This window comes from Mustela lutreola, chromosome 7, assembly GCF_030435805.1.
Source record: "Mustela lutreola isolate mMusLut2 chromosome 7, mMusLut2.pri, whole genome shotgun sequence".
Taxonomy (NCBI): domain Eukaryota; kingdom Metazoa; phylum Chordata; class Mammalia; order Carnivora; family Mustelidae; genus Mustela; species Mustela lutreola.
In genome coordinates, this window is record NC_081296.1 from 104,571,735 (window position 1) to 104,674,918 (window position 103,184).

The 103,184-nt window shown below is 38.4% G+C and overlaps 3 protein-coding genes across 3 annotated transcripts in view; 2 read left to right on the forward strand and 1 right to left on the reverse strand.

Annotated features, from left to right (window-relative positions):
- The first annotated feature begins 4,622 nt into the window (after window positions 1-4,622).
- On the forward strand, window positions 4,623-16,188 carry KLHDC2 (kelch domain containing 2). Its single transcript, XM_059182033.1, has 13 exons — window positions 4,623-5,133; window positions 7,738-7,817; window positions 10,125-10,242; window positions 11,972-12,087; window positions 12,395-12,476; window positions 12,635-12,718; window positions 13,227-13,307; window positions 13,383-13,441; window positions 13,819-13,928; window positions 14,334-14,406; window positions 15,443-15,530; window positions 15,627-15,679; window positions 15,878-16,188. Exons 1-13 carry the CDS (start codon window positions 4,981-4,983, stop codon window positions 15,999-16,001), a joined length of 1,221 nt encoding a protein of 406 aa, XP_059038016.1. The 5' UTR covers window positions 4,623-4,980; the 3' UTR covers window positions 16,002-16,188.
- On the reverse strand, window positions 15,153-67,769 carry NEMF (nuclear export mediator factor). Its single transcript, XM_059182032.1, has 33 exons — window positions 67,611-67,769; window positions 66,713-66,781; window positions 66,468-66,570; window positions 63,454-63,579; window positions 55,172-55,320; window positions 54,121-54,188; window positions 53,110-53,196; window positions 50,993-51,066; window positions 49,804-49,874; window positions 49,650-49,725; window positions 49,150-49,212; window positions 47,006-47,083; window positions 46,641-46,849; window positions 45,962-46,153; window positions 45,608-45,671; window positions 43,164-43,252; window positions 37,496-37,599; window positions 35,842-35,904; window positions 29,503-29,615; window positions 27,449-27,506; window positions 26,910-26,968; window positions 26,699-26,819; window positions 25,296-25,575; window positions 24,534-24,576; window positions 24,342-24,391; window positions 22,607-22,760; window positions 21,325-21,402; window positions 20,536-20,733; window positions 19,023-19,055; window positions 18,063-18,163; window positions 17,920-17,963; window positions 17,759-17,838; window positions 15,153-17,485 (listed from the first exon to the last, which is right to left on the reverse strand). Exons 1-33 carry the CDS (start codon window positions 67,667-67,669, stop codon window positions 17,408-17,410), a joined length of 3,234 nt encoding a protein of 1,077 aa, XP_059038015.1. The 5' UTR covers window positions 67,670-67,769; the 3' UTR covers window positions 15,153-17,407.
- Window positions 67,770-99,909: 32,140 nt separating this feature from the next.
- Window positions 99,910-103,184, forward strand: part of ARF6 (ADP ribosylation factor 6) — a 4,054-nt gene continuing 779 nt past the window's right edge. Inside the window, exons 1-2 of the mRNA XM_059182035.1 lie at window positions 99,910-100,070; window positions 100,169-103,184. The exon at window positions 100,169-103,184 is cut by the window's right edge and continues 779 nt beyond it. Coding sequence (XP_059038018.1) covers window positions 100,655-101,182 — 528 coding nt within the window. The 5' untranslated portion in view covers window positions 99,910-100,070; window positions 100,169-100,654 and the 3' untranslated portion in view covers window positions 101,183-103,184. The remainder of the gene's footprint in view (window positions 100,071-100,168) is intronic.

The window sequence follows — 103,184 nt, forward strand, 5'->3', positions numbered from 1 at the left end:
GACTTTCTCTGCCTGATTTATTTCACTCAGCATAATCTCCTCTAGTTCCATCCACGTTGATGGCAAAAGTTGGGGATTCATCCTTTCTGATGGCTGAGTAATATCCCGTTGTGTATGTGGACCGCACTTAGAAGGTTAAAAGTTGGATTAGTCCCTCAAAATAAACTATCACTTAAGCTTCAACAGAAATCTATTATCTGTGGCACACAAAACTTTTGACTTAATATACTTTGCTGCTTTGAGTACTTGTATGTCCTGAGGTAGGAACCCCATTAGTAGGAAGGGCAGAACATTCTGATCTTTACCTTCAAGCTCCAAAAGTTGGCTTAAACCAGAATTGTTTTGAAGTCTCAAAGCCAAGCAGTGTTAATTCCTCACTTCTCTCCAGCTGATGCTTTACTGTCAACTTTTGTGCTGCTGATCTCCCCAGCAGCAAGACAGCAACACCTCCTAACTTCCTCTCTGAGCTCCCATCACAGGCTCCCTGTTTGAAAAACAACTCTGCAGGGGTTGAGAGGTTTTTGGGTTTGTTTTTTTTCAGACGGTTCACAGAATAGGTTTCTAATCTGGTTCTCAAGGGAAAAGATTTCCGGCCATCTATATTATGGATATTCTCAGGAAATTCTTCCCATTGTCAGGAATAATTCTTTTGAGTATTACCATCTTTAGTATGATATAGTCAATAACACATCAAAGTTAGGGTACATTTTTTTCCAAATAGTATCTTTGCGCACACACCTTTAAAAAATGATTAGCCTATGGACAGAAGTATAAAATTATTCTTTAGAACTTTGTGCCTTCTCTCTGGGCACAAAGTAATGCTTTCACTAATACATTATTTATATTGTATGTGTGTATGAGAGAAATAGTATAAACTAAGAGAATAATTTTCAGGATAGTATATACTATCTGACAAGTTAAAATTTTTTGACATCAGAGCATTTCAAAAGAAAAGCAGTTTTAAGATGCGTTATGCTCTCTGCCCACCTTGTGTGTGTGTGAACAGACGTGCACACACTTTTTTTTCAGTGTATTCATGTGATTGTATGGGAATTTCCGGTTCGATGAGGTTTTCACACAGTCCAGCGCGTGGGAACAGCAAGAACATTTACTATCACCCTGTTACAGACTGAATATTCGTGTTTCCCCCAAATTCATATGTTGATACTCTGATCCTCAGTCAGTGTAGTATTTGGAGGTGGGGTATTCAGGAGGTAAATAGGATTAGATGAGGTTGTGAGGGTAAGGATGGGTAATCATGGGTAATCCCATGATGGGGTTATTGTCTTTCTAAGAAGGGGCAAAGAGGAGGCAATGGGAAGGCAGCCATCTGTGAGCCAGGAGGAGGACCCCCACCTAGAATCCAATCTGCCAGCACATTGATCTTGGACTTCCCAGTCTCTAGAACTAGGAGAAATAAATGTCTGTTTTTCAAACCATCCAGTCTGTGATACTTTGTTATAGCAGCCAAGCTAAGACACACTGGAAATCCAAAGTTTATATTAGGGTTCGCTCTTGGTGATATACATTCTACGGGTTTAGACATATGTGTAACAGCATGTAGCTTCCATTATAGTAGCATATAAAATCATTTCACTGCCCTAAAATTGATCTGTGCTCTGTTCATTCATTTCTCCCTCCCCACTAACCCTTGGCAACCACATCTTTTTACTCCATAGTTTTGCCTTTTCCACAGTCATATAGTTGGAATCATACAGTATGTAGCCTTTCCAAGTTGGTGTTTTTCAGTAGCAATAAGCATTTAAATTTCCTCTGTATGTTTTCAGGGCTTGAAAAGATAGCTCCTTTCTTTTTAGCAGTGAATGATATCCCATTGTCTGGATGTGCCAGAATAATTCTTTTAGGATTTCCTACACAGGTAATTACAAGTGAGGACAGTCCAGTGTGGTGTTGGAAAGTAGCTGTGAGAGGAGGCATCCTTTCATTGTTCCAATCTTAGTAGGAACACTTTGAGTTTCTCACCACTAAGTATGATGGGAACTGTAGGTTTTGTAGTTGTTCTTTTTCAAGTTGAGGAAGTTCCTCTCTATTCCTAGTTTGCTGAGAATTTTGGTAAAGATTTTATTTTTATTTATTAGAGAGAGAGGAGAGCAAGACTGGGAGTGGAGCCGAGGGAGAGGGACAAGCAGACTCCACACAGAACAGGGAGCCCATAACCTGAGCTGAAACTGAGTCGGACACCTAACCGACTGAATCACCCAGCCGCCTCTTGCCAAGAGTTATTATCCTGAATAGGAGTTAAATAATTTTTTGCCTCATTGATAGGATCATTTGTTTTTTCTTTAGCTTACTGATATGGTGGATTCCATTAGCTGCTTTTTCAGTGTTGAATAGCTTTACATATTGGGGATAAGGCTTACTTGATCATGGCATATAATTCTTTTTTAATTTTTTGGATTTGATTTACTAATATTTTGGTAAAGATTTTTGCATCTATGTTCATGAGAAATATTTGCCTGTCATTTTCTTTTCTTGTGATGTCTGTGTCTGGTTTTAATATTAGGGTAATGTGGGGCACCTGGGTGGCTCAGGTCATGGATCCCAGGATCCCTACTGAGCGGGAAGCCTGCTTCTCCCTTTCCCACTTCCCCCTGCTTATATTCCCTCTCTCGCTGTCTGTCAAATAAATAAAACCTTAAAAAATATATTAGGGCAATGCTGGCCCCAAAATGGGTTAGGAATGTATTCTCTCTGCTTCTAACTTATTAAAGAGATTGTAGAAAATTGATAACTGTTCTTTAAATGTTTATAAGAATTTACCAGTGAACCCATGTGGGCCTGTTGTTTTCAGTTTTGGTAGGTTATTATTGATTCAATTTCTTTAATAGACCTAGGCATATTCAGATTGTCTATGTTTTATGTGAGTTTTGGCAGGTTGTGTCTTTCAAGGACTTGGTCCATTTCATCTAGGTTATCAAAGATAACTCTTTACTATCCTTTTAATGTTCATGGGAGCTGCAGTGTTGTCCCCTATTTCATATCAGATATTAGTAATTTATATCTTTTCTCTTTTTTTTCCTTAGCCTGGCTAAGTGGCTTATTGATTTTATTGATCTTTTCAAAGAACCAGCTTTTCGTCTTCTCTGCTTATTTCTTAATTTTTACTGATATAGCTCTAAATTTTTACTATTTTCTTCCACTTGGATTTAATTTGCTCTTCTTTGGTTTCCTAAAATGGAAACTTAAGATGATTGGTTTTAGATCTTTCTTCTTTTCTAAAATATGCATTCAGTGCTATAAATTTGCCTCTAAGCATTGCTTTCACTCATCCTACAAATTTTGATAAATTGTAATCATACGGGCAGTGACTAGGGAAAGAGTTTTAGGCTATGAATATTTGAGTCAGGAAAGCCTCTGTTATTGTTCAAAGTATTTCTCCCAAGTAGTGGTCCCAGCGTGAAAGTGGGGGGAAAAGACAGGATGAAGCAGACTCCTCCTACCAAACACATCCAAGTAAAGAGGCACCATGACTCTGGGGATTTAAGATGTATTTTGGTCCAACCCTGACAGGTGAAGAATCAAGTTTCGGTTACAGTAATTCTTCATTTTCTTTACCTAATTTAAATGTATCCTACAAAATGTAAGACAAAACAGTAACTGTGTGTAAACAGGATTTGCCATCCTCCCTGAAGGGCTGGGCAGCAATGGTTTTTGCTGTAATTTTTTTCTTTTTTTAACTTTGACAGCGAGAGAGGGAACACGAGCGGGGGAGTGGGAAAGGGAGAAGCAGGCTTCTCGCAGGGCAAGGAGCCCGATGTGGGGCTAATCCTAGGACCCTGATATTATGACCTGAGCCAAAAGTAGATGCCTAAGGACTAAGCCAACCAGGCGCCCCTGATGTACTTTTTGAGGACAATTTACAAACTGGGTGAAGGATGCCGCACTAAGATCTTTGCTGAGCCAGAAGAGCTCAGCGAGCGGAGATGCCAGGAACCGCTCTGCGGGGATGGGGAGCCCCCGGCGCCCCCGCGCGCCAGCAAGCCGGCTGGCAGCAGACGGGAGGGCCACGCGCTACGCGTGGTGGCCACAAGAAAACAGGGCACGGACTCTTCTTTTGGAGAAACTGAGACCAGAAACTTACTGAGCAATGTCACTACCCCTTTTCGGACTGTAAGCCCTTTGAGAACATTCCTCAATCACATGACGACTTCTCGGTTAAAAAAAAAAAAACATATATATATATACATACATACATATGTATGTATATAAAAAATCATATATATACATACATATATAAAACATATATACATATATAAAAATACATATACATACATATATTTATATACATACATATATTAAAAATCATATATACATACATACATACATATATATGTATGTATGTATGTATATATGATTTTTTTTTTTTTTTTTTTTTTGCGAGAATGCGGCTACAGTTCTCCGCATCCTCGCCGCGCCCGCAGTGAGAGGAGGCTCGGAGCGTGTCTGGAGCTCGGTCACACACCGCTTCGGAGCTCGGCCCGCAGCGGGCCAGCGAGCGGCGGCGGCGGCGGCGGCGGCGGGAGGACCCGGCGCTGGGGGCGCTGAGCGCCGGCCGCGCTTCCGGAGGCCGGCGGGTGGCGTCAGCGGAACGGGCGGTTCCGGCCGCGCCGTAAACAAGGGCCGGCGGCGGCGGGAGGCGAGCTGGAGGCGGGGCGGGCGGGCTGGAAGCTAGGCTTGGCCCCGAGTGGACCCTCTTTGCGTCGTGCTCCCGGCGGGACCCCACCGCCGCCCCCGGCCCGCGACCCCGCGGCGCAGCCCAGGCGGCGGAGAGGCTGTCCTCGCTGAGGAGGGCTGGGAGGGCGCGGGCGGCGAGCGGGCGGCCAGCGAGCGGCCTTGACGCCGTCCCTTTCGCCGCCGCCTTCTGCTCGCCTCTCGCCGCCGTGCATTTCTTCTTTTTCCTTTGTCTCTTCCCCCCTCGCGCGTGTGAGGATTGTTGGTGAACAAAAGTGCAGCCTCAAGATGGCTGATGGCAACGAGGATCTGCGGGCGGATGACTTGCCGGGGCCAGCCTACGAGGGCTACGAGTCCATGGAGCTCGCCTGCCCGGCCGAGCGCAGCGGCCACGTAGCGGTGGGCGACGGGCGCCACATGTTCGTCTGGGGCGGCTACAAGGTCAGTGGGCGGGCGGCCGCGGCGGCCGTCGTTCGGCTGGTCCCCGAGTCCGGGTCCGCGGGCAGGCCAGAGCGGCCGCCCGGTGCCCCCCGCGACGCGACTCTGCCCGTCCGTGCATTTTTCGCGCGATCGGGGGTCTCCTCGCCAGTCCCCCAGCCCGTCCCGACGCGCCTGGGCTGTTGTCACGCTAGCCCGCCGCTTCCAAAGCCCGCGCCGCCCCCGGGCCCGGCCCCCGGGCGCTGGTGGAAGTTGGAGCGTTATTTGGGGGAGGGCGCATTGGGTGGCGCACGGCCCCGAGCGTGTTTTATTTTAAAAGGTTGGGGGGGACCAGTGTAAGAGGTGACGTGTGATGTCACCCGTAACCGTTTATCTGGCCCGCTAGGGAGCACTTCACCCTCTGGAGCTGAGGTCATTTGGCCCACGGATTCTGTTGCCCGCTTATGGGGTAACTCAGGTCTGGGAAAACTCCCTGGAATTCCCGAAGGCCGCAGGAATCGCCTAATTCCACCTTCCCTTCTGCTCAGGAGTCCGAGCTACACCTGTGCAGATGGCCGTCACCTGTTGTGTGAACATCGTAGGGCTGGTTTCCTTTCGGTTTCAGCTGAACATTTTCCAGAAGAAACCCTTGTCAAAAGTAACGGAAAGGGCTCCGCCAAAACAAAACAAAACAAAAACCAGCAACAAGTGTAACCACCAAATCAGTTCTTTTACTCCTAATCATAAGCAATGGGATTGGTTACCAGTTGAGAGCCAGTTGCATTTCTTGCTGCCTCTGGCTGGGGAATCCTCCCCAGATGTCTCCTATTTAAACCTTGTTCACTACTACTTCTGCCTTTCTGCTGTTAGAGCTTCCCAGTAACCGCGTTCTAGAATTTGCTCATTGCATTTACTACTGGCGTGGCTCTGATCCATTCCTACCAAAAATACTCTTTTTTTAGTCCGTTTTGGTCTTAAAATTGATCTTCCCACCCCCATATGCTTGAAATCTGGTCCACTACAGCTGTGCCTTTGATTATTTATTTTGACTCTGGTAAAATAAAACTTCTGGCACAGCTGACCTGATCATAGCTGATAACTGTCAAAAAAGGCAGATGGAATAAGCTGCTATGGCTGTCCTGATGAATTCATTTAGTTTAACAAGAGCATTTTTTTTTTTTTTTTTTTTTTTTTTGCCAGTCCTAATTAATCTGCAGTGTTTAACTTAGGGTCCAAAGAATATGTGTGTTTAGAGGCAGGTACTTGGTAGGAGGAAGGGGGGCAGGTATGTAGAGACACTTATTAAACTGTAAATAATTCTGTTGGAGAAGTCAGCCTGTTTAGTCACATTTTGGTCTAAGCTACTTATTCATAATTCTGTTTGTAGAAATTAGCGTTGAGGGAATAGGACTTGACTTCGGGGAGTGGGGCTACTAGGGGGGTGGTCAGGAAGATTTTTGGTGAATTTTTGAGGGCCTGGATGCCTAGGACTTAAGCAGGAGGGAGGCATGATCAATGAAGTCAGCAGGTGGTTCCAAAATGGGTTGTCCCCAGTATTTTGGCTAGAACCCTGAGAAGCCTTTGGAGATTGTTTTGAAGGCAATAAACCTTAGCTTCCTGGACAGTAGTGTGTTCTCCTCTTCGGGTGAGGCTGGTCTGTCCCCGCTCAGTCTGCTATCTTGCTTCCAGCCTTCTCTTCACTTGTAAGTGGTGGAATAGAAAATATTTACATGGCCACCTCCTTGATTTCTGTATACTGCTTACTATACAAGCTTATTGGACTCTGACACCCATTCTCCATGAACTGCTATTGTTCATGCACATGTTGACATTGTTCAAAAAGTGACCAGGGAGCTTCAAAGGTTGTGGAGATAGGACCTCAATTGCAGTTGCAAATTCAAGGAAAGGAGAGTTGAATCCTGGTTCCACTGTTACTTACAAGTAACTTTGGGCAAATTACTTACCTCTCTAAAGAAAAAAACCAAAAAGCCTGTTTTCTTGGAGTAACTGCTTTTGAGGGTTGTTGAGAGGATTAAATGAAGTAATCTACTGAAAGAGCTCAGCTAGTTCTGACATACGGTAAGAACATTTTGTTAAGAATTATTGCCTGAAGGGAACTGGAGCAGAAGAAGGAACTTAAAATTTTGCATATGGACTTAATTGCACATGTGCAGTTCTGCCCCGTTTCTTGGTAGAGAACAAATGGATGCAAGGAGAAAATGGCTAGAAAGTGACGTGGTGCATTAGTGGGTCAGGCACTTACACAGTAGACGAGTTTGTAGCATGCAAGGTACGGCACAGGCAACCTCTCCTAAAGACATGCAGCTGAAAGTTGGAGCGTTGTCTGTTCAGCATGAAGTGGCCTTGGAGATTTCCCAGAGATCTCTCAACTGTCTGCGTTATCGCAACTGCTCTATCAAAAGCTTGAACTCAGGGTTGGGTTGTCCATATTACCTTGAGTATGTGGCATGAGGTAGGGATGGTTGTCCATTTGATGGAATCGAATTGTAAGACCTATTTAACTTCTCATAACTCTCATTAATATCTCAAGATAGATATGAAAAGTACATAATAGTGCCTCTTTAGAATACCAATTATTTTTTATATTTGCTATTTTTTTATTCTTAGAGTAATCAAGTCAGAGGACTATATGACTTTTATCTGCCTAGAGAAGAACTATGGATCTACAACATGGAGACCGGAAGATGGTAACTGTGGATATTATGAGGGAGACTAAAAAGTTCAAATAAGATTGCAAGTAAAAAGAAACTCTAGGGGCGCCTGGGTGGCTCAGTGAGTTAAAGTCTCTGCCTTCGGCTCAGGTCATGGTCCCAGGACCTGGGATCGAGCCCCGCAACAGGCGCTCTGCTCAGCAGGGAGCCTGCTTCCTCCTCTCTCTCTCTGCCTGCCTCTCTGCCTACTTGTGATCTGTCTGTCAAATAAATAAATAAAATCTTAAAAAAAAAAAAAAAAAAGAAACTCTAGGGGTGTCTGGGTGGCTCTTGTCAGTTAAGTGTCTGACTCTTGGTTTTGGCTCAGGTCATGATCTCAGGGTTGTGAGATTGAGCCCCAACTTAAGCTCTATGTTCAGCAGGGAATCTGCTTGGACATTCTCTCCCTCTCCCCTCTCTCTCAATAAAATAAACCTTAAGGGACGCCTGGGTGGCTCAGTTGGTTAAGTAGCTGCCTTCGGCTCAGGTAATGATCCCAGCGTCCTGGGTTCGAGTCCCACATCGGGCTCCTTGCTCGGCAGGGAGCCTGCTTCTCCCTCTGTCTCTGTCTGCCATTCTGTCTGCCTGTGCTCGCTCTCACTCCCTCTCTCTGACAAATAAATAAAATCTTTAAAAAATAAAATAAACCTTAAAAAAAACCAACAGGGACGCCTGGGTGGCTCAGTTGGTTAAGCCGCTGCCTTCGGCTCAGGTCATGATTCCAAGGTCCTGGGATCGAGTCCCACATCGGGCTCCTTGCTCTGCGGGGAGCCTGCTTCTCTTGCTGCCTCTGCCTGCCTCTCTGCCTGCTTGTGTGTACTCTCTATCTCTGGCAAATAAATAAAATCTTAAAAAAAAAAAAAAAAAACAACCAACAAAAAAAACCTCTGTAAAGCCCATTCTATTAGAGTAAAAAGATCTTATTTAAAGATACAAAACTGTTCTAAAAACAGTGTTCTGCTAGTTCAGCTTAGCTGCTAAGCTTCGATACATTAGCAGTTCTTCAGTAGTTCAGTAATTTGGTACTTTCATGACTTTGGAAGACACTTCTGTTCAGAGCTCTATAAAGTATCCTTGTAATATTAAAGAAGTAGAGGCTTCAGGTCCTGGAACGGATATACGGTAAAAGTTCCATATATTTTTTTTCAAGATGTTATATCTTCTGTTATATGGTAAATGAGAAAAGGATTTCTAGATTTTATCTGCTAGAAATAAAGGTGGTATTCTAATGAGCCCTAACATTAAAATTTCAATGCAGGTATCTTTAATACTTAAAAAACAAAAAACAAACCATTCTGAAAAGATCTTTTGCCAGTCTCCTAACAGTGGTACTCAAGAGTATGTTCTTGGCAGAATTAACGTGGTTCTTAAAATGCTGGGTCAGCCATGTTTGGGGATTTATAAAGTAGTCTTCTCCATGGTTTGCTCTGTTAAGAACTCTGTGCCCTTTACATATTTTGCACATTCTAGATCACAGAACTAGGAGAGTAGTGGTCCCGCCTGATTTAAGAGTTCAACTAAAAAGGCAAGATTATTTCTGTACCTAGCAAATCAGTGTTGATGTGAGCTGTTTGGTCTTTTTTTTTTTTTTTAAGGAGAATTGGAAATTTATAATAGTATTCCTTAAGAGGGGAGTTCTACAAACTTCTTAAAACATTCAGCCCCATAAAGGATTTGTAAAAATAACCCTACCAAAATTTAAAGCTTAGCATAAAGTGATAAAATGAGAAGACCTTAACCATTCTGTTAATATTCTGAATCCTAGATTTCTTAGGACTTTTTGATACAGATTCATTTTTAGGTTGAGAATGATTTAAGGCATGCAAAGCACTCAGAGGAGTGCCTGGCCTACAGTAAGTACTAACTGCCTGTAATTTTACATAAGGTCTAGTCATTTGAATGGCTAAAAGGTGACTGAATAAAACATAACTTGAATTAATCGGCCAGGAGTGGGATGAAGTTTTCCTTTGGGGTTCCTGGCTCCCTCAAAATCGAAAACAAAAGAGCCACTGGTTAAGTCAATAAAGAATTTAGTTTGAGCCACTATGTTCCTTAGCTCCCGCAGCCCTTGTGTAGCAGCAGCGGCCCAGGCGGCCCAGGCGTAGCAGCAGCTGGCGTTGCCTGGAGGGCCGGTGAGGAGGAAGAACTTCAGGATTAAATTTAGAGCTACAAGAGACCCTGGGGGTCATCTAGTTGGCCAGCCTATTTTATTTTTCCCCTTTGTGGTGGGGATAGAAGAGAAATGAGTAACTCTTGCATTTCTTTCCTTTTGCAAAACGTTCACATTGTTTTTTCTGCCCTCAGGAAAAAAATTAACACGGAGGGAGATGTTCCTCCTTCCATGTCAGGAAGCTGTGCTGTGTGCGTAGACAGGGTGCTCTACTTGTTTGGAGGACACCATTCAAGAGGCAATACGAATAAGGTTAGTGTTTCTAAGGATTATGGTTTAAGGCAATTTTACTCTTTTACTCTCAGACAACTTGAGATTTCTAAGGTTAGCCCACACTTAATCCTGTCCCAGCTTAATACATGTATGTGATAATGGTATGAATGTGCATTTTAGTATTTTTGTGTACCTTTTGGTACCTTTGGTATTTTTCTAGGCCTTTGGTAAAATCAACTTTGGTTGATACTTATTTGCAGTGATTTCCTAAGTGGTTTTGTTTGTGCTCTCTGGAGAACCCTCGGGTATTAGAAGAGTATTAATAAACCAGTTGAAAATGAGATGCAGTCATGAGGGGCAGGGTAAAAAATAGCAGACCAGAACATTCCTCTAATATGGCACCATAAAATACTATTGTTCAAACTTTGTTGGTGTTTTTTTCCAAATAGGAAAAAGATAATAGTTGTTCTCTCAAGCCAGTAAGACACAAATGTCAGTCAGAAAGGTGCGTATGATTTAGGGAGACTCATAAATTTATTTAGCAACTTATCACCTTATACTCTGAGCACTCGGTTAGATACTGGAGACACAGAGATGAATGATACAGTCCCCACCCTAGGAACTCACATTCTAAAAGGGACACATACAAGAAATAGATGATTTCAGTAGCATATAAGGAGATAGACAGAGCCTGGCTCACAGTGTAATAGCTCAGTAAATATTGTTAAATCTGAAAAAGATACCTTGACACTGTGTTTGGCAGGATGGAGGAACAGAATAAGGAAAATCTTCACCCAGGAGGGTTGAACTGAATCATAACTGGAGGGGGTAGCCAAGATACAGATGTCAAAGAGGCAGAGGTATAAGCAGTATGTCTTGTTCATGGAAATGCCAGGTGGTTTGGTGTGGTTGGAACATTCAGCTGACATAGTTGTAAAGTGTACTCCTAGGTGCTCTACAGATTACCTTGACAGGTCTTGGGACACTTGTGGGGCAAGCATACTGGTGTCGGGCAGGCTCCAGACCACCCTTCCCGACTGCATTTTAAAAAGTGTAGCTTCACTTCAGTGAGGCCCTTGCTGAAGATTTTGTTTGCAGAAAGGGTTCTGTGCCTCGAAGATTTTGTGAGGCGCACCCGTAGGCTATAGCAGAACCATGTGTTTTTCAGGACCAAGGCAGAGAAAGGTAACTTTGACACAACCTGAAGCAGCTTGGGAAACAAGCTGTGGCTTTAGAGCTGGACAGAAAAATGGGAGTAGTTAATGTATCAAGAAGCTGGGGATACACACACACACACACAATGATCATTTATTCAAGTGCCTGGATGGGAACTCTCTGAAAGAAAGACCAATACTTAACTGTAGCAGCTAAGGATAAATCTTAAAGGATTAAGTAGGCACTTACATGATGTGTTTGTTAAATTCAAATTGAAGGTGAAAGTGCTGAGTTGAAATTTTTTGGTAATACCATCTTCATACCCATAAATTAGATCAGTATGACTCAAAGTACCTATGTAATAAGGCACAGAATACAAATCCATGAGGCTACTGGCAGAAAAAATGAGCTAAACAGGGTCCTGGTGACTTAGGTAATTTACATTCTGGCATAAGCTCCTTATGTAGACTCAGACCAGTAACAGTCTATAGTCACACTTTTAGGAGAACTGAATTGATGACATTCCTGTTATTGTTAAATCACAATAAAATTAAATGCCAAGTTGAATTTCTTGTGCATAACCAAATCTAACTGAAATCATTGCTTCTAACAGTTCTACATGCTGGATTCAAGGTCTACTGACAGAGTATTACAGTGGGAAAGGATTGATTGCCAAGGAATTCCTCCATCATCAAAGGACAAACTTGGCGTCTGGGTATATAAAAACAAGTGAGTTAGCAGCCCCATAGGTTTGAGTTTTTATGTGCAAAATGGTTTGCCATTCAAGTATCCTTAGACAATAACCACTGTAACCTTAGAACATACCTTCTAGGGCCCATATGAGGGTTAAGTGAATTAATACACCAAAGTGCTTAACATAGCACCTAAGGCGTAATCAGCCCTAGTAGCCACTATTATGTGAGTAAGTGTTTTATATATGTAAGTGTGCCTCTTCAGTAGCATGACAAAAGAAAAACTTCTTGAATCTTCCTAACCTGTGGATGAATTTTTAGTGTCTTGGCTTTCTATCAAACAGGTTAATATTTTTTGGAGGTTATGGATATTTACCTGAAGATAAAGTTTTGGGAACTTTTGAATTTGATGAAACATCTTTTTGGGTAAGTGAAGTTTTGTCTTTGGATATGGCCTTCTTGGTATGTTGAAATAATGTATGTCTGCTAGTCTTACTCATTTTGCCTTATTCATAAACCAGACAAAGCTATATAATTTTATAAACATTTGTAAAATAACTCAGATTCTTATTCATTTTCTGTAGAATTCAAGCCACCCAAGAGGATGGAATGATCATGTACATATTTTAGACACTGAAACATTTATCTGGAGTCAGCCTATCACTACTGTGAGTTACTGAAGAATAATGAATTATTAAAGCAAGGGTTCTTGGAGGAGAAAGGGTTGGGAGGTGGCAAAAATGGACAGTTCATTCCTGTTTTTCTGGAGAAGGTCCACTGCTTTCATTTTTCTCCAAGGAGGAGTCCACACCTCAGAAAAGTTTAGGGAATATATAAACTAACCCAGTATCCATTATCTAATAGATGTTAAAGGGTATTGTTTGTAACTAGATAAATGACCTAGCACTAGACTGTAATTAAGTTCCTCAAAATACTAGATTTCTTTTTCATCTGACACAGGTGTCCTATAATATGCTACCTTTAATTTTAAGAGAGAGAAAGAAGTGTTCTGTTAGCTAGCGCATTCAGTAATAGACTCAAATGCAGAATCACAGTTCGAAGCTGTAGTACAGACACGTGCACCTTAGCTTGAAAGCCCAGGTGTCTTGCATATCCTCATCCCATGTCCAGAGAAGACTTGTACTTAGTTTTAACAATTTCTTTTGATTTTTATAGGGTAAAGCACCTTCACCTCGTGCTGCCCACGCCTGTGCAACTGTTGGAAACAAAGGCTTTGTGTTTGGAGGCAGATATCGAGTAAGTGTAGGAATAGTTTCAAGGACTTGTTTTTAAGTCATTCAAAATGATAGTTACTTAATTTTCCTTTTTCAGGACGCTAGAATGAATGATCTTCACTATCTTAATCTGGATACGTGGGAGTGGAACGAATTGTATGTATCACTTTAGAGAATTATTTTTAAGATATTTAATTTTTCTTCTGTTATCAGTATATAATGTACTTCCTTAAATTTTCTGTAACGGAAAACTTAAACATGATGACTAGATCCTTAAAGGAATTTTTTTTAATTTCCCATTCCCATACTGTACCTGGCACACAGCATATGCTCATTGTTGATAAGTCTGAAGTTGACTTTATCTTCTAAGAACATAGTTAATTCCAAAGCATGTAGCTATTAATACCAAGAGGTTTTTTAAATTTCAAGTCTTTTTTTCATAATTCTATATAAGCTTTAAAAGAAAACTTCTTCAGTATTTCTATTAAATGGCTGCTTTTAAACACAGATTATAACTTAGCTGCTGTTTTCAGAATTCCACAAGGCATATGCCCAGTGGGCCGATCTTGGCACTCACTAACACCAGTTTCTTCAGATCATCTCTTTCTTTTTGGAGGATTTACCACTGATAAACAGCCACTAAGTAAGTCTTTTAAAAATACAAGAAATCATTAAATATCATTCATATGTGATCTGTAAATAGCTAGAGAGATTAGTTTATTTTAGATGTATCAGAGGGCTATAGGGTTGGTTGGAAGGTTTGCTATTAATTTTGATTCTATAACAAACCTGTAATTGTTTTTATATTAGGACATCAATCGATTCTGTCCAGTGCAACACTTAAAAGCCCTACTGAAGGATTGTAACAGGCAAAGGGCTGGCCTATTTGGTTAATTGCAGAGGGGGAAAAAAATAAAGGATATATACTTCCTGTTTGTACTCACAATCTGATTTATTACGTTTCTTGCTAAAGCTGTGCCCTTTAATTACCAGTGTCCTATTGACAAAATAACATACTTCATGGCTGTTCTCTCTTTGCTTTCATCAGGTGATGCCTGGACTTACTGCATCAGTAAAAATGAATGGATACAGTTTAATCATCCCTATACTGAAAAACCAAGGTATGAACTATTTAAAAAGTAATTCTTATACTGAATAATTGAGGTCGATAAAGATGTACAAGACTGGTAATGAGAGAGGAAATTATGGCTGCATTAAATCCCTCATTCTTATAAAAATCCTAGCACTCACTAAGGTTCACATCATACCTCTTGAAAGAAAAAAAAAAAAAAAAACACTGTTATCCTAGTATCGAATACTTTCTCTTCTGTCACTATGCATAAAAAACAGAGCTGGACTTTGACTTTTGCTGCTGCTTTTTTCATAAAATTGATGTAGCTAAAATTTATAGTCAAGCTCTTTTCTCAAGTAAATTCAACTGTTTCTATGATTGCCATTTAAGAAAAGTAACTGGAAAGAAGAGAATTCCAGAACCTTGAACAATGTCAGTGGGAAAAAACTTCCATCAAATTTGCAGTAGCACTAACAAATATTAAGTCAAATCACCCCAAAAGAAGAGTTCTTTCTGTTAATGTCAGAATTGTTACAAAGAATTGCCAGAGGATATGATCTAGTCACAACTGGTAGTCAAAGCACATTTAAGTAGGTCAGCCTGCATTTTCCCCCCAAGCCTCTAATTTAAGTACACTTATGTACAAAGGCTTCATTTGGCACAAAAAATTTTTCCATAGAATTACCAGGCCTGATTCTTGGGAGTATCTCAGGCAGACTCTGCATCCTTCAGATGTTTTGTGTAAGGTCGACTGGCCCTGCTGTGAAAAGATCGAGAGGGCATATACCACACATCTCCCGTAAGATTTTTATTGCTAACAAAGACCTAGAGAACAGATCATTCAGTTCAAACCTCTCATTGCATAAATTAGGACTGGACCAGAGAGATAAAATGATAACATCAGATAAAACAGACATTAATTGGTTTTTTCCCCTGGCGTTTGCTGCTTAAGATAATTGCTTCTCACCATGTTTCTGGTCTGTATTAAAGATCTCTAGTCTTTATTTCATCATTCTCTTCTGTAGTATAAATTGTCATTTTGGTGTTTGGGTAACTTCAAACTCAAGCTTTTGTTTTAAATACAGGTTATGGCATACAGCTTGTGCCAGTGACGAAGGAGAAGTAATTGTTTTTGGTGGATGCGCCAATAACCTTCTTGTCCATCACAGAGCTGTAAGTATACTACCCTAGTTAAAAGGACACTTTATAATATTTCTGAAACTTACTTGTGGAGTACTTAGTTTTATATGTTTTCTTTCTATTTTTCAGGCACACAGTAATGAAATACTTATATTTTCAGTTCAACCAAAATCTCTTGTAAGGTGAGTAACTTCTTACTTCGTACTTCATTTTAAATTATGCTTTTGAAAAACCAGGTTTATAGATTAAGGGCAATAACAAGCTTTCAATGATATAATTAACCAGTTTCTGCGAAAATCTTTAAAGTGTTTTTTCTGGGGGAGAGGGGCATGCTGTTTTTTCTTAAGTTTTCAAATTATTTTTTTCTTGTCCCCTTTCAGGCTAAGCTTAGAAGCAGTCATTTGCTTTAAGGAAATGTTAGCCAACTCATGGAACTGCCTTCCAAAACACTTACTTCACAGTGTTAATCAGAGGTTTGGTAGTAACAACACTTCTGGATCTTAAAGGCTTCATAGATCATGCCTCTGATCCCCTTGCATGGACAGCAATTCTGTAAACATCAAAGAGTGGCATCATTTGTATAATTATATGCATTGTTGTAGTTTGCAGCTTTTTGGTTTTAATGTGCATGTGAATGGCCTAGAGAACCTATTTTTGTGTCTAAAGTTTACAATAAATGTATTTAACACCAGTAACTGTCTTCTGTTAAAGCAAAAGAAAATTAATACTTGGGCTTTTTACCCCAAGGAATGGTTGTTATACTTACTTTTTGGTAACTTCAGGATATATAGCTATAGAAACATGATACTAATTATTATTACCACTATCAAAATGGTGATGTTATTTTTTAAAATTAGTATTTTTCTTTAATGGCAAGAGTAGTCTTGGTACTTACAATACTAGGCTATATAATTACAAAGGTTTGGTTTTTTTTTTTTTAACATTAATTTCAAATGAAGAAATATTCCCAACAGGACTAAGCTGGTTAAAGAAATTCTGGAAGGTCCAACAGCTGTTTAGTACTTGACCTTATTAATGCTTTGGTATAGGGGTGGGGCCAGTGGTCATATTGACTGTAGGTAGCTATTGTCTAATCATTTAATAATTAACAGTTTTTTAGCTCATCAAAGAATGGGAATGATATAGGACTTAGTTCTCTCTTCTGTTAGGAGATAAGAGGAGCTGGGTCAGGAGTCTTTAGTGATAAGCCTAAAAGTGCACTTATGATATCATAGGTTAAGATAATCTGTAACATGCTGATAATTACTAGAGGTAGAAAATAAATTGGTATAAAACTGAGAGTACGAGAAAGAAATCAGGATGAAAACTGAAATTATGTAAATGCATGGAAATGAACAATGCCAATTTTTTCTAGGTGTTATGTGTATTTTAAATATGGTCTAATATATTTTTTGACAAGGATAAGTAAAGGCAGAAGGTTTCCAAGACTTAATCCTAAATATTTAACCCCCCGACACCATACCACCAGAAAAACACAAAACAAAAAAAATCTTGTGACTGGCCTGTGCGGAAAAGATGTATTAGATGTTCTATATGGCAGACTAACAAGTCAATAGTCTAAGCAACTGAGCCACTTCACTTGACTTCCTTTATAACATGAAATGAAAACTTAGTATTAACCTCCCAAATTTCAAGAACCTGTAGGATAACTACAGATATATACAATTAGCATTTAACTGTCCACAAATATTTTAGGAAATCCTATCATAGTGTTTCCTCTCTAAAAAACTGGAAAAAAAAAACCCAAAGTCCTTTTGGTGAATATAGCAAGGCAATATTTAGTTCATTTGTTTTAAATGCGGAAGTCTTGTTGCACGGTGTTTTCATCTGTGAACTTCCAAAAGGCTATAAAATTGGCTCTTCTCAAATATTTTAGGATTTCATTTCAGCTATTTCCTTTTTACATTCAGAAGATTAGGTGCAGACACTTTGACTTTGCCAGGAATGTTTCTTGATAAATCCGTGTCCTAAAAAAAGAGAATTGCTGAATATCTTCATATTCTATATGGTGGTCAGATTTCTTTTATGACAGTTATGTGTTCTCTGCTGTCAAAAGAAAGGCATTTCGAAAATTTTCAACTGAAATGATTTTACTTTACACTGCTTCTAGTAAGACATTTTATACCAAAACAATAACTGCTGCTTGCGTCTACTGAATAAACAACGGAAAGTAGGAAACTATAACTGCTAACATTTGTATCTGCACCACCGATCTCCAGACTTCAGGAGGAATACTTTACCTTTACACTGCGAAATAAGTCTTTTTCTCTTGCTGTTGCTTCTTTGGAATGCATGAAATTATTCAAGGCTGTTTTTGCAGCTGTAAGTAGAAGACAGAGTAATCTCTTTCTGTTTTGTGAAAACATGTTCAAAATCGTAATTCAAAAAAATTTTTAAATACCTTTTCCCTTTTTCTGAACTCCAGGAGTAAGTTTCACTTTGTATCTTTAAAAAGGAATTATGTGTGTTACTGAACAGAGATTACAAAACCATTCATAAGTCACTGTTGTGTCAATAGTTTTGAGTAAACTATAGATCACTTACTTATAGTTTGTCATGGTGGTGTAAGGGGCACATATTGGAATGGCAAACAGTAATACATCTTCAGGATGTGGCTGTCCAGTCAAAGAGTCAAAGAGATTTTCCTAAAAAGGGAAAACAAAAACAATTATAAAATTCTTAACCAGTCCTAAAGAAGGAAAAGTCCAATATCTCAATATATTTTTATTTTTTTCTGATAGACTTAAGTCTTAAGCTCTGCTTTCTATTTCTAGGTCCAAAGAATTTAAGGCCAATGGTGTTTATATTCTTTACTACTAAAATTTTTGTCTAGCATAATGAGAAATGAGAATCAGAATGATTTTCAAAAATAATACCCGTAAATTTGTAAATACATTTAAGGGAGAAAAAACTTGCTAGATGTTATCTGTTGCAGAAAACTACTATGGATTAAAATGATGTATAATAATGACTACAAATAGATTTAAATCCATTGCCTGGAAACGGGACTGATACTTTGGCTACACCACCAGTTCTTGACTGGGGGGATTTTCTAGCCATTACCCCTCCCCCACCAAAACAACTTTTGCCTATTCTTACAGGCTTCTTAGAGTTGCCATTTTGTGGGCTGCCTGCCTACAAGATTAACCATATTTATTTAGCAACATGAATAAAACTTGGACAAGATGTTTGGTGCTGAAGTAGTGTTTACTGTGTGCCATGGATTTTTCTAAATGCTTTATGTATATTCTCCAAACACTCTCCTGGTAGGGACCAATCATCCCCATGCTTCAGATGAGGAAACAGAAGAACAAAAAATAATGCTTCAAGGTTGCAGTTACATGTAGCAAAGTTGGGCTTCAACCCCAGAATGCTGGACTCCAGAGCCTATAACCTTGTCTTAGCCTTACAAGTTTTAACTAGTTAGAAATTGTGTATCACATATTCTGGGAACTAGACTGTAGTCTGAGTGTCATAACAGGAACCCCAACACAAAAATCATACCTCATTACCCTGTGGATCCAGATCTTGCTCTTCCTGTTCCAAACAAAATGTTAAAAGTCAGCTATAACTTAAATTGAAATTTCACATGATTATGAGGAGAAAAAAACAGTAATATAACAAGACTATCCCATCTAAACAATAGGTTATGGATCCCAAGCCTGAGTTCTTCAGTGTCCCAAAACTCTGTTGTACATCTATTTCAGAGAGTAAAGCCATTCAAGGAGAAAAAACACTGTTCTCTGTAAGCTTAAAAAAAAAAAGACTTTCACATGGGGGTGCATGCTAAAATAGGGAAATTAAATTTAAAATGACAATTTTCGGGGCGCCTGGGTGGCTCAGTGGGTTGAGCTGCTGCCTTCGGCTTGGGTCATGATCTCGGGGTCCTGGGATCGAGTCCCGCATCGGGCTCTCTGCTCAGCAGGGAGCCTGCTTCCCTCTCTCTCTCTGCCTGCCTCTCAGTCTACTTGTGATCTCTCTCTGTAAAATGAATAAATAAAATCTTTTAAAAAATTAAAAAAAATAAAATAAAATGACAATTTTCAATGTTAAAGTGATAAATTACAATGACAACTAAATTTGATGTCTGCCAAAGGAAAATGGAGAATCCTGGTGAACAGAACTTTTATTTTTTATGCTCCGTTCATTAGTTCTAAGATAAATTTTTCACATATTAAGGTAAGCTTACTTTCATTTGCTCTTCTTAGATTATCTCCAGATTTCTCATGTATAATTCATAACACCTCAATATTTAGGAGTCTTCAGTTTAGAGAATAAATTACAAATATGAGAATAGTATAAAAATCTGAGGATCAAAATGAGTTGTCACATTATAAAACAGTAACACTGTTCAGGGCAAGAAGAAAATAGTAGCACATTAAGAATCCCTGTAAGCATTATCTGCACTGAACAGAGCACACGATTCTAACCAAATTTTTAACTGCTATTAATACAAATTTCAGTGAAACCACTTTTTTTTTCAATTGTATAATGTAATAAATCCTTTGCTCAGGATTTCAAGATACACTTAAAGCTGGGCTTGTTGTGTTCAGTTGATAGAATGATCAGGCAACCCTCTTAACTGGATAAATGTTCACTTTTCGCTGGTTTTTCCACTAGGGAACTTGAGCTGTACAGGCACTGAACATTATGTAAGATAATACAGCATTTTTCCTATAGAAAAATCTAGAGTAGTGCAAATTTACTTTCTACTCATTTTCAAGACAATCCCAATTATTTGTCTTATTGTAACTAAGTTCCCACTAGAATCAGATAAAGCCTCTCCATAAAATTTTCTAAAGGTAAAAAACTTTTTATCATATGAACATGACCATTTTTATACTTACATCTTGGAAATTTAGTCTTAGGTTATATTTCTAAGATGACTTTCCATTAAGAATAAGGCTCCCACTTGTCCTGGTTTTAGCACTTACGTAAGCCTTGTGTCTTGGGAACCCTGAAGTGGTTAGTGAATTAATGGAGTGAAAGCCCATATCCATATGTGTGGTGGCCCTACCTTATCATCATGTGGATCATCTACGGTCAAGTCTTGTAACTCATGAGTTGCAACGTCAAGGGATGGAGTTTCTTTCTTTATGCTGTCTGAAGCCCTTGGTCCACCTCTAGGTTTCTGGGGCTGTTTCTTCACAGGTTCATCCTTTGTTTTTCCTTTCTTCCCCTTCTTCCCTTTTTCTTCTTTGTTTGAACCTGCAGACTTCAATTTACAGAGTTAAAACAGTCAGCTTGCTCTAATAAAAAAAAAAAACCTAAAAGAAAAAAAATAAGTTGGGGGGACGGTGCCTGGGTGGCTCAGTCAGTTAAGCATCTGCCTTCCACTCAGAACATGATCCCAGGATTCTAGAATCAAGTAATGCACTGGGCTCCCTGCTTAGTGGGGAGCTTGCTTCTCCCTCTGCTTGCTGTTCACCCTGCTTCTGTGAGCACTATGACAAAAAAAAAGTCAGTATGTTCAATATTGTCAATTATTTTAACAAAATGTACTGAATCCTAGCATAGGATAGGCAGTGGTCTGGATGCCCCTTGAAAGCAAAAGAAATGGGTAAGTGAGTGGCTCAGTTGGTTTTAAATGTCTGCCTTCGGTCAGATCATGATCCCAGCGTCCTGGGATCAAGCCCCGCATTGGGTTCCCTGCTCAGCGGGAAGTCTGCTTCTGCTTCTCCCTGACGCTTCCCTAGCTTGCACCAACCTGATCGTTCGCTCGCTCTCTTTCTCTCTTACTATCAAGTAAATGAAATCTAAAAATGAATAAAAAACAAAAAAGAAAATGGGTTTGGATGTTACTTACCCCCAGCAATTTCATGATGAGTTCACGTTCTTCTTCATCTTGGTCTTTGTATTTTTCCTTCATTTTTTTCATTTTACTCTACAAAATCAAAAGACTTTACTTGGAAAAATTCAGCAGCTAAAAAATGTCAACATGTTTATAAAGAAAAGGTGCTCTTGTCAAAACTGCTGAGAAGGTACCATTATAATAAATAATGTGGAGGCTAAAATGATGGATAAACCACGTCCTCAGCCTCAAATTACCATCTGGTAGAAGACGACACATGTAAGAGTAAGGATAAATTAATGTAACATACATTGGAAGATGGAGAGAAGTGAGTTTGGGGGAATCAGAGGGGGAGGCAAACCATGACAGACTGTGGACTCTGAGAGACAAACTGACGGTTTTGGAGGGGAGAAGGGTGTGGGGTGGGTTGAGCCTGGTGGTGGGTATTAAGGAGGGCACGTATTGCATGGAGCACTGGGTGTGGTGCATGAACAATGAATTTTGGAACACTGAAAATAAAACGAAAAAGTGCTAAAAAAATGCAACATACTCTAAATGAAAACATTTCTAAGGTAATTCAGAGAAAGATTTTTTTCAGCTTAAGCAAGAACTGTGGGGAAGAAATGAAAGTACAACTTGAAAGTCTGAAGTAAATTTTATAGTATCAGGGAATACAGGAAAAGCAGGATTAAAAGAGAAAGACAGGACAGTGTGGTAATAGTCAGGTCCTTGCATGTGGTTGGAGCCAGGACCTACATAAAGAGGAATAAGAAACAAGGCAGCAAAGCTAAGCTGGATAAAGGCTCTTAAAACTGAATTTTCTCACTAAACTGGTGATTCTTTTATGTGGCTACATAAAATTAGATCCAAATTACCTAGTAATTTTTTAAAACTATAGACCTCTAGGCCTCACCTAGATTTCTATCCTTATTAATCTTAGCTGGGGCCCAAATAACAAATTTATTAATTTTTGAAGATTTCTTTAAATAGGACACAAAGAACTCTAACTATAAAAGATTGATAATTCAGACTTCTAAAAGTCTATACTTCTAATTCTTATTCTACATAAAATGAGAGCTTCCATCTAGATGATCTTAAAGGGACACAGAACAATGAGCTCTATGTTCCTTGAATCTTACCTGTTTAATTTCCACTTAAAGGAAGTCTCATAGGATTATTTTTTTAAACTACATCTTTTGTTTCACTTAAACTTTAAAAAATTAAGAAGAACTCACAGCTTCATTTGTGAACCACAGACTCACCTTAACGTTAAGTTCACACCCCAAAGTTTTATTACCTTCTGTCCTCGTTTCATTGGCTGTACAGCTGGGACACTTTTGTTTGTGTTCTGATGAGCTTCAATGTGTAGAGTATTTTCTTTTTCTTTGTCCTTTACCTCTATCACTTCTAAATCCCCTGAGTCACTTGGAAGCTTTTTCTTCTTCATTTCCCTAAATAGAAATGGAATGGGAACATCTAATTCTTAGTGTCCTAAAATACTGCACGGGAAGGGGAACATGTACAATATATAAAAGATCTTGGCGTTTGGTTAACTTCATAACCACCGGCTGTAGTATAAAAGCAGCACAAATCAGCATATAGGAAAAGCTGAATATTCTTCTTTCATGGATTTATCATTCTTTCTGTCATCCAGGCTTCACACACTGTCACCTTGGACTTATCCTTACTCAGTAGCCTCAACACCCTTGATGGCCAGGCACTGGGATTTGTAGTTTTTGTGACAGCATGGCCTTGGCAGATCTTAGGTATTCAATAAAATATGTTGCTAGGTTAGCTGAATAAATAAATGGATAATGATACAGATTAAGGAGGAATGGGAAATCCTATTACTATGATACTTTCTCTGTGTAATCTCTATTCCCAGTGCCACTGTGCTAGCCCTGGTCTTCATCACTTCCTACCCAGGCCTTTCTCCAGCATTTCCCCCATAAACTGTTCTGGATGAACTTCTAGATTACCTATCTCACATTCCCATTTAAAATCTTCCAAAAGTGTTCTTCCCATCATTTTCAGGATCAAGTCTAAAAATAGGTAGCTTCTGATAATCAGTTCTCCACTTTTGATCCAAGTTTACTTTGTCAGTCTTATCATCTACCAGTTCACAAACATGAATTTTCTTCCCCTCTCACCTCAGTCTACTTACCATTTCCCCAAAGCACTATGCATATTACTTCCAAATCCCTGCCCTGCTTTGTTCATGCTAATTCTCCTTGGAATCTTTGACCTTATTATCTTCATTTACCTACATCCTGATATATCTTCATGGTATACTTCTGATGGCATTCTCAACACACCTGGATTCACAGCCGTTTCTTACTCTTGAACTACTGTATCCCTATTTGTATGGCTTTTTCCTGAATCCAGGACTCAAAAACTCCTTAAAGGCACAAACTTTATTATATTTTACCTCTTTGTATACTCAGTATCTAGCATAGTGCTGTGTCCTCAGAGAGTTCGCTGAAACTGTTTAATAACTATCTTTCTCAAGCAAAAGGGTTTATTATCCATTCCACTCTAGAGTCTCTTCAAGGACTGTATTACTAGCTTTATATAGCCTTCTTACCCTATAGTGATTATCTCAGTTGTCCCTTTCCTTCTGCTTCTGCCTTTCTGTTTGCCTCCTGAGACCTTCTATGTTTAAAAAAAAAAAAAAAAAAAAAAAAAAAGTCTTCTCTATTAAATGAAACTTTCCTAATCATTTTGAAGTATTCCTGCTTATTCCTGCCAATATTATCCTAGAACCAGCCTATTTAATGCACATATTTATGTAACAAAGGGTCTGTCTCATGTTACTTGACCTATCTCACTGACTGTAGAGACAAATTAGGGACCTAAAACAGAAAAACCTATTAGAGCTGAATATTAAGAACTAAACAAGTTTTATGCTAAATCTTGGTAATTTTAATAAGGGAGGTCTTTAGAACCTCTAAGTTACCTATCGTAACTGAATCATCAGTAACCAAAAATAAAAATTTACATGCTTTCCAGTTAGATAACACAAATTTGTTTACCTTCTTTCCTTGGCTGACAAATGTCTCCGACTCTGTAACTTACTGTCACTCTATTAAAACAAAACAAAAAACACAAGCAAATATAAAAAATAACATCACTGCTATTAATCTTCCAGAAAGTAAAATTAAAAATAAAAAATGATTTAATGAGAAAGACATGATATTCTTCACAAAACTTTGAAAATAGCTTACCATATTAGAAGATTCATCTTTTGAAGCCAATTTCTGAAGGGACCTATGAGAATAAGCAGAAAGAGGCATCTACTAGCCTATAAAAGGCATTCATTTACAAAGTCCGCAAACATTCCCATATCACACCCTTAATTACTGGCAATCTAAAAATCTTCACACCTGATAAAATTTTTAAGAACGATATTGCTCGTCTCACACTTTTAAATAAATTCTTAAATAGCGGACATGTATTGAACACTTACAACGTGCCAGGCACTGCCCAATGCTTTATATAATCTTCACCAAAACCCTATGGGGGGTCAGTAATATGCCATTTTCATAGAGGAAGAAACTGAAGCTCAGACACAGAGTAACTTGCTCAGGCACATACCCTAAGACTCAATTCTGGCCTGATTCCTAAGCTCTTCTTAACTATCTTAGTGATAAAGCTTGTAAAACAATGATATTCTTTACTTGGTGATCAGTAAGACTTTAAAGATTAAAATGCTTCAAATTTTTTATGGAATTTCCTTACATTATCAGCATTTATACTCATATACTTGTTTCTATTTTGACCTACTTTGGCCACTTTTACGTTTACTGTATTTTTCTACCTGGGTCCTGGAAATTTCTTTAGTGAAATCTATCCCCCAATCAAATGGTAAAAACATAGTAAGACTATAGGACAATAGAAGGTAAAAGTACTAAAGTCAACCTTGGTATTGTTTTAGAAGGATTATTTCTTCTATCATTGCCAGCTATAAAATAACCGTTTTTAATTACCTTTGGGATTGAAGGTGGGACAAGTCAATGGTAGTATCAGGATAATTTAATGTCTCTTCCTCTTCATCCTTCATTTCACCAACAGGTTCCTGATCTTTTGCTATATCTTCAGATTCTCCTTCATCGTCAGAGCTTTCTTCCTGAATTAGTTCATCATTTAGCTCATCCCCACCACTCTGAATAGTGATATCCTCTTGGTCAACCTGAGTCATAAGTTCTACTTCCACAGGAGTTTCGTGTGATTCCTCTTTATCTTCTTCACTGCTACTGTCACCTCCATCTGCAGAGTTATCGTAAACAAAGTCAGAGTGATACCAACATAACAAAGCTAGGTGATTACCTTAAAAACTTCAAAAAGGCATTCTGTTGACTCCGTTTCTCCAAAAGATCAAAAAAAAAAAAAAAAAAAAAAAAGCCTGATCATCCCTAAAGGACAGTCAGACAAAAGGATACTCTTGTATCATGAACTGGTTGGAATAAATGCTCTCCAAGACACTTAATAAATTTCTTGGACATTGCAACCATTTCTTCAATGAAAACTTTAACTTTTCTTGGTTAGGTATTTCCAAAAAGGAAGACAAGAGAAGTAATTCTGTAAGTTCTGCTGCTGTTATTGTAACTTGCACATGAGAAGTGAAATGAAACAATACATGTAATACAACTGGCACACAGAAGGTGGTCACACTTTCGCAAAAGAAACACCGTTTAGTAGTAAAATATTCTTTAGTTGCTTCCCCTATAAAAGGAGATGCCATCACCATCTGACAAAGATGGTTCTGAGAATTCCATTAAAAAATAATGTAAATAGAGAACTTTGTACAGTGTCAGGAACATGGTGAAAATTTTAAAAAATCTTGTAATGCAACAGTAGTTATAAACGAAACAATGCAATATTAGTCCTAAAAAGGAATAACCCTATGAGAATAACTGTAAAAATAATAGAGGGGGTACGTTCCCTCGTTCTTTTATGTAGGTGAGTAAATTCATTCCAGCAACCACAGCTTGAAGCCAATGTATTATTAAATCAAGCCAAATTCTCATGTGAGAAATTACACTTGTTATAAACTCATCTTTGTATCACTTCTGATACTTAAATCCAAAAGTAAATGCTCATTTGTAAGTAACTGAGCTCTATCTCTGCTGAACACATTTATGTTTGACCCATTAAATACTAAAGTTTTACTTCATATATTTACGTTTGTTACAGATCTAATTAAATACTTCATAGTTCACTAGAACAAGTATATTTAACATTTCCAAAAACAAAATTCAGTAAAATTGAACAGCAAGTTGTATTTTGACATTTCAATGATCCCAAAGTCAATATGATCTTCTAAGATCTTAGAAGATAAACTAGACAACAGGGAGCACTATAAACTACTTCATTAAAATCTGTAAACTACCTAGTTGATCCATGTCTTCCGATATGAGTTCACTTGCACAACTTGCCAGTGTTTCCATGTCTTCATCCTGCACTCTGACTTTTCGTTCACCTCGATGTCTCCAAACACAAGACTCATCTACCTATGGAAATAGTTCTTTTTCACTGACAGAACTTTAGGTAAGACTCATGAAAATCAGAAAAAAAAAAATAACAAAGAAACTGAGGAATACCTTAAAGAGGAAACTAAACCCCATCATTAGATATGAGGGAGGAAGGAAATTCTTTTTTCCTATAAAAGACAATAAACATAAATGTTAAAAATCCTTTTTTCCATTTTATGTTTGCAAATCACCTGACACTGGTGATGATATTTAATTTGTATTGTATCTGTCATGAAGGAACATTTTGCATTCACAGAATTTGGTATTATGTATAGGAATAAGAATTAAGAAAGAAAAAATATGAATACTTGCTCTCATCTTTGAGTTAGTCAAGCCCTGAATGATCTGTTTTTAGAAAAAAGGTCATGCTATACATTTTTACCCTTATAACTTTATGTGAAAGCACATTCTCATCAAGAAAAGTACATATGAAGATAACATGACAAACGCTAAATTTGCCACAGCAAGCACAAAATATTCCTTATTTCATAACAAATTTCATATATGAAATAAAGATATTTCATATATGAAATCAGAATAGTCTGTTTTGAAAATATTATTAGCAATGGTCCTCAAACCATCTCCATAATCCACCAACAAGTCATTACCTCTTATCATGAAGCTTCCTGTTGTCAAATATTCTCCAGTTGGTGCTGTTTTAGACACCTGAGGAACACATTATACTGTTGTCATAAGAAATATATTTTTAAAATTTTCACTCAATAACGTCATAGACAAGTAAACAGCACTGTCTCCTAAAAAGTTTATAATTTAGTATAAAAATTCTCAATGCTAAATATCTCTTCAAGGCAGATATACCTTTGGCACTAACAGAAAAGAAATAATGAAGGATACACTACACCAATAATTTTCAAATGCCATGGGTTAGAGTCAGACCTTGTCCACATGTTTCCTCTAGTTTGAGATATAATGAGAAAAATAAGGACAGTTTAATAAGCTTATATCATAAAGCTATATTTACTAAAACTGTATTTATTTTTTAAAGATTTTATTTATTTATTTGACAGAGAGAGAGATCACAAGTAGGCAGAGAGGCAGGCAGAGAGAGAGGAGGAAGCAGGCTCCCCGCTGAGCAGAAAGCCCGACACGGGGCTCGATCCCAGGACCCCAGGATCATGACCTGAGCGGAAGGCAGAGGCTTAAATGCACTGAGCCACCCAGGCGCCCCTAAAACTGTATTTATTAAATAAAATCCTTTCCTGAGGTACTGTTGTTGGGGTACTTAAATAACCTTTCATTTTAGGAAATATAGATGAGAGTAGATTTTTTAAAAAATATATTCTAATTTGGCAAAATGAGATAATTGCACAATATTTTAAAATTTTCACATTATCAGGGCGCCTGGGTGGCTCAGTCAGTTAAGCGTCTGCCTTTGGCTCAGGTCATAATTCCACGGTCCTGGAATTGAGCCCCACATTGGGCTCCCTGCTCAGTGGGGAGCCTGCCACTCCCCCTGCTTGTGCATGCTCTATGTGTCAAATAAATAAAATCTTTAAAAAATAAAAAAATGAAATTTTATATTATCTGTGAAACCCCCAGATCTGAGAGTATCTTTGTCATAAATACTGGAGGGGTTAAAAGCACACTAATTTCAACCTTAAAAAACCAGTTCAAATGCACTTTGGTGGCTCAGTCATTAAGTATCTGCCTTCAGCTCAGGTCATGATCCCAGAGTCCTAGGATCAAGCCCCACATCAGGCTCCCTGCTCAGCAAGAAGCCTGCTTCTCCCTCTCCCACTCCCCCTGCTTGTGTTCCCTCTCTCGCTCTCTGTCACATAAATAAAATCTTTTCAAAAATTCAATAAAACAATTAAAGCCACTTATAGCAGTACTGAGGCAGAAAATATCATCTCAGAAGTGATACTAATTTCCTGAAAACACAGTATCACAGCACAGCAGACAATAATGAATATAAATAGATGTAAAATGAAACTATGGGAGGATAATAATACTGAATTCTTTATCTTACTGCATAGCTTTAGGACCTTGTAAAAGTACATTGTTATCAACTTTAATTATTGAAAATGTGAAACAGCGATGTGAAGTCAAATATGGAGTTAAAGTATCATCAAATAAAATGGCATTTAAGAAGGAGAATAACTAAAACACCAGATATAGCTATTTTTTGGGAAGGGCAAAGAGAGATCAAAAAATTCCAACAAAGATGAAGAGCAGAAAGATCTTTTAGGTCAGTACGCCAGTCATAACTGAAACACTAATCATATCTGTGTAACTGCATGAATCATTTGCTCTCTTCATTTAGGTGTCTTCTCACATCTTACTTTTCCCTGATGCTTCATTCAAAATGGTAGCCCTTATCACTCTCTACTGCCTACTCAGCTTTAAGAAAAAATTTTCACAGCATTTGTTACCAGACATTGTTTATGTATTCTTCCCCAGCACCAAAATGTCAGCTGTTCACAAAATCACCTGTTCATGTCTATACCCTCAAAATTTGGAACACAATAGCTTTTTTATTTCTTGTATTTTGGGGGCCCAATGTGGAACCTGAACCCAGGACCCTGAGATCAAGACCTGGGCTGAGATCAAGAGTCAGACGCTTAACCTACTAAGCCATCCACGTGTCCTGGTACACAGTAGCTCTTAATAAATTAAGAAAAAGGACCACAGCCCTTATTACCTGATGATGGTACACCCACCAAGCACTAGTGATCACTCGTGCATCCCAAGCAGCGCTGTAGCAAAGTGCCATTGTGCCTGCTTCAGTCAAGGTCCGAGGGGGAATTGGTTCTCCTGTAGGAACAACATTGCAATGCTTCAGTACCCACATACAGACTTTATACACAGCAACATATGAAAATTACATGCAGCATGACAGATCTGATTCTCTTACATCTTAAATAATGATACATTTAAATTTCAATATTACATGAAGTTACTGTTTTTTATTAACAATGTATTTACAGTATCACTCACCATCAGGGAAATGCAAATCAAAACCATAAGTTATTATCACTTTACACCTGTTAGGATGGCTAAAATAAAAAAACACAAGAAACAACAAGTTTTGGCGAGGACATGGAGAAAAAGGAAGCCTTGTGCACTGTTGGTGGAATACAAACTGGGGCAGCCCCCATGGAGAACAGTATGGAGGTCCCTCAAAAAACTAATAGAACTACGCTATGATCTAGGAATCACACTACTGGGTATTTACCCAAAGGATATGAAGACACTAATTTGGAGGGATATATGCACCCCATGTTTCTGCAGCATTACTTACAACAGTCAAATTATAGAAGCAGCCCAAGCGTCTGTCAAAAGATGAATGGATAAAGAGTCCACACAGTGGAATATTATTCAACCATGAAAAAGAATGAAATCCTACCATTTGCAACAACAGCATGGATGCATCTAAAAAATGTAATGCTAAGAAAAATAAGCCAGAGAAAGACAAATACCATCTGATCTCACTCATATGTGGAATTTAAGAAACAAAACAAACAAACAAAAAAAGAGACAAACCAAAAAACAGACTCTTAACTAGAGAACAAACATGATTATCAGAGGGGAGTCGGGTAGGTGGATGGGTGAAAGAGGTGAAGAGGATTAAGAATACACTTATCTTACTGAGCACTAATGAGTAATACACAGAATTGTTGAATCACTAATTGTACACCTGAAACTTACATAAAACTCTATGTTAGCTATAATGGTATTAAAGTAAGATAAAAAATAAATAACAACAAAAACATATTTACAAAGCAGGCTTTCAATTGTTCTAACATATCAGAGAAGAAATGCCCTCTCACTTATACTAATAACTCCAATTTCATTCCAGATAGAATTCAGAAGTCTATTCAAAGTCTGAAGACTTCCAGAATTTCTACAAATCACCTAAATCATCAAAATGAAAAGCATATTAATAATATATCCCTAGTTAATTTCAAATATCTTTTAATGGGATATCATTCACATACCATATTTGCCCTTTTAAAGTATATAATCCAGTGGGCTTTTGTATATTCATAAACCTATATAACCATTACCACTAATTCCAGAACATTTTCATCATCCCCAAGGAAATCCTATATCCATTAATAGTCATTCTCCACTTTCCCAGCCCCTGACAATCACAAATATACTCTGTCTCTATGGATTTGCTTATTTTGGAATTTCATGTTGATGGAATCAAATGTGTCTGGCTTCTTTCACTTAGCATCATGTGTTCAAGGTTCTTCCTTGTTAATTACCAGTGTCTCTTTAAGACTGAATAATATTCCATTATATCAATATACTACATCTTGATTAGTCATCAACTGATGAACACGTAGGTTGTTTCCATTTTATGGCTATTATAAATAATGCTGTGAAGTATATCTGCAAACAAATTTAGTATGTCCGTCCACAGACCTAGGAGTGGAACTGCTAGGTCACATGGTAAATTTGATGTTCGATGTTTTGAGGAACCACCAAACTCTATTCTATAGCAGCTGCATCATGTTCCATTCCCACCAGCAGCATAGCAAGCGTTCCAATCTCTATATCCTCACCAACACTTGTTTTGCCCATTTTTTCATTGTAACTATTCTACTGGGTGTGAAGTGGTATCTCAGTGTGGTTTTTATTTGCATTTCCCTAATGATGAACGATGCCAAAGCTCTTATCATGTGCCTGTTAGCCATTCTTATATCTTTGGAGAAATAACCTATTTGGATGCTTTGTCATTTTTAAATTGTTTCTGTTTTTTTTTTTTTTTTTTTTTTTCCTTTCTAGTGTTGAGACTTAAGAGTTTTTTGGATACTGGTTCTTTACCGGATTAATGACTTGCCAATATTTTCTCTCATTCTGTTGGTTGTCTTTTTATTTTCTTGATAGTGTCCTTTGAACTAAGGTGTTTCAGTCCAATTTACCTGTTTGTTGCTTATGCTTTTGATGTCTTATCTAAGAAATGACTTTCTGATTCACTATGAAATTTATGCCTCATTTTCTTCTAACAGTTTTATAGTTTTAGCTTTTAGGTTTAGGTTTTTGATGTATTTAAGTTAATTTTTATAAATGATGTGAAGCAGTGATCTAAGTTTTATTCTTCTGTATATGGATATTAACTGACCAACCACCATTTGTTGACAAGATTACTCTATCCCCACTGAAGGCTTTCATACACTTGTCCAAAGTCAATGGACTATAAATGAGGAATCTCAATTCTCTTCAGTGATCTATTTGTCCATCCTCATACCAATACTTCACTATCTATATTACTGTTGCTTTGTAGGAGGTTTTGAAATCAGGAAGTGGGAGTCTTCCAATTTTGTTCTTCATTTTTAGAAATGATTTGGCTGACCTGGGTCCTTTGCATTTCTGTGTGAGTTTTAGAATCAACTTATCCATCTCTGCAAAAAAAAAGTCAGCTGGAATTCTGAGGCATTACATCAGATCTATAGATTAATATGCAAAGTACTGTCATCAGAAAACATTAGGACTTCCAATCCTTACACTAGAAGTTTTTCCATTTATTTGTCTTCTTTAATTTCTTTCAATGATGCTTTATAGTTTGGGGTGTATGTCTTATATTTCTTTTTGGTAAATTTATTAAATATTTTATTCTTTTTAATGCTATTATATAAATGAATGTTTTATTAATTTACTTTAGTACTGTTCACTGCAAGTATATAAAAATACAACTGACTTGAGGTGCCTATGTGGCTCAGTTGGTTAAACATCTGACTCTTGGTTCAGTTCAAGTCTTGATCTTACTGGTTGTGAGATGGAGCCCAGCTTAGGCTTACATAACACTCTATGTGTTACGAGTTGGTTTGGAGATTCTCTTTCTCTGCCTGTCCCCCAACTCGTGTGTGTGCAATCTCTCTCAAAAAAATAAATTAAAAAAAAAAAGAAAAAAAGAAATACAAGTGTTTTATATATAATGACCTAGTATTCCAAACATTCTAAACTTGTTTACTAATTAATAATCTTTGGTGGATTCCTTAAGGTTTTAAATATATATGATCATGCCATCTCTAAACAGGAACAGCTTTACTTGTTCTTTACCAATGTGGATATTTTTTATTTCTTTTTATTACCTAAGGGCCTACTTAGAACCTCCATACAAGGTTGAATAGAAATGACAAGAACAGACATTTTTATCTTTTTCCTGATCTTAAGGGAAAAGTTTTCAGTCTTTCACCATTAAGTCTGATGTTAGCGGTGGGTTTTTATAAATGTTCTTTTGTTTTGTTTTGATAAATGTTCTTTATCAAGATAAGGAAGCTCCCTTCTGTTAAGTTTGCTGAGTGTTTTCTATCACAAAGGGGTGTTGCATTATTGCCAAAGGCTTTTCTTGCATCGATTGAGATGATCATGTGCTTCTTGTCCTTTACTCTATTAACACTGTACTGTATCAATTTTCATACATTAAACCAACCTTGCATTCCTGGGATAAATCCCACTTGGTCATGGAGTACAATCCTTTTAATATGCTACTGAATTCGGCTTTCTAGTATTTCGTTGAAGATTTTTTTGTCTATTCATAAGCAATACTAGTCTATTAATTTCCAATTCTTGTGATGTCTTTGTCTGGTTTTGTTATTAGGCTAATCCTGGTCTTATAGCATGAGTTAGGAAGTTTTCCCATCTCTTCAATTTTTTTGGAAGTTTGTAAAAGATTTGTATTCAATCTTCTTTAAAAAAGTTTGGCAGAATTCACTAGTGAAGCTACCTGGGCCTAGAATTTTCTTTGTGAGCACGTTTTTTGTTTGGGGTCTTTTTTTTTTTTTTTTTTTTAAGATTTTATTCATTTATTTGATAGACAGAACACAAGCAGGGGGAGCAGCAGGCGGAGAGAGAAGGAGAAGCAGGACTCTGGGATCATGATCTGAGATGAATGCAAACACTTAACTCACTGAACCACCCAGGCACCCCTAGGTTTTTGTTTTTGCTTTTTTTGTTTTTGGGGTTTTTTTAAGTTTATTTTTTTAATTATTACAGATTTTATTTATTTATTTGACAGAGAGAGATCACAAGTAGGCAGAGAGGCAGGCAGAGAGAGGGTGGGGGGAAGCAGGCTCTCTGCTGAGCAGAGAGCCGAATGCAGGGCTCAATCCCAGGACCCTGAGATCATGACCTGAGCCAAAGGCAGAGGCTTAGCCCACTGAGCCACCCAGGCACCCCACTGTTGTTGTTGTTGTTGTTGTTTTTAAATTACTATTTCAATCTCTTTACTTGTTATAGGTTTGTTTTCATTTTCTAGTTCTCCTTGAGTCAGTTTTTGGTAGTCTGTGTCTTTCTAGGAACGAGCCGGTCTCATTTAGATCACTTAATTTGTTGCTATACAATTGTATGTAGCATGCCCTCACAATCTTTTTTCCCCTCAGCAAATGCAGCTTCCAAAGGTATTTAATACATGTTCCAGATATAGACTATAGATCTAATTTTTATCACAGTGAAAAGTTCCTTCTTTGGTTCAAGAAGCCACTTATGAGAAAACAGAGTTCTGCTGTCTTACTACACATCTACCACATGGAATACCATACAATTATTTCTAAAATGGTGTTTTCTAAGAGGAAGCTAGTGAATTTTTTAAAAATCCTTTTCATTTCTGTAAAGTTGGTATTAATATTCCCCTTTGTGTTCCTAATGTTAGGAATTTGAATATTCTCTCTCTTTTTTTTTTTTGGTCAGTCCAGCTAAAGTTTTATTAATTTTGTTGACATTTTTCAAAGAACCAACTTTGGTTTCACTGATTTTATCTGTGATTTTATCTATTCTGTTTCACTTATTTCTGCTCTAAACTTTTTTTTTTTTAAATTTTATTTATTTGACACAGAGAGATCACAAGTAGGCAGAGAATGAGGGGGGAGCAGGCTCACCACTGAGCAGAGAGCCCGATATGGGGCTCAAACCCAGGATCCCAACATCACGACCCAAGCGAAAGGCAGAGGCTTAACCCACGGAACCACCCAGGCACCCCATTTCCGCTCTAAACTTTATTAGTTCTTTTCCTTACTATGGGTTATTTGCTTTTCTTTTTCTAGAGCTTATGTATACATTGTCATTTCTTAGAGCTTTTCTTTTTTAAATATAAACATTACAGCTATAAACTTCTCAGTAAGCACTGTTTAAGCTGCAACTCATATCATTTTGATAAATTGTGTTTCATTTCAGTCATCTCAAAGTATTTTCTAACACTCCCCTATCATTTTCTCTTTGACATCGGTTACTTTTGAATGTGTTTAATTTCCACACATTTGTGAATTTTTGAAATTTTCTAAATTCACTCCATTATGGTCAGAAAGATTACTCTGTATGATTTCAGTAGCTCTAAAGACTTGTCTTATAGACTATTACATGATCTAACCTAGAGCACATACCAGATGCACTTGAGCAGTCTATTGTTATTAGGTGAGGATACCAGATATATGTGTTAGGTCTAGTTAACTTACAGTATTGTCAGAATCTTCTATTTCCTTGTTGATCTTACACCTAGTTATTCTCCCCATGACTGAAAGTGAGGTATTAAAGTCCTGAATTATTACTGTTAATCTATTCAACAGTTAATACTGTTGATCTACTATTGATTCGATTCTATCAGATTTTGCTTCATGGCTAATTCTAGGGCTCTGTTGTTGGGTGCATAAATGTTTATAATAGTTATGTCTTAGTGACTGGGACGCCTGAGTGGCTCAGTTGGTTGGGTGTCTGTCTTTGGCTCAGGTCATGATCCCAGGTCCTGGGACTAAGTCCTGCATCGGGCTCCTTGCTCAGCAGGGAGACGGTTTCTCCCTCTGCCTGCTACTACCCCTGCTTGTGTTGTGTGTGTTTCCCTCTCTTACTCTCTGACAAATAAATAAATAATAAAAAAAACCTTAAAATATATATAATAGTTATATCTTATTGACGAATTGACACTTTTATCATTATAAAGTGTCCTTTAAAATAACAATTAACAATTTTTGTCTTATAGTTATACTAAAAATTTTTTAAAGAAAGAAATTAAAGTTCTGAATAAAGAGAAATACATTACCTGTTGGATTCTTAATTACACAGCTAGTAGCTCCATGAAGATCAGCATGTACATAAATGTCCCCTTAAAAACAAATGAGAAATAATACTTTAAGTCCTGTTTCTTTTTTTTTTTTTTAATGGGTTTAATGGGTTCAAAATCCAAAGGGTATAAGAGGGCCTATAAAGAAAAGTTCATTTCCCACCCCTAGGAGAGCTCTCACAGGCTTCCTTATAGGAAAGCAATGCTAATATGATAGATTACAAAAATGGTCAGTTCCTCTCTCCTCTGCTATCCATACCTCTTTGCTCTGTGACCCTGAAGCTTCTCTTCAAGAGGTGGAGTCACTTCCCCATCCCTTGTGTCTGGGTCTGTCCCATGATCTGCCTTGGCGGAATGTGGCCTTGGGACCAAGTGCCAATTCTCAGCCTAGCACTTAATAGTCCTTGTGTGTTTCCTATTTTTCTCACAAACTTGCTGAGTTACCATGTAAGCCAATCTAGACTAGAGGGTGAGAGACACATGGAGATGAGTTATCTTAGCAAATGTAAAGGTCCTGAGGACCATGGATGTTTGACATATATGAAGAGGAGTCAGAAGGCCAGACCACTAAGGCCAGAGTGGTAAGAAATGAGGCTGGAGAAGAAGCCAGAAGGTTTGTAAGCCACAATGATGGTTTCGAGTTATATTCTAAGTATTTGATACCAATGAATAACCAAATGAACAAACAAATGCAAAAGTCAGATCTTTCCTCTTTTTTTAAGGGAAAAAGAAAGTGCACAGTTCCTAAAAGGTAAAATGAGCAGCCACTGTTTGCCATGACAGTTTGTCTGGGATTTGAAATTCAAAGAGGAAAACTCATAGTGCTCCAAGAAAGGCTCAGCTCCCAATTAATAGAGCTACAGAAAACAAGAGACCAAGCCCTAAGCCCCATGTAATCACCTGATCCCTGTTTCTTCCGTTTCTGGTTTGGGATCTTCAGTGGACATCGAATTAGTTCTGATTATTGATTTCAGACACCCCACACTGAGGGTTCAACCACAGTGAGGTGGTGGTTATCAGCCAACAAAAATAAATGAGAAGCCTTACACTACAGGGCTTAAGTCCTGTTTCTAAATGTGAAAAAAAAAAGTCAAGAACTTCAGCACTAAAAAAATCAAGCCTTTAAAATTTTGATGTACAATAATTCAGGAGGACTGAAAGCTATTTTGTTAATGCAGCAGGGAATCAAAAGTCCAATACTGGGGCACCTGGGTGGTTCAGTGGGTTAAACCTCTGCCTTCAGCTCAGGTCATGATCTCAGGGTCCTGAGATTGAGTCCTGTGTGGGCTCTCTGCTCAGTAGGGAGCCTGCTTCTCCGCCCCCGCCCGCTTTTCCGCCTGTTTGTGATCTTTGTCAAATAAATAAAATCTTCAAAAAAAAAAAAAAAAAGTCCAATACTACAGATTAGCTCAGCACTACTACTTTAGGACTATTCACTTAAAATGAGAATCTTAAAATGAGATTCTCATTTTAAGTGTCAAAACACATATTCAACAAACATAAGCCACCACAATGAAACTCTATCAATTAAACCTGTCAGGCAAAGGAGTAGAAGATGAAAACCTGTTCTCATACTGAGATAACTGATCCAATTACTTAGGAGAAAATTCTTTAAAATTTTAATCATACTTACCTGTTGTCAAATATCTTTTCACAATTATTTCATTCTGTTGCTGATCTCGTCCACCTATAATTAGATAGTTCTCTGAGCTAATGAACCACAGAAATTTCTCAAACCTATCAAATTGAAAGAAAAAAAGTTAACATTCTTTCCCTTTATAGTCACCTGAATTCACATCCTTTTCTCAAACAAACAAAAAAAAAACCCAGTGAAGCTATCCTACCTTCATATGTTAAGACTGATAATTTAATTTTTTTTAATTTGATGATTTAATTTCTTAAAGCATCAAACTGAATTTTTATTGAAATCTTGCAATACAAATTACCTTAGGATATTCTTTAGAAGGTAATTAAATTCTATGTTTAATTTTTTTTTAAGATTTTATTTACTTATGACAGAGATAGTGAGAGAGGGAACACAAGTATGGGGGAGGGGAGAGGAGAAGCAGGCTCCCCGCTGGGCACGGAGCCTCATATATGGGGCTCAATCCTAGGATGCTGGGATCCTGACCTGAGCCAAATGCAGACGCTTAACAAGTGAGCCACCCAGGTGTCCAAATTCTATGTTTAAAAAAAGTATGTTCTCTCCTTATCTCACTTGCAAACAGATCCTTCTTAAACTTAAGGATGACTTAACGATGAGTTACACAAAGCAAAAGCATAAAACGTCACATGGTCCCTAGGTTTATCTTTCTTCCAATGGGGCACTGGCTAGGTTTTGGGGCTATTGGTAAAAAAGAAAAGTTTTTCCATCCTGTCTTCAACTGAATGTTTACAGACATGATATTCTTTACACTTATAGAGCAAAAATTACCTTTAGAAACATAAAATTATAACTTCTCTCAACAAAGTAATTTGGGTTTTCATGATTAATATGTACCATCATGATAAAAAGTAAAGATTGTATACTTGCTTGGCATTTAGAGAATGACATAAAATAGAGATGAACAGAAATATTTCCTATATTACACCTGACCACCAAGATAATAATCTTTATGACTTAATCTACAATTTAAAAACTTCTGGTTAAAAATGATAGATTAAGCACAGGCATTACACTAAACTCCTTTATATGTCCCAATATTATTCCCGTCTTCTAATTTGATTTTTTATTGATACATATACACAGTTTAGAAATTTTTAAAATTATACAAAAAGGTATAGAGAGATCCTGCATCCACCTTCAGTTCCTATTACCACTATCAAACAGTAATCCATTGTTATTAGCTTTCTGTGTATGCCTCCCTGGAGTTTCCTTATACATACAAAAGCTAAAATAAAATGCTATTCTAAACCTTTTCTTTTGGACACAACACAAACTATTCTGAAAATACTTTCTTTTTTTCATTTAAAAATATCTTCTTAAAAAAAATAAAAATTTAAATATAAAAATATATATATATATATATATATATATGTCTTCTTGGGGCACCTGGCTGGCTCAGCTGGTGAAGCATGTGACTCTTAATCTCAGGTTTGTGGGTCTGAGCCCCATGTTAGGTGTAGGGATTACCTAAAAATATAGTCTTAAAAAAAAAAAAAAAGTCTTCACTGCTGAATGTATGTACTATACTTATTTAACAACTGCCTTATTGATGGTAAAGAGGTTTCTAAAATGACATAAACCCACAAGGACAGAAAATGAGAATCATAAAGATGTAAAAATTTTGTAATTATCTTAGTAAAGGAGCATATAACTAAAAGGGGAAAAAAAATCAAAAGGAGGGAAAAAGACAAAAAAGAGTAAAGAAAAATTGGGACAAATAGAAAGCAAACAGTAAAATGGTTAGACTTAAACCCATATATATCAGTAATTACATTAAATGTAAATGTAGTCAATTCTCCATGTAAAATGCAGACTGGAAAATAATATATACAGCTTTAAAATATAAAAAGGTTGAAATATAATGATGGAAAAAGATAAATCCTGCAAACACTAACCAAAATAAAGTTGATTTAGTTTTAATATCTCTCACAGAAGAAAAAAAGAAGTTACAAGTTAGAAGAACATTTGATTACAGTTAACAAAAGGCTCAATTTACTGGACAGATAACAGCTCTATATTTTTATCACCTTATAAAGCAAAAACTAGCAGAAGTAAAAGGAGAAACAAATGCACAATTACGTGATTCTTAACACAACTCTCAGTAATTGAGAAAACAATAATTAAAAAAAGAATTAGTACAGATTCCAAAGATTTGATTAATGAATGTGACCTAACTGATATTTAGAGAAATACATTTAACAACTATAGAACATTCTTCTCAACTACTTATGAAACATTTGTAAATAAAGTACACTCCAAATATGTTGGACCATAAAGCAAGTTTCAATAACAAATGTCAAAGGGTTGAGTTAATTCAGAATACCATCAATGAACATTATGCAACTTAAGTTAGAAATCAATGGCAAAAAGAGAACCAAAAGAGCTCCATAGGTTCGAAAATTAATAAACGTAACTCTAATTAACACATGGGTAAAGAAATCACAATGTAAATTAGAACATATTTTCACATGAAAGACAATGAAAATACAATACGGAATACAGTTAAAGCCAAGCTCAGAGGGAAATTTACTGCCTGAAATATGTATTAGAAAAGATAAGAGTCTGGGAGAACAAAAAAATCAATGAACTAAGTTTCCATCTCAAGAAATCAGAAAGGGAAATGCAAATGAAACCTGAAGGAAGGTAGAAAGAGGAAAATAATAAAATAGAGAGCACATATATAATAGTGGAGATCAACAGTCAAAACTTGTTCTTGAAAGGTATTAATACAACTGAAAATCCTCTGGCCAGACTAACCAAGAAAAAGAGACGGGACAATGACAATTATCATAAATAACAAAGGAAGGTATTAAAGACTATACAGATGTTAACAGGTTAGCAGAACATCAAAACTTTAGGCCAGTACATTCCAAACTGTAGAAATAGACAAAGTCTTGGGAAAATACTACTAACCAAAATCAAACAATCTGAGAAGTACTAAAGAATTTTAATCTGTAGTGAAAAAGTTTCCCAAAAAGAAAACTTCAAGACTACTCAGCCTCACAGGTGGAATTTTGTCAAATAACCAAGGACAACTGATAAAGGAACACTTCCCAGAGGCATCTAAGTGGCTCTGTCAGTTAAGTATCTGCCTTCAGCTTAGGTCATAATCTCCAGGTCCTGGGATGGAGTCCCACATTGGGCTCTCTGCTCAGCAGGGAGTCTGCTTCTCTCTCTCTCGCCCTCTTTGCCACTCCCCGCCCCCCGTTCATTCTCCCCCCACCTCGCTCTCAAATAAATAAAATCTTAAAAAAAATAAAGGAACACTTCCCAATCTGTTTTATGAAGTAATATTACCTTGAGACCAATACCTAAGAAAAACATGAGATATGAAAATTACAGGTCTATTCTATTCATCAACAGGGATGTGAGGAAAAGAAAAGAGAAAGAGAGAAGAAAAATGCAACAGCATACCGAGAAATGGAAAAACGACTGGATTTAAGGACCTGAAATCTAGGCTGACAATGGAAAAAGCAAAGAAACAAGTCACTGTGTAACCCATAAAAAGCTTAAAATAGCAGTACATGGTACTGTTAGACATAGGGTTTAAGATGGGGTTAAAAACAGGAAAACTGGCCAAAAATCTGATCAAGAAGCAGTTACTTCCCTAGATCTTTTTTTCAGCTCTGAACATGGTAGTAAGCTGTATCTTCCATATCCTAACAGAAGGCCAGAATTCTCTATAAAGTGTACAAAGAGTATCTCTGAATTAGGGGAAAAGTGGCATAGTTGCTAAGTAGAGGTAACATAAATAAAAGAGGGCAATTAAGTGAATGTATGAATTACGGGATACTAAACTTCCCCAATCTATTCCCACTGGGCATCCAAAATTATGACAGCCAGGTCTTCACTATGCAAGCAGGGTAAAAAGTCTTTCCTGAAAATTGAGACCAGTCAAAAAGCTAAAGACACTGAGAGTTCCACACAACATGGCCCATGTACATCATTTTATAAGCCCAGCCACCCAGAGAGAACTTCCAATCAGCATTTTAATAGTCTAGTAAAAATGTGAACAGACAATAATGTAAATAGACAATTCAGAATTACCAGACATTAATAAAAGTCTTTAACAAAAGTTGAAGACAAACCCAACAAATTAAAACAAAACAAAACAAAACAAAACCCAAACCAAAAACCTTAGAGAAGACCTGCAAGAAAAGAATACTTTTAAATAAAATTAATATATCAAAACTATTCTCAGTATTAAGAAAGTGAAGAAGGAAGTTTTAAAAGATTTACAAAAAAAAATAGATTAAAATAAAAACTTGACAGGAAGGAATAAAACATTTAAAAATTCAGGGGAAGAACTGAAAGATACAGAAATCTCTCAGAATAAAGAACAAAACGATAAACAGTTGAAAAACAGAAAATGCAAGAAAACTGGAGGACCATCCAAGGAGTTCCATATTTAATAAATAAGACTTCCAGACAAAAAGAAAAAAAATAACAAAACAAAAAGGAAAACACAATCTACAGTGCTAAGAAATATTTCCAGAAAATTTCTCAGAACTGAAAGTTTCTAAATTAAAAAGTGTCACAGAGAATCTAGCATAATGGATTAAAATATCTTCACCAACCTGTACCATTATGAAATTTTAGAAAACAGAGAAAAAAGATCTACAAGTTTACAGAAAGACAAAAACTAAGTTTTTGTTTGTTTGTTTGTTTTTTGCATTTTGGGTTTGGTTTCTTTCTGAGCATTAAAAAAAACACAAATTTTCAATAAAGTAGTATCAAAATGACATCAGATTTTTGAAGGTCAAATCTGAAAGTTAACACAATAAACAATAACTTTAAAAGTCTGAAGAAAACATTTTCAAACCAGAATATACACCCAGCCAAAAAAACAATTTTTTTATATATATAGAAGACCTCAAAAATTTTACATCTTATACCCCCTTCTCATGTAGCCTCTAGAACACATATTCCATCAGTGAAGAAAAAGGAATTATGAGATGCAGGACAGAGAATCCAAAACAGAGAGGGGTAAAGAGAATTTCCAGGTTAAGAATAAAAGATCTTAAGATGTTAAGAGTAACTGATCTAGAACAAAGTAGGTCAAAAAGCTCATAAGAGATTTCTGCAAGATGATGCTGATAGAATTCCAATGTGCCTGAACACACTTGGAAGAGAAAGGTAAATGAAACAATAATTTTTACCTTTAGGGGAGACAAAAAGCTGAGCAGGGAAAGAAAAGAAAAAATGTCATATGACTCAGCTGTAACTGCAACTAAAATATTAATATAATATTAATGCTGAATATCAACTGTGGCAAATTAGGCTATACCTTTACTAGGAGGCTGAGTGGTGTGTATGTGTGTGATGCAACACAAGCGGAAAGAAAAAATCTTCATCTTATACAGTGGAAGTCATTAATAGAGTATAAAACTGAAAAATTAAGAAGCAGCAATATAAACATATTACTAAGAGAAAGGGAGGGATATACCAAAAGTAATCAGCTGAAAGAGCTAACAATAGTTTCTATAGAGAGGAGGCAACAGGAGTAGGGGTAAAATGTTGCAGGGCTACTGGTTTTTGCAACAAGCTTTATAGAACTGCTTGATTTTCTAAACAATGTGCATGTATAATTTTAATAAAAACAAAAAACTATATTTTTAAAAGGTTAAACACTTACCAATACACTTTTCTCGCTTTCTGAATAGAGGTAACTGTCTGGACTTCTTTTAAGGTTTGCTTTGTTTTCTTTTCTGCTGATTTGAATGCCTATTTATAAGAAGAGAGTTTTTAAATAATTTGTTAAAAATTTTTGTTAAGAACATATTTAAATAACAGCAAGTAAGGAGCTCCTGGGTGGCTCAGTTGGGTAAGCATCTGACTCTTAATTTCAGCTCAGGTCATGATCTCAGGGTTGTGAGCTCAAGTCCCGCACTGGGTTCAGCATTGAGCATGGAGCCTGCTTGATTCTCTCTCCCTCTCTCTCTGCTCCTCTCCCCACCCCCCACCGCAGCCACATGCACAGGAACATATGCATTCTCTCTCTCTCTCTCAAAAATAAATAGATAGATAGATAGATAAATTAAATAACATATATATATATATATATGTTATATATATACAAAACACCAATAAATGACAGGGCAAGAAATCACTTTTAAATGTCACAAAATGGCACTATTTACACACACATCCCATACACACATGAAAGCAGATTTTTTTGTCTTAAATATTAAAATAATTTAAGTCAAAGATTTGCCACATACAAATATTTGCTCAAGACCTACAAATTACAGAAAGTATCATTTGTTTACCAGATATTGAGTATCTACCATGTAATAAATAGGTTCTGGACTTGGTGCTGAGACACACAAGTGAACAAGACAAAGTTCTCACTACCACCCCACCAGGGGGTCTAGGGAAGATACAAATATAAAATACATAATTATTCAAATAAAACATAGGTTAATCACTTCTAGGGATGCTGTGAGAGTAAACAAGGGAAACTAATTTATAACTGCTTAGGTCAAACAAGGTACTTCTGAGAAAATGGCATTTGGGCTGAAGCCTGAAAGGTTAATAGAACTATCAAGGCAAAAATAGGAAGAAGAGCACTGTAAGCAAAAAAAGAAAAGGCCAGCTTGTAGCACTTGAGTAGTGCTCAAGGTAAAAATGTCAAGAAATGAGGCTGGAGAGGCAAACAGAGGGCCAAGTCATGAAGGCCACTCATTTAACAGATATTAATGTTACTATGTTCCAGGCAATATTCCAGGGGCTGGGACAACGTAATGAGTAAAACAAAGATCCTACTTTCATACAACCTGTATTCTAGAGGGAAGACAAAAAAACATATGCTGGGAGGGTTTTTTGTTGTTGTTTTTTCTTAAGATTATTTATTTGACAGAGAGAGACACAGCAAGAAGGGAAACTCAAGCAGGGGGAGCGGGCGAGGGAGAAGCAGGCTTCCTGCTGAGTAGGGGGCCTGATGCGGGGCTCAATCCCAGGACTCTGGGATCATGACCTGAGCTGAAGGCAGATGCTTAACAACTGAGACACCCAGGGTCCCTGGAAGGGGTGTTTTTTAAGAAGAAAAATAAAGCAGAGAGGGAGTGATTGAGGACAGTACTACTTTTAGTAGTAGTGGTCAAGAAAGGTCTCATCAAGTCTCATTTTAGAAAACATGCCAATGAATGGAGGGATCAAACCATGGAAATTCTGAGGGAAGAACATTCTCAAAAGAAAGAGCAGCAAGCACATATGCCCTGAGAAGGCAGCGTGGATCACTGTTGCAGGGACAGCTAAGTTCCCAGTGTAGCTGGAAAGAGTGTAGCAAAAGGAGTACAGGTGATTAGATGGGAGGGGAACAGATCATGTAGGGCCTTTAGGACAGAAGGGCTTTGAACGGTCTTGTTTTGTCTTGTTTTTATTTGAGAGAGTGGCCAAGGGGTGAGGGCGGACAGCAGTAGGAGACGGAGAGAGAAACCCAAGCGAACTCCAGGCTGAGCACAGAGCCTGACATAGGGTTCGATCTCACAACTCTAAGATCATGACCTGAGCCCAAACCAGGAGTCTGATGCTTAACAGACTATACCACCCAGGCACCCCTGAACTGTCTTAAGTAAGATGGGAAGCAACTGGCTTTTGAACAGACAGAAATAATTTTAAAAAGATCACTATGGCTGCTGTGTGAGGAACAAACTACAGGGGGAGAAGGGTAGAATGAGAGAGACCCAGGAAGAGGCTATTATTAAAGACCATGTGAACAGAGATGATGGGGGCCTGGACTAATTAGTGGCCAGATTCTGGTTACACCCTTTAAGAAAAGCTACACGGATATGCTGATGAGGGAATGGATATGGTTTATGAGCAAAGGGTCTAGGATGAGTCCAACATTTTTAAGCCAAGTAAAGGGAAAAAAGAAAGCTCTATTTACTGAGACAGGATAGACTGGGAAGGAGGTTTGGGGAAGAAAATAAATACTGGAAATACACATATTTAAAGCAAAATCAAATTTGAAAGATATTTCTGAATTAGAAAACCTCATTTAAATAGAAGAAATAATTAGGGCCATTAAGTTAAAGCAGAGAAAAACAATTCACATTCACTCTAAGAAATACTAAGTACCTTTTCAGCAGCTTCAACGGTCTTTTGTGTTTTCTTAGCAGCATACCTCTTGTGATCATAGTATCTAGAAAAATATATTTCTCTTAATTTTAAGTAAAATCTTTATTCTTTAGCTTTCTATTTATTTTATCTTATTTTAGATTCTCAAATCACACGAAACAAGTTTTGTGCATTACCCATCTTTATTTTATATAAATAAAAACAAAGTTGTATAACGCAAAAAATAAGATCTGAAAGTGTTTTCACCCAAAAGCACATACATACACAACATACATACATATATTATCCTTAATATCCTAAATGATTTGTTGAGTAGTATTTTACCTACAATTTATACTTATATTTAACACTTACTTTTTGGCATTGGCATATGCCGACAAGCTGAGATCAACATCAACAAGTAATGGCCTATTTTTCTGAGGCTTCTGCAGCTGTTTATTCTTCTGCTTTTTCTTTTTTCCTTTTGGTGGTTCAGTTTCATTTTTTTCAACACTGATGTCACCATCAACATCGTCATCTTCCTCCTCTGATAATAAGTATGGATTTCTATTAAAAATATTCAATAGTATTTCACTAATGTCAATGACATCACTTTGTTTTCAAGTTTTTTTTCCTCAATTACATTATAGATGGTTTACAATATTTAAATAAGTGCATTTGGCGGGGGGACACTAAGTGGCACAGTCGGTTAAGTGCCTAACTGTTGGTTTTGGCTCAGGTCATGATCTCAGGGTCATGATACTGAGCCCTGTGATGGGCTCTACACTCAGCATGGAGGCTGCTTCGGATTCCCTCTCTCCCCTTCTCCGTCCAACCCCACGTGTGTTCATGCACACGCTCACACTCTCTTACTCTCTAAATAAAATCTTTTAAAAAATTAAATAGGTGTCTCATCTCAATGTAAATTGTTTTTCCTTTATCTTTGAGGAAAAATTTCCAAATAAAAGAGAAAAAAATTTTAAATGAATACAGTGAACACTTAAAAAGCAAACTGAAAACAAACATGAACTGCTTAACTAAGAATCAAACTTACCTCAGTAGCATTGTAACATGATTTGTTTGTAGTTTTAATTCTTTAATTGCATTTGCAACTGGGTCTCCTTGAGCTTGGGCTTCTTTCACAATTAACCCAATTTCTGTCCAATCTATCTGGTTGGCTAAAGCACTTCGAACAACCTGAATGGCTCTGTCAACTATTTGTAGATTCATTTCTATGAGCTCTCCTTTAAGTTTGTCGATTTCCTTAAGAAATAAACAAAAATGTTTACTATAATGCCAGTTAAAGTAACCATTTTTTCAGTTTTTAATTCCACTTAGTTAACACACAGTGTTGTATTTAAAGTCATCATTTTTTTTAAAGTTACCATTTTTGAAAACTGAAAAAGCTAAACATAATACCTGAGCCTGCTGAAGAGCTTCTAATCGGTTTTCATGATCCTTTCGGACATTATCTAATTTCTTCAATGCTTGTTTTTCCTTTTGTAGACAAAACAGATTTTTAAAAATTAGATTTCTCGTGCCTTTTGTACCTTTTCTCTCTTCTGTCCTGAAACTCGCTATCCCACCTCCACTTCAGCCCCCTAAATATTGTCACCTTGCTAGCGAAGGTTCTTATAACCCACCTCCCAGGTCTATCCTACCCCAAAGTGTTTCAAGCTCTCAAATTACCTCTCCTGACTACCCACTTCCCCTTCCCTATATAAGAAGGTATTTTGATTACTGGTAACACTGTATGTAATATATGCCCCTAATGCCCTTGCATTATTCAAGGCAAAATTCAAGACACTGTCTTCCTAACACATAAAAGTGAAGTTTTGGGGAAATGCATTCTTAAAGAACATTAATTACCAAAATAGCTTCTTTTTATTTTATTGCCCCTTTAATTTTCTCATCATCATCTCTACAGAGTACTCTTTTTCCTAAATTAATGCCACAAAGGCTCATGGTAGTTCATTTTATCATGTATCACTTACATTTCAAATTTACTGATTTGGAGCAAGTTTTCTAACACCAGTAATAACATCACCAATTAGTGAATGTTTGAATGTTGGATGTAATATTTTAAAAATTTGAATTGGGACACCTGGGTGGTTCAGTCAGTTAAGCTCTGCCTTTGGCTCAGGTCATGATCTCAGGGTTCTGGGATAGAGTCCTGCATTGGGTTCCTTGCTCAGGAGGGAGCCTGCTTCTCCCTCTGCCTTCTGCTTCCCTGTTTATGCTCGCTCGGTTTCCTGCTCTCCCTGACAAATAAATAAATAAAATCTTTAAAATAAGTTAGTTAAAAATCTGAATTTTAAGAATGGGGACTATAAGTAAAATCTTAAGAAAACATTTTTTAAGAAAAAGGGGGGTGGAGGATACCTGGGTGGCTCAGTCGGTTAAGTATCTGCCTTTGGCTAAGGTCATAGTCCTAGGGTCCTGGGATCAAGTCCCAAATTGGGCCCCTGCTCAGAGGGGAGTTTGCTTCTCCCTCTCCCTCTGCCCCTCCCCCTGCCTGTGCTCTCTCGCTCTCTCTGATAAATAAAATCTTTAAAAAAATTTAAAAACACAACAGTGACTATTAGAAGTAAACAGTGATCACTAAAATAATTCATGGATATTCTGATGCACATAAAAACATGCCATTCAATGGTTCCATGAAATAACTGTACTGGTTCATGTACTGCCACCGTGTGGCGGTAACACTTATTTAATTCATTCAACCCACCTGCTTTGAAATTGTGTTTAATTTTATTCGATAAAGAGAGGGTACAGGGATTCACATAATTTCAAATTTTTGCACACATATTTCAAGACTTTACCTGTTAATATATTTTTTAAGATTTTACTTATTTATTTGACAGAGAGACAGCGAAGGGGGAACACAGCCAGGGGAGAGGGAGAAGCAGGCTGAGCATGGGGCCTGATTCGGAGCTTGATCCCAGGACTCTGGGATCATGACCTGAGCCGAAGGCAGACACTTAATGACTGAGCCACCCAGGTGTCCCTACTTAATATTTTTGAAAAATCAAATCCCCTTCAAATCAAGAGTGAATGTGGCTAATTTCTGAAGCTGTTCTGCAGCAATGCTCCAAAAATGTGGTCAAATGTGCTGGGGAAACAGTATATTAAACTCTCCTGCAGAGTTAGCCCACTTAGAAAAAAACATTTTAATGATAAATATGATTAAATTGTACAGAAAGGACGTTTTCCTATCTTTTGGCCTATTAAAAAATCTCCTTGGAATAGTATTCCCTTAACAGTAAAGTTTGAGAAGCTTTGGGTTGCTGTAATTATGCAAATTATACTAAGGAATAAATAATGGGCCCACCTTCCCACTGTATTTTGCATTTTGCAGAATATCTGACATACTGATGGAACAAATGAGGGAATGCTTTTCAACAATGAGACCTCCCCTGGACCTTTATCAATAAACCAAGGGATCAGGGCATTCCCATACCACTTCTGAAAGGCTGCCCATTCCTATTATGAAAGCATCATTTACACAGCAAACCACACTAAGGCTAGCTGGTTTAATATAAATGTCTTCAGCAATACCATACCTGTTGTAAAGCTTTTAAATCTATTTTCTGACCTTCTATCTTGGAATAAAATTCATCCACAGCCTTATTAGGAGAAAAAAGAAAAGATAATGACTAGTTTTTTAAAAAACCATGGTCTCTACTTCAACTTACATACATAGAATTTTAGAGTCCATTTTATAACACTACTCAAAGAACTTGAACAGATTCCCAGTAAATGTATCATACAGATAAATAGAATCAACTTAAGTTAAAATCTTTGGTCCTTCATCTTGAAATAAGAGGGCAACAAAACTTTTCAATAGTTTTTACTTGTTGACTGCATTGATTTTTTTAAAAATTTTTTATTTTTTATAAACATATATTTTTATCCCCAGGAGTACTGCATTGATTTTTAATGCCCAGATTCACAGAGACTGTAAACTCCAAAATATTTTCAATTTAGCAATCAAAGCAAGTTGGTATTAATTTAATAACTCATATCGTGCTAACTGGTCAAAAAACAGAATTGGAAAACCCACCTTGTCAAATGATTCAAATTCTATATATGGACATTGTGAATGTTGAGAAAACAAGAAAGGATGAAATTCCTCATACCTGTAAAACATATTTATTATATCATTCAAGAACATTAATAAACATCCAAAGAAAATTGACTCATGCCTACATGCTTACGTGAATATGTCTTCAGTCGGTTTATCTACTTCCAAGCTTGGTTTTATTTCTCTTTTCTGAATGATGTACCCCTACAAAAATTCAATATTAAAACTCTTTCTCTTCATAGTTAACAAAGATTTACTTTCCACGACTGATACAAATTTTATTAATTTAACTTATAAGATTATTCCAGTTTTAAATAATCTGCTGCATTTTTCTACTGATTGTATCAATTCTTAAATGATGTTTCTAGACTAAGTATTATTAAATAATACTGTCTTTTTCATATGGTCAAGAAAAAATAAGGAAGAAAATGAACACTAATGATTTGATAAAATGGTGGGATTATACATGTACACTACACCTTTTTCTTTCCACTTTTAGATGTTCTGCAACTTTGAAACAACCAGAAGCATTTTACTTCCAGTAGAAAGTCTTAGATTCACTTTGTTGGTAAGAAATTTTAATTCATTTAAAAAACTGAGCAAGTATATTTGCACGGAATTTGCACAGAACTTTTTCTGAACTTCTGTTATAAATAAAGTTATACTTCAAATACGGAAGAGAAAGAAGGTATGAGATAATTCAGAGGGTATTTGCCTATTAGGGTGATGTAAAGTAATGGGTAGAAATCAGAGAGGGAGACAAACCAGGAGAGACTCTTAACTGAGGAAAGAAACTGAGGGTTGCTGGAGGGGATGTGGGTCGGGGATGGGGTAAGTGCGGGATGGGCTTTAAGAAGGGCACATGGTGTGATGAGCATTGGGTGTTATACGCAACTAATGAATTACTGAATTCTACACCTGAAACTAATGATGTTCTCTATGTTGGCTAACTGAATGTAAATTAAAAGAAATTTTAAATATAAAAAATAGTGATGTAAAGCATTAATTTTTTAAAAAGCACTAGCAAATTAAAATATGCTTCTCTATCTAAAAATCAACCTAAAAGGATATATTTTCAAATCCCTCAACTTTCCTGGTATACCAGTAATGACTTGACCTAGTACTTTCTACAAAAGAAACAAAAAAAATTATAAAACCAACATGAATTTAAAAAAAACAAAACCTAGAATAACTATATTATAGATGTTGAATTTCCAAGTTACAACAAAACACTTAAAGGTAGTGATCCTTAATGAACCTAAATTCTGAAAATCTAAATAAATAGAATCACAACAATATACAGTAAGTATATGTGGTACTACCTTTCCACTGAAGTTGGTTGTTGTTTTCATATAGTCTTCTGCTTGCTGCAGACAAACAAGTATTTTTTCAATATCTACAGAATAAAAATGGAAAAAAGGAGTGCCAATCAAGTGTCAATTAACAACTATTAAACAACCATGTATAAAACAGAAAAGTGTTGATGGAATAATAAAAAATGTTCGAGAAAAGCAGATACAGTTATTTCATGTTTGTAATCAGTAGATATAATTAAGGACGTGTTTTGGCCAGCTAGTGATTCCAATAGCTTTTTACTGAATCATTTTTCCCCCTCATGATCTTAAGGGTATTCTGTTCATATACTAAATTCCCTTATGTATTTGGGCCTGTCTCTGAATTCTTTATTTTGTATTTCTTCAAAAACTGTTAGATTCTTAATATATTTTAATGAATGAAATGGTTATTCTCCATAACTACTACTATTATTATAATTTTATATTATAATTTATTATTTTATATTATTATATATTATATTATAACTATACTATTATTTTCCAGAGTTTTCCACAACACTTCACATGCTTTTATTCCACAAGAATATCAGATTTGAAACAAAACACTACAATTGCAAAAACAATACCACCTGTTGGCATTTTGATCAGGATTGTACTGAATTCACATTTTAAATACTAAAGCATTCACTAAAACATTTAACTTGTATTTTTTAAAAAATTTTATTTATTATAGAGAGAAAGCATGAGAAGGAAGGAGGTCAGAGGGAGAAGCGGACTCCCTGCTGAGCAGGAAGCCCGATGTGGGACTCTATCCTGAGACCGTGACCTGAGCTGAAGGCAGACACTTAACTGAATGAGTTGCCCAGGCAGCCTTAACTTGTAATTTTAAACATAAAAACATTTACAGTAAAAATTACTATCCCGGGTCGCCTGGGTGGCTCAGTGGGTTAAAGCCTCTGCCTTCAGCTCAGGTCATAATCTCAGGGTCCTGGGATCAAACTCTGCATCAGGCTCTCTGCTCAGCAGGGAGCCTGCTTTCCATCTCTCTCTCTCTCTTTGCCTGCCTCTCTGCCTACTTGTGATCTCTCTCTCTGTGTCAAATAAATAAATAAAATCTTAAAAAAAAAAAAAAAAAGAATCTTAAAAAAAAATACTATCCCTAAACCTTAAGTTATATATACATAATCCCAAAATATAAACATGAAGAAGGGCTTTTTAAAAATTTTACATCAGAATCTGCAGATAAATTTGTCAAAGACCAAGTCTTCCATTTCCCTTGTATTTCCTCTAATTTTTACTATCCTAATCTGGCAATTTAGTTAGGTTCCCTTAAGTAATTACAAAAGCCTAATTCATCATATAGCTACATTACAGTTCTTTCAGAATTAAAATGCATGCATAATGCTATTTCTAAAAGCACTCTAACTTCCTAGTCAGAAGGTGAATAATTCAACTCCTTCAAGCCTGTACCAGAGACTATTGTTTGATAACCACTTCAAATATTTAGGTAGAGGAAGAGAAACTATTCTAAATTTGAAAGGTAATAAGGTAGAGACTGTACTGTGAGTTACTAGGGATAAAGTACCACATTAGGGTGGCACCTGGGTGGCTCAGTCTATTAATCAACTGCCTTCAGCTCAGGTAATGATCCCAGGGCCCTGGGATCAAGCCTGCTCAGTGAGGAGTCTGCTTCTCCCTCTCCCTCTGTACCCATCACCCCCAGCTTGTGTTCTCTCACTCTGTCCAAATAAATAAAATTTTTAAGAAGGATAAAAGTGGGGCACCTGGGTGGCTCAGTCAGTTAACAATCTGCCCTTGGCTCATGTCATGATCCCAGGATCCTGGGATTGAGCCCCACATTGGGCTACCTGTTCAGTGGGAAGCCTACTTCTTCCTCTGCCCCTCCTCCTGCTTGTGCTTTCTCCTTCTCTCAAATAAATAAATAAAATCTCAAAAAGAAAAAAAATAACATGATAAAAGTGCCACATCAGTGTAAGAAGCTGAGAATACGATACGGATAGAACATTCAGAGGTCAAATGTTTTTAAGTTTATAACTACCTGCTCACTTTTATTATTTTCTCAGAATTTTCATAGTTTTAAAAAAGGAAATAAATGAAAATGGACTTGTAGCATGCAGGGATACCTTTGCTTTCAAATTTTTCATCCACTTTGACATTGCCAGAGAATCCATTTTCTATAAGACAGTGTTCAATGAGAGCTGGTCCATAGGCTGTAAAAGCAGAGGGTATCATTTTTAGTATTTTCCTATAAAATTTAAAATTCAAAATATAATTCAAAATTTTTATCCCAATATAAATATCTACTCAATAATAGTGGGCAGTGAAAATAACAATTTACTTATTTTGCTTTTTAAGATTTTTTTTTTTAAGTTTACTTACTTTGAATGTTATTAGAAATAACAATTCAAGGGGCACCTGGGTAGCTCAGTGGGCAAAAGCCTCTGCTTTTGGCTCAGGTCATGATCCCAGGGTCCTGGGATGGAGCCCTCCATCAGGCTCCCCTCCCCTCTCTCTGCCTGCCTCTCTGCCTACTTGTGATCTCTGTCTGTCAAATAAATAAAATCTTAAAAAAAAAAAAAGAAAGAAAGAAAGAAAGAAAGAAATGCATAATGCTATTTCTAAAAGCACTCTAACTTCCTAGTCAGAAGGTGAATAATTCAACTCCTTCAAGCCTGTACCAGAGACTATTGTTTGATAACCACTTCAAATATTTAGGTAGAGGAAGAGAAATTATTCTAAAGTTGAAAGGTAATAACAATTCAGGTACTTAAAAAATTTGAGACTAAGACAATTATAGAAGTCAGTGCCCAAGTTACAGAAATTTAATGGAATTGAGCCACATATTAAGGACATAAATCAGGAATGAAAAGATAGTTTTAATATCCAAAAACTGACTAATGTTAATAAACTAAATTAATAAAAAATCCCAACTTGCAAATTTTATGTGTGCTATACTAACTGTTGGAAAGCTGCAGACTTCTAATTTCTTAAGGGAATCCTGAAAACTACATTCTCATGCAAACATTTCACTGCTCTAATAATACATTATATGTTAATTAAAAAAATAATAAAAAATAAAAATAAATAAATAAATGGGGGGGGCCCATTTCACTGCTCTATTTAGGATTACTCACGAAGTAATGGGTTAAGAACTCTCTTCAGTAGTTCACCCTTAGGTGCACTGGCTATTATTTCAGTCAATCTGTGAAAACAAAATTGACATGCCTCTTACTACTTTGTATTTAACAAACAGCAATATTCATATTCATAAAACTTTCATATACATCAAATTGCCTGATCATCAGAGTACTTAAGTACAAGAGGAATTAGTTCACTTTGTAGGTAAGAAAATGAATTGTAAAAGTAATTTATCCAAGGGTAGTAGGTTCCTGAGCAGCAGACTGGGATGTGAAACCAAATTTTCTAAGAAAAATCAATACTTTCTCAACTAAGTCATATTGCTTACTGCCAGTGTGTTCATACATGACAGGTAAGTGATGTTTTCAAATAACAGGTAAATGTTTGTAGAACCTGGTGATACATCTTAATACCTGGAATGGCTTTACCTAATTATGCACTTGGTGAGAACTCTTACCGATGCTGTGGATCACTCTGGTCCCCAGATCAGCAGCATCAGCATAACCCAAGAACTTGTTAGAAATGTAAATTCCTGGGCCTATCTCAGATCCATTGATTCAAACACCAAAAGCAGGGGCAGCAATTATGTTTTATTAAGCCCTCCAGGTGAAATGTGATGCATGCTATACTTTCAGAAGCTCTTCTATAGCTATTAGCCAGCAAAAGCTTTCAGCCAGAAGAGTACAATTAAAATCAGCACCTTATCCTACAGTACTCCCTTTTCTTAGCTAAACCATTTCCATTTGCACTCTGCCCAAGACAAACATCTGTCTTCTCACAGAATAGCTAATAAGTCCCCTCACTTTACCAAGAAATCAAAAACACCTGAACTAACGCCAGACTTAGATAAAAAAGACTTGCATTTGCTACCTACAGATGAAGCTTAATTGCTTATATGCATTTATGTAGTTCAAGCAATCCAAATGTACTTATTGTATGCAAGTAAACAAAATATTTTTTCTGATGTGAGAGTTCATTCATATTCTGACCTATGACCTATTTTACCTTCTAATACATTATGAAATGAGCTTGAATATAACATGTTACCTTTCCAAGGTAAGCAAAGGCTCAGCAGCTCTAGCATGATCAACTGGATAGTGTTCACGAACAGCAAATTTAACATCATCTGACTCATCAGTTCGAAATCTCAGGATATTCAAAATTAGGTACTCATAATCTGTAAGAACAATGTTTCCCTGTAATAGAATAAGATATAATTTACTGCTTTTCCCAAATCATTCTTAAAACTTCGTAAAAAGAGAGTAAAAAGGGCGCCTGGTGGCTCAGTTGGTTAAGCATCTGCCTTCAGCTCAGGTCATGATCCCAGCGTCCTGGGATCCAGCCCCACATCAGGCTCCTGGCAGAGAGTCTGCTTCTCCCTCTCCCTCTGCATTTCCCCTTGTTGATGCTCGTGCGCTTCTCTCTCTCTCTGTATCTTTCTGTCTCAAATAAGTAAATAAAATCCTTTAAAAAAAAAAAAGCGAGAAAAAAATGCAGTCTCTTAAAAACTTAAAGCTATACAAGTGAAGTTACAAACAAAAAACATTTAAGTCACATCTAAACATTGCTCTTTTACATTTGCACAGCACAGACTGTGAAGTAAGATGAGCAAATAAAGTACCCCAAGTTTGAAACATAATGAAGGAATGCACAGCAACTTTAAACTCATTGTCTGGTGGTTCTAACAGAAGTCACTAATAGAAGCACAACAGAGTTACTCCCAGTTTTTGAAATTGGCTTTCTTACAAAAGACCTACATTAGTATCTGTTTTCACTAACCAAAAGAAATCCGAAAAGGATTTTCACTTTTATGAAAAAAAGGCAAAAAACAAACAAAAAAGCACTCAGTGTGTTTTGCAGTGATCTGTTACAGAATCAGCACATATCCCAAGCAGTAAAAGGTGATACCACTGATTCCACAGAATTACTCTTAGCATCTCCGCATCAAGCAATCATAGCTTTGAACTATCTGTGCTTTATGTCTACTTATTTTGTGCAAGTATTAGTAAGACACAATTTAACATATCAGAAGAGCCTGGGGTGCCTAGGTGGCTCAGTCAGTTAAGTGTCTGCCTTTGGCTCAGATCATGATCGCAGGGTCCTGGGATTGAGCCCCACATCAGGGAGCCTGTTTCTCCCTCCCTCCCAGCTCATGCTCTCTCTCGCTACTTCTCTCTCAAATAAATAAATAAAATCATTTAAAAAAATTTTCTTAACAAACCATAGGAGACTCTTAATCTCATAAAACAAACTGAGGGTTGCTGGGGGGTGGGGGTGGGGGAATAGGGTGGATGCGTTATGGACATTAGGGAGGGAACGTGCTATGGTGAGTGCTGTGAAATGTGTAAGACTGACAATGCACAGACCTGAATACATTACATTACATTACATTATTTTTATTAACATATAATACATGTTATGTTTTATATTTTTATTAACACATAATACATTATATGTTAATAAAAATAATTTTAGAAATTGTCTTAAGAAAAAAAGAAAAGCCTAAGAGAAGTTATTTTTTGGGTCTGGGAATGCTCAAAAATTTTTCCATGTAAATTGCCGGCAACTGTGTCTTTGCTTTACACTATTTCAGCTTAGAAAAGGTTTCACAAGAATGTCTCTACTTTTGGACAGTAGGGGAAACCTGAAGTCGATTAACACCTTGATGACCACCAGTTGAACTAACTGCTGCCCTTGTGAGGCAGGTCTACAAATACTGTATCTTACTCAGAACAATTCAGAACAGGTATTTCAGAGCTAAGTGAAGAGATATTTTTCTTTTGATAGCAATAGTTATGTGGCAAAATGACTAAAGATAGTTATACCCTTTATCCAAGTAATTCCACACTTATAATGTAGCCTAATGTAATAATAACTCAATAAAACCAAAAGCTACATGATTAAAGATATTTATTGAAGTTTATTTACAACGGAAAAAACTAGCAATGGCCTAAAGGTAAAAATTAGGGAAATTGCTGAATTATGATATATCAACATAACAAACTATTTAAAAGCTGTTAACTTATGAAAACTATGTCTTGAAGAAGTAGGGGAATGTTTATAATCTAGATTAAGTAAAAAATAACAAGACAAAAAAAACAAAAAAACCTCTGTATCCTAGGAAGTGTAAAGCAAATACATGGGAAAATGAAAATATTAAAAGATTAAAAAGACTTTTTAAAATTTAATATTGTTACATAATCTTTTCAATAAAAAAATGGGGAAACTTTTTTTTTTGAAGATTTTATTTATCTGACAGACAGAGATGACAAGCAGCAGAGAGGAAGGCAGAGAGAAGGGGGAAGCAAGCTCCCCGCTGAGCAGAAAGCCCAATGTGGGGCTCAATCCCAGGACCCTGGGATCATGAACTGAGCTGAAGGCAGAGGTTTACTAACCCACTGAGCCACCCAGTGGCTCAGTTTTTTAAAGAAGTTAAGGCTCAGTTTAAAAAAAAACAACAAAAACAAAAACAAACTTTTTTTTTTTTTTTTTAAAGATTTTATTTATTTGAGAGAGAGAGTGCAGGTGAGGGATAGGTAGAGAGAATCTGAAGCAGACTCTGCACGAAGCACAGAGCCAGATATGGAGCTAAATCCCACAACCTCAAAACCATGACCCCAGCCTAAACCAAGAGTCAAGTGCTTAACCAACTCAGCCACCCAGGCGAAGAAGGGAGAAACTTAATGAAAATAAAACTGCCCAAAGAATACAGCCTTCTAAATTTATTACAGGCAGCAAAGACACGGGTTGTCATAGAGTTAAAATACCTGGGGCGCCTGGGTGTCTCAGTCATTAAGTGTCTGCCTTCAGCTCAGGTCATGATCCCAGAGTCCTGGGATCAAGCCTCGCATCAGGCTCCCTGCTCAGCTTCTCCCACTTCCTCTGCTTCTGTTCCCTTTCTCCCTGTGCCTCTGTCAAATAAATAAATAAAATCTTAAAAAAAAAAATACAAAGAAGCATCCATGTAGGGAATCACAAATGCTTTAGCAACTAATTTGAAGTTGGTCAGAGAAGATAGTAAGAATAGCCCGAGTCTCATGTTGGGGAAGACAGGCTGCAAGATTAGTGGCGTCAACAGATGGGACCACCATTAACCTTGATTACCCAGAAGTTACTAGGTGTTGAAAGAGTAATACCTACTCCTGAAAGTTCTGACTTCAAAGCATTCATGCATTTAACTTAACATAAAAGTTAACTGAAGAAGGAAAAGTTGGGAGCTTGGAAAATGGCCATACAGTGTCTGGTTCAGAAATATACAACTTGAAAAACCAGCCCGGCCATAAAGCCTGCCACAGAGAAGGTACTTAATAAATGTTTGTTGAATCAAAATGTGCAGTTATCAAGACCATCTGACAGATCCCAAGGCAGTTACTTCCCTGGAAGTGTTTTTTTCCTTAAATCAAGGTTTCCCAAAACTCTTCTGTAAGATGGTTCCCCCACCTCTAAAAAAATTCTGTGATCAAATTAGTTGGAAATTCTAAGTTAACAAATCCTTCTCTAGGGGATATACACATCACATTATTATATTAAAGGCACTGGTAAGTCCTAGAGTTAAAAAAATTTTATCTTACTTTATTATCAAAGGTCCTCAAATTTTAATGGCTAGGGGATCCATATTTCTAGGTACACTTATTAGCTATGGAAGATGGTATCTAAGAAACATACTTTGGGAAATGCTGTGCTTGACTCTGATAAACTACTTTCTGATCTTAACTTACTTTCTCCAGAGTCTTTCTTACTGAAACTTTGTTATAAATTAATAAGCTGACTTTCTTAAATGAATCTGAGTAGTAATCACCTCTTTACCCAAGGTCTGATCAACTCTAGATAAACCATGCATCAAAATTCCAGACATGAAGGCTGGGAGATCAAACCTTGGTTTGAGGAAAGAGCAATCTTCAAGATTTACTGTAACCACCAACCAACCTACCTCTCTTAGATACCACAGTGACTACTGAAAATTCCCAAGCACATACTCCCATGTACAAAATCCTTATTTTCTATTTCCAACTCATAAATAACTGGGCCTCAGAAACCTAGCAGTATGCATGCCAATCGCTCAAACCCTTCAAAATATAAAGGCCCTAAATGCAAAGGGGTATTCGGGATTGAGTCCCAGAATAAAAAAAGACATGTACTAGAAAAACTGGTAAAATCTGAAAAGAATATACAGTTTAATTAACAGTAATGCATCAATGTTAATTTCTTGGTTTTGACACATGGACTATGATTACGTAAGATGTTAATGTTAAGAAAAACTGCACGAAGGGCATATGATAACTTTCTGTATTACCTTTTCAACTTTTCTATAAATCTAAAATTATTACAAAATAAAAAGCTTGTTTAGATTTTTTTAAATTACAGTAAAGATTACACAAAGTCATTGTATAGAAAGAATTTTTATGCATCATTAAGGTCTAAATTAAATTGAAAAAGAAAAGGGGCGCCTGGGTGGCTCAGTCAGTTAAGTGTCTGACTCTTGACTCCAGCTCAGGTCTTGATCTCAGGGTCATGAGATCAGCCCTGTGTCTGGCTCTGCTCAGCAGGGGGTCTGCTTGGGATTCTGTCTCCCTTGTCCCGCCCCACCATCACCTCAACTCCTGCCCACATGTTCATTCTCTCTCTCTCAAATAAATAAATCTTAAACTAATAAACAAACAAACTGAAAAAGAAAAAAAAAAAAAACCCTGCAAAGACCCATACCTGGTATATGACTGGTCACCTAGAGAGACCGAAGCCGAAGCATGCCTGCCATTAGTTACATTCTACAGATTTTCCCCCACCAAATGAAAAAAAAAATTTTTTTGTGGTGGTGGGGAGAGGGAAAGAGACCATAAATAGGAGACCAAACACAACAGTGGTTACCCTGGGATGAGGAAATGGTCTGGGCTAGGAATGATAAGACCCTCCACTTTAATTCTATGTACTTCTCTATATTCTGGAAAATGTTTTCATATACTACTTGTAAGAACATGTTTAATTTAAATGGTAGACTAGGTTAATTCCAACCACTGTTCTACTGAGAAATAGAAAAGCTGGACAAAATACACAAAGCCTGTGTTTTAAAAAATAAAAAATGAGGGGTTCCTGGGTGGCTCAGTCGTTAAGCGGCTGCCTTCAGCTCAGGGCATGATCCCAGGGTCCTGGAATCGAGCCCCCGCATCGGGCTCCCATCTCCACAGAAAGCCTGCCTTTCCCTCTCTCACTCCTTCTGCTTGTGTTCCCTCTCTCGCTATGTCTCTCTCTGTCAAATAAATAAATAAAATCTTTAAAAAAAAGAAGAAGAAATAAAAAATGCAACCAAGACAGTATACATTTACAGGACCAAATCCTAGGGGAAGGAAACTGAGAAAGGTTAAGTCCCACTCTTGGGGCTAATTTTCCCCTAGGATCATTTGTCTAACTGTTAAGAAGTAGCTGATAGGCTGAGAAGCTGAGCATAAATTCTGACAAACTTACAGGACAACTAAGGGGAATAAAAACTGGAGTTCAGAGTCCAAGTGAAAGATGAGTTGGGGAGGGAAAGATACCCTGTAAATCCAACTCTGAATAGTGAGTCATAAAGGCTGCATCTCAGGTCTCAGGGGAAGAGATGAATCGGAAATATACCAGCTTCTCCAGGCCCAGCTTCTAATCAATTCAATTCTTAACTGGAGTGAGGTAATCTAGTATTATTTGTGTCCTTAGCTACTTGTAAAAAGCAATTATCTTCTTTAGAGGAAGAGAACATCATTCCAGATCTCACAATGTAACTATTGTTTCTCCTACTCAATGCCTGCAACACAATACAATAACCAGACATGTGAGGAGACAACACAATGTAATTAAAATAAAAAGAAACAACAGAAACTAAAAACAGACACACAAAGCAATTCTAAATGATTCTTGTCCAATAGCAATAAAATTAGTGATGGAAAAAAAAAGGTCAAAGAAAATATGGCTGAATTTCCCAAAACTGATGAAAAACATCAACTCATTTCTAGAAGTGCTATGAATCCCCAAAAGATAATTTCAAATAAAAACTCAACTAGGCACACTACAGCAAAACTGAAAACTGAACACGAAGAGAAAAAATTTTAAAGCACCAGGTAAAAAGCCTAGGTTACCTTCAAAAGCACTCACACTGATTTCATTAGGAACAATGATGACAGACAATGAACTATTAGACAGATAGACAATGAACTATTTTTATAACTGCAAAAAGAGTATTTAATTAACAATTGAACCAACTAGATGGTAAAATTGGTTGTAAGAGAAATGAAATAAGTGAAATATTTAGAGTAACTAAGAGAATGATTGTATAAGATTGCCAATTCAAGGCAGTAAGATAGACCAACCTTTGGGGATATCTTTTCTCTGGACAGATACAATTTGAATCTCTACTGGATGCAATTATTTTCATTGCTATGATGCAAGAAATATTTGTACTGCTATGAGTTTTCTACAAGTTAAAATCTACCTTTATAGAATCATTTAAAAAAAAAAACCTAACCAATAGTAAATACCAAATTAAAGCTACACATCCTTAAGGAAAAAGATAATGCCCAGGAATGCCTACTAGACAGCACTCAGTAGGACACTAAAATTACATTTTGTCCTTTTTGTCTCTTTTCAAAGAGACAAATGGATACTTTTTTTTTTTTTTTACAGTCCCCTCTCATGATCATAACATCCAAAATTACTGATGACAAATAAACACACACATAAGCTACTCTCATTGCATCTTGGCCTGATTTATTTATATAGGTACAGCAAGAAATGTTAATTAACATATACAAATCTCCTTACAGTCAGCAAATCTAGAGCCACAAGGTAAGAAGCAGTCACTAAAGCCGTAATAATTATTGCTGCCTGGAGAATTGATAAAAAATTTGGGATTTTATTTTCAAAAGTTTGTTATCCCAGAGATTTAAAAGTTAGTACTTGGTTATAACTCAAAGCTTATGAAACCAAACCAAAACAGAAAAACAAAGAAACAAAAAAACCTCCACTACTCACTATGTCTGTGGTATACCTATAAACATAGGTAAATTTCTCTTTAAAGTTACTCAAACCTACACGGATGTGATCTTCCTCACAATAAATAAGCTAAGACCTTACGTGCCACCGAAAAGGTACAAAACCAGTTTCTCAGGAGAGCTTTGTGGACACTACTATTCCATATAAAATATAACCCCAATGAGAGCAAATTACCATATAAGGAATAGATCACTTCAATTTGTAGAAGTATGAACTACTAAAGATCAAGAGAAAGACAAAGGGCTTTATCATATACTACAGTAAGACAGTCATCACAAAAATAACACTAACAACATTCTGGAAAAAAAAAATTAACCACAATTACGTTCTCTCCAACTTATTTAGTCCTGTGTGATTAATTCTGATCATCCTAGATCACAGGTTGGCACTCTATTTTCATAAAAGCATCTGCTTCTAGATTAAATTAAGTCTCACAAATTCTAATTTGGTTCCCTGATATATTTTGGCATTTGTCTACGCAATACTGGCTTGGATGATGTGAGTCAATATATTTTATAAGAGCAGGGGGTCAAGATACCAAAAAAGCTAACTCTGTAAAAGGCAAAATAGTAAACATTTTAGCATTTGTGGCTACATATGGTCTCAATTGCACCTTCTTTTCTTTTTTTTAAGAGCCCTTTTAAAACATAAAAGCCATTCTTAAGCTCACGAGCTTTATAAAAAGGAGACACAGGCAGTTTAACAACTCCTGTTTAAGAGTATCTGGTATGTCCTCTCAAGCAAGGTTCTGAAACTGACCTCGTTGTCGAAGGCCCAATATAATGACAAAATTATAGAGACAGAACAGATTGGTAGTTGTCAGGAAGTAGGGATGGTGGGAGGAAGTAGGGTGGGTGGATATTACCATAAAGTGGTATCACCAAGATCTCTGTGGTAATGGAAAATTCTGTATCTTGACTACAGTGGTGGTTACATGGATCTACAAAGGTGGTAAATTACACAGAACTAGATGCACACTAGTCCTGATTTTGATACTGTATTCTAATTATGTAAAATGTAGCAACTGAGGGACACTGACATATCTTTGCAACTTCCTGTGAATCTATAGTCATTTCCAAACAAAGAAGTTTTTAAAAAAATTTTTAAAAGATGGTATCATACAAATTTTAATTGACCACTACCTGAGACCACATACAAAAATCAACTTCAGATGGGCTGCAGTTGCAGTTGCCTGTAAGGGAAGGGGCAGAAGATTCCCTGACCATGTCTTACAGTACAACAGCATTGCACAAATAAGTAACAATATAATGATCAATTATCCTTGCTATCATTCCCCAAATTTAACTTACCCTATCATAGAGCTCAATGATTAAGTGATAAGCAGCTTCATCACTTCCAAATTGAAAGTCTACAATTCTATCCACACCAAGTTGTTTTGCACTGACCAAACGCCGACTCTTCAAATGTTTTCGACACTAGTGAAAAACAGAAGAAAAGTCATTTAAACAGAAGTCAATTTCTGATCGTTTGATACTGGTTTGTAAGTAAGTTTCCTCTTTTCATTACCGTCAGTAATAACATTTAAAAAGTAGTAAACAAAAGTTGCAGATGATAATCTAAGGAAAACACTTTATTTCAGACGACCCTACTAACTCTGAAACAGTATTTTATATTTTTAAGAAGACAATGACAGACCTACAGAGAAATTTATTTTGTTTATACCACTGTTAAATCCCTTTTTCTTACCCTGATGTCCTCACTCAAAACTATAACCTTTTAAGCCTCTTTCTAGTCCCATCTTTTAAGTATCCCCAATTTCCTTTGTGTTCAAAATTAATTAGTGGTTTCCACTAATCTTCTACTTCAAATACAAATTCTGAACCATGAGCTTATTGGTATTCTATAAGTTAGTCCTCTGCATACAACCAATTACCTTCTATTCCCAAAAATCTATTAATCCAACCCAGACAGATTTTTTCTGGTACCGTCTCCAAAGGTTTTGATCAACTTAGCTCAAATCCAAATGTATTAACTCCCATTCCTTATCAAATCCCATTCTTCCTATCCCTAAATCATGATGTTCTTTTCTTATTAGCAATTAAAATAAAATTAACATTTTTAAACCCAAACACAAATTACCTGGTAAGCACCTATTGCTTTAGATTTTATGTACTATCCTTTAGTACAAATGTTTAAGTATAATACAGACCAGAAATAAGACTACTCTGTAGTGCCCCCCAAAATTTTCCAATTGTTTCTAATTCTTGAATTAGAAAGACCCCTTAGTCAAGACCAGTAAGATAGAATGCTTTCAAGACTTAAATTCAAGACAAATTTTACAGAGATGTTAATATAAAATCACCTTAAAAAAAAAATCAAAAGAAAGAAATATATAATCAATTTCAGAATGCCAACTCTTTGATAACCAAGACTTCTTCCCCAGACCTGATAGTTCAAATTGACTAAAATTCTCATTTTATGTACTAATATATTCAGGCAGATGTAATAAGACTTTTCAAACTTCTAACAATCTCGCCTTCCTATATTCAATAGTTCTGACTTACAAGTGGTCTATAATGATTTTGATTTAAACAGTGACCTACATATAGGGCTATTTTTAAATCCCCAGGGGAAAATCACAATCCTTCCAGAGTCCCCCAGTAGTGTTTTTATTCAAGAAAAATAAAGTCAAAATGGAGATAAAAGGCATTCTTGAAAGGAACAGAAATCCACATCATGTAATGGAGAAAAGGGAAGATTATTTATCATGAGTATAGATGGGCATATGGTACATATGTAGTGCTTATTTTATTTCCCTATTAGCAGCTTGATGAAAACAACTGTCGGTGCCACAAAGCATTAACTGGGATCCCCAAATATGAGAATGAGGAACAATCACTGTGATTTACCACAAACTGAGCATGTCTATGCCATATAACAGTAGCATTAGTTAAATTATTTGTAACGTGCTTAACACTGTCTGCTCCACCTAACTCATAAAATTCTAACTCTTTTTAGGGTATTTGGCTTCCTATTGGTATAGCCTAATTTGGGGATTTTCCCACAATTCCAGTATCATATAATCTTATCATCTGTTACATCATCTGTAAAACTAAAATAACTGTTCTTCATATCTACTGATATATTAAACAACTTAAAATATACATTATTCATTTACTTTGAAAAGTGCTATACAAATACCAAGTGCCACCATTAGGGATAATTCCCAAAAAACCATTTAGGGTTACTATTAAGTATATTAAACTTTTAAGTTTTGATAATTTTGTGACAGGCCTTGTGATTTGGGAAACACTTACCTAACTTGTAATCCAAAACAGATTCTAAGTTGCTGGGGATAAGATTCTTCTCTGTAAAGCCTCTAATGAAATAACACAATGCCAAAACAAATAAATTTCTGAAGGAAAGTGAGGAGGAGAGGAAGAAGGAAATTAATACATATGGAGCCCTAATATGTGTCAGGCATTGTGTTAGGTGCTTTACATGTTACTTCAATTAATCCTCACCAATAATCCCATGAGGGAGGTATTATCCACATTTTACATTTAAAGAAACTAAGTTTCAAGAGGTTAAGTACCTTTTCTGGGTTATAAAATTATTTAGCGGCAAAATCATTAACTCTAAGTTAGGTATATTTGATTCTAATGTTCCTCCTCTATACCACATAATCTTTCAGTTATGTCAACAAATGGATAGATAACTCGTCCACAAATGCAGAATCTCAATTTTAATAAAAAACAAAAGCAAAGAGAAAAGTGAAAAGTAAAAAGATATGATTGGTAACATACTAATGTCATTGAGTATTCCAACAAAATACAGATTGGTAGCTCAAAAGTGAGCCGCAGAAAACTAGGAAAGGGGAGGTAAGGCGTATCATAGAAAGACAAGGGCGGCCGGAATAGCTCAGTTGGGAGAGCGTCAGACTGAAGATCAGAAAGACAAGAATTACAGGATATAGATAGGATATGAGTTCATAAATTAGGGAATCACATAAAGGTGAAAAACTGATGAAAAGGAGGCTTTAGGAAAGTTAACACTGGTCTGACACAACTGTTTTCATAGCAAGAAGTAGACTGTAATTAAGGGACTTTAAAGGAATGTTATGAAAGCTCAAATTAGAATAGTGACTGTGGGAACAGAAAGATTTGGACCAGAATGCGTGGGAAGAGTAACAGGAAAAAGTCAATAAATAGCTACTTTGTTTATCCCAGTATCTATCAACTATTCTACTTTATCTCTACTTTATTCACAATAGTAAAGGAAAGTCAAACGTTTTAAAACTTAAATCGTTAGTGACCAATCTCAGGGCCTTATAATTTAGCTTCAAGTAGAACGTAAAGTTTACCTTCATGGCAAAACTAGATGGCATCATATTCTTAGGCCACTCAAATTCTGTTGTGTGAATTCGTATGCCAGATTCAAGTAAAAGTGTAGCTTTGAAGTCTGGTCTGTAGAAAAAAAAAGTTAAATTTTTCTTTAGGGCATTTGTCAATATTAACTCAGTAAAAAAGACTAAAAATGCAAGTTAAAAAAGTTAATAATCTCATATTTAATTACCAAAGATAAAACAAGCCTGTAAAATGCTCTTACTTTTGAAGACGAATAAGATAGGTCTTATTATCCACATCATAAACATTGTTTACTCTCATTCCTATTAAGCTGCAAAGAGAAAGAAACATGTAACAACATTTGAAATATAGAACTTCACAGAAATTAAAGGGGCAGGCAGAAGCAGAGCCTTGGAAAGAGGGGATCTTCAATTCTAAGGATATGGAGTCAACCATGGAGCAGAGTCTAAAAGTCCCAGGCATTCGGCCCAAAACTTAACCGTAACTTTTTATGAACAAAAGTGGTATGCCAGCCCCAAGAAAACCAGGCAATGCCCTGCGTCCTTGAAATGACCCAATATTTTAAAGGAAATATAGTACAATCTAATCCACTTTATTACAAAAGAAAAAAAAAGGTAAATGAAACCCTGGAAAAAATGACAAAACTCACACAGCTGAATAGAAACCAGACTAGAATCTGTTACTTGCAGCTAGGACGCCGACATTCCCTCTCTTACGAGTTAAGAGGAGCATCTCATCAGGCCTCCATTCTGGAAACCCCTGGGGCAAAAGACTCCTGGGGCATTCTGGCTTTCACCCGGTGACTCTCGTTTTACTTAATGTTTGCTGCCAGACCGGGGCAACTGAGGCCAACAAGGCGAGAGCTCGGCGAGGGCCCCGCCAAAGCCTGACACAAGACCTGGTGAGACAAGCAACCCGTGAGAGTGGGGTGTGGGGCATGCGGATGCTGAGGTGCCCCCGGTGCCCTGAAGGCCACGGGAAAGATGTCACGCGCTCGCCCACCCAGGCCTAGCCAAGTCCGCAGAAGTCAGCACTAAAGGATTAAGGGGAAACATCAGACTGGTCTTTCTTCCACGTTGGAACACTGGCCTCTGCCTTCTGCATTCCTCGCACGAGCATGGTCACCTATCGCCCAGTACCTGGCATTCAGCTCCGCGAGTACCGCGCGGAGGTCTATGGTGCTAAAGCGAGTCTTCATGGCGAGGTCTGAGGGTCGCTACCGCAATTTTCTCCACTGACTCAACGCCGCTACTCTTGTGCGCAGGCGCACTCGGCCGAAATCTACGGCCGCGCAGAAGACCCACAATTCCTTGAAGCGAAGGTGTTTGCGTCACTCCTCCGAAGATTTGGGTTATCGAATCGCCGTCAGCTGGCTTTTTGTTATACCGAAACAATTCGAAATAAATCCAAACTATTCTCTTGAAACTGCACTTCTTCCTAGAAAGCTGACGGACTAGTCCGGCTACCTTTCTCCCTTCTGTCTCGGGACTCAAGCGAGTCTCCCTAGTGACCCCTGCTGGTGGTAGAAATTTATGAGAGCGTACTGGGAAGATTTCCCCTAAATGGGCGGTAGGGTTCGGTATGTCGGAGCCACAGCCCCTTTCCATTCGGTTACTTGGACCAGTAGAATTTTGAAATGTAACGAAGCGGAACTGTTTCATTCGCCTTACAATTACACTCAATGATAAAGGTGAAGCAACGTTCAAAAAGGAGTTCCTGTTTTGATGGGCTCTGCTCTCTGGAGTATTTTGAGATGAATTGTGGGGTTCTCATTTAACCTAGGTCTTGGCATCCCCTTGCCTCCGCCTAGTATCTGGTATGCAATACTAACTCCATACACGCTAGGCAACCTGAGTATTCAGGTATTTCGCTAGATAATAAAAAAAAGTAAGACAGAATAAGAGATCACCCCGCTATAGGGGATTCACAGGGTAGTAGGAAAACGTAAGAAAATTTAAGAAACCACTGTTCGCTGTGCTCGGTAGATACATGAGAAAAAAGGATACTTTAAGGTGAGAACTCAAAAGAGACGGGGTCTCGCTATGTTGCCCAGGCTGGAGTGCAGTGGCTATTCACAGGCGCGATCCCACTACTGATCAGCACGGGAGTTTTGACCTGCTCCGTTTCCGACCTGGGCCGGTTCACCCCTCCTTAGGCAACCTGGTGGTCCCCCGCTCCCGGGAGGTCACCATATTGATGCCGAACTTAGTGCGGACACCCGATCGGCATAGCGCACTACAGCCCAGAACTCCTGGGCTCAAGCGATCCTCCTGCCTCAGCCTCCCGAGTAGCTGGGACTACAGGCGCGCGCCACCGCGTCCGGCGAGGATCCTGGGCTTGGGAGGATTCTTCAGTCCGCCGGCGGCTGTCGTCAGAATTCCCACCAGCAGAAGGCGACTCTACCTTGAACGGACGCGCTTGCCATTTCGGAAGAAAGAGGGAATTGTACAGGTGCTAGCGGGGCGTGGGGGGGGGGGGCTGCTATGGGACAAAGGGCACACAGCATTCATTACTGCATCGTAGGACACAATAAACCATGCAGAATAGCTCAAAATGTAAAATAAACCATTTGGAGAGTCAGGAAAGAGTGGGAGCCAAGTAGTCTGTGGTCCAAAGCGCAAATATGAGAGGTCCCGCTGTGCCTAAAAAATACGAAGATTATTACGTTGGCTCTGAAGCCATTCCCGAAAGATTGCTTAAGTATATTGCATCAAAGCACCCGAGTAAAACTCCACATTGAAAGGGACAACACTCGGATGTTTCTTCAAAACAAAATTTGAAGTATTTATAGCAAAACCCCCGCCTTGGGGAACTGGACCAATAAGATAGAGCAGAACACTGATTTAAGCTATAGGGGTCCCTCTGCCTATCGAACAACTCAGACATTGCTTCGTCTATCAAGGAAAGTGGACATCAGAAAGAAAATGTTAGAAAATCCCTAAGGGAAGAGGTAGATCAAGATAAGTGCAAAAATTACCAGAGAACGGCATCATTTACTGCTGAATTCTATTATTTCTAGTTTTTGGAGTAATTTCTCTATTTTGAGAAAATTCTGAGATAAGATTATTTGAGGACTTGTGGAAAAAATAAGAAGCAACCGGTGAGCAAATCATCTGATGTTCAAAGAGAAGATAAAAGTGACTATTTGAAACCATAGAGAGGTGCTATCAACGTTTGGAGCAGCCAAAAATTTAGAGAAAATTATTAATGGGTGACTTATGGGCATCTAGAATTATGATTCTCAAATTTTAGTGTGCATTCAGTAATTACTATAGACATAATTAAAGCAAATTCCTAGGCACTACACTACCAAGATGAAAGGGGCCTCCAGCCTATACTTGAAAGTTGACTAATCTCTAGAAGATGAAGGGGTGATCAATAGGAACCAATGTAGTTTCATTCAAAATAAGATATCATTAATCTTACTTTCTACTACTCAACTCATGGAAATATTCTATATGTAGTCTTTGAGATTTTTTAAAAACAGGTAAATTTACATAACATAAAATAATATATAATTCATATACATTCAACAACATAAAATTCACATAACATAAAATTCACCTTAAAATTCATCTTAACCATTTTGAAGTATACATTTCAATAACTCTCAAAATGTTTACAATGTTATGCAACCATCTCCACTAGACAGTGGAGATTTAAAAAAAAAAACATAAAATTGGGGTGCATTTGTCATTTAAGACCTATTCACCTACCTTAGAAGTTTCCACTGGGGACAAACCTTTCACTACAACAGTGAGAAATAAATTTGTGAGGGAAGCCTCAGCATCCTTGAAGGGTTCTACGGTCAGATTTCTCTGTAGGTCAGAACTTACAGTAGGAACTGCTGCCACTGAATTGGGAAGCCTAAATGCATTGAATGGTGAAGTGGCAGGGTCCAAATGACAGCACTCCATCACCAAAGGCAAACTGGGTGTCATTACCATAGTGGGCAGCAGAGTCAAAACAGCAATCCAACACTCTGACTCCTGGAGACGTGTGATGCTGGCTCTTGATCGTGGTGCTCCTAGAAGAAAAACATATGGGAAGCCTACTAAATTCTCATTTGATCTGTATAAGTAGAAGAGTTCTAGCTCAAATGGACCAAAATCTAATTTAAATCATAAAAACAAGAGTCATAGCCCTTCAATTTCCAGACTTGAGCCAGTTTATAGACCCAGAGCCCCTTGAATGAAAGGGAGACCAGGTCTCCTTGAGGAAGAACCCTAGTACACTTCCAAAAATTTCTACTGTTACTCTTTTTCCCAGTCTACTCCATAGGGAACGATGGGCCTATCTACCTATTTACTAAGGTAACTATACTTTGGGGGGAAAAGGAAATGGTCGGTAAATAATAAAAATTTTTTAAAATCCCTTATGGGGATTGCTGGACCCTAACTCTGACCTGACACTAATTCTAAGAAACTCTAAATGTCACTTTGGTGCGCCAGTCAAAGTAGGGGCTTATGGAGGTCAGGTGATAAATGAAGTTTTAGCTCAGATCTGCCTCACAGTGGTCCCAGGGCATCTCTAAACCCATCCTTTTTTTTTTTTTTTTTTTTTTTTTTTTTTTTTAAGATTTTACCATTTATTTTAGAGAGAGAGAGACTAGGAGGAAGAGGAGGAGAGGGGGAAGGAGCAGGACAAGCAGACTCCACGCTGAGCGCAGAGCCCCATGCTGGGCTCAGTCCTATGACCCCGGAGGCCATGACCTGAGCTGAAATCAAAAGTCAGAAGCTTAACCAACTGAACCACCCAGATGCCCTCAAAACCCATCTTGTGGTTATTTCCCCAATACTGGAATATATGGTTGAAATAGACATACTTAGCAGCTTCTGAATCCCCACACAGATTCTCTGGCCTATGGAGTAAGGCTATTATGGTGGGAAAGGTCAAGCCACTAAAACTGCTTCTACCTAGGGAAATATTAAACAAAAGTTAATACCACATTCCTGGAAGGGTTGCAAAGAGCAGTGTCACCATGGGGCACCTGGGTGACTCAGTCAGTTGGGCAATGGACTCTTGTTTTCTACTCAGGTCATGGTCTTGTGGGTCATGGGATTGCCCTGCATTGGGCTCTGCATTGAGGGCAGAGGCTGCTTGTAGATTCTCTTCCTCTGTCCCTCCCATGGCCTGCTCTCTCTCCAAAATAAATATTTAAAACTTTTAAGAAAAATTAGTGCCACCATCAAGGACTTGAAAGATGAAGTGGTGGTAATTCCCACCATGTTCAGCTGAACTTGCCTATTTGGTCTCTGCAGAAGACAGATGGATCATGGAGAATGACGGTGGATTATTGTAAACTCAACCAAGTGGTTACTTCAGTTGGAGCCGCTATACCACACTTGGTTTTATTGCTTAAACAAATCAACACACCCCCTCATATCTGATATGCAGCTATTGGTCTAGCAATGTCTTTTTCTCCATCTTTGTGAATAAAGACCACGCAGAGCAGTTTTCTTTCAGCTGGAAAGGGCAGCAAGACACTTTCACAGTCCTATTTTAGGGGTATCAACTCTCTAACCCTATATCATAATTTAGGTCACAGGGATTTTGATTGCCTTTCTCTTCCATAAAATATCACATTGGTTCATTATATTGATGACATTGTGCTGACTAAACCTAACAAACTAGAAGTAGAAACTACTGTAGACTTATTGGTAAAACATTTGTGTCAGAATGAGGAAATAAATCTGATGAAATTTCAGAGACCTACTTCAGTGAAATTTCTAGGGGATCCAGTGATGCAGGATATGTCAGATATCCCTTTTAATGTGAAAGGCAAGTGTTGCATATGGTCCGCCTTAGAACAAAGAAGAACCCACAATGCCTCCTGGACTTTTCTTGGATTTTGGAGACAGCATATTCCTCTTTGGCATGTGTGTTACTTGGGTCCATTTACCACAGGACCCAAAAAGCTGCTAGTTTTGAGATACAATAATGATTCCATTGATCAGAAAGTTTAGACAGCTGCTTAGTCACTTTGGGTTCCTCATACCTCTGAATCTATAGGCCAGAAGGGAGTTATTGTGCTTAGTGGGGTAATTAGTCGGGACTACCAGGGAGAAATTTGCTACTCCACATGGAATAAGGGAGTATGTCTGGAACATAGTAGATTCCTTAGGGAATCTCTTAGCATGACCATGTTTTGAGATTAAAGTCAATAGAGAACTACAACAACCTGATCCAGACAAGACTACTAATAGCTTAGACCCCTCAGGAAAAAAGGTTTGGATAACTCCACCAGTTGAAGAACCATGATTACCAGCTGAGGTGGAAGAAAGTAGTTACAAATACCAGCTATGACCACATAACCTGTTACAGAAACGAGAATTGTAATTGTCAGGAATATTTCTTCCTTATTTTGTGTGTGTATGTGTGTGTCTATAATATATATATATATATATATATATATATATATATATATCTTATATATATCTTATATATCTTTATATATATCTTTATATATCTTTTTTTTCTTCCCTTTCTTATCCCTTTATCATGTAACATAAGACGTAATGACTTTATATCATAGTATTTAAGTGTTTCAGATTTACAGGACAAATTTACAGGACAGTTACTGTACATCATAGTATTCAAATCATGCATGCAATATCAAGAAGAGCAAACATCTCCCAACAACTTGGCCTTCTTTTTTGGAGAAAGACTTAATGAATTTTTGGTTGCACATAAGATAGTTATATCATGTTAGACAGAAGTATGACCTTGTTATTGCCTTTATTTAGAAGTTAAGTATGGTTTAAGAAACCATATAAGAGAATCTAATTGACAAGGGGTAGACTTGTGATGGTTAATTTTGTATGTCAACTTGGCTAGGTCACTCTGCCTAGATATTTGGTCAAACATTCCTATTATTGTAATTGTTGTTTGTTGGTATAATGAACTAAACACTTTTTTTTTCCTAAACTATTTTTTTTCCATTTTTTTATTGTGGTAAAATATGATCCATAGAAAATTTACCATCTTAATTATTTTAAGGGTACTGTTGAGTGATATTAAAATACAGTATGTACTAAATACATAATGTTGTAAACCATCACCACCATTCAATTCTGTAGCTCTTTTTGTCCTGCAAATCTGAAACTCCATACCCATTAAATAATAACTCCCAATTTCCACTATGCCCAGCCCCTAAAAAACCTGCAGGCTACCGTTTTTTCAATTTTGACTAATTTAAGTACCTTCTATAACTGAAATCATGCAGTATTTGTCTTTTTATGATGGGTTTATTTCACTTAGCATAGTGTTCTCAAGTTTCATGCTGTAGCATGTTGGAATTTCCTTCCTTTTTAAGGTTGAATAATATTCCACGGCATGTATAGACCATACTTTGCTTATCCATTCATCTATCAATGGACACTTGAATTGCTATAACATTTTAGCAGTTGTGAATAATGTTGCTACGAACAGGAGTGTGCATATATCTCTTCTAAAACTCTATTATAAATTCTTTTGAGTATATACCCAGAAATAGAATTGCTAAATCATATGGTATTTCTATTTTTAATTTTTGGAAGAGCAGGGCATCTGGGTGGCTCAATCATTAGGTGTCTGCCTTAGGCTTGGGTCGTGATCTCAGGGTTTGGGATGGGGCCTGCATCAGGCTCCCTGCTCAGTGGGGATCCTGCTTCTCCCTCTCCTACTCACCCAGCTTGTATTCTCTCTCTGGATGTCTCTCTCTCTCTCTCTCTCTGTCAAATAAATAAATAAAATCTTTAAAAAAAATTTTTTTTGAAGAGCCACCATACTATTTTCCACAATGGCATTCCCACCAACAGTGCACAAGCATTCCAACTTCTCTACATCCTCACTAATGCTTCTTATTTTCTGGGTTATTTTTCCAATTTTTTTTGCCATTCTAGATGGGTGTGAAGTGATATCTTATTATAGTATTAGTATCCATCTCCCTAATCATCAATGATGTTGAGCAGATTTTCATGTGCTTATTGGCCATTTGAATAGCTTCTTTGGATAAATGTCTATTCAAGTCCTTTAAAGCAGAAACTTCTAATTTTCCACATATATACAGTTGCTTTTGAATGTCCTAGTCTTTGATATCTGGCTCCCAAAAGGGGGAAAAAGGAAAAAAAAAAAGAGAGAGACGAGAATAAAAGGGTGCTGGCCTTTTTAATCCTCTGGAAATTAGTAGTGGCTTTCACCAATGATGGGAGGTACTACAACAATGACCACCTGCCTCTTTGTCTGCACCTCTGTGACCAGAAACTGCAATCATCAATCAGAGCATAGATGCTCAATATTTGGAAAACAGGGTCCTTTTGCCCATTCTGGCTGCCAAAAGCTAGGTGCAAGCTGCTCTAGGAGCATGTGCACAACTGCTTGCTGTGGGGCTTGGAGTGGAGATTGACAAAAGCTAACCACAACTTACCATCCAAGATTTTTTCTGAAGTTATAGACAGTCAGTAGACTCAGAGTTCCAAAACAGGTTCCCCACACAGGTTCTGCTAGTTGTTGTCTGCAATTCTGCAATTACTGTCTAGGTGGAAAGACAGATTCCTGGTGCTTCCAACTCTACCATCTTTCCAGAATTCTCTCTTTTGACCTAATTTTGTGAAGTCTTTATTCTTTGTTGTTTGTGGCCTCTGAAGTTCCTATTCTATTAAAATAATAGGCTACTCAAAATAAGTCAATCAGAGAAAGACAACTATCATATGATCTCCCTGATATGAGGATGTGGAGATGCAACGTGGGGGTTTGGAGGGTAGGAAAAGAATAGATGAAACACGATGGGGTCAGGAGGGAGACAAACCATAAGAGATTCTTAATCTCACAAAACAAACTGAGGGTTGCTGGAGTGAGGAGGTCAGGAGAGAGTGGTGGGGTTATGGACATTGGGGAAGGTATGTGCTATGGTGAGTGCTGTGAAGTGTGTAAACCTGGCGATTCACAGACCTGTACCCCTGGGGCTAATAATACATAATATATTAATGTAAAAAAAAGTATAATAGGCTACTAATGGTTTGACAGATTTCCTTAAATGCTCTAACCAACCAACCAAACAAACAAACAAACAAGCAAACAAAGAATTCTCTCTAATTTTTCAGAGTGTGCTATGTTAGGGCACATTTAGCATGGCAGTTTATGACTCGGCCTTAACCTTCATTTTCTTTTTGTTCTGAGACTGAAGGTCAGGCAGAAGTGAGAGCTTAGTCTTCTCAGGTCTCTTTGGGCATGCATTCTTGGCCTAGGCATGTGACCTCCTAGATTTCCTGGAATATACCAGAACTTTCATAGTCTATATTCCTCCAAGTATCTCCTTCCTCAGCTTCTTTCTTCTGAGCCTTTTTAATCTATTTCTTGCCCTGACTGTTATTTCTTGCCCCAGCTGGCAGAAGCTAATACATTTACCTTTAAATGCTTTCAGCAAATATGGCCCATAAGCCTTTCCAACCCTGGAAAAGCCCCTCTATAGTCAAAACAAAGGCGAACTCTTAAACTGATCCCTTAGAGAGCTGCCAGACAGGTCAAAACACACAACTATAATTTTTTGAGAATTATGTCTGTACTGCTTCTGCTGCTGCCAAGCACCTTGCACCAGGAATGTGAATAACAACAGCAACAATAACAACAACAACAAAGTAGATTTAAGAACAAAAGAACTATCATTTTGGGGAGACAGTATTATTTTATTTTATTTTTTAAGATTTTTAAAAATTTATTTATTTGAGAAGGGGGTAGCTTGAGTGGGAGGAGGGTGCAGAGAAAGAGAGGGAGAAGCAGACTCCCCACTGAACAGGGAGCCAGACCATGTGGAACTCAATCCTAGGACTCTGGGATCATGCCTGAGCCACAGGCAAACACTTAACTGGCTGAGCCACCCAGGCACCCCAAAAGTGCTATTTTAAAATCAGTCACATATGTACATTAATGGGACTATGTACATGCTTTTCAGATGCATGAGACTCTTCAAAGCAAACGCTAAAGCAGAAACCATAAAGGAGCATGCCGGGGTCACTCAGTCAGTTGAATGTCTGCCTTTGGCTCAGGTCAAGATCTTGAGGTCCTGGGATCAGGCCCACATCGGGGTCCCTGCCCAATGGGGAGTCTTATTCTCCCTCTCCCCCTCCTCCTGCTTGTGTGCTCTCTCCCTCTCTCACATAATTAAATAAATAAATAATCTTAAAAAAAAAAAAAAAGAATGAAAAAGAAACCATAGAGGGTAAGATTAACAGTTTTGAATACATAAATTTTTTAAGTCATTGTTAAAAATATTACACCATTAATGTAAAGTCTTAAAAAGTATGGTCAAATTCATGATATACTGAACTTTTTTCATGAATATTGTAGGAAATTGTAAAGTATAACCAAGTGCCAGGTGGGTGGGTGGGTGGTTGACATAGATGTTCTCTAACGGTGTTGAGTAAATGCCAAAGTGCATTTGTAACTGAAAACCATGACTTAGCCCAGGGGAGAGTTTTTGGTCTTAGAGATTTCAGGCATGCAGGCAGGCTCATGACTTAAATATGGTTGGGAAACCATCATGAGAACACTAGAATACAACTTACATGGCTTATTTTTCAAAAATGGTCTCCTTCTCATACTCAACTAGACCAGAAGCTCTACAAAGGCAACAACCATTCAATATTGTTTCTGCTTATCTACTATATAATTCATTTCTGACCTCAGGAGCTTTCTTCAGGTACAGGCTAACCTTGACACAGCTCAAGTAATCTCATTTGTTTTCTGTTGCTACTGTAACAAATGGCCACAAATTCAATGGTTTAAGCAGCACTCACTTATCATCTTACAGTTCTTAAGGTCAGAAGTCCCACATGGGTCAGCAGGGCTGCATTCTTTCTGCAGGCTCTAGGGGAGATTGGTTTCCTTGCTTTTTCCAGCTTCCAGAGGCTGCCCACATTCCTTGCTTAGTGACCTTACATGACTCCAGTCTCTGCTTTCAGGCTACATATTCTTCTCTGACTCTGACCCTCTTGCCTCCTTCCCTGTTCTAAGAATCCTTATAATTACATTGGGCCTGCTGGGATATTCTCTCCATCTCAAGATCCTTAATTTACTCATATCTGTAAAATTCCTTTTACCATGTAAAGTAACAAATCATAGGTTCCACGTGTTAGGAAGTGCACGTCCTTGGGGTGGGGTCATTATTCTGTCTTAGTTCCAGAACACCTCAGTTCCAGAAAGCTGAGAAGGTCTTCTAGAAGTGGTGGAAAAGACTGAAGGGTAATGGAAACCGTAAACCCCAAAGCTAGCAGAGGTGGCAACTGAAATGCAGTCCTTATAGTCATAGCTAAGTCATTCTGAGCCAAATTCAGGGATCCACGTAGAAAGAAAGAAAGACAGAAAGAAAAGAAAAAAAAAAAATAAGATGTGCCCAAAGTATTTTTTCTCCTATTTTCTTGGTGGAGTAGGGTAAAGATTAAAAAAATAAAAAAGCATTTCTGTATATTTCCATTTTGTGGAAATGTATTCATTTGGAGGTGACTTCTAAAGTCTTGAAACGTTGTCCTGAAGAATTGGAATAGAAGTATTCCATGTAGTTGTAGAGGGGAGACCCAGAAACAGCAATTCAAGGAGGGCCTTTTCTGACAGCTATCTTTGTTCAAACAGAATGAATCATCTCAAAGAAATCGAATACAATTGGCTTTATGAAAAGCTTACTACATTGTCCCCTTTCCTTGTCCTTTTACATGTGGTGAAGTCTGTGTTTAGTGCTTAGAGTCTTAAAGTTCCCAAACGATTATCAGATTGATGTTAAGATCGATATGAACATTTGATCAACTTCCGCTGCCCCTAAAATGCCTGAATTTAAAAGGGAATCCTCTAAGATAGTTCTTTCACAAAGGTAAATTTACGATGACAGACAACCAAGAACTTCTGGCAATGTGAAACATTCTATTCTTTTTTCGTGTGCTCATTTATTTCCTTAAAAAAAAAAAAATTAGATCGGGACACAAGACTTGTTCGGTGCGGCTCGGAGCAGGGCGCTGAGGTTTTGCTCTCTGCAACAGTGGGTATAAGACTCAGCCGCGCACAGGGTGCTCCAGGTTCCCTGCGCTTCAATTCCGTCGCTAACGTCGGCTGTCGGCAATCCAAGAATCAAGGGGGAGACCGGGCCAGGCGTTCTGCCATGCTGGCCCTTTACCTCTGCTCTCACAAAGGCGTGTGGGCGCCTCTTCATTTTTTTTTTTTTTTTTTTTTTTTTTTTTCCCGTTACAAGGAGGGAGTAGCCGGGCACCCAGTCGGAAGCTCACTCCTACCCGTTGACAGAACTTAAGGATTCGTGGGGGGAAAGACTGCTGATTTGCCAGATCTTTCGTCTGCAACATTTGAAAGCAAAAACCTTGAGTTAACAGCGGTGAAAGAAAGTAACATTCCGTGGGTGGAGGTGGGGAGGCAAGGTCCGGGGAAACAGTGGTAACAGAGCAGCAAGCTGGATGGACCGCCGCCGGGAGAACGTGGGAACCGGGACGCATTTTTGGTAGTGTTGTCGCGAGGCGATCTTCTCCAACGCGCGGCGAGTAAACGAGCAGCCCCTGTTGGCTGCGAGGGTGATAGCAGCCCTTCGCCAAGAACTTTTGGCGATGGTCCGGTAGGGGTCAGCGATGAGGCGGCTCTGGACCGCCGAATATCCGAAGTTACCCGGTAGCTTGGACCCTAAGGGAGACGGAAAATAGGAAGACAAGCGTCAAATAGTGAGGAGAGGGAGCCAGTAATAGAGACCAGTTACATCTTCCTTATTTTTAACATACAGATTATAGACTCCCAAATGCATAAATAAATGGGGCAAACTTCTACTGTTTATTTAGGAGGTAGGGACTACTTCTGGAGAGGAGGCAAAAGAGACGGGGTCTCGCTATGTTGCCCAGGCTGGAGTGCAGTGGCTATTCACAGGCGCGATCCCACTACTGATCAGCACGGGAGTTTTGACCTGCTCCGTTTCCGACCTGGGCCGGTTCACCCCTCCTTAGGCAACCTGGTGGTCCCCCGCTCCCGGGAGGTCACCATATTGATGCCGAACTTAGTGCGGACACCCGATCGGCATAGCGCACTACAGCCCAGAACTCCTGGGCTCAAGCGATCCTCCTGCCTCAGCCTCCCGAGTAGCTGGGACTACAGGCGCGCGCCACCGCGCCCGGCGCTCAGAAAGCTTGCAAAGGAGATACTAGAAGCTGTGGTGTGATGACGTTACCTGGAGGTGGAGCAGAGGCGGGGCTGCGGCTGTCGCGAGAGTGGGAACGCCCAGTATGAGGCGGGCCGGAAGCCGAGACCGTGTGACGTCATCGGGGATGGTTTGCGGTCGGGCTCGACGGCTCCCTGAGCGGGTGAAGCCGCTTTCACTGTTCCGGCCTCGGCTCTGACTGTTTGGCTGCGAACACTGTGTTCTTGTACTTAAACCAGTCTTTCGCACATCCTGCAACTTTGGGGGGAAGTTACTTACGAGGGAACCATCTGTCACTAAAAGTCTCATTGTCCATAGCAAGCCGGTCCCTTTGCTGTACAGCTGCTGTACAAAGTATAACCTGTCGTAGCAAGGGGGCTGGGGGGGGGGTCTGCAAAAATGTCGGAGGCCCACTCACTTTTCATTACTGAAATGAAGGGAGTTTAAGTGAATAGTCTGCTTTCGTAGCCCCCGCATGTTCATTGCCGGCTATTGTAGGAAAAAGGTCTATCTGGGTAGACGAGCTCAAGGATTAGGATTTGTCAGCCTGGAGTCCTTTTTGGAGTTTGAGTTAGGAAGGGGTAGGAGGAAGAAGGAAAAAAGGATTTCCAACCATAGTGGATCTGCAACCACCAGACCTTTTATTTGCCCTGTCACAATCTTTCCCATTCCTCTTTTCTCCTAGAATAGTCCATCCAAACTTTCCCGTCCACCTTCATTTTATCACAGAACTTTACTCCCACTTTCATAGATAAATTAAGGCCATCAGAAAACTTTATCAAGTCCTTGTTACTCCCTCCTCCAAATCTGTGTTTACATCTTCAAGAATGTACAGCTCTGTTGTAGCTTCCTACCTCAAATCCAGTAGGTAAAAATTGCTGTCATTTCCATACTCATCCTATCTCTTTCACTTGTTTAAAGAGATGCTGAGTTTTCTTTCATCTTAAGAACTCTCCTTTGACTTTGCTGCTTTTCCCAAATGAAATGTGTGTTGTTTTAATGGCTGCACTTTTTGAAAAGTTGTTCTACAATTACTACATTCAGCTCCTAACATTCTATCTTCAGTCCACAGTCCACTGACCCACTGAAACTATTCTACTAAGGTTCTCAAACCTACACTCCTAACTGGCAGATCTAGGGACCCATTAAGACTTACGTGACATAATTTTTTAAAAAGATTTCATTTTTTTATTTGGCAGACAGAGATCACAAGTAGGCAGAGAGGCAGGCAGAGAGAGAGAGAGAGGAGGAAGGAGGCTCCCCAATGAGCAGAGAGCCTGATGCGGGGCTCAATCCCAGGACCCTGGGATTATGACCTGAGCCAAAGGCAGAGGCTTTAACCCACTGAATCACTCAGGCACCCCTTATGATAAATTATCACCCCCCATCTGTATTATTTGTGACCACCACCTCCTCCTTGAAATTTTATGTTCGCTGGTTCTTGCTGACAGCCTCTGATAGGTCCTCCCAAGCTTTGCCAGTTTTCCCTCTGCCAACTCTAAACCTTTATTTTCTTGCTATACTTTTCACAAGTGATCTCATCATCTCTCAGGGCTTTCAAATTTATAGCTCCAGTCTGAAGCCATAGTTTTATCAGGCTACTGGATATCATCTTAAAATCATTCAAAACTTCAAATTCAACTTGTACAAGCAAACCTAACCATCTTCTGATCCTTACCTCTAAACTTGCCCACTCAATTTCCTATATTCTCACTCTTTACTAATATAATTATTTAGTTTGTCATTTCAGAGCTCTCTCAGTCATCCTTGACCACTGTTTTATTCATTTACCACCAGATTTTTTTTTCTTGCCTATCCAATGATAGGCTCTGTGCTAGATGATAAAGATGTGGTGGTGATGAAAAAAGATACTTGGGGGAGACAAAAAAACACAGCAGTATAGGGTGCCTGGGTGGCTCAGTGGGTTAGGCCTCTACCTTCAGCTCAGGTCATGATCTTGGGGTCCTGGAATCGAGTCCTGCATTGGGCTCTCAGCTCGGCAGGGAATCTGCTTCTTCCTCTCTCTCTTTCTGCCTGCCTCTCTTCCTACTTGTGATCTCTGTCTGTCAAATAAATAAATGAAATCTTTTTTTTAAAAAAAAAAAAGCCCAGCAGTATATACATATGCTCTGATAAGGGCCATGCAGGAAACAAAGTGCTGTGAGAAAAACAACAATGGCAGGAATGGGGGAGGGACATAGTTTAGAGAAAGTAGTCAGGTAAGCCTCCTTGAGAAGGTGTCATTTGAAATGGGGCCTGAAGAATGAGACATCGGTTAGGGTACTTCAATTACCAGCAATAAGGGCTATGTGTAAACTGAAGTAAAAGAACTCCTCTTAAGCAAGAATTCTTTGGAAGGCAGTGGGGCAAATATGGCAGAACGGTAGCTGTCCCTGTCTGTTCTCACCTTTTACTACCTAATAAATTTTTAACTGGACAGATGAAGCCCCACTTAGAGACAGATGTGATTTAAAGTGGGGTCTAAGAGCAAATGTTAAAGAATTCGTGAAATATTTTTGGTGCAAAAATGGTGGTTTTATTAAAGCCCAGAGGACAGGACCCATGGGCAGAAAGAGCTGCACTGGGATTGTAAAGAGAGATTGGCTATATGCTTTTAAGTTGGTGGGGGCAGAAGTTTCCAAAAGGATTTTCATATTTTAAAGAAGACTTACAGGATCCTGGAGGCCTAGTTCTTGTCAAGCTAAGGTTGCTTTTTGCCACTAACAAAGCATTAACTTTAAGATGCCTGGGAGTTCCTGGAGGAATGTCATACTCTGCCTGTCTCAAGTATTCGTCAATGGATTGTAAGTTTAAGGAAATTTAATTGTATCTACATTTCCTTTTGCCCTTGTTCTCCATGTCAGAGACCACATTTCCCAGTTTCTCTTACAACCAAATACGTTCAAGTTCTCACCAATGGAATATGAGTGAAAGTGATAGGTGCAACCTTTGCATCGCTTGCTTGAAAATAAATCCTTTGTCCTCTATTTCTGCTCTTTTGCCCTTCCCCAGAGCTAGATGGCGCTAAGGCAAACCCACAGCAGTGTCCCAGCTCTATGCAAATGAAGAAAATATCCTAAGCTGGAGCAGAGCACCAAGAGGAAAGAAATCAGAGTCCATTATTGACTTAAGGGAGCTGAGCCACACTGCTCAGCTGAAAAGTTGAGGCCACTCCTACCTCTGGACCGTTACATGAGAAATAACTTCTATCTCATTTAAATTACTGTATGGGGGTGGCAGTCTTTTGTTACCATAGCATACTCAGTACTCTAAGCTAGACATGGAAGCTCAAAGAGGATAACCCTGACTAACCAGAACCCAGAAAGGGCAGAAACCAAATGAGCTACAGGCATCTCCAGCTCACCCCAGTTGGATGAATCAGACTCAACCTCCTTTAAGAAGTCTGATTTTCTTTAAGGCTGTGTCCACCTACAATCTCCATATTCATATCCATTTTTATCATAATCATGTTGTAAATAAAACTTTTATGTTCCATTTTTCTCATTTGTCACTATATTTTTAGTGGTAGTATAAGCCTCTCAATGTGATGCATAACCAATGATGATTTAAATTCAACTATTGTCAGTTACACTAACCAGCTCTTCATCATGCTACATATTCTACCTGCATTGTTTTGTGAATTAGTAATATGCATAATATCCAGTGCTAAGCCAGTTAACAAGCTTGAATCAGTGTTTGCTTTTTTTTTTTTTTTAGGTTTTGTCACTTTTTCTCCAGCTTTATTGAGGTATAATTTACAAGTAAAATTGTAAGCTAAAGTGTACAGCATGATGATTTGATACCTGTATACATTGTGAAAGGATTCCTTCCATTCTCTCCTTCCATCCGTCACCTCACAAATTTACTTCTTTCCCTCTTCAGTAAGACCATTTAAGTTCTATTCTTTTAGTAAATTTCAATTGTACAATACAGTGTTATCAACTATATCCACTGCATTATACATTAGATCCGCAGACATTTTTCATCTTACAACTTAGAGTTTGTACCATTTTACCAACCTCTCCCAATTTTCTCCATGCCCCCCAGCCCCTTCCAACCACTTTTGTTTTTATGAGTTTGACTTTTTTTTTTAAAAAAAAAGATCTGATGTATAAGTGATACCATGCAGTATTTTTTTTCTCTAGCTTATTTCACTTAGCTTATGCCCTCCAGTTTTATCCATGTCACAAACAAGATTTCCTTCTTTTTAATGGTTGAATAATATTTCATCATATTCCATCCATCCATCTGTATTTTTTTCTTTATCTATTCAACTGTTGATACTTAGGTTGTCTCCATATCTTCACTATTGTAAATAATGCTGCAATGAACATGGAACTACAAGTTATCTCTTCTAGATAACGGTTCTGTTTCCTTCGGATACACACCCAGAAGCGGGATTGCTGGATCACATGGTAGTTCTATTTTGAATTTCTTGAGGAATCTCCATACTGTTTTCCATAAAGGCTGAACCAGTTTACATTCCCTCCAACAGTGCACATGGGTTCCCCTTTCTCTACATTATGGCCACCATTAATTATCTAGTTTATTTTTTTTAACCTATGTGTGCATTTTTTTTAAGTTTATTTTTATTTATGTAAGTAATCCCTACACCCAAAGTGGGGCTCAATTCACCACTCTGAGATCCAGTCCATAATTTTCCGACTGAGCCAGCCAGGCGCCCTTAGATTGTTTACTTTTTAATAGTTCAATAAACTCGGTCATGTCTGGCTATGTGAGTTTTGCTTCTTCCAAACGTAACCTGAATGGCAGTTAATTTTGAGGCGCAAAAACATTAGAATAGCTAAAGCACTCATCCTAAATGATTATGTCTCAAATCTGAAAAAATCCATTCCATGGAGCTCAAGACCTTTATACATTAGTCCTTCTGGAACGTTAAACGAAGGAGGGCATGGGGTCAGACGAAGAGGCTCTCTGCCCAGGTCGGGGAGAAAAGGCTTTAGGCCAAATTGGGCGCAAATTGGGCTCTAGCTTACATCCTCAGCAGCCATCTGGCAAGAGCACCGGACAAGCCTGAGGCTGGCCGGGGCAGCAGAGGCCCCAGCTGCTATCCCCAGAGAGAACCCCCGAGGAACCCTCAAGCGGCAAAAGAAAAGAAGGCTCAGCCGTCACAGAGAGAGAAACCAGTGCGCGTTGGGGATTGTTGCCCGCCAAAAACGTCAGTCTATTCCGCCGCGGCGCAAGGGAAGAGGAACTCGGGCGGGGAGAACCGGGACGGGGCGGGGGCGGGGCGCTCAGAGAGTGAAGGTGGGCCGCCGGGGGAGGGAGAGGCGGGGCCACCCTGGAAAGGCGGAGCCTCACGGGAGAGGAGGGGAGAGAGCGGGAGGGAGAGAGGAGAGACCCGCAGGGGAGGAAAGGTGGGCGGTCAGGGCGCCAGGCTCTTGAGGACGGTGGGAAGGCCGAGGGGCGGAATAGGAGGTGAGAGGCGGGGCCTCTAGAAGACCGAGAGGCAGGGCCTGCAAGGGAAGGCATGAGGCCGCTAGGGGGCGGGGCAGATAAAGTACTCACCACGACCTAGGTCGCCGATCGCGCGGTCCCGTACGGGTCCGCATCCTCCCACGGAGGCCCCGGTCCCCGCCCTTTGACACGCAGCCCGTTTGCCGCCGCTCACCGCAGGGGGAATCACTTGTTGCTGCCGGCAGGATTTTCATCACGCTAGGTTATTTGCATTTCAGAGTCATGTCCCTGTGGGCTGACCCTGATTCTATGACATTTAATAAACGAACAATGCATTAACGAGAATTAGCACTTTGACATAGTAATCCTTTACTTCTTGGCCGCACCCTACGTGGAGGAAGAGCCTTTATTGTGGTTAATACACAATATCTCATCCCTCCAGAAACTCATTTCTTGTGACAGATTTTAAGATGCCAGAATTACCCAGTGTCATATAAGCTGGGCTTATAAACAGGAGTTAAATTTGGGGGGCTATTTTTAAAAATTTGAATACGTTTTGACTTTCATCTTACATTCTGCGGGAATATCTTTAACGTTGTAGAACTTAATAGAACTCCATCAGAGCATGGATATTTATTACATTGATTCTGATCTGATATGCAATAAGTCATATCCCCAAACCAAAACTTCATACACTAAAAACCCGATATTTAACATTTTATTGCAAATATTGATTCTATCTTTTTACACAGGTGTGGTAAAAGCTTTTTGCTGTATTTAATTTATTCCTCTTTAAAGTATTAGATTGCATTACAATGTTTCGCTTTCTTCAGATAACGTTTAGAAGAGTTGCTTCCTTTGTTTGGGGGACTCCGTAGACTTAAGTTAATGTCACCTCAAACCAGAGTAATTTGCAAATTGGTTTACTTTTTCGTGACTCCTATTCTCAAGGCTGATTATTGCCCAGGTTAATATATCGAAACAGCCTGGCTTTTGGTAGCAAAACAAATACTTTAAATTGCATACAGCTTTCACTAAGATGAGAGAGGATCAAGATAACATTCTTTGCTTAAACCACTCTCATTCAGTAAATAGTTATTGAGCACGTGTTATGTGCTAGATGTCCTGAAGTGTTAGCCATTAGTTAATATTAGGGATAAAGGTTTGTTTTGAGAAAAAGTGTAAACAGAAACAATGAATCTGCTTGCCATGAAAGTCTAATGGATGGGTTTATGTTTATTCCCCTTGGACTCTGAGGAAAGGGCATAATTTCTGAGAGGAATAACTGGAAAAATGTCTACTCTTGGATTACTTCTGGCCCCAAGTATGACTATTATAAAAATTCTATAGTTTTCCTATGTGGAGGTGGTGAGGAGGGTAATATCTTCCCCTAGACCTCTTCCCTTTACATGAATGGGTGTTAGAGCACAGAGGCCTTCTAACGGCAACCTACTTTCACTTTTACTTTGCAGAGGGAAATTTTAAGCTTTTCTCTGTGTGGTTTAGGGAACTTATTAATATTCCTTACTGAGATTTTATGATGCAATAGTTGAATATATAGCACTAGGCATGTTTGCTAGGGGATACTTCATAAAATAATTGTTCTCACCATTCACATGACCGATACTTTAAATTTATCCTGTTACACTCTGGTTTCTGTATATGATGATTTCCAACCAAAGTAATTCATGGCTTCCTTAGGGGCTGCTTTTAGGGCTAATGTACCCTGAAAGTACCTGTTTTTACAGAGAATACTGGCTGCCTGTGCCTGTTTAAATGAACCCTGTCACTGTACAATAACAGAGCTTTAATTCATTTTATGGCATAGCTCATTTCCCAAGAAGGCCCAGCCAGGCACGTGGCAAGAAATAAAAGACAAAACCATCACGCATTAGTTGCAATAGTCTCTTAATGGAGACAATTTTAAAAAATTTGCTGAATTTGTTTTACTGTCCAGGATATGATCTTAGTGTATATTGCATGGGTACTTGGTAAGAATGTGTATTCTGTATTACTTGGTGAAATATCCCATAAATGTTGATTATATCCTCTTGGTTGATGCCACTGCTGAGTTTTTCTCTGTCCTGACTGATTTTTTGTCTAGTTTGTTCTATAAATTGTTAAGAGAGAGGTATTGAAATCTCCAACTATAATTGTAGATTTAGATATCTCCCCTTCCAGACCTACCAGTTTTTGCTTCACGTATTTGTCCCTTGGTTATTCAGTTTATATTATAATTGTCTTTAAAAAATATTTTTATTTATTTGAGAGAGAATGAGAGAGAGAGAGCATGAGAAGGGGGAGGGTCAGATGGAGAAGCAGACTCCCTGTCAGGTAGGGAGTCCCATGTGGGACTCGATCCTAGGACTCCAGGATCATGACCTGAGCTGAAGGCAGTCACTTAACCAACTGAGCCACCCAGGCACCCTATAACTGCCCTTAATACAATCCATCTATATACACTTAGAGCTGCATCAGACAATATTACAAACTTTTGATTCAATCATCAACAGTAATTTATAAAACTGAAGAAGGAAAATCTATTGAACTTACCTTTATTTTTGCTTAACTATATTCTTTCTTCCCCCCTGTTGTTCCAAGATTCCTTCTTTAAAAATTCTTTGCTTTCTGTTTAGAGAATTTCCAACTTCTGTTGGACATTTTTTAGGCTAGGTCTGCTGGTGAGATTCTCTTAGTTTTTCTTCATCTGAGAATGTCTTGATTTCCCAAAGGATATTTTGCTGGATATCGAATTCTGGGTTGACAGTTTTTTCTTTCAGCACTTAAAAAAAATGTTATTTCCTTTTGGCCTTTTTGTTTTCTGGTAAGAAATCCACTAATTTTTTTTTTTCAAGATTTTATTTATTTGAGAGACAGGAAGTAGAGTGAGCAAGAGAGAGAGCACAACCAGGGCTAACGGGTAGAAAGAGAGGGAGAAGTAGACTTCCCACTGAGCAGGGAGCCTGACACAGGGTTGGATCCCAGGACCCTGAGATCATGACCTGAGTGGAAGGCAGACGCTTAACTGACTGAGCCACCCTGGCGCCCTCTGAAATCCATTATTGTTTAAATTGTTTTGTTTTGTTTTGTTTTCCCCTTGTAGGTAAGGTGCTATTTTTCTCTGGTTGTTTTCAAGATTTGTCTTCAGTTTTTAGAAGTTTGACCATAATGTGTTTTGATGGGAGTCTCCTCAGATCAGATTTATCCTATTTGGAAGTTCATTCAGCTTTTTAAATATGTAGGTATATGGTTTTTGCCAAATTTGGGAAGGGGGTTAGCCATTACCTCTTAAGGGACTTTCCCAGCACTACCCTCTCTCTCCTCTCCTGGGACTCCAGTGATATGAACAGTAGAAGTTTTGTTATATTCACACAGGTCTCTGAGGCTCTTCTGTTTTTTTACTCTATTTTCTCTCTGTTCAGATTGGGTAATTTCAATTGCTGTATCTTCTGCTGTTGAGCCCATCCACTGAGCTTTTTATTATATTTTCAGTTCTAAAATTTCCATTTTGTTTTTCTTTGTATCTTCTCTATATATGCTGAGGCTTCCTATTTCTTTGCTGAGACTCTATTTTCTCGGTTGCTTCAAGTGTGTTCACAATCGCTCACTGAAGCAATGTTACGGTGGCTGCTGTAAAATCTTTGTCAGACAATATGAACATCTTTATCACAGTGGTGTTGGCATTTATTATTGTCTGTCTCATTCAGTCTGAGATCTCAGTATGATGAATGAATTATGGTTGAGATTTGAATATTTGCACATTATGACTCTGGATCTTATTTAGCTTTCTGTGTTATCTCGTTTCCTCTAATACCTCTCCAACAGGAAAAGTGAAGCACCACCTAATTACTACCAGGTAGGAGGAGAAGCCCAGATTCTTTATTGAGCATTTGTTGACACCCTTAGGGGAGGCTCCTTGTTACTGCTGGGTGGGGGTGGGAGTACTGGCTCCCCACTAGGCCTCCAATTGGAAGCAACAGTAATCTCCATTACTGCTTCCCACATGGTTTTCACCAACACCATACCACAAGGATTGAAGATTGTTGGGGATGAGGGGGGTCATGGTGGGAGAAGGTGTGGGCCTCTACTTACAGTGAAAATACTGACCCTCCAGTAGGCCTCTTCTGATACTACCCCAGCAGAGAGGGAAAGGGGTACCTCCTAACTGTCAACATAGGTGAAAGTCTAGGATCTCCTGTGGTCTCCATTGATAACAAGTGTTTTGGGTAGGGCTCATTACCACCTGGTAGGGATGAAAGTCCCTATTCCTTACACTACCTAGTGAGAAAGAACATCATTAAGAATCCAGCAAAGGTGGAGGAACAGCTGGGTGACTCAGTTAAGTGGCTGGTTCTTGATTTCAGTTCATCTCAGGGTCCTGGGATCAAGCCCTGCATCAAGCTCCACACTCAGCAGGAAGTCTGCTTGAAGATTCTCTTTCTCCTTCTGCCTCTCCCTCTGCTTGTACACTCTCTATCTCTAAAATAAACAAATACATCTCAGAAAAAGAGAGAGAGAAGAGTCTCACAAGGGTGGAAATCTAAGCTACCCACCCAGCTTTTGCCACCATAGGTGAACATGGGGCCACAACTTTTTGGTTGTTGTTTGGCTGGATTACAGTGGTTATTTTATTTTATTTTATTTTTTATTTATTTGACAGAGAGAGCGGTCACACGTAGTCAGAGAGGCAGGCAGAGAGAGAGGAGGAAGCAGGCTCTCTGATGAGCAGAGAGTCCGATGCGGGGCTGGATCCTAGGACCCTGAGATCATGACCTGAGCCGAAGGCAGAGGCCTTAACCCACTGAGCCACCCAGGTGCCCCCTACAGTGGTTATTTTCTAAAAGTTTCTGTCTTGCTAAGTTGTCCCTTTCCTAATCCTTTGGGCTAAAGACAGCATTCTTTTGTTAGAGGTTTTTTGTCTGTTTGTTAACTTTGTTTGTTTGTATTTGGCATTTCTAACTTCTTAAGCTCAAAGTCTGGGATATATGAGGCAAAAAGAAAACCCAGGGAATGCGCTACCATGTTACTCCTTGGGGTCTAGTGCAGCCAGTCTGCTTTCTTCTTTCCATCTGTTAAAGTTTTCTTATTCTTGTTTAATATTTAACATCCAAGGTTTTTAGATGTTTCCACTTAGACAATGGAATTGGAAAAAGTATGTCTATCCCATCTTCCCAGAAACAGGAGTGTATAGTATTAAATTTTATAATTACTTTCTGTTTAGGGCAGATGATGCTAACTGAGGATTATGATGCTAATTGAGTGATTCTGTGATGCCTCTTTCTCCTCCCACATTAAGATAATTATTGCTACAACATAAGGGAATGCATTAAATTATTCTAAGAACTCTATAAAGCAATTCAAGGATAGGTCAAAAAACCAGGTTGAAGACCTGTTTAGAGCTTTTTATATAATGAATGATTCATTTATTCCTTCCCAGTCCTTCCCACTCTAATTCTAACGGTGGTTTTATTTTGTAACAGTGATGGGAGTATATAATTATTATGTATTGGGTATTTGTATATCATATATAATTCTCCCTAAAGCATTCACGTCTGTGACTTTGATACATTTACTTTGACAGTTAAAATTTTGTTTTGTTTGCACACTATTTTACATTGTCATCTTTTGTAAAGGTAGCACTTTTATTTATAAGTAACAACAGCCCATTGGAGCTTGCTTTAGCAAAAACAAAGGTGATTTTATCTGAAGATATAAGATGTCTCGTGAAATTCAAAGACTGGAATGCAGATAGACCCCAAGAAGGGCCTGGAACTGTGCAATAAAGCCTAGGAAATAATCTCTGTCTCTGCTCCTTTCTGTACATCTATTTTTTTTCTTTCTCCCTGAAGAGTAACTTCTGTCTGCCACCCAGTACTCAAAGCAGAGTATGGCTATGACATAGTCAATAGTTAGTAGAATATGGATCCATTGGGAAAAGACAGACTAACATGGTCTTCCTTCAGATGTGATTTTAAATTCTCAGGAATGAGAATTTGATTAGCCAATCAGAATAATGAGTGTACCTGGGATCCAACTGGTATGAACAGAGATGTATGTGTTAAGGAGTCACATGAATGCCAGGAATCTACTCCTGTATTCCATGGATGGGGGGGTGGCGGGAGGTAGCTGTTTCCAAAGACATCCTGAAGGTGTCAAATACATTGGGTGACTTGTTCTACTGCTAAAATTTTTTTTTAAAGGTTTTATTTATTTGACAGAGGGTGGGGGGAGAGAAAGCACACAAACAAGCAGAGTGGCAAGCAGAAGGAGAGGAAAAAGCAGACTCCCTGCTGAGCAGAGAGTCCGATGTGGGGATCCATCCCAGGACCCTGGGAACATGACTTGAACTAACGGCAGGTGCTCAACAGACTAAGCCACCAAGCTGCCCTAAAATCTTTGATATGCTGTTCAGGATATGTCCATATCAAAATTGCTACTGGCAAAGCACATTGAATTCATGACTTTTTGACATTTCAAAAAGATATAGTAAGAAGCAGAAAGACCCATGTTAACATTTAAAAATGAAGCCTGACATCAGAAATTAAAGACTCTAGAACATTCTTTTTCCAGCAGTAATCTCATTAGTTTAGGAAGTCGGCGTACAGGTAGCTGACCTTCCTTCCAAGTGAAGACAGCACAGGAACTGTTGCCCTAGTTCACCAGAAAGGATCATAGCACCATAGACTCCAGGTGGTAAAATTGTAATTTTATCCCTGAAACTAGATTTTGGCTCAGCAGGTTTATGTTATCCATTACTGTGGACATACAATCTAGTAGGTGTATTTCTCAGCCTACTGGAACATAAATCTTTCTTACTTGAAATAGAAACAAACTCATAAATTTTCCCAACTTAGCCATTGTTAAATTGGTTATAGTGTAACATTTACCTAGGATTTTACAACTATTTTCACACTTATAAATCTTGGATACTGTGCTCAAAACTGTACGTTGGAGTAGGACCTTTCCAGACAATTATACAATTATATACTGATAGTCCAAAGGTATTCAACAGCAAAACTGCTCCCTTGTTTGTTCTTGGTATACATGCTACGTGTGCATAAAGCAAAATTTAAAAAGGCTATGGTGGAGGAAATCCCACATAAATCTACCTGGTTATACTTTTCTAAGGAATCGTTCTTTTCCAACCCCAAGCTAGATTTTGGATTAGGGTATAAGATTACAGTTTACAAGATTGCCACACTCTATTTTTCAATACAATTATCTCCTTTCTCCTTCATTCCTTCCTTCTTTTCTTCCTTTCCATCTTGCTGCCGCTTCTTTCCACTCATTTTTTTGTTTTTTTTTTTTAAAGATTTTTCTATTTGGGGCACCTAGGTGGCTCAGTGGGTTAAAGCCTCTGCCTTCTGCTCAGGTCATGATCACAGGGTCCTTGGATCAAGCCCCACATTGGGCTCTCTGCTCAGTAGGGAGCCTGCCTCCCCCTCTCTCTCTGCCTGCCTCTCTGCCCACTTGGGATCTCTGTCTGTGAAATAAATAAATAAATAAATCTTTAAAAATAAATAAATAAAATCTTAAAAAAAAAAGATTTTATTTATTTATTTCACAGACAGAGATCCCAAGTGGGCAGAGAGGCAGGTAGAGAGAGGGAGGGAAGCAGGCTCCCTGGTGAGGAGAGAACCCAGTGCGGGGCTCGATCCCAGGACCCCATGATCATGATCTGAGCCGAAGGTAGAGGCTTAAACCACTGAGCCACCCAGGTGCCTCTCCACTCATTTTTAAATTTATTTATTTATTCTCTGTCTTTGAAGCAGCGCTGTGTGGCATTTAAAATATTTTATTTGATTTCTAATCCATAAACAGTTTTAAATTTACTGGTTTACCACCTATTCTTGAGATTTGGAAAATTAATTCTTTTCTCTGGGCTCTGTAACGTAGAAAGTCCTTGCTTTTACCACCAACTTGGCCATTAGAAGGATCTCCTAGAGAAGCTGAATCCCCTACCAGCAAGTTAGGAAATAAGGCAGATCAAATGCAGAATACTATGCTAGAGGCAAACAAACAAACAAACAAAAACCAGGTAATATAAAGAGCTAACATTGCATAATGATTTAAATGAGTAATCTATTTGTTTAGTACCACTGTGACTCATTCATCAATCAGAAGGCATGTATTTTGCTTACATGCCATTTCCTTCATGTATCTCTAACCATAGGAGGAAACAAACAAAAGAGAAACAAAACAAGATAAAACAAACAACAGAACCTGCAAATTAAGAAATTTAAAGCTGGAACCTTATAAAGACAGAGCAAGGTTAATTTTAGCCCTCAGCTGTTTGGTGTCCCTTGAAAATCTTCCTAAGAGTACACTATTCACACCAATCCACAGCTATAAAGTATGCTATTGTATAATAACAACGTATCTGAGTAACTGATAGAACAGAGCCTGACAACTCTTACTGTAAACAGTTCACACAAACGGTTCTTTTATTACTTAATTACAAAGCTTGAAGGATTCTGTTAAGCAGTCTGAATGATTAAGCTTTTCCATTCTTAAGAAACTAAACTCTTTTTCAGAAAAATCAATATTTCATCTTTTGTCAGTTTAGACATAAGTAATAATCTTATTTTAGCTTAAAAATATTTTTCTGATATTAAAAACCAAATTTGACATTATATGCTTCTTTTTAACAGCAAATGTTATGGTTATCTCCACAACATGGAATGTTTCTGACTCCAACAATTATAATGATTCAAATGGTTGATATAAAAATGATACAATCATGGATTTCTGTGAGAAGGAACATAATTTTAGCAGGTTGGAAAGATTCTAGACTTCTACCTGACTCCAGTTCCGAATGACCGCCTCATGGGAAAATTACCAACATAATCAGATCTCCAGTTTGTACAATGTTGGTTCAAGATTTTATTTTGTATTCTTTAAATTAAAATGTGTGCCATTTGGAGTCTTTATTTATAATCAAACTGACCACGGTTAACTTGAACTGAAGATAATTTCATAGGAAGTGTATTAGAAGACCCACAGAATTGTCAGGAAGCCTATAGAGATGGGAGGAAAGGTACTGTTGGGCCTATGCCACAGGGCAGTTTGCTGGTGCTTTTACTATAACATTTATTGCTATTGGCATTCTTGCCACTAGATATCTGCCACCATCCTGCTGAACTCAGTCACTCTGGGCACTCATTCCAGCAACTCTGAAATTCTGAATCCCTCAAAATCCAAAGTATGTAGTAGGACATTGATGAATTAGTTGGTTGAGCCCAGTTCACTTACCCAGATCTTAGCTACCAGGGAGATAGGAAAAGGAATATATCTATTTGCCCACCTTCATCTTTCTTCCTACCTATTTTGGTATTAACTCAAAAAGGAGAGGTATTTGCATACGGGGCACCAAATGTCAAGTATCCACAGACAACTTTTAATCTACAGTTTACGAGTTTGATCATCCTATGGCTGCCAAGCATTCCATCTTATTTTCTTTTCATTGAATGGTGCTGAATAGTTGATAGCGGTTCTATTAATAATTCAATAAATTTAGGTATAATTATAGTATGTTTTAAAAAATACTCTTTTACAAGAATCTCAGAAATATTTATGACAGGTCTAATGTTATACCAGTGATTAAGTTATGACTGCACTATACTCTGCGAAAAACTGTGTGTCGAGGTATGTATTTGGGGAAGAGCAATAAAAAAATAAGTAGACCTTAGAATTCATTGACTTTTAAATGAAGATTTATTTATTTACTTGTCAGAAAGAGTGATAACACAAGTAGGGGGAGTAGCAGGCAGAGAGAGAAGCAGGCTTTCTGCTGAGCAAGGAGCCCAATCAGGAACTGGATCCCAGAATCCTGGGTTCATGACCTGAGTTGAAGGCAGATGCTTAACCAAATGAGTCACTCCAGCATCCCCAAAATTCATTTTTAATGTGAAGGGAAGTTAGCAATGAGTTCAGTGGTTTTCAATTTTAGCTTCACATTAGAATCACTCAGGGAGACCTTAAAAAAATATGGGTAGGTAGAACTTCTACCCTAGACATTTGGAATTAATTGATTTGGGGTGGGGCCCAAGCATTTATGTGGTTTTAAAATGCCCCAGGTAATTTTAATGTTCAGCCAGGGCTAAAAACCATTGATCTAGTCCAGCTTACTGAGTTTACACAATTATTTGGTACAAAAAAAGAACAGACTTGGATAAAAAAAAAATCTTAATTTGAACCTCTTTTGTACAATTTTATTAAGAAAGCAGCTTATCCTCTCAGTGGCTCAGGTCTTTCAATTGTAAAGGGAAATACTAAATACTGTCTTAGTCAATTAAGAGAGATTTCTCCATTGCAGGAATAGGAAAAAATGATGGTCAATGAGGATGAACAACTTACCCAAAGCTAATTATGAAGTGTTGGGAATAATTTAAGGATGTCATTTAGTTTTTCCTATTCACTTGTGCCCTAGACCATGTTGCCTTAGTATTTACGGTCTGAAGCCTTAACTATTAAAAAATTGGCTAAAATATCAACTATATCTAACTTTTATTTTTATCATTCCCACTTTTAATACTTTTAAAAATGAGATGAAATCTTCATATTCAGGCATAACTAAAGTAATTATTAAGGTTTAGATTGGGATATGACTTTTTTTTAAATGGTTAAACAGGAAGAATTAGAAAGTGGTTCCTTAGCAAACACAGGAAGAGGCGAAGAGAGTGAACTATTATTTTGGTTCCCAGTGTCCTTTTAAGTATCTGCATCCATTATTTTTTTTAAAATTTTTTTATTTTTTATTATTATTATTTTTTTAAAGATTTTATTTACTTATTTGACAGAGAGAGATCACAAGTAGATGGAGAGGCAGGCAGAGAGAGAGATAGAGGGAAGCAGGCTCCCTGCTGAGCAGAGAGCCCCATGGGGGACTCCATCCCAGGACCCTGAGATCATGACCTGAGCCGAAGGCAGCGGCTTAACCCACTGAGCCACCCAGGCGCCCCTGCATCCATTAAAGTTACCAAGAATAGGGGCGCCTGGTGGCTCAGTCAAGAAGCTTTGGCCTTTGGCTCAGGTCATGATCCCAGGGTCTGGGATGAGCCTGCCTCTCCCTGCGCCTGCCACTCCCCTTGCTTGTGCTCTGTCAAAAAAATAAATAAATATTTTTAAAGAAGTTACCAAGAATACTTACAAATTAAAATTATTTGTTTTTATTGTCTCAATTAGATCTTTTAGTTTTATTTTTAAGAGTCTCGATCTTCACTGTATTATGGTCAAAAAATGTTTGCTACTCTATTTTACTACATAGCCCATATTGTGCTAGGGACTAAGGATTCAAAAATTTAAAGAATATGAAACCTTTCTTTGAGAGCTTATAAACTGATAGGTATAATACGAAGGGAGGGCTAATTCACCTGCCTCAGTGTTTTGGTTGGAATAGATTAGAAATTTTCTAAAGATATAATTTATAACAGCTTCTTGTTTGCTCTTTATTTCTACTGCTACTAGGTTTCCTGGGGCTCTAGACTTTGTTAAACTAGATAGAGCTCAATGCTGGGTAAGTGGACTAAGGGCTCAAAAATGAAGCCATAAACAAGGGATGGTATCTTCCTTAAACAGGTATGACGTCTGACCACCCTTGTTGAGTGGTCAGAATTGTCCTTAGCACTGCATGGGATAAAAAGAAATATATGGGATGCCTGGGTGGCTTAGTTGGTTAAGCAGCTACCTTTGGCTCAGGTCATGATCCCAGCGTCCTGGGATCGAGTCCCACATCGGGCTCCTTGCTTGGCAGGGAGCCTGCTTCTCCCTCTGCCTCTGCCTGCCACTCTGTCTGCCTGTGCTCGCTCGCGCTCCCTCTCTCTCTCTGATAAATAAATAAAATCTTAAAAAAAAAAAAAAAAGAAAAGAAATATATGACACAGTCATACAGAATAAACGATTAAGAGCTTTAGGAATTCAGAAATAGGGTAAACAGAATGGGGTGCTATAAAGACTTGTTCGTTTCATTTTAAAGGCAAAAATTAAGCCATTTTAAAAGTATTTTTCTTATGTGTTTTAGTCACGAATATCACAAGATAAGATGATAAATGTGGGTGTTCAGCAGATTAGAAATTATGGTGTTTTCTAAAAGGGGAACCTAAAGAAAACTTCATTCTTGGGCTTTAAATTAAAAAGCAGGGTAATTTTTCTACAGTTTTGGAGCTTTCATTTGTGTTTGAAACTTAAAACAGAAACAGGGTACACACTGAAAAATGTAATATTTTGTTTCATAAATGCATATTTTAGTTTATCTGTAAAATATTTCAGAGAATGGAAATATTTTTTATTTTTTTATTTATTTATTTTTTTTTTTTTAAAGATTTTATTTATTTATCTGACAGACAGAGATCACAAGTAGGCGGAGAGGCAGACAGAGAGAGGAGGAAGCAGGCTCCCTGCTGAGCAGACAGCCCAATGCGGGGCTCGATCCCAGGGTCCTGGGATCATGACCTGAGCCGAAGGCAGAGGCTTTAACCCACTGAGCCACCCAGGCACCCCTGGAAATATTTTTTAAACTTACTATTTTTGAATTGTCAACTGTTTCAAGAAATAAAGAAAATGTTTCATCAGTGATATGATTTAGTAGTTGCCTAAATTGTCACTTTTTACAGATTTTGGTTTCACTGAAATTCACTTAGTGATTTTCTCAACTGCCATAATTATATACAAAGTTAACATTTTCATTGTCTCTATTTTCTGGCCATTATTTTGTTTTACAATTATTACTTAAAATAATTTATTTTATGAGGAACTACTCTAGATATGCAGTACACTAACCCCAGGTAAATATAGTATATCCTTTTCCTTTGGTCTTATTTGTGGTATAAATGGCATTCATTCATTCAAATATTGATATAATGTCTGATACCTACATGACATCACTGCGGACATTACGTTGACAAAACAAGTCTCTGCCTTTATGACGCTTGTATTCTGGTGGAAGATCAACAGAACATGGCTTTCAAAAATAAACTTTTTAACCCTAACAAGTGCCGGTGCCAGGTAGATGCTACTGCTTCCAGCTGCTTCTGTTTTCCATTATATTACTCCTTCCACTGAAAAAGAGATCCAACTCCAGCAGATCAATCTTCCATTTGCTTGGAAAAACTAGAATCTACTCTGAGAAGACTATTATGTTGAAATGCAACAAAATCCTCTATTTGCCACATATAAAAAAATTCCTCCCTCAAATATAATAAAAAGTACTATGACACTTTACAAAGTATTTTAAGAAATACTGTAACTGAGATTCCAAACAACTGTGTGAGGTAGTCAGGGAGAGAGCATAATTAGGGGGTTAAGAGGAGGAGCTGCAGATTTGATTTGATCTCAGTTCTGTGGCCCTCAAAAAACAACTTAAACTCTTTGTCCTTGAGTTTCCTCATATGTAAAATTTTAGTACTCAAAATTACTTCCTATGATTGCTGTCAGGATTAAAAAATATATTTAAAGTACTTAGTACAGTGTTTGCCATAACAAGCAATAAATAGTGACTATTTTTTATGAGCAATATCATTCTTTGTCTGATTTTACAGATAAGGAAAATGAAGTTTAGGAAGATTGAGGCCTAAGGATTCATAGCTATAAAACAGGCAACACTTTGAAGCCTAATCTCCAAAATCATTCTTCAAGTTTTATGACTGTGCCCATTAAGGCAGACAGAAAGTATATTGGATCATTGTTAGAATACTAGTGACTCTAGTAGGTTTATTTCAGCTGAAGCTTGTAAGGTTATCTTTTAACCTATCTACCATTATCAAATATTCTCGTATTATGAAATAAGTAAGTTATCACATGCTGTTAGATCTTAAAAAATAACAAACCCTATTTCCTGTTTTTCCTCCCCTTCGTTCATTTATTTAAAGCTTCGCCTTACTTTTAAGTCTAACTTGATCTCTAACCATTTGCTACAAAAAGGTTTCCTAGAGTCTTCCACAAACATTTTGTTATTTACCCTGAAACAGAGTACAGAGAGCAAGGTCGGCATGACACTGGGTTTACACAGGAGATAACAAACGCAGCAAGGTTAAATGCCTAGATCCCGGCCACAAAAGTAGTTAGTCTGATTCTAAACCGTATGCTAAGATGATTATCATCTAGCCTTCTAAAAGTTAAGAAAGGGTGGGTGAGAAGTTATTGCTTATCACATTAAAGGGAAGTAACACTTAAATATGAAAGGTTTTCTATCACCTTATACAGTTGAAAACGAGGCCAGGCACCGGCACTCTGGTTCACACTGCCATTTTTAAGTAACGTAGACTGGTCCTGAGGCGATGTATAAAGATGGAGCTCAAACATTCAAAAGGAGGGTTTCATAGCAAACCCAAGCCTAGTAAAAGCGCCGCACTGCCTGGCAGATTCCACACAAACCACGGGCCTCCCACGTGTCTTTCAGGAAATGCACAGAACACGAGGGATAAAGGAGGCCAAGGAGAGGCTGGGACAGGTAGAAAGGGCACGTAGGGCTTTCCCGGGTGACTGGGGACGCGCGAAATCTGGGGCGGGATGAAGGGAACTCGCGGAGCACCTGGCGGGCACCGACGTCTGAGAACAAGTCAGAAAGCAGCATGGGGGAGGCTTTCATCCTGGGAGCGCCCTTCCCGCGGACCCCACCCTGTGGAGCTCCCCAGAGGATTTGCTCCTCAGGTTCGAGGGAGGGTGGAGGAGGTGAAAGCGCGGAAGAGGAATGCAGAAAGTACCCGAGCCTCTAGTGTGGTAACAGGTGGGCACGGGTCAGAGTCCGAGTTTCGCGAAGTCTAGGGCCTGGCCACACCCTCGATGCCTCCGAGCCTCCGTAGCTCCGCCCTTCGCGCGTGGCGCCCATGACGCTAGGCGCGCGGGCCCGGCCCCTTACAGAGGTCGCGCTCGTCGAACGGTTGGCCTTGCTGCGCCTGCGTGATCGGGAGGGGAAGTGAGGCGGTTTCTTCGGCGCCTTTTCCGGCGGCGGCGGCGGCGGCAGCGGCAGAGCTGGGAGGAGGAGGTGGAGGCCAGAGGGAGCCCGCGCTCAGGGCGGCGGCTGGAGGTAACCTCTTGGACTGAGCTGGAAAGGCGGGCCACCTCGGCCTCCGTTCCCCTCTGGTACTCCGCCAGTAACTCTTCTTCCTCTCCGTGTCTCTGCAGACGGCGCACCGAGTTCCCGCGAGGTTCAATGACCTGACGAGGCGCCGGAGCCTTGCTGACTCTCGGGTAGCTTGGGCCGGTGGTGAGCCCGGAGCTCGTGGACCGGCGGGCGGCCCGGAGGGCCTCGGTCTCCCGCGGCGGAGTGAGGAGAAGGCGGAGGAGCGGGAAACGCGGCGGCGCTCGCGCGGCGCTTGCGGGGGGAAGGGCAGTTCCGGGCCGGGCCGCGCCTCAGCAGGGCGGCGGCTCTCCCGGCTCAGACTCAGGGCCCCGGCGGCAGCGGCGACTGGAGGAATCAAGTTGTGCGGTCGGTGATGCCCGAGTGAGTGGCGAGTCCGGGCCTCTGCCCCGAAGAGGCAACTCCCACGCAGGCCGCACGGGCGCCCTCGCGGCCCGGAGGCTTCGTTTCGGTTTCGCGGCGGCTGCGGCGTATTTGGCTGAGGGGACCCGGGACACCTGAATGCCCCCGGCCCCGGCTCCTCCGACGCGATGGGGAAGGTGCTATCCAAGATCTTCGGGAACAAGGAAATGCGGATCCTCATGTTGGGCCTGGACGCGGCCGGCAAGACAACAATCCTGTACAAGTTGAAGCTGGGCCAGTCGGTGACCACCATTCCCACAGTGGGTTTCAACGTGGAGACGGTGACTTACAAAAACGTCAAGTTCAACGTGTGGGATGTGGGCGGCCAGGACAAGATCCGCCCGCTCTGGCGGCATTACTACACCGGGACCCAGGGTCTGATCTTCGTAGTGGACTGCGCCGACCGCGACCGCATCGACGAGGCCCGCCAGGAGCTGCACCGCATTATCAATGACCGGGAGATGAGGGACGCCATAATCCTCATCTTCGCCAACAAACAGGACCTGCCTGATGCCATGAAACCCCACGAGATCCAGGAGAAACTGGGCCTGACCCGGATTCGGGACAGGAACTGGTATGTGCAGCCCTCCTGTGCCACCTCAGGGGATGGACTCTATGAGGGGCTCACATGGTTAACCTCTAACTACAAATCCTAATGAGCATTCTCCACTTATCCCCCGGAAGGAGAGAAATCAAAAACCCATTCATAGGATTATCGCCACCATCACCTCTTTCAATTGCCACTTTCTCTTCTTTTGAATTTGAACTCTGGAGTTACTGTTCTACGGTTGGGGAAGGGGGGGGTTAGGGGTTTCCTTTTTTTGTTTCTCTGTTGTTGTTTTTTTTCCTTTTTCCCCCCTCTTTTTTCTTTTTGCTTTGCGTTACGATGCTCTGATCTGACAATTGACATGAACACAAAGTGCTAGATGCTCTTATTGACTTCCAGCAAATGGGATGGGGAAATACAGCAGTTTTTGGTAAAGTCCTTTATAATAATGGTTTGATTTTTTTATTTCGAGAGAATCTTTTTTGCAATGTATGCTTTTTTTTCCTTTTTGCCCCGTTTCCTTTTCACTTGCTGTAGATGGCTTATTTTGCATTCATGCAGACTATGTTGCAAGTCTGTTTCATCTAGTAAACTGAAAATTATTGCTTAATCAAACTGCCGTTTGTCTTTTATATTTAAGGCCTTTACCCCTCCCTTATGAGTTTTATCTTTAATTTAGTAATTTCAAATGTGACCTTTTATATCTAAGACCAGTATAGTAAACCTAGCCTACAGTGGCACATAATGAGTAATACCATTGTAATATGTTCCAGTTGCACATCAGTATGTTAAACAGGTAATGTAAGAAGTTCTTTGAAATGTCAGCTCTTAAGTTCTGAAACATACGTCATGCATGAGTAGGGATAAAACTCAAGTTCCTTATTACATAGCTAACTTACACTGCATAAAAATTTGAAAGTGTAACCCGTCAACACGGATTTTTCCACTGCAAGATTAGCAACTTTGCTGTTTTTTCCCTCTTTTTTAACTTTAAAAGTAGACTCTTTCCAGAATATGGAGCAATAAATGGTATATGCCACACACAGATGCGATATCTGTAGATAATTTTAAGTGACTTTGGGGCAAAACTGGAATATATACTTCTACTACATTTCAAATGTCTAAGACCAATAGTTTAAAAATTACTAGAATGTTTACTTTGTTCATTAATAAAGCATTTAACAATTCAAATTATATACACCTACCTAGTTTGAAAAATACACATTCCTGTTTTCACATTAGAGCAACTGATTAAGCTGAAGATAGAAGTCTTTTTTGTAGATGAGTGATCCACATCTCCATTAATTAGAACACTGGAAAAGATGTTTTATAAAAAAGATATTTAATTCTGTTTGATTGTAGGATTAACTCATACAAATAGTCCGATATCCTGTTGGTTCATTAATACACTATCTCCCCTAAGGAAGGAAATGTAATGAATGAATGATGTGTAGACTTGAGGAATGACAATTAAAGGGGAAGTAGGATGAAGAAAAAGAACCTACGGATGACAATGAATGTAAACTTATTTTTCTTCAAGGGTAAGCAGTGTGCTCACTGGTGATAACCAGATCCTAGCAAGATTACTTGCTTAGCTTGTTAGGACCGGTAATTAGATTATTGAGACCACTATGATGATACTTTGAACCAAATGTTAATGCTTGATAAAGAATTGTGAGCAGCATCTGGTTCTCATATAGCCTTAAGGATTAATTTTAGAGGTCCTCAAGGAATTAAATATAGGGAATTTAAGAAACGTAGACTGCAAAGGCAGTATACAGGAAAAGGTGGAGTGGGTTTTATTCATGAGGGTGTCTGAAAACAAATGGAACGGGATATCATGGTACATAGTTGGACAGTATTGGTCCTTCGTGTTTTGGCCATATTGTATAATGGAGCTTTTACCAAAGATGTATGAGAAGCATAAGGCTATAAAAAGTTAACTATTGAAAGTAAAAGTCTTGACACATTTACCTAAAGCAGATGAGAAAAGGTGCTATGTTGTAGGCTCCTGATGGTGCAGAGGGATTTTTGAATTCAAAATGCAACTAAAGTATAAAGTTCTCAGTTTTACTTTAGAAGGATCTCCAGAAATGAAGCTGACAGACACA

Bases quoted from the DNA above. Each gene is read 5' to 3' on its own strand.
- KLHDC2 (XM_059182033.1), top strand. From the start codon at position 4,981: ATGGCTGATGGCAACGAGGATCTGCGGGCGGATGACTTGCCGGGGCCA. The intron at 7,818-10,124 runs GTAACTGTGGAT...TTCTGCCCTCAG, and splicing joins AACATGGAGACCGGAAGATG to GAAAAAAATTAACACGGAGG. The intron at 13,929-14,333 runs GTAAGTCTTTTA...TGCTTTCATCAG, and splicing joins CACTGATAAACAGCCACTAA to GTGATGCCTGGACTTACTGC.
- NEMF (XM_059182032.1), bottom strand. From the start codon at position 67,669: ATGAAGACTCGCTTTAGCACCATAGACCTCCGCGCGGTACTCGCGGAG. The intron at 55,321-63,453 runs GTAAGTTAAATT...ATTCTATTACAG, and splicing joins TCATTGAGCTCTATGATAGG to GGAAACATTGTTCTTACAGA. The intron at 26,820-26,909 runs GTATTCCTCAGT...CTATTTCCATAG, and splicing joins GGTTTAGTTTCCTCTTTAAG to GTAGATGAGTCTTGTGTTTG.